This window comes from Leucopleurus acutus, assembly GCF_964270905.1.
Source record: "Leucopleurus acutus genome assembly, chromosome: 6".
Classification (NCBI taxonomy): Eukaryota; Metazoa; Chordata; class Mammalia; order Artiodactyla; family Delphinidae; genus Leucopleurus; species Leucopleurus acutus.
The window spans coordinates 114,397,197-114,519,092 of NC_139149.1; the positions used below are offsets into that span (position 1 = coordinate 114,397,197).

Consider the following 121,896-nt stretch of genomic DNA (forward strand, 5'->3'; position numbering starts at 1 on the left):
GGTGCCACCTGAACACATTCAGGCTCATTCCCCACATTTGCAAAGGAGCTGTCACTACTTCACTAGGGAACAATAGTCCATCAAGAAAGGCAGCCCTGGGGCCGAGCAGACCTGGGTTCACCTGGCCTTGCTGTCCCATCCAGCTGCCCAGGGTCCTTCCTCAGCTGGGAAACCCTGTGGCCTTGCAGGGTGTGGTGACGTTTGGACCAGTGTGGTAAATGCCGGCCCGATGCCCAGCCGGGGGCGGGAAGCTCGGGAGAGCAGAACGTGGATAGGACGGGGCCAAGAGCGCCAGCCAGGAAACTGGCCCCAGCCAGTGCCCTGGGGGGCGGGGGCGGCCAGGCCCTCCTCTGTCTCTGCTGAGCCCGCCGTCGCCGTTGTCGTCGTCGTCGTCCTCCTCGTCGTCGGTGGGAGCGAGGCTCTCCGAGGACCCCTGCTTCCGGGCAGCCCCTCCCCCAGGGGTGAGCCCGCACTGCCCCCTCCCCGTCACTCACCGCCATGCGCCCACCAGCCTGAGTCTGAGTTTGATTTTCTAGGGGACGGAAGGGTGAGTGTCCCCTTCAGGCCCTTCACCCCCGCTGCTTCTGGCCGAGACCACCCTTCTCTCTCCCGCACCCTCTGCTGTGTCGTCGATCCCAAGGCCTCTGTCCTTCAGACGCCTCCTCCGGCACTGAGAGGCCGCTGGGCACACTCGTGTTTGGGGCCCGTTCAGTGTCCTTATCCTGCTTCCGCTTTAAAACCAGAGCTTCTTGCAGGCACTCTGGGCTGGCAGGGTGTGGCCTGAGGCTCCAGGGCCGCCTTCTCTCTTCCTCTGTCCCTCATTGAGCTGCTGTGGCTGGTCAGTGACCTTGTCCTGGGCCTGCCCTTGGTGGTGCCATCCTCCCCCTTGGGAGTGGCCATTGGCTCCTGCCCAACCCCCAGCCTGAGCTGTGCTCACGGGTGACATGGGCCCTGGTGGCTCCAACCCCGCCAGTCCTTTCTCTTTGCATTTAGAATGTTCTGGAAGCGGGGTGGGGGGGGAGCTCAGAAGCCTTGCCACAATGTAGGTCCTCAGTGAGTAAAGTAGGGTCAGGTCTCAAGAACTGCTCAGAAGACACAGATGATTGGAAAGCAAATCCGTCACCTCTGGACGGGCTGCTTCCACTCGCTCACATCCTCTCTGTCAGGTGCCCCGCAAGGTCATCGCGACTTTTCTGCAGCTCACCTGGACCGTATTTATGTCCTTCAAGCAAACAAACTGAAGAGCCGTCAGGAAGGAACTCTGATAGAAACGTGCTGAAGATACACATCTTTCTTTCCCAGGAGATATAATTCATTTCTAACGGCCTCTTTACATGTGGGCTTCACATGCTGTGAAGTCGTGTCCTGGAGTGATTTTCACCCCCATCCTTCACCAAAAAGCTAAATAAGGGCCTTTGGCATCGAGACTTGCATCTTTCTCTTTTAGCCGTGGTTTAGACATGTTTCTTTTTGGATTCCCCAAGTGGCTGGGGCAGGGTCTGCTTCTGCCCTGCTCTGTGCCCTACGCTGACAGGTCCTTTTTCATTCAAGTTTCTAAATCAGCTTTGCCTTTCAGTCAAGACATCAGATTCCTTCCAGTTATGCAGACGGGAGAAGCCGGGTGGGCTAATCCCTTGGGGTAGATGAAACACTGCTCAGACTTTCAGTTCCATCACTGCCAGGAAGTAGTCACTGGAACCCAAGGTGCTGTGACATCTGAGAGAGAAATGTTGCCACACAGGGTCAGCACCTCCACGTTGGACGTTCAACCACCTAAGACGTGATCATCCCCAAACCACAGATTTTCTCCCCCTTAGAAAAGTAATGCTGTCCTAAAACAGATGTTTTTTAAAAAATATGAATAAATTCCCCGTCTCATTTTGGATGTCTGCTGCTTTTTAAACATAGATTGACACTTTTTTCCAGTTGGCTTTTTCAGTCTGGGTCTGAGTTGAAATTAGAGGACATTTCATCAGCAGGGGATTCTGTAAAACGAAAAAGTCTGTTTTTAATCTGTGATTTTTTTTTTTAAAGCCCAGATTTTAGAAGTATTTGTTTCACCAGTGTAGCAAGCACCCTCCGCAAAGCAAGGGTGCGGTGACCATGAACTTGAAAACCTCTCCTTAAGGCATTTCACTTATGAGGTGGTGTTTTTGTTGTCAGCCTTTGGGGGTTTGCGCCTTTTTGGTGAAAGTGTCCTTATCTGAGGCCCTCAAGCCATCCAGAAGGCGGCCTTCGGTGCCGGGGAGAGGGCAGGGTTGGGGCAGGCGTGCCCAGCAGAGACCCAAGGTGGCTCTAAAGGCTGCAGGTGTACGAGCATGAGCCTGCCCCATTAAAAGGACGGGATCGCGGGCTTCCAGCCACCGCGGGACACCCGGCTCCCAGCAGGCGCCGGCTGTGCGCAAGGAGAGGCAAGGTGGCTGCATGAGTGAGAGGTGGGCTTGAGGCTTGTCTTGTGTTGGGCCTGGCTGTGGCATCTGTAGAGAAGGACTCCCGAGGGTCGTGATCAAGGCGTGAGAGAGGTCCTCACCTGTCCGAGTGCAATTAGGACTCATCTAGATTTCAGTGTCGGTGGGCATTCCATGACCTTCAGCTTTTGAGATGCAGATGAAAGAAAGGAACCAAACAAGATGTGAGAGGGCTGGGGAGGCTTTGGAATGGAGCAAACCCCCGTAACACACCCGCGGTCGGGAACAGTCACCCCTCAATCAGATTATGCCCCTGTCTCCCTAGTGCCGGACGGCATCCACACCGGCCCGGAAGCTAATATCTGAGCTGGTTCAAATACTCTTGTCATAAGGAGACTCTGCCCATCCCCTAGAAGCTCATACTCAGAGCTGGCTCGTGGAAATTAAAGGTGTGTCAGGGGCTGGGTGAAGGACGTCCCGGGTCTCCCCACCCCTGTAACGACGCCTGTGTTAGAAACCCACAGTGCCTGGCTTCGTGCAAAGACCTTGGTGAGCAGCCCAGCTGGGGACACTGCACTCAGCTCTGCACCTGACTGAGCCGCCTGGGGAAAAGGTACATCCCGCTTGGGAGGACAGAGGCTGGACCCAGGGTGCCGTGAGCTGGGGACAAGCCAGGGAGTTAGTGCTTACTGCTCATGGGAGCCCAACACGCACCTCTCAGCCCCCTAGTCCCACCCACGGGGTCCCGGCAGTTTTCTCACCAGGACTATTACGAGTGCACTGGTGGGCTTGAGCGAGGGTCAGAGCTGTTCCGTGGTGGATAGGCGGGGGGTAGGTACCCTTACAAACTGCTCTGTGGCTGTTCACGCATCTTGGTCTTGGAAATAATGCCTTCTCCAAGCCTTCAAACGCAGCACGGTTTCTCTCCTCCGACTGAGTTTTTGTGTCTAAAATATATCAGATTCTTGGGGCTGCTGCCCCTGCCCTGGCTTGAGTGCCCTGTGCTGGGGATGCCGTGTGCACTTGACCAGAGGCCGAGCCCCGGAAGGACCGGGCTGGCAGCCCAGGGAAGGGCTGGAATTCGGCCGCACCAGCCACAGGCATCGCCACGTGGGTCCGAGGGTGTGGCTTCCTGCCCCAGACAAGCCCCGCTCTCCTGTCCCTGACTCGGAACTGGGTTCTCATCTTGCCACTGGATGTGTTTCTGAAAGGGAAGCCAGAGCAGGTCAAAGGCGATGACGGGGGCATTTCTAGGAGGGACGAGGGAAGGCCGCGCCTCGGCACACTTTAGCACATTTTCTCTGTTCTGTAAATAGCCATGTATAGAAGACGGAGGAGGGGCCTGGGGTTTATCCAGAGATGGGTTTTTTCCTTTCCTTTTTTTGGTTGTTTTTATATTACCTCATTCAGCAAGTTTGTTTCACAATGACTCAATGATGCTTTATTTATATTGTTTGTACTGTAATTAAAACCATTGACAGACATTTCACTTGGCTTGTTATTTCCTACGATCTTGTTTTGATTAAATATGCCAGTTTGTATTTTCCTGCCTTGGGATTTTTTTGTGTCAGCTGTACAGTATTCTAAGGGGACAAAAAAAAGAAAAAGAAAAATGTGTAAAGTAATGGAGAGAGGTGGCTATAGCGTAGAGGCCTCTTTCTAATAAAGAAATGGAAATACGTCTACGCCGCTTCCGTGGAGGTTTTTCTTGGGTTTTTTTTTTTTTTGGTGGGGAGGGGAGGGGAGGGCATTTTTTTGTCATGATTAATTGGGTTTCTATTCCCAGCTCAGTGCTTACGGAAGGGATTCTGCTACTAGGCCCGGGCAGCCCCATGCATGAGCACACTGGCCCAAGGTGCTACAGTCATGGCAAGAAGGAAAAAAACAAGGAGCAGCTCTTCTGACCTATTTACAAGAAATTCCAAGAGGCCCTGGTTCCTCCAGCCAGGGATCGCCTGGGCCCGGAAGTTCTGATACATCAGATGCTTCAGCTGTATCTTTGCACTGGACCCACAGTGCCCCAGATACGTGATAAGGACTCAGCGGTGGCTAGAAAATAAACCCATTCCAGGACGGTGTTATTACTAATATTAAAATGTTCTCATGCAAAATAACATTCTATCTTTATCCCCCAATTCAGAAAAGTATAAAGAAGGTAAGACTCACCCAAAATGCCACCACCCGGACGTCACCACAGTTAGTGATTGGAGCACCGTCCAGACTCTTCTCTCTACAGACAGACGGCCGGCTTTCCAACCCCCCAGGCTTCCATGTCAGTAAAGATAGAGCCGCGTGATCACAGGACAGGTAGTATTTAGTTTCTGCTGGGATTTCCCCGTGGCGTGGGGCGCCTACAGCGCCACAGAGTGTCTGGTGAATTGCGCAACACAGAAGGGAGCGAGCCACCCAGCCACGCAGTCACATGACCCCCAGCAGGCCAAATTCAAACCATGACAAAGGTGGCCTGTCTTCTAGTAAATAAGCCAAAAAAGGACCAAGAACATTGCTTTTTGGAGGAATCAGCTGCATTCACGTGCATATTGGTTATCTATTTGGTAAGAGATTTACAAAACAGTTCTTTTAAGTAAGGGATGACACCTAGAGGTAGGCAGGCCAGGGCTGCATGGACAGTTCCAGAAGGCCATCTGGGCCCAGCCTCCTCCCGGCCACCTGGTCAACCATCACCTCCTGGCCCCCACAGAGGGCTGTTCCACATCCAGCGTCTGCCTTCCAGGTGGGGAGAAGGGAAGGTGCAGCCGACACGGCCCTTTTATTTGGCGTCCTCAAAGCCCCGCTCGTGACCACTGCCACACAGCCGGCCAGACCAGGTGGCGTCATTCAGGGCTGCAAGGGGGGCTCAGTGGGGCGGGGTCTGGTGGCAAGGAAGAGCGGGGAGCAGGTGTTGAGTGGGCAGCCGTCGGTCTCTGCCCCTCCGCCCGTAAGTTTCCCCAACATCCAAACACACCCTTCTGTCAACACCCAGACTCCCCAGAGAGCTGCCCGGTAGGCGGGTTGGCCCGGCCTCACCGCTGCTCAGCGGCTCCTGGCCTGTCCTGGTCTCTACCCCGTCCTGACCGCTCCCACCTTCCCTCCAGTGCTCTTGAGTCAGCCTCGGAGCGTCCATCTCCCTCCTGGGAGATCACAGCTTCTCCGCCTCCGGGGTGGGGAACTGAATCACTCACCTTTCCAGGCCACGGAAAGTTCTGCGGCCTCAGTGAGGTAACTAAAGTGGGACTGAGTGCCGAGATTTTACAACCAAGATTTTTTAAGTGATCGTATGCAGTGCTGGCCAGGCTACAGTGGGACTGTCCCTAACACGCTGTTGGTGGAAACGAAGTCAAACAGCATTTCTGCACAGCGATACGGAATTGTGTGGAAAGACACTGAACATCTTCCCTCTGGCCCAGGAATCCAGGGCCTAGACGAGGCTTCATCACAGTGGGGGGCTCCATAAATGTGTTAATTACATGAATAAATTCAATGTCTAGGAATCTGGCCAAGGGGTAATGTGAGCACTTTGACATTTGTGTAAAAGATGTTCATGGCTGCAGTTTCTATAATAACAAAATACGGGGAACAAACACAAAGTCTAAGGGTTTTATTGAAGTATAGTTGATCTACGATATTGCGTTAGTTTTAGGTGTACAGCAAAGTATACATACATTCTTTCTGATAATTCTTCTCCATTATAGTTTATTACAAGATATTGAATACTGTTGCCATGCTGTACCATAGGACCGTGTTGATTATCTACTTTATATATGGTAGTGTGCGTTCTGTTAACCCCATACTCCCAGTTCATCCCTCTCCCCTGCACCATTTTCTTTGGGGGGTTCTGCTTTTCGGGAAACCAAGCCTGGTTGTCACTCCAAGCGGGCTGAAGGGGGAAGGGTCCAGAGGGAGGCCCGCAGCTGGGCGCTTAGCGCCTCGCCCCTTCCGCCAGGCAGTCGGGTCCCCCCAGAGGTCCCCAGGCACTTCGGTGGAGGCCCTGGGCCAGGGTCGGTCATTGATGTGCGGGGCTTTCTGGCCCCCCGCCCTGCGGGTCCCAGCGCGCTCGTGCAGGGACGACCAGAAGCCCGCGTGGAGCGCCACCGCCCCACCAGCCCTAGCACATTCCCGAAGCCGCTAAGCCACGATTTATCACCATCGAGTCCCGTAAGGAGCCTAACTGGCCCATAAACGCAGTCCGATAACCACACCTGACACCCAGAGACACTGCAGGCAATTAGCACTTATTTATTTGCATGTGGTATTGACCAAGCTCTGCTCCGGCCTCAAGGTCTGTCTGTGCTCCAAGCTGGAGAGAAAGAACCTGGTTTACTGCACTGTGGAGGGTACACGACCCACACATACACACGCCACACACATAGCATGACACACAACACACACAACACATACACATAACACACCACACACACCACACGTGCACACACCACACTATACACACCACACACATATGCATGACACACAACACACACAACACATATACATAACACACCACACACATACCACACGTGCACACACACCACACTACACACATATACCACACACATATGCATAACACACACAACACATACACATAACACCACACACACCACATGTGCACACACACCACACTACACACATGCACACACCACACACATAGCATGACACACAACACATACATAACACACCACACACATACCACACGTGCACACACACACTACACACACCACACCCATATGCATGACACAACACATATACATAACACCACACACACACCACACCCATATGCATGACACACAACACACACAACACATATACATAACACACCACACACACACCACACGTGCACACACACACTACACACATACACACACCACACACATATACATGACACAACACACACAACCCACACACAATACACGTACTACACATGCACCACATAGCACACGCACGTGCGTGCGCACACACACATGCACACCCACGCACACACGCACGCACACATGCACGCACGCACACGCACCACGTGCACGCACCACGTGCACACACACACACCACACGTGCACACACAGCACACGTGCACACACACACGCACACACACACACGCACACTACACACACCACACACATATACATGACACAACACACACAACCCACACACAATACACGTACTACACGTGCACCACACAGCACACGTACGTGCGCACGTGCGCGCGCGCACACACACACACACCACACGTGCACACACACACACGCACACTACACACATACACACACCACACAATATACATGACACAACACACACAACACACACACAATACACGTACTACACGTGCACCACACGCACGTGCGCGTGCACACACGCACGCGCACACACGCACGCACACACGCACACTACACACACACCACACACATATACATGACACAACACACACAACCCACACACAATACACGTACTACACGTGCACCACACAGCACACGTACGTGCGCACGTGCGCGCGCGCACACACACACACACACCACACGTGCACACACAGCACACGTGCACGCACACACACGCACACTACACACATACATGCACCACACACATATACATGACACAACACACACACAATACACGTACTACACATGCACCACACGCACGTGCGCGCGCACGCACACGCACACACACACGCACACTACACACACCACACGCACACACGCGCACACACGCACACACACGCACACACACACACACGCACGCACACACACGCCCCACGTGCACAGGAATGGCGAGGACTTCGGCATTGCGCTGCTCCTGGCAGGAGCCAGTGACCATTTGTGTGCAGGGTCCTCTCTTGCTAAACGCTCAACAGATCAGGCACCCCAGTGGCTGCCCACTCCTGTGCCATCTGTCCAGGTGACTCTGCACCAGGCAGGCTGGGGAGGGGCTGGGAGGACAGAGTAGCCCAGGCCCCGCGCCCTGGTTGTGTGGACTTGCGAAATGCACGGCAGTTTGGTCAGTGTGGCTCCATCGCATTCGTCTTGGCTTTGCCAAACCACACTCGGGGAAATGACTTCCTTGAACAGCAGGTGCTGGCCTGGATGCCGAGTTCCCAGAGAGCTTGGCTGCAGCTCCCAGTGCCTGAGCTGTTTGGTATGAAAATGAAATATTGCCTTTTAGCAACAAACTGTCATGCTCATTGCCAAAGCAGTGTATTGGATTAAGACGTGGGCTGAACACTCAGACAGCCTGGGCTCCCTAGATCCTCTTGTTACCAAGTCCAAGCTCGCCACACGACAGGCCAATAAATCGAGAGATGAGTTGCTGGGGCAAGGAACAGGGACTTTATTCGGAAAGCTGGCAGACCGAGAAGACGGTGGACTCGTGTCCCAAAGAACCGTCTTTCCTGAGTTAGAATTCAGGCTTCTTTTACACTAAAGGGGAGGGAGTAAAGTCAAACATCTCCTGGTTCCAGTCAGACTCTGGAGGGGTGTGTTCGTTTCCTCCTTCCTGCGGTCATTCACAGGTGGGCCTGGTCAGGATGTTTCCTGTGAGCTAAACAAAGGCATTTTAGCTTAATGCTCATCACCTGGGAGGCAGGGTTCCCAGAGATGGGCCATTATATATCATTCAAGCTTCTAGGCAACATCCCTGTAGTGATGAACTTGTAATAGAGGGAATTCCCTGGTGGTCCAGTGGTTAGGACTCAGCACTTTCACTGCTGGGGCCCAGGTTCGATCTCTGGTTGGGGAGCTAAGATCCCGCTAGCTGTGCGGCATGGCCGGAAAAAAAAAAAAAAAAAAAAACCTTGTAATAGAATACAAAAGTTCTTCCCTATGACAGTCTGAATGCTCATCTGTATAATGGGTGTAATGGTAATACTCACATTGGAGGGTTGTGAAGGCTAAAGTTAGTACATTTCTTAGAACAGTGTTTAGTGAGTGCACAGTAAGGATTAAAAATCATCACCATCATTAAGATTACAGAAAATTTGGAACATCAAATTAAGCAACACCGTACAAATATTAAAATCCCCCCTAATCCGTATACAAGCAGGAAACATTTTGCAGGAGATGAGAAGACGTTTATAACGCAGAGTGAGAGTTTGCAAAAAGCAAGTCATCAGTGTGTATACCGTGAGTTCTATTTTGGCTGGGAAAAAGTACATAGAATTACATATATGTATATATGTATAGAAACGCCCCAAAAGATGGTGCAGCGAACCTTAACAGGAGTTCTCCCTTAGATTATTCATGATTTTAACTTGTTCTCTGCTTATTTGAATTTTCTGATTCATCTGAACATTTATTACTACTATAACTGTTTTTAAACTAAGGAAAGAAAGTGAAATAAACAACTACCAACACCTCAGAGATGGGCACTCTTCGCATTTGAATGCGTGTCCTTTCAGCCTTCTAAAACATACAGATGTACTTTTCTTTTAAAAAATAAAATAACATTCTTCAAACCTTTGCAGCCGCTCATCCCTGCAGATGTTTGTTTAAAAATTTTTCAAGCCTACAGAAAAGTTGAGGAAATATTTCATTGAACATCAGAGATACCTCATTTGTATTCGCCAGTTGTTAACATTTTAACACATTGGTGATTTCTATAGAGATGATAGATAGATAATAGGTTAGATAGATAGATATAAGATAGATGATAGATATAGAGATTAGAAAGATGATAGATGATAGATGGTAGATAGATAGATGATAGATAAATAGACAGGTAATAGAAAGATGATAATGTACACACACACGATGCTGAACCACTTGAAAGTAAATTACCAACATCATGATTTTTCACCCTTAAATAAGCACAAGGACTTTCTCTGTCGTAACTACAAGGCCATTATCACTCCCAAGATAGTTACCATTGATACGATATAATACGCGGCCCACATTCAAATCTCCTCAATTGTCCCAATAATGTCTATAGCTGATTTTCCTCTCATCCAAGATCCAATCAATAATCACTCGGCGCCCTGAGAATGAACAGCTTTTCATGTCAAAAAAAAAAAAAAATAGCTCCTATGATTTAAACACTCACTCAGGAATGTGGCTGCCTGGTCCCCAGCACTTCACCGATATGGTGCTAACATTTTCTTTCCCATTGCGAAAGGCAAAAAAATAGGATGTCTTAGTCTATCTGCATTTTAACACTATTGGGGTGGAAATTTTTTGCTGAATAACAGTTTGTATTTTGTTGCCGTTACCCTTGCATATACTTTGCTCCCTTTTCTTTCTGAGCAGTTACATTTTTCTTAATGATGTGTAAACTTAGAGGATATTAACCCTTTATATAGCACATTTATAAAAATTTTTCTCATTGTTTCATTTACTTTCCAATTTTATGATTTTTTTAATGTACAGAATTTTAAGATTTATATCCTCAAATAGTCTTTACTTGTATGATTCTTGCCCGTCGTGTGACGCTTAGAAAGTCCTTCCTCACCCAAATTACACAAAACTCAATTTCTCTTCTAGTACACTTCTATTATTTTACGGTACTTTATTTAAACCTTTCATCCATCTTCCATTTGTGAAAATTTTATTTCTTCCAAATGGCTAGCTAATCGTACCAATTCCATGTATTAAACAATAGGATGGAAGTCCTTTTTAACATATGACGCATAAATTATGGAATATCCATATAATAGAATAATAGTAGCCATTAAAAAGAATAGAGTAGACCTGTATGTACTGATGGGAGAAGATGTCCATGATATACTGTTAACAGAAAGTCAAGTTGCAGATCAGTGCATAGACATGTAGCAAGTGACCCCCAAACCAAAGGTCCCATGTGTGTACGTGTTTGTATGTACACACATACACACACAGACACACACACACACACACACACACAGAGCATATTCTGTTGTCCCTCTTGGTCTCCTCTGCTGGCCGCTTCTCCTTTTTTGACTCCCAAATGCTAGATGTCCCAGGACTTAGTCTTTAGACTATTCTTTATCATGAGACCTTCCTAAATGATCTCATGGAGGCCCAGAGCTTTCAATATTTGCCCTTGAGTTCCAAATTTATATCTCTAGCCTTGTCTCTGCCCTGAGTTCTAGACTCCTATATCCACCACTAAGTAGGTATTTGGATGTTGTATAGTTACAAATTATTTTGGCTATAGATAATGGAGTACTCAAGTAACAGAGGCTTAAGCATTAAAGATGCTTAATTGTATCACATAACAAAATATTTAGAGGCAGACGGTCCAGGTCTGGTCCTGTGGCTCAGCAGTGTTAATTTTTGTAATTCAGGTTCTTTCATGCTTCTCCACTTCGTTAGCAAGCCACCTCACAGTCAAAAGATGGCTGCCGTAGCTCCAGACATTGCATTCATGTCCATGGGCTAAAGGGGTGGCACTGGCCACATCTATCTTTTTTATCAAGAAAGCAAAGGTATTCCAAGATTTTCCAGCAATTTTTCCCTTTGTGACTAACTCATTGGCCAGAACTTGGTCATATGAAGCAAGTATCTATCCTTTCCAGCCTCTGTCCTGTGGGTGGAAAAGAACAAAAGGAGGCTGGGAATAGGTGTTGGGGTAGCCAATCAATAGTTCCTCTGATATCTAATAGTCATCTCAAGCGCATCGTTTCCAAAACAGAAATTAATGTTTCCCTCCCAATACAACCCTCCCAAAGAAGCCCCGTCTTCGTAAATACCAGCTCGCCCTTGCCAGGTGCTTGCCCAGATGTGCAGGAGTCATCCAGGACTTCTCTCCCTTCCGATCACCCATCATCTCCAAAGATACCTCCCAGAGCTGACCACGTGTCACTCCCTGCAGCACAGCCACCCAGATCCAGGCGCCGGATGCCTCCAATACCAGGCTGTTTCCCTGCTTCTTCTGCTGCCCCATTTGTTTAACGTCCACCTGGAAGCCAGAGTGACCCTTTTAAAGTGTAAGTCAGCTCCTGAAACACCTGTGCTCTCCACACTGATGGCTTCCCAGCATCCCTAGAATAAATTCAAGATGCTTACCTTGTCTTGCAAAGGTCCCATGAGATCTTGCCCACCACCACCCTGACGGCTCCTCCACGAGCTCCCCGTCCCACAGGTACACTGGCCTTGCTCGTTCTTGAGCTTTGCCAATAGATCCATTCCCATGTTTGCACTTGCCGTTCCCTCACCCACTCTGTTCCTCATCCTGCCTTTCACGTGCCTCCTCTCTCCTTCCTTAGGTCTCTGCTCGGAGCTCAGGTCCACTGACCACCCCACCTGAAACAGCCCCACCACTCTCTCCCCACTTATCCTACTTTATTGGTTTTCATGGCACGTACCCCGATTGAAATTACACCACATCTTCATTGTTACCTGCTGAAGTGTGCACCGCCCACGGGAACACAAGTCCCCGGAGGGGCAGGCCCTATGCATGTCTCATCGACCACTTTTCCCAGCACCTAAAACAATGCCTCGCATACAGTAAGTGCTTATAAATGTATCGAATAAATGCATTTGACCTCTCCGCATTGCTCAGGGAGTTCATTAACTGTAACTAGTCTACCCCACCCAGCCTGGAGCTCACGACACTGAGTTGCCCGGATGAGCAGCTAGACAGGCCCCCAGTGCCTGACTTCAGCATGGCTGGGGGAGGGACAAATACACTCCATTTTCCTTTATTTATGTGGATCACTCGCTCCCACCTACAGCTCCCGCTGGATTCACTGGGAGCTTGTGAAGACTACAATGCTGACCTCATCTCCAAAGGTTCCAATTTCATGGTTGGCAGCGGGTCCCAGGCACCACCCACGGTTCACAGCTAATACGATGTGTCAGCGAGAGCCAGGTTGGGGTCCGGTAGCCCTCGTGGGCGTACCGTGTTGGGTAGATTTCAGACGGCGCCAGAAAGGGAAAACCACAAAATGGCAGTGGTGGTTCCAACAAGACAGAAGTTTAGACTCACGTTCTGTTATGGATCATATAAAATTTGGGAGTCCTGCCATGGAGGATCGAGTCTTTGGGGACCCACGTCCTCTGAGCCCAGCACTTGACCACCGCTAGGTGAGACCCTCCTTCGTGTGGTCCCAGGCGGCGTCTGCATGCAGACTGGAGAAGAGAGACAGAGGCAATAAAGGGCACTGGCCCGGAAGGTTTCCATTTCATTCTCCAGCCAGAAGCCCATCACGTGGCCACGTCCAACTGCAAGGGAGGCCGGGTGTGCAGTCTCACTCTGGATGGCGTTGTCCCAGCAGAACACATGTTCTTGAAGGGCAGACACCAAGTGGCAGTTCCAGTCTCCCTCACAGAGATGTCCTTCCCCCGGACTCAAGCAGCTTATCTGGTACCACCAGGCTCTGAGCGAGCCACATCCCAGAGCCCAGGTCCGGAGCAGAACACGGCCCATCTGTCCCTCATTCATTCAGTGAAACACAGAGGCGTCATGGCATGCCAAGAAGGAAAACCCTAGACCCTTCCTGGCTCCCACCTACCCCGACCCCATCACCCGTCCCCCCGACTTTCCTCCCCTGCATGACAGCTATGCATGCACGTGAAGTCCTCCTCATTGGACCCCAGCTCTGCTGAAGGCAGCCGCCGTGCCCTCCCCCTAATCTCCCGCTCTGCCCAGCAGCCCCGGGCATTGGTCCTTGGCATCCTAAGGGGGCGGGGGGGCGGGCTCCTTGACTTTCAGATCTATTCCCTGCTGAGCCCCATGGAGCTGGCTCCTGGCATGTGGCCTTGGCTGGCACCCTCAGAAGACCTGGGCCTGTCTAGCCCACATGTCTGCCCTGGGCTTCCAGAGTTGACAGGGACAGCCATGCAGGAGTGCAGATGTCAGGCCTGGGCCCCCTGGTGACAGAGGCATACTAGTTCAGCCCTGAGGCTGGGGCCTCTGCCCACCACTCCAGCCACCCTTTCAGCTCAGTCCAAACAAAAAGCACCGAGAGGCACTGTCTGCCCCTACAGAGGGGGCACTGGGGATGCCCGCCCTCCTGTGCCTGGTCTCCTGGTCAAAGGCCTCAGTAGAGGCCAGCCTGGAACAGGTTCTGATGGACTCATGAGTCCGGCAAACAGTCGTGCCGGCCACTCTGAGTCAGGACGGGCTGCTCCACCAAGGACGCGGAATCCAGAGACGGGGATGGATTCCACAACGCTGTTGGCAGCCCCTGAGATCCCTCCTGCTCCAAGATGCCGAGCATCCACGTCTTCCTCCATCTCAGTCGCACCAGGTGGTTGTCTTTGCTGAATGCGTTTGCAAGTCTGTAGCTCTGGGCAAGAGGGAAGGTACCCAGTGCTCAGGGAAGGAGCTGATTGGTTTATTATTAGGCATTAATACCAAAAGAGAGTTAGTTCTCAACCACTCAGCAGGTGTCTGCAATGGAAGAGCAGGCAGGGCAGGGCCAGGCTGCCCAAGGTCCTCTGAGGGCGGCTTAGGAAACGTGTGCTTGCAGAGAACAGCATTGTTCCAGGAGAGGCCTGCAAACGCCTGGAATGTCCAGCAGTGGGGAGCTGGTTAGAGAGACTGTGGAGCAGCTGACCACAAGATCCAGACCCTTCCATATGTTCTGATTATGGAAAACTGGCCACAATACATTAAGTGAAAAAATACAAGGTGCAGAACGATGTGATTCTGCATATGATTCCATCCTGTTTATCCATTTATATACACTGATGCACACATAAAAACAACTTCTGGAAGGGAACACGAAAAACTGGGACCCCTGTTGGGCATAGGGAAGTGCATCACCATTCCCCACCCTTAAGGATCAGAGAACCTGTTGGATTTCCTCTCCCTGAGCAGCTTTTCCTGAGCTGGAAGCAGCTTTTCCCAGCTCCGGAGAGCTGACTGTGAGCCTCCCTTCCCAGCTCCGTGCTCAGTGACATCCCATAGGTAGCTTGAAACTGGCCGTGGTTGGAGTGTTTACACCAAGGAAATTGGCAAACACTATACAGCAGAGGTTTTTTTCCCCCAACTGTTAAGCATTTACCGCATACCTGAAAGAAAGGGTCTGCTCTGTGCTCACATACGCATGAAAAATGCTGAATAAGGGACCCTGCACCGCTCTGGAGCCTAGGCCTCCCATGGGCAAAGTGAAGGCTTCCAGAAGAGGTTGAGTAAGGAGACTGAATTTAACAAATTAATTTTCATGTGATGCACCCTTCGTTACTGCTATTCTCAGGGACACACCAGGGGAAACATACCTTTTTGAGTTACCAACTTTAATGATATATTTAGTCACATTTTTTATCATGAACAATGATGGTGGATTCAGCTGCCAATGTGTTTGCCCAGGACACTTCTGAATCTGAGGGGTGAGAAAGAGGAGCTGGTTGTCAAGGAAAAGTGGAGCCAGAAAAGCCTGGCCTGTCTGACAGCATTGCAACCCGCATTATGATTATTTTTTGTAAATGTTCCTTTTCCAAGTAGGCCTCCCTCCACAGGGCACAAGGAGCTTCCTGCCCCTTCTAAGGCCATGATCTCAAGTGCAGTCCTTGCCCCAGGGGAGCACAGCCATGAAGGGGAGTGGGTGCCGGCATGGGATAAGCGTTCCCCTCACTGGGAGCTTTGTAATTGTCCTCCTAGAGAGAGGCATCAGTGTCTCCCTCTTACAGAAGAGCAGAATAGGTCCCAGAGAGGTTGGGAACCTGCCAGAGGCCATACAACTGTGTGAAAAGGCAAAGCTGGAGTTTGACCCAAGGCCTGAGCACCCTTGAAATGTGATCGACTACAGCCCAAAGTGAGTAATCTAAGCTCTGCTTTTGTGGGTGTGCACAGGCACACATGCTAAATTGGAACCTGACACAGAGATAGAGAAAAAAACAAAGGGAAGCATTTCCATTAAAATCAGGGAGAAATGGAATATGCGCATCATCACCACTACTATTCATTATTATATTGGAGTGGAGGCTGGAGCCAGTGCAATAAGACAAGAAAAAAAGGGTGTATAAGTATTGAAAAGGAGAGGCAAAACCCACATAAAAAGTCAATGGCATTCTAATACCATCACCATTAACAAACTAGCAATTTTTCATGTAAAAAGAAAAAGAGGTTCCCATTTATAATAGCAACTAATATTTTCAAATAGCTAGGAATAAACCTATATAAGGTATACATGAAGCCTATATGAAGAAAATTCTAAATCTTTACAAAAGGACAGCAGAGATCTGAATAACAAGAGAAGCAGGTCATGATCCTACATGATAAGACTCAATACTGTAAAGATCCTACCCCTTTATCCTATAAATTTAGTGCATTTGCCATCTAAATTCCAAATGAATTTTTCAAAATAACTTGGAGAGATGATTCTGAAATTCTTTTTGAAAAGAAAATGTGACACACTGGCTAAGAAAAAATTGAAAATGAAGCACAATGAGGAAGAACTTACCATAAAAGATATCAAAATAACTACAGAAATTAAAGTGATACAGTGTTGGAGCAGAAAGTAACAAATAGATCAGTGTTGTAGCTAAGTTCTAGAAAATGGATTATAGATATATGGGAATTTAGAATACGATAAAAGTAGCACTTCACATCAATGGAAAAAGTCTATTTAATAAACAGGGGAGACAACAGGCCATATATTTGGGGGCAAGTATACTTTGGCTCTTACCCCACCGTATGCAAAAATAAATTCCAAATAGATTAAAGCAAGATGTAGGGACTTCCCTGGTGGTCCAGTTGTAAAGAATCCACCTTCCAATGCAGGGGACATGGGTTCAATCCCTGGTTGGGGAACTAAGATCCCACATGCCGCAGGGCAACTAAGCCTCTGTGCCACAACTACTGAGCCCATGCGCCACAACGAGAGAGAGAAAAACCCGCATGCCACAACTAGAGAGAAACCCACATGCTGCCACAAGTAGAGAGAAGCCCGTGCTGCAACCAAGAGCCTGCATGCCGCAACTAAGACACAACACAGCCAAATAAAATTAAATTAAATTAAGCAAAATGTAAAAACAAAACTACTAGAAAAATATGGAATAGTTTTATAATCTTGGGCTAGAAAAAGGTTGCCTCATTAAGATAAAAAACCCGAAGTTTAAAAAAATGGACAGATTTGACTACATAAAAATGTGACACCATTATATAATAAAATGCACTGTTTTTCTTTTCTTAGAAGTACCCCCCAACCCCCAGCAGGTTAATCACCAAGAGGAATTAAGAGAATAGGAAAAAATACTCTGACAAAACTAGACAGGAGGACGGTCTATAAGAGTGTTCGCCTGAAGCCTTCAAAAAGTCAATGTCATAAAAAGAGAGTGAATTATTCTAGAATAAGAGAGACTAAAATTAATAATAATCAAATGCAATTTATGAATCTTGACTGGATGTTGGTCTTTTAAAAAGCTATCAAATATGAACAATTGAGGAAATCCAAATATGAACTGCATATTGGACGCTGTTTTCCATATGTTTGAAAATTTTCAAAATAAAAATGAAAATTTTTAATTGGTTAATTGGTTAAGATGTGACAGTAGAATGGCATATATGTAAGCTATAAAAGTGAATAATAAAGTAACTCACTATCCCATTTTAAGAACTAGAAAATCACCAATGACCCCTGGGTAATTCTGCCCCCTGGATGTTTCTACCCCCAGAGGTAACCATTATGTTGAATTGTGTGCCAATTTTTCCCTTGCTTTTCAAAAAATAGTTTAGTTACATACCACATTAGTTTTGTTTCTGAGCTTTATAAAACTGGAGATTTGTCTAGGTTGTATGTCACCAAAGTTTCTGCATTTGTACTGCTCCAGAATGTGAATAGACCACAATGCATTTATTCATTCTCCTCTTGATTTGAGTTTCCAGTTTTCACCATCACCAACCAGGCTACCAAGAATATTTTTGTACATTTTTCCAGCACATACGTTCAAGAGTTTCTCTGAACTTCCAACTTTCCCCTCATGCACTCTCTAACAGAATTTGAAAAACTGTGCGTCCTCTTGCACCTTTTAAAGTTGAAATCTCAATTTTTTATCATAAGTTTTTGAAAATGGTATAATTTGGGCACATTATAAATATTAACACTTAAAAATAAAGTATCTTTTGGGGCTTCCCTGGTGGCGCAGTGGTTGAGAGTCTGCCTGCCAATGCAGGGGACACGGGTTCGTGCCCCGGTCCGGGAAGATCCCACATGCTGTGGAGCGGCTGGGCCCGTGAGCCACAACTACTGAGCCTGCGCGTCTGGAGCTTGTGCTCCGCAACAAGAGAGGCCGCGGCAGTGAGAGGCCCGTGCACCGCGATGAAGAGTGGCCCCCGCTCGCCGCAACTAGAGAAAGCCCTCGCACAGAAAAGAAGACCCAGCACAGCCAAAAATAAATAAATAAATGAAATTTAAAAAAAAAATAAAAATAATCTTTTAATTTTTTGAGACAAAATTTTACTTCGTTGTATTCCAAATGCACTATACTTAACATCATTCCTGTTATATAAGAAACATGGAAAAAATAAAGAATTTTGTCAAAGATATAAAGCTGGAAGGAGCCTACTCTGACAGTTAACGGCCAATAAATAGATTACGATTTGTCTCACTTCACAGTTTGCTCTTATAGCTAGCTAGCTCTTATTGCTAGCTCTTCAGCACTCGTTTAAAAAATGTGTCCAGTGGAATCCAAGCACCATGGCAATTTATTATCCATCATCATCCTATTTAAAGCTACATGAACAAACTCTTCAACACTCAGAAATCTTACATTTTTCCTTTTTTTTCTTGAAATTGTGCTTTCATTCTTTTCCTTCCTGAAAACTTTATCCTGACTTGTATCCTTAAAGGTCATTTATTGATCACCCTGTTATACTTCTCTGCAATGCAAATATGTATATAACATGAATTTTAAAAATTTATTTTAACTTCCCGTGACCTTATTTCTTTAATTGTTAAACATAATTTTTAACGATGTACCAGCTGGTAACTGGATTGGTTTCTGTTCCATGTCATTGGAAACAATGAATTGGAAACTACCTGACTTGCAAAAGGTTTATTAGATGATCATTAGTCATTCACTTTTTCAATACCTAAAAGTAACATTGCCATGTGGCTATGCATGTGTTTGACTTCACAGTGTAACAGGCAAATTGTTTTCCAACATAGGTGTACAAATTTACATTCCCCCCAACAGTGTATGAGAGTTCTAGGTACTCTACAACTTTGCTACCACTTGGTATTGTCAGATTTTTAAGTTTTTGCCAATTTGATGGATGTAGAATAGTATTTCATTTAGGCCTTAATTAAATTTCTCTGATTACCAGTGAGACTGAGCATCTACTCCTAAATTTACTTGTTAATAATGTTGCTCGTCTAAAAAATGCCTGTTCATATTTTTTTCTATTATTATTATTTTTTTTAATTTTTATTTTTTTGCGGTATGCGGGCCTCTCACTGTTGTGGCCTCTCCCGTTGCGGAGCACAGGCTCCGGACGCGCAGGCTCAGCGGCCATGGCTCACGGGCCCAGCCACTCCGCGGCACGTGGGATCCTCCCGGACCGGGGCACGAACCCGCATCCCCTGCATCGGCAGGTGGACTCTCAACCACTGCGCCACCAGGGAAGCCCCTTTCCTATTATTCTTTTTTACTGATTAATCTGTTTCTTTTTTACTCATAACATTTTTTTTTATTGTTCTTTATACAAATTCCTTGCAAAGATTTTCTTCTAGTTTGTGACTTTTTAAAAATGCTCTCATTTGGGCTTCCCTGGTGGCGCAGTGGTTGAGAGTCCGCCTGCCGATGCAGGGGACGCGGGTTCGTGCCCCAGTCCGGGAAGATCCCACATGCCGCGGAGCGGCTGGGCCCGTGAGCCATGGCCGCTGAGCCTGCGCGTCTGGAGCCTGTGCTCCGCAGCGGGAGAGGCCATGACAGTGAGAGGCCCGCGTACCGCAAAAAAAAAAAAAAAAAAAAAAAAGCTCTCATTTGATGAACAGTGCATTTTGCAACTTGTTGAAGAAATCCTTTCCCTTAGAAAGAATACTTGAATATTTGCTTCTAAGAATTTAAAAATTTTGTCTTTTCCATCAACATCTTTAATCTATTTATAATTAACTTGTGTGTGTGTATGTGTAATGTGAGAGAAGCATCCAGTTTCTTTTTTTTCTGGAGATCATTAATTGCTTCAGCACTCTTTACTGAAAGCTCTGTGATATATATGCATGGGGTATATGTACTAGGTTTTCACTGTTCAATTTATCTATTCCCATGGCAACACTATACTTCCCTAATAACCAGAACCTTAAAAGGCTTGATATCTTGTAGGATATGTCCTCTCACCATATCGCCTTCTTCATGTATGTCATCATTATTCTTTTTTTTAATTTTTATTTATGTATTTATGGCTGTGTTGGGTCTTCGTTTCTGTGTGTGGACTTTCTCTAGTTGTGGCAAGCGGGGGCCACTCTTCATCGCAGTGTGCAGGGCTCTCACTATTGCGGCCTCTATGGTTGTGGAGCGCAGGCTCCAGACGTGCAGGCTCAGTAATTGTGGCTCACAGGCCCAGTTGCTCCGCAGCATGTGGGATCTTCCCAGACCGGGGCTCAAACCCGTGTCCCCTGCATTGGCAGGCAGATTCTCAACCACTGCACCACCAGGGAAGCCCCATCATTATTCTTAACTCAAGCTCTTCAAAAGCCCTCCTATTTTTTTATTAGAATCACATTGAAACTTCTTGTTTTTAAATTGAAGTACAGTTGATTTACAATGTTATGTTAGTTTATGGTTTACAGCAAAGTGATTCAAATATATATATATTCTTTATGTGTATATATTTTTCATATTCTTTTCCATTATGGTTTACAACAAGATATTGAATATAATTCCCTGTGCTATACTGTAGGACCTTGTCGGTTATCGACTTTATATATAGTAGTTTGTATCTGCTAATCCCAAACTCCTAATCTATCCCTCCCCCACCCCCTTTCCCCTTTGATAACCATAAGCTTGTTTTCTATATACACTGAATCTTCTAACCCAATTTGGGACTAACTGACATATTTATGACATTGAACCTTTTCATCCATAGCCGTGGTTTCTCTCTCTGTTTATTCTGATGTTCTTTAATGTCTCTCAAGAAAATGTTATAATGTTTCCTGAGTACCTTATATTTTGTTTTTTAAATGTGTCTCTCATAAATTTGAGTTTAGTTTCCCCCTCTCATCCTTATGGCTTTTATTTGTTTTTCTCCTTTCACTGCTTTGGTTAGGACCACTGCTTACAATGCTGAATAAAAGTAGTAATAATGGTTTTCCTATTTGTTTTTTATAATGAAGGTTATTGCTTATTGTTTAACAAGTTTAAAACAGGCTGAGAGAAAATTTTTACCCTACTTCCTGAGCATGGATCCCTTGTTTCTCTTGTTTGCTACCCCTCTGCAGCCCCTCAAAGACTATCTGGCTCGTGGTTTCCTTTTCTTTTGTTATTAATTGAAGTAGAGTTGATTTACAGTGTTGTATTCGTTTCAGGTGTACAGCCAAGTGATTCAGTTATACATATATATCTATTCTTTTCCCCACTCTTTTCCATTATAGGTTATTACAAAATATTGAGTATAGTTCCCTGTGCCATACAGTAGGTCCTTGATGTTTATCTATTTTATATATAGCAGTGTGTATCTGTTAATCCCAGCCTCCTAATTTATCCCTCCCCCTACTTTCCCCTTTGGTAACCATAAGTTTGTTTTCTATGTCTGTGGGTCTGTTTCTGATTCATAGATAAGTTCATTCGTATCATATTTTAGATTCCACATGTGATATCATATGATATTTGTCTTTGTCTGGCTTACTTCACTTAGTATGATAATCTCTAGGTCCATCCATGTTGCTGCAAATGGCATGATTTCATTCTTTTTAATGGCTGAGTAGTATTCCATATTGTGTGTGTGTGTGTATAGATAAAACATCTTCTTTACCATTCATCTGTTGATGGACATTTAGGTTGTTTCCACGTCTTGGCTATTGTAAATAGTGCCGCTATGAACACTGGGGTGCATGTATCTTTCTTTTAGTATTTATTTATTTATTATTTATTTATTTTGCCTGTGCCAGGTCTTAGTTGTGGCATTCAAACTCTTAATTGAGGCATGCATGTGGGATCTAGCTCCCCGATCAGGGCCCCTGCATTGGGAGCGCAGAGGCTTATGCACTGGACCACCAGGGAAGTCCCTGCGTGTTATCTTTTTGAATTAGTTTTCTCCACATATATGCCCAGGAGTGGGATGCCTGGATCATAGGGCAACTCTATTCCTAGTTTTTTAAGAAACTTCCATACGGTTTTCCATAGCGGCTCCACCAATTTACATTCCTACCAAAAGTGTAGGAGGGTCCCCTTTTCTCCACACCCTCTCTAGCATTTATTATTTGTAGACTTTTTGATGATGGCCATTCTGACCGGAGTGAGGTGATACCTCATTGTAGTTTTGATTTGCATTTCTCCGATAATTAGCGATGTTGAGCATTTTTTCATGTGCCTGTTGGCTGTCTGTATGTCTTCTTTGGAGACGTGTCTTTTTAGATCTTCTGCATTTTTTTTTGATTCAGTTGTTTGGGTTTTTTTTTTTTACATTCAGCTATATGAGCTGCTTTTGGAAATTAACCCCTTGTTGGTTACATTGCTTGCACATATTTTCTCCCATCCTGCAGGTTGTCTTTTCATTTTGGAATCATGGCGCCTTTTCAATCACTATTGATTGAACGGATACTCTTCCTCAAGCCATGGACGAGTGTCCACCTCCCTGAACCATATCACTGTCCGGTTTTACAAATTTTTTAATATTATAAATTCTTATATTACTTTTATATTATAAACTTTGCTAATTTGAAGAATTACCTTGGTACTTCATTTTGGTTTTAATTTGTATCTCTTTGAACAGTTTTATATGTTTATTAGCAATTAAAGAAAAATGTAGTAGCAGTTTTATATATTTATTAGTATTAGTAGTTTTATATATTTATTAGCAATTAAAGAAAAAAGTATGCACTCCTGTACTCTGACACCTTCAGTGGCTTCCTGTATCAGTTAAAATAAAATCCAAGTTCTTCCCAGAGCCTCCAAAGCTTTCCATGGTCAAGTGCCTGGCTGCCTCTGTGGCCCCATCATCCCATCACTCTCCCCCTTGCCAGTTTGCTCCAGTAACATTAGTCTCATTGCTGTCCCTCTGCCTGGGATGCTCTGCCCCCAGACCTGTGCATTTCTTGCCCCTTTACTTCTTTCGGGGAGCTACCCAGCTCTCACCTTAGCAGCAAGCTTGTCCCCAACCCTCCATCTAAAACAGCACCTCCCACTCCCCGTGTCCTTACTCTGCTTATTCTCCTTCCTATCACTTACCTGTCTTCATAACACCTGGCATTATTGGTTTGTTTCATGCCCGTCTCACCGCATAGAAGGCAAGCTCCTTCTCAAGCCCAGAACAGTGTCTGGCAAATAGTAAGTGCCCCATAAGTGTTTGTGGAATCAATGAGTTTGCTTTTCACTTTCCATGAATTGTCCATCTATGCGCTTTCTCAGTTTCCTTTCCCTTTTATTCTAGTTCTTTATATGGAAATGTATTAATCCATCTTGTCATGTTTCTGACAAGTGTTTTTCCCAGTTGTTCCTTGTATTTTTAATTGTTTTATGATCTTTTGAATGAACAAGAGCTCCAGTTTTTTTTATGTAGACAGCTTTGCTATTCTCTCCTTGTGTCCTCTCCACTCGGCAGATAATTATTCAGCTAATCCTCTTTTCTAGGTTTTAGAGGTTTCCTTTTATGCATTGAACTCCTTAATCCATCTGTAATTGATCTGCGGTAAAGGTGGCAGGTGAAGATCTGTTGTCTCTTCCCCTAATTAGCCAGTTTTTCCAAATACCATGTATGCAACTATTCTTCCTTTTCCACAAATTTGTGGAGCTTTCTTTATCATAGATTATCTTTTCATATATTCTAGAGTCTAATTCTGAGTAATCTGTCAGTCACATCATATCATTTTATGAGCACTACCCCTGCAGCCAGTCTGTCTGGGTATAAATCCTGGATCTACCAGTTGCTAGCTGTGTGACCTTGGGACAGTACTTAACCTCTCTGTGCCCTGGTTTTCTCATCTGCAAAATGTGGATGGCCATAATACAAAATTGCCACTTTGTAGGTAAAAAAATGCTAGCAAGTACCAACAGTTTCATATGGTAAAATGCAATACCTAGCTCTTAGGGCTGTTGTGAGGATTCAACTAATTAATGACCATAGGGCTCAGAACAGGGCCCGTCACCCACGGACATTAGATGTGCGTTCTTATCAAAGAAGTGCGCCTCATCATTACGCTTCTCTTTAATAGTTCCCCAGCTACAGAAGACCTAAACAGACATTTCTCCAAAGATGACACACGTGTGCCAAGAGGCACAGGAAAAGATGCTCAACATCGCTAATTATTAGAGAAATGCAAACCAAGTCTACAATGAGGGGATTTCCCTGGGGTGCAGTGGTTAAGAATACGCCTGCCAATGCAGGGGACGCAGGTTCGAGCCCTGGTCCGGGAAGATCCCACATGCCGCGGAGCAACTAAGCCCGTGCGCCACAACTACAGAGCCCGCGTGTCACAACTACTGAAGCCCGCACACCTAGAGCCTGTGCTCCACAGCAAGAGAAACCACCACAATGAGAAGCCCACGCAGAGCAACAAGAGTAGACCCCGCTCGCCGCAACTAGAGAAAGCCCACACACAGCAACAAAGACCCAGTGCAGCCGAAAATAAATAAAGTGGAAACTCTTTAAAAAAATATAAAATAAAGAAAAAAAAAAGGCTACAATGAGGTATCACCTCACTCCGGTCAGAATGGCTATCAGTATGGATGTTCCTTATAAAACTAAAAGTAGAGTTACCACGTGATCCAGCAATCCCACTCCTGGGCATACATCTGGAAAAGATGAAAACTCTAATTTGAAAAGATACATGTACCCCAGTGTTCAATTCAGCACTATTTACAATAGCCAAGACATGAAAGCAACCTAAATGTCCATTGACAGATAAATGGATAAAGATGATGTGGTGTGTGTGTGTGTGTGTGTGTCTGTAATGGAATATTACTCAGCCATAGAAAAGGAATGAAATAATGCCATTTGCAGTAACATGGATAGACCTAGAGACTATCATACTGAGTGAAGTAAGTCGGACAGAGAAAGACAAATATCATATGATATCATTTATATGTGGAACCTAAAAAAATAACACAAATGAATTTATTTACAAAACAGAAACAGACTCACAGACATAGAAAACAAACTTATGGTTACCAAAGAGGAAAGGGGGGGATAAATTAGGAGTATGGGATTAACAGATACACTTTCCTCTATATAAAAACAAATAAACAACAAGGACCTACCGTATAGGACAGGGAACCATATTCAATATCTGGTAATAACCTAGAAAGGAAAAGGATCTGAAAATATATATAAAACTAAATCACTTTGCTGTACATCTGAAACTAACACAATATTGTAAACCCATTATACTTCAATAAATAAATGAATAAAATTACAAAACAAAAATTCCCCAGTTACGTCCATCTGTTCCTCCATCTTCCAGATGTACTCTAGGATCGTTTGGTCAAATGTCAGACGATTCTTCTGGGATTCTGATTGAGATTACCTTGATGTTAGCAGTTAATTTGGGGAGCATGGACGTCCTTACTACCCTTGTCCTCTCCCCCTGCCGCACACTGGTCTCCCATGGACTCCAGTCCCCTCTGACATGTCTGAGCAGAGCTAAAGGGAGAAGAGGAGAGAAAGGGGGGAGCAGGAACTCTCTTAGTCTGGGCTGGAGGGACTGGAGGGGTTGGAGGGGCTGGAGGGGACATGACCTCATATTACTAAATCATTATTTCAAGACCAAGGTGGACTTGCCAAGAAGTAATGTCACTGAGAACATTTCCTGAAAGTATCATCGAATTCCTCCAGCTGAAGCGATGGAAGCTTTGGAATGTTGGCAGGCTATAGGCTTAATGGACTGAATTACTTGAAAATTGTGATCTCCGGTCTCATCAGGGACTTGGCTACATATCTCCAAATTCGTCTATAAACCCTTCGATTTCTTTGGCAGTCCAGTGGCTGGGGCTGGGTAGTAAGGGGGGGAAGAACTATTATTATTGTTCATTGTTATCATTCATTCATTTTGAGAAAGCATTCGAGAGGCCCAGGTGGAGAGTGAGGTCAGCAGAGCCCCCTCAGGAGCTCCAGGCTGCCAGTGCGGACCCCCGTGAAGGCCTTCGTGCCCCCTGAGACACACTGGAGACCACTTCGGTCCTGAGCCCAAGGGATGGGATGTTGAACCACGTAAGTGCTGGGCAATCTCTGCAGAAGGGAAGTGCCCTGGGAAGGGAGAACTCCCGCGGGGTGGACCTGCCCATGTTCATTGTCAGCTCTCAGCCAGGGTGCCCGGAGTGCTGAGATCCCATGCAGCTGCGCCAGCTGTGGTCGGCTGTGACTACTGAGCTCGAATGGGCAGGATCGCTCCCACAGCTTCAGAAGCAGGACGAGGCTTAGAGGGGAGCAGGAAGCCTAGAGCCCGGGGAGCGTCTGAACGGAGGAGCCAGGTGAGCCCTCCGGGCGCTGAGCTGTAGGCAGTTGATCATACAAACACTGCTGTGTTGACTGGTGGCCCTGGGTGCCCGGAGCAGCCCCACTGTGGTCACTGGGGTGCGGGGAGAGGCCCTGGTAAAGGCCTGTTCACCCATAGCCTCCCCGCAGGAGTCTCTGTCCTGTGCGCCTTTCTTGCCCAAACTGGCTGGGCACGAGGGTCTTGCCATGAGCTTCAGGGCACACCGGTCTCCCCACATTGGAACAAGCTGTCTTCCCCTTTGGCACCGAGTGCCCAAAGGTGTGCGTTGCACCCAGGTGCCCATCGGGTCCCCATGCCTAGCAGAAGTGCTCTCAGCTGGGGACAGCTGCATTCTCCTTGAGGGCACTGTTGGCTGTCATTTAACTGGGTCATATCTCTGACATTCATGGGACAGTCCCATACCAAAGAATTGTCCTGCCGGCGATGCCAAAAACACCAAGTAGAGATGCCCTGCCTATAGGTGGCGCTGTAAGGAGACGGCAGCCTCTAGAGATGAGGCAGGAAGACAAATTTGTCTTCACTTATTATTCATGAAGGAAAGTCCTTTGTAAATCCCAAATTAACAATTTCTCATTTAAAGATGGGCAATTATCATTCTTTTCTCGCAATTTATAGCTTTCAAAATCCTGAAATAGGAAAATTATTGTGGGCAAAAATTCCAGCCGTAGTCATGGAAAATGGAAATGCACTTCAAAACCATTGATAAAGGTTTTTCAATGATAATCACATACATGTATGTTAAATAATTGCTTTGGTAACACAAATATTCTGAATGATCGCATGAAGGTCTGTGGTCATTCTGCATGTGGGTGGCACCGTGCCCCCGTTACTGGAAAACCAAATGACGAGTCTGGCGAGATTTTGCCCAGCTCAGAGATTCTTTGCCTAAGCACAGCGACAACAATGCTTTTAAAATGCTTATCTTAGTTTTCACAGTGCTCGGGCTCTTGCCAGTTTTCTAAATAATCCCACCAGGCTCCTCTGGAGGGAGATGGGTGTCCGTACCAAGAAGGAACTGTGAGAATATGAGGAATGATTCAGGCCCTTCTGAAAAGAGACTTCACGTCGTTATCCGTAATTTACACCTTCACTGAGACCTCCTCTGTAGGGTTTTGTGCAGAAGAACAAGTTAGACCTGGAGTCCTGCCTCCACCCCAGGCCAGCCTTCGGGACCCCCGACTCCAGGGCTAAGATATCACAGCAGATCCGATCAGATAGCACATGAGGGTCACTGAAGTCATTTGGTGTCATGGAGAAGAATCGAGTTGCGATAGCCTTCATGGGTTGAAGAGTTGTCTCCTGCTGCAGTGGTCCCCAGCCCATTCAGCTGTCTCCTCCCCACAGACTCCGGGGCCCTCGAGGACAGAAGGTGCCGGTGCAGGACTTGAAGCCCGTTTACCAAGTGAGCGAAGAGGGTGCTGCGGACTCCAGGCCATCTCCACAAAGGACAGGGTTGAACGATGGCCTCAGCTGCGACAGGACAAACCTGGGTTGGGCCGGTGGAAGGGCTGTCACCGAGGAGCTTGAGGTCACACAGCAGACCCCAACGCAGAGGAGGAGCTGCAGAGGCAGAAGGGCAGCCCTTGGTTCCGTCCAGCCTTCAGCTGGGGAACCTGCCTCTGTCCGGATACAAATGGAAACAGTGGCTAATACTGGCTCCCTGTGTGCCCCAGCTCTGCCCAGTGCCCTTTGCCCACATCAGCTTTGGTTGGAGAGTTAAACCCCCAAGCGTGGGAACCCAGGTGGTCTGCATTCAAAGCTGTGCCCCGAGGCCCTAAATGGGCTGGTGCCGAGGCCCTGATGTTACGGTGCCCTTCATCCGTGTTTCATCATAAACCCCCCCAGAAACCAAGACGACCTGGAGTTTGGAACCTTGTCCCAGGCCATCACGTGAAGGAGCAACGGCTCAGATGGGGGCAGTGGCTTGGTCAAGGTTAGCGAAGCGGGGCTCCTATTAGGGTGCGACTTCCCTCCAGTGTTCTCTGCACTGCTCTGCGCCCCGTCTCTGGAAGATCTACCCAATTTCATCTAAAGATGACGGACTCTTTATTTGAAGAAAAAGGGAAACTTGAAACAGGGCCAGGCATCTCCAGCCCCATCCTACCATCCCATGTGCAGCAACAAGGGTGCTCGAAGCTCTGACTCACCAGCCCTTCCCCACCACCAGCCTTGCCCCAAAAGGCCAATACCTGAGCCCTGGCTCCCAACGCTGGGGGCTGCTGTGTGTGCCAATGGCCTTGGCCTCAGCACCCAAAGCTTTCGGATGGAGCGATCAGATTTTGGGGTGACCCAGGACCCACTGCAAGCGACACCCTGACTGGAGCCTCTTCCCTCAGTCTGGCTGCTACATCTGCAGATAGGGAGCCTCCCCCTGTGTTCCCAGGAACTGTGAGACGAGTGGGCAGGTAAAGCACTGGGTACGGGGTGGTGGCGTCTTTCCTGTTCCCACGTGCACCTTAGGCTCCAGCTACCTGCTGGCCCTATGGGCGAGGCGCCCCAGAAACTTCCATACAGAACAAGCTGGCCTGGGTTCTGACCGCCTGGGCTGCACCCCGCCTCTGCCTGCAGGGAGGCCCAGTCCAAGCTGGGCTGGGGGCAGCCCCTCTCGGTTTCCTTCTGCGCTGTGGCCGGGCTGGGCTTTTGTCATTCAGAGCCCGGGCCGCGCTCCCTCCCTGGGGTCAGGCGGCCACTTGCAAACCCCCAAGGCGCTCAGCTTGCTGCAGGGTCCCCGCCGCCGAGCCAGGTGCGTCTGCGGAAGTCGGGCTGGGGGCGCGGAGAGGGGGGACGGGTGGGCTGAGGGATCTGAGTCGGCCCGAGCGCGGGCCGGGGGGCCGACTTAATGGGATCTGGTCGGTGTAATCTCATTTCAGCTTTTGTCATTCGGGCGGCCGAGGAGCCCGAGCTGGGGGGCCGAGCCCTTTAAGAGGACGCGCGGCCACACCAGAGCGGGACAGGCATGACAAAGGCGCGGGATGCAGTGGCGGGAAATAAAGAGATGAGGCTGGGGGTGGAGCGCCCAGCGTGACGTCTGCCCCCCAGGCCGGGCTCTGCCCCCGGCTTCTTCCCGGGCCCTAGGCAGCTCTCCGGCTGCGGGCGCGCCTTTGAATGGGGCCCCAGCTTGGGACTCCGGGCCCGGGAGCCTGTCCCCGGCAAGGTCGCGCGGGGCCGGGAACCGCACGCGGGCCGACGGCCTCCCTGCCTCCTCGGAACCGCGGGGTCCGATCGCGACCTCCTTCCTCTCTCCCTCGAGGCCTAGGGGACGCTGATGGTTCGGGCAGAACTAGGGTCTCCCCGCGCTTTGGCCGGGGCTGCGCCGGCCTCATTTTCCTCTCCCTGGTCCGGTGTGTGGCCCGGCTCCGGGCCGGGTCTGCTCGGCAGGAGGCGGTAGATCCGGCCCCCCAGCTGTGTGTGTTGGGGGAGCTCCTAGAGGAGGAGGCGGGGTGGACTTCGGGGGCGGGTAGGGGCGCAGCCCAGAGTCCAGACCCGGGAGAGCTCCAAGGCCGGGGTGGGGTGGGGGGAGGACGTCATCCCAGAGATCAGAAAGGTTAGGGGTGTGTGCGGAGAGGTCAAAGGGGACGGAGTGCGCTAGAGGTTGGGAGGTGGAGGCCAGAGACCAGACCCGGGGGCCTCCACGCGGTGGGACAGGAGTGGAGGTAGAGCTCCGAGGCGCAGGCCCAGCTTCCCGCGGGGGAAGGTGCAGTGCGCGCCCCCGAACGGCTCCTCCAGCGGGGTCTCGGCTCCTCCAGCGGGGTCTCGGCTTCTCCAGCGGGGTCGGACTCTTGGCTCTCCGCGATCCAGGAATTCCGAGAAACTCGGCAAAGCGGGCTTAGACGTTGAGAGAGGAATCGCACAACTACACACATGCTAGCACTCTCCGCGCGCTCACACACCCGCCCACACTCACACCCTTGCCTATCACACAGCCGACTCCGCGCGGAGGGACACCCTCGCAGGGAACTTTGGCTCAGAGCTAGACATCTGAGCGCCGGCTGGAAGGGTTGGGGTCGAGGGGCGGCATTCCTTGGTCTGGTGGGGCGGTTTTTGGAATCCAGACCCGGCCTTGATGCGCAGCAGCCCCGGTGCCTGTGGCGCCTCTCGCCCCACCTGCACGGAACTTCGTAGGGCTTCCAGAGTTTCGGGCCTCTCCTCTCCTCTCCGGGAAGAGCCGGCGGTGCGCGCCCCACCTCCGATGCAAGCGGATCGGTCCAGAGTGCTGGCAGGAGACCCTGGGCCCAGTTACCCTGGTCCGATGCCCATCGAAGGGAATGTGCTCCCAGACCTTTCCCCAAAGCCAGGGAGTGTGGAAGTCAGCTTAGGTCTCTCACTTCTGAACTGTTCAAGTCGGCAATCAATTTTTATGATGTAATTTATAATTTATGCAGGTTGTCTTCATACATATGGTGTTGCTTTTGTGTGTCGGGGTTTCAGGTGCTTTATTACTCTGACAGTGTGATTTGCATTCATGTTCGGTTACCAAGATCGTATTTCTCCTGTTTACACCATAAGGGGCCGAAATGAAGATTAATGCCACCTCCCTTTGCCCAGCAACCCCTTCCCGGCAGACCCCAGACCTCGGGTCCCCTCTAGACCTCAGAGCCTGGCATCCAGCTTTGGCAGAAAGAGGCCCCGCTGTGCCCTGGCTGTGTGGGAAGCCCTGGCACATCAGAGGGTGCAAGCGGACCACCTGTTCCTGCTGTGCGTGCCTGGGCAGAGGCCTGGGGTCTCCTGGGACAGAAATAGGGGCACGTACACAAAAGTGTCCTCGCCAGGGAGGCTGAGCGCAGACACGCCACTAGGCCGTGTGGTCACCCAAGTCTCCTGCAGGTGACAAGAGAAGGCAACCGACTCTGTGGCCAAGGCCGCGGAATACGCGGCGCTCCAACCACTAGAGATCCCTACTCAGGACCGCCACAGGGAGCTGAGAAGGCCCCGAGGCGAGAATCAGGTGGTGGTCAGATCCTGAGGCCGCCAGAGTGTCCCTCCCAGCTTCCAGCACCCAGCAGAGCCCTCTGCCAGGGAGGACAGAGCGCCGCGCTGCTTGGGACAGGCCCGGGTCCGGAGGGAGCGGCCCGGAGGCCCTGTTCGAGGCTTGCCAGACACAGCTGAAATGATTAAGCCAATTAAGCTCGAACAAACAGACGCAAGACCGAGCGGGCACTGACCCTGAGAGAAAGGGTGGAATGCAGGTGCTCCGGCCAGCTACACGCCTCGTGCAGACTGGCCGGCGCGCAGACAGCCGTAGAATCGGGATGGTTCCGCCAGGCAAACCTGGTCTTGAGAGGCCTAGAAGGCCACCCCGCCTCCCCACCTCCCCCTCCCCCCACCCCCTTTAGCTGGAAAGTCCCTGCGAAATACCACCCTGGGGCTGAGGACTGGGTGGCAAAAACTGGGCACAGAAGCATGTGCTGAGTCTCAACAATTCCAGCACAGCGCTGGGGCGGGAACGTCCAAGCCCTGGTGCTCCGAGGGGTTCTCCCAGCCCCAGCGGGGAGCAGGGGCAGGAGGGTGTTTAAGGCCCAAGACCAATCGAAGAGGGCCCTGCCCCCAGAACGGGGAGACGTAGCTGCAGGTTTTCAAAGTACCCTCAGTTCTGCAAAGGCCAGGGGCACCCAGCTCCCCGAGGCTAGGGGTAGGGCTGGGGCTGGGTGACTACTCCTCCGCGCCCCCCCACCCCCGGCCCCCAGGATCCCTACCCTGGTTGGTGGATGCAGGGTGCAGACGGGCTCCAAGAGCCCTAGCGCAGGGAGGGGGGTGGGTGCAGGTCCGCAGCGCTCCCAAGCGTAATTATTTGATCTGCAGATGTAAGTGGGATTTATTGTAACAACAAATATAGTGATGTCAAAACCCAACCTTGGATTAAAGCCGGCAGCCAAAGGGGAAGTGTATTAATTTCCAACAGCATCTCAGGCCAGAGCCTATTAGAACAAGCTATTCTTCAGGCCCCCCCATCAGAATTAATCATCGGGAGTTAATTTGAAGCGCAGACAAGTTGCTGTTAATTTAGTGCAGAGAGGACGGGATGGAATAAAAAGCTGAGGTGCTGGCCGAGCCTCGTGGGTCTCATTAATCAGCCAGCTGAGACGGCCTGGCTTGATTACAATTTGCAAAAAAATTCATTAGGGCCCGGGCGATTGACAATTTTTCTCTCTGCCTGTGATGTGACTCATTAGGCAGCCAAATGAAAGCCATGATGACGGCCATGATGACAGCGGCCATCAAGCGCCGCTTGTTTATCTTCCTCCCCTCGGCCTGTCTCTCGGGCCTGGGCCTCCGCGCTGGGCTCTCAGGGCCGCCCGGCGTTCGGAGGTTGGGGAGGAGGGAGACGGAGCCCAGAGAGGGCAGGGGGGCCCAGCGGTGGCCGGTGCCGCGGTGTCCACCAGGCTAGGGTAGCCCCAGGCCCTCTACTCCTCCTGCTTCCAAAGGCCAAGGACCAGCGCAGCTGGGGTGGGCCTGGGAGCTTGAGCCCACCATGAGGTTCCCTGAAGGCACCCCCCTCCTTGCTAGGGAGCTTCACTTTCCCCCCAAGGTTTCTGAAGCCAAGGCTTTGCGCCCCTCCACTCTGTGCCTTCCATCCCTACCATGGGCTTTTGGAGAATGTGGGTAGGGGTTACACCTGTTATGGTGCAAGGGTACATGGGATGGGCGGGCACGCCAGCATCTGCGGGGAGTGCCCTGCTCTCAACACCCGGGGTTCCTTCCCCAGACCCGGAGCGCCAGGTGGGGGCGTCCCCGCCGCGGAGGCCGCAGCCCCCCCAGATCCTCAGGCCCGGACTCTGCGCCACCGGCCGCGGTTCTGCCAGGGGCACATATCCGGCCTGGGGATGGAGAGGCCCGGGTATGGGGGGCGGGGACGGCGTCTCCACGGGCCTCCATTGCTGCTGCTGCTGCTGCTGCGGCGGCGGCGGCCAGTGGCCAGTGCGGACCTGCCGCGAGCAGATGACGCCAACAGGCGACCCGGGCGCGATCACTGGCGGGCTACCGGCGGCATCGGCGGGAGCGGCTGGGCCTTGGGGACCGTGCGCCGGGCAGGGATCGGCCGGGGCGCACCTCCCACCTCAGGCCCCAGGGCGCTGGGTGGGGGGCAGCAAGGAGCCTCCACAGCTCTCCGCTCCCCGCAGAGCGGACTGAGGCCCTCGGAGGAACGGCCACTCAGTATCACTGTGTTCAAAAACCAAGCCCGGGCCATCTTCTGTCCCTGGAAATCTTGGGAACGCGGCGGAAATCGGTGTCTCGGTCGCGCCCGGCCCTCACTTTGCGCCTGAAGTTCGGGCTGAAACCTCGGTCCCCAATGCCCCTCCTCCGCGCAGAGGTGACGGGTCGTAAGCCGTATAAATTAAGTCAATATTAGTATTGACCCACGGCGACAGATTTCGCCTTCTTGGACCGAGAACCGCGGTGAGTGAGGCGCGCGGCTGCTTCGCAATCCGTTCCCCGGCCTCCATTCTGAAGGCTGAGGCTGGCGAAGCCGCCGGCTTCTCTTCGCTCTTCGGGCTGCTGGTTTGGTGGCCGCGAGGGCTCTGGCACCGCGCCCCTGGGTCACCCGCGGCCTGTCCGCGGCAATCTCCGGAAGGCCTGGCCGCTCGCGTCCGGCTGGGCGCTTCGGGTCGGGAAAGGAGCAGCGCGCGGAACTGGCCGGGCTCGGGGGGCGCGGTCTGCGGTGGTCGGGGAGCGGGATTGGGAATCCTGACACGCCCCTCCCGCGCCCTGCTGGCCGCGCCCCCCACCCCGAGGAGGGGGAGGTGCCCAGCTCTCACCCCCAGCCCCGCGGACCGGCCCCCCCAGCTGGCCGGCGTTTCTCGGGGTGGGGCGGTGGTCGGGTCCCGCCCCGCTCCGACCCCGCCCGGAGAGGGAGGTGCCCGGCCCGCGGGCGTTCACAGCCCGCCTCCGCCTCCGAGCTGAGCGCTGCCGGGAAGCCCAGTTCGGCTAGTTGGGTTTCTGCTCCCGTCGGAAGATCACGCCCGGAGGCTGATTTATGAGCGCTCGGCCCTGCCCCGCGAGCGAGCACCGCTTCTTTTCGGGTCCGGGATGTTTGTAAGGAAACGCATTCCCTCCCCGGCTGTCGTCGATTTAGAGAATCGGGAGTTTGTGCAAAGCCACCCATACCCGCATTCACTTTCCCTCCTCCGGCGCCCACCTCCTCTGGCCAAAGTTTGCCAGCCTCCTAGGTACTGGTTAGGCTGAGCAGAGGGGAAGATGTTAGATTTCTAAAGTGAAAATTAGCTTTGCTCAAATTGATAACCCAGTTGGAGCTCTTGCTGGCCTATTTCAAACCTGGTGAGGTGCTGTGCGGCTCATGTCCGGCCGGCTTGAGGAGGCCCTGGACACGGGGTGTTCATCCAGTACTGGTCTCAGACCAGCTGCCTGGCCGCACGCCGGCAGGCGGTTCCCTCTAAGCAGTCAAATCTGGACAAACTTATGAGGCCCAAGAATTGGTCTTTTCCCTCTCTCTCTCCTTTTTATTATTCACAAGACTGAGATTGTTTTAATGTCATAACTTATACGAAAATAAGCTACATTGAAATAAATTAAACACAACGGAGACGTGCTTCAGACATGGCTCATAGGATATGCAACCCCAGGAAAGAAAAAGCCAGGCAAAACCAAAGCAAAGCGAATTTCCAGGCTGCCCCCACGCCTGCTTTTCGGTCAACCAAAAACGCCAGAACAGAGACAAAAAGAAATGGAGACCCCAGTGTTCGTTCCTGCATGAGATGTTTACCTTTGGAAAAGTATGGAAAAGTGGCTGCTATGCGTGGCAGGTTACAGCAGAGGTTTTGTTCTCTTCTGGAATGTGGCTGGAGGACATTACTGGGTAGTTGGGTCCTATAACTTTCAAAATACAGCAGCTGAGATCCAGTCTATATAGACATCTAATGTACAAAGTAGGGTAGTATAATAAATATTTAGTGTGTCTTCAGGTGTAGCTGTGGCCCCTTCAAAAGCAGTCTTTCAAGCCTGTTTCATGAATATACTCTCAATTTGCTTGGGATGTCCAAAGTTGGGGGGTGACTTTGAGTTTTGCCTCAGACACGGTGGAGTCCACCATGGGTTCCCTCGGGCACTGTGGCTTCTCCACGGTGGTCCAGGCCCTAGCCCTCCCTGGGCCCTCAGGGGCGGGCCTGCTCCAGCTGCTGATGCTGACTTCTAATGGCGAACCTGCTGACGTGGACGGGGATGGGGACAACGATCTTGGGGTTCCTGGAGGGCTCCCCTGTCTTGGAATTGGCATTGCCAGCTTTCACCCGTTTCCACTTGGCCCGGCGGTTCTGGAACCAGATTTTCACCTGCACCTCGCTGAGTTTGAGGGCGTGAGCGATCTGTGAGCGCTCGGTCAGCGAGAGGTACTTTTTGCAGTGGAACTCCTTCTCTAGCTCGAGGAGCTGCTCGCTGGTGAAGGCAGTCCGCCGCCGCCGGTTCTTGCCCGTGGACGTGGTGCTGCCCGCGCCGCCGCCGCTCGGCGGGGTCTCCTCCAGCGCGTGGCCGGGGTCTTCCTCCTTGTGAGCCGCCTGGCCAGTCAGATTGTCATCCGAGCTGTAGTCCAGATCGCTCTCCAGCGAGAAACTCTCCTCCTTGCCCTTCGGGTCGTCTTCCACCTTTGACTCGTCTTTCCCTTGCCCTCTGACAGCCCCGACTGAAAGCAAAACCAAACGGCGTTTTATTACATTTCGCACACTGGCCTTCCTTTCCCTTTCCCACCGTCCCTCGGGCATTTTCCCCCCTTAGCGGATTGTCTTTCTGTGACATTAACACATTGTGACTTCCTGGCCTTTGAGGGGTAGAGAAGGGGGGGGCGTGAGAAAGCTCAAGGGAGAGGAGGAGACAGTACAGGCGACGGCCCTTTGCCCAGAACCATCACTCAAGGGGCCACCAGGCCTCCTCTGCACCCTCCCAGCCTCCCGCAGCTTAAGGCAGAAGTAACAGGAGGCGTGAGGCCCAAGAGAGCGTCCTCTTTGTCCCCGGGGCGGGGGCTGGGTGAGGACTGAGGGGGAGTTCACGATTCATCCTGCCCGCCCACCTCCCTCCCCGCCGCCGCCGCCGCCTCCGCCGCCAAAATTCTGTGAACTTCAATTTCATCACAGCCAGAGTGAGTGCCCAGGGAGGTGCAGATCCCAGACCATGTCGGGTTTTGAGACAGATGATGTTGGTCAAAGGGAAGTTTTGTAGCCTTAGAAGAAGTTCCCACCGGACACCCCAGCACACACATGCGGACGCACAGCCTCCTAGGAATCCGATTCTCCCAGGCAAGCAGCAAGCCTGGTAAAGGGGTTTAATAGGTCTGGACGCCCTTCGGCACCCTCCCTGCGAAGACGCGCAGCCCAACCCCCCTCCCCAAAGGCCGAAACCTACCCGGGATCCCAGGTCACAGCGCTGGAGATGGGGGAGTGCAAGACTCGGCCAAACTGGCCGGCAGATAAATTCGCCGCTCAGAGCAGCAGCTGGCCTGGGGCTCTGAATGCGCACTCCGCCCCCCCGCCCCCGCGCTTGTTGCGTGGCTCTAAATGCCCTCCGGAGGCCCCGCCGCGCAGCTCCGCTGCATCCTCCGGCTCCTCAGGCCGGTGGATCCGGGGCGAGGGGCGGGCGGGGGCTCGGCCTCATCCCCTCGGTCCCCGCGGGAACACGGAGCTGGCGCGCCCCCGCGCCCTCCCGCCCGGGTCGCGCGCGCCGCCGACTCACCGAGCGACGCCTGCACAGCCTCGGCCGCGGAGAAGGCGAGCAGCGAGCCCTCCTTGGCCAAGAAGCCTTTGCCATCCTCCGCGTCGGCTTGCAGCGCCTCCGCCTTGTCGAAGTTGCCACCGCCAGGCAGCGGCTGCGGCGCGAACTTCCGGGCAGCCGCCGCCTCCTGGTGCTGGGGAGACGCGGAGAAGCCGCCAGGCAGCGTGGCCATGAGCGTGGAGGTGAGCGCCATGCCCTGCGCCAAGCTGGAGCAGAAGCTGGTGGGCAGGCTGGGGATCTGGTGGTGAGGGTGCGCGGGCGGCAGCGCCGGTTGCAGCGCGGCCTGGGGCAGCGCGGGCGGTGGCGGCGGCGGCGGCGGCAGCACCACCGGCCGGTAGGGCATGAACATAGGGTAGCCAGTGTAGACGAAATGGCCGGGGCTGGGCTGCGGCGGGCTGCCGATCAGCGAGTCTATGCTGAAGGCGGTACTACTCCCCAGCGGGCGCTGCATCATCATCAGCGACGGCGGGAACGCTGCGCTCATAGACGCGCTCGGGAGAGGCCCGCGAGAGGCGAAAAGTCCCCGCGCCGCGCCGCCACCGGGAAGCCCGCCAGGCGCCGGGAGCACAACTTGGTGCACCGGGCAGGGGCCGAGCGGGACCCGGAGAGCAGATACCCCTCAGTCCTGGGCCCGCTGCATGCCTGGCGGGAGCTGGTGGGCGGGTGAGGCCGTGCGCCCCGGAGTGGAGCGGGCGCCCGGGCCCCGCGGGCTCTCTGGAGCTGCCGCCCGCCGTTTGCCCGTCGGAGCCCGCGCGCGTCGCTTCCGCGGCCCTCGGCCCGGGCTCGCAGCCGTCTGCGCGTCCGTCTGTCTGTCTGGCTGTCGGTCGCCTCCTGAGGGCCGCAGGGGAGCGCGCGAAGCTGGCGCACTTGTCTTCGGCGGGCGCCGCCAGCACCTTTAAATCGCGCTCCTCTTTCTCATTCACATTTTGCCTGCTGCCCGGCGGGGCTCCCCTCACGTGGGGCCGGGAGCCGCCGCCTATTGGCTGCGCCAGGAGTGGGCGGGGCGAAAGTGGGGGCTCCGCCCCTTCCACCAGGGCTGGCCGAGAGCAGGCTGTGGACGCCGCGAGCGCAGCGCGCGGCCCAGAGAGCCGGAGCTTGTGCGCCTGGCCCGCGCCGCGCAAACTTGAAAGGGGCCATTGGCACCTCCTAGGCTCGAAACTCGGGGCTCGGCAGCCTCAACGAGGCTGCCTCCAAGGGCGTCTTTCGGGTCTAGCGACGGCCGCGTCTAAACCGCGTGCGTTTTATTTCTTTGGTACATGCTTTGGAGCAAACCTGCTGCGTGCTGCTGCTGCTGCTCCCGGGGTCCGGGCGAGGTTCCCGGAGTTGGGGGCAAGGTCCTGCCCCTCCAGGTCCGCCCCTAGGGCGCCGGCCGGGAGCTAGCAGCCCCTGCCCGCCGCAGGGAACCCGCCGGGTTGCTCGAGGCGCCCCCGCGTTCCCGGCGCCGTGGGGAGGCTGCTGATGCCCCCATCCCGAGCTGGGCCCTCCAGTGAGCGATCCCTTCTCATTTTTCATGACATTCTTAATCATCGCACCTATTTACACACTTTGCCTGCGCACCAAAATAACAGCCACGATAATTATGATAATAAAGCGAGTCCTTTATCTGCTCCATCCTCGGGGAGGAAGGGGGGAGTTGCTGTGCTTCCAGTTTGTATAACGTGAGATTATCCTGATGAAAGCTTTATGATGTTTGCGCAAATAAATGCTGCGTTTTGTAAATAGGCGCTAATTAAGCACGTTGGGAACGGAGGGAGCGCTCACCCCGGCGCCGCCGCCAGGTTTCCAGCGCGAGGACTCGAGGGTGCGCGGTTCCCCTTTGCCTACTGCAGGATGGAGCCGATTCCCTCAAGATGTTTCCCCCGTCTCGACAGTGGTAAAAACCCAGAATTTGGGAGTAAGGGAATTGGCGGGGATGGGGTGAGTGTTAGGAATGTTCTTATCCCCTTCACCATGATAAAAACAAAACTTTCAGCTCTTGTATTCCCTTTTAAAATGGAATCCTTTCGTGGCAAGGGCAGACCGTGCAAAGCGCGCCAGCGCGCGCGGGGCTTCCACGCGCCTCCAGGGCCTCGGCTCCAACTTCCCGGGTCTAGACGTTCGCCCGGAACGGCCGACAAGCACCGGACTCGGGAGGAGAGGAGAGAAGAGCACTGTTACGCCGGTCATTAAAAATCAGCTCACGCCAAGGAGCTAGTGGTTGGGGAGTTGGCCCGTGTTGGACGTGTGCTGTGTATCACTTACAAGCACATTTAATTGGGAGATAAAGATAAATCGATCTTTATGAATTTATCGACCTGATTCTTTGAAGCTCTTCTTTCTCGCTCTTCTTCTTTCTCTGTCTTTAACCCGAAGGCCCCCTGGGGGACGTCTTAATCCTGGACCACCTCCTCAGCCGGGAGTCTGGCCGGGGACCCACTGCCCACCCAACGGGCCCTGGAGGAGCGAGGGGAGGGTGCATCCTCGGCGCCCCGGAGGGCTGAGAAAACTCGCTGTCCCTGCCGCCAGCCGCCCTCCCTCTCCTCGCCTCCTCCCCCAGCCCCCCCACCAGGACAAAGGCGTCTCCAGCGTTTTTCCCCACTCCAGGCCGCAGTAATAGATGGCTCCGGCCGCAGGCGGTTTGAAAGGAATTCATTAGGACGCTGCCTGTATTGCCTCCACTCCCTTCACGCCCAGACCCCGAGGTGGCTTAGGCGGCGTGAGGGGAAATGAATTCCCGTTGGGATCCATGGGGAAGGAGACGTCTGTGGGCTCTGTAAGCGCTATCCCTCTTACTCCTCTCCTGCAAAGGAAGCACAAGAAGAAAAGGAAAAGAAAAAAAAAAAAAAATCGAAGCCCAGGGCAAAAGTCTGGTTTCTTTATGAGCATAATAAATACTCCCTCTCATTATGAGATAGTTACAGTCACACGGTCTTGGGCAGGGTTACCTTGTTTTTTGAATACTAAAGAAAAAAAAAAACGCTCGACTGCTTGATTTACGTTGATACAGCCGGGTCCCTTCGCTGCTTGACACTGGCATGTCTGTGTAAGCTGTTACTCATTTTACCTAAGCAGATTTGCCATCCACTTTGCTATTTTGGCGTAAAAATGTTGTTCTAGGGACTTCCATCCCCTGATTACCCTCCAAGGGACAGAGGTTCCTTTGATTATTTCGGTGATAATTCCACATTTAAAGTTCAGCAAGGAGATTGAGGTCCACTGAATTATAGGTACACTTGAAATAATTTAATGGCATATTATTTGCACCCGTAAACTGCCGTGGAAAGTATTGACTACAGGGGTTATAGTCCTAATGTCCTTTATTAGTTAAGGAGTGAAGGGAATTCTCCTCAATATGAATTTTATTTACTAGTGTGCTTTTTCTCGAATGCAGTGCAGTCATATTTTCTCATCTAATGCTTAACTGCTTAGAAAACGACTGTTCGCGTCATAAAAGGATCCTTGTGTTTCGCCGTGGTTAACGAGATTCATTCGGGGCACCTGAGCTACCTACAAAGCGTTCAGAGCGAGGGGACAGTGGAGAATAAAAGCCTTTAGAGTTTTTCCACTGCTCCTCGGAGAGATTTCTGGGCAGCGAGAGACAGGTACATCGCTTATCCATCCTTCGGATTCCGACCTGCCTAGCTCGGAACTCCCTCCAACTGTAGAGCTCTCGGTGATTCAGCTCGGCCCCGGCTGCGCGGGAAAACCGGCCGGCACAGACCTTTGCAACTTTGCCTTAGGTGTCCCCTGTCCCCTCCCTCCGAGGAGGAAGAGCGAAGGATGCACCCGAAGGGAGATCTTGCGTCCTCCAATTCCAGTTAACTTCTGCGAACTTTTTTTTTCCCGGGGAAACTCCAGTCGGGATGAAGTTGGCCCAGCCCCTGGACACTTTCCTCGGCCGGTGCCAAGCTGGTGTCAAGACCGTATTAGGCCACTTAAAACATCAGACGTCAGTAAATGTGATGGTAATTAAGTTGTCGCCGCGCTTCGGGGCTGTCCCAGTCAGCTTTTGCACGCAGGTGTATGGAGGCTGAGTGTAAAATGCTCAATGCACAAGGAAATGAATATTCATGCAGCAAACTTGTGTTGGCCTGTGGAGTCCAGCCCGGAGAAGGAAGCACCGCGAACCTCGCGCTTCCACGATGCCGCCAGGGTCGAGGTCCCGGGTGGTCGTGGAGAGAAGGCAGCGTGGGAGCCCCAGGTCTCCGTGGGTGCGGAGAAGCCCGCGGGCTTAGCGGGCCGGCTGTTCCGGCCCGCCGCCCAGTCCCAGGCTACAGGCCGGTTTCTCGGGCAACCATGTTGTTTTTATTTATAGGGACTTTGAGTGGCCTGATCATTAGGTCATTGCCGCAGCTCTTGCTCCTGGCAATAGTTGGGAAATAGCTTGGGATGGGTTTTATTTATGGAAGGGCAATTGGGATTCACACCCAGCTAACCCAGAACAGTCCCTCCCAAGCCCAAGATGCACTTACAAAGGGGTGCTTGTGTAAAATTCCCCATCAGACACACCAATTTGCAAGTAGTAGAAAGCATTGAAGCCTCATCTTTTTTAACTATTTTATTCAGCCATTTTTTTTTTTTTAAATCTGAAAGCCCAAAATAGACTCCATGTGGTTCTAAGTGAAGGCAGCCCTTGGCTGGCTTTGAAATAGCTCCTGCAATTATGTAAAAGAGCCATTCACCAACAGAACGGAATTAAAAGGGATCTCGCCCGCTTCCCTTTCATTGCCAACCTCTCATGTTTGGCTTTTCAAAGCACTTCCAACACGATGTCTTTCTCCAAGACAAAAGGCAGAACAAAAAAAGTCCCCAAACTTGTAAATTGAACGTCAAGGGAACTTTAAACAATTTAAAGCCCATAAATAATGATAAAGGGGACTGGCAAAAAAGGCAAACCCATTCAATTAATAGAGTTTCCCAAGCAAAGATCAAGTGGTTTATAAAATAAAAGTCTTTGGTTTCATTATTCTGCTCCTTGGCCGTGCAGAAAGCAGGACCGGGGGGTTTTCTAAAGCGCCCTGAAGAAGAAACACTTTGCAGCACCGTGTGTGCTGCGACATTCTTCTGTAGAAAGTTTTGCTTTTTGTCCCCCACCCTCAAAATAGCAGAAACAAAACCGCAAACCAGAAACGTGAAGAGATTTTTTTTTTTTTTTTTTGCATTTCCTTGGAGGAGTTGGAAATTTTTCCCCGCAGGACTGCAGTCGGGGAAACGTGACCCTCACACCTGCGCTGCCCTCCCCACCCCAGCGCGGAGGAACGGGCGGAGCCACGGCCGCGTGGCCCGCGAGCCGAGCCCTGGTGGGATCTGGGGACCAGGGCGGGGAGGTCCTACACCTCCCGGGAGCCGCGAGACTGCGGGCGCGGACGCGCCGACGGCGCACCCAGACGCCAGCTGCGAGCGCGTGGAGCTCGAGGTTCCCCCGCACCCCACGCGGGCCTCGGCTCCAGAGCCGGGGTCCAGGCGTCCAAGGGCGCAGGCAGGGGTCCTAGTTCCTTTTCAGAATAGCCCCGGAGCTTGGAGTGGGGAGTTCGTGACCACTGGGGGTATTGGATCGCCTGACACCTTCGTCCTGGAAGCCCCGCGCCCGCGCTCACCACGCATCTCCCCGGGAGCACCCAGCCCCGGCAAAGCGGATTCTCAGCGGGGACTGAGCCCGTCCATCCCGGAGCTCCCAAGCTGGCAGGAAGAAGCATCGGGCGGAGGCCAGGCCGGGAGCCGGCCCGAGGGCTGTAGTTGCGGGGCCGAGGCCTCGGGCGAGGGCCTGGCTGCCGGGGGAGTAGCGCCCGCATCCTTCCCGCGGGCCTGGCTCGGGCCGCGCGTCTGGGAGGCCGCGCGAGTTCACTAACCCCAGGCCCGGGAGCGCCGGGGAGGGAGGCGCAGGCCGCGCGGCACTTCTCACCTGCCTTTATCTCTACGCATCTGCCCCCTCGGATTCCCGCGGCCCCACCTTTCGGGGACTTCAAACGCGCCCCGCTACCCGGCGCCCGACTTTCATCTCCCCGCACAGCGGGCATTGTTTGCGGGACTTCACAGAGATGCTAATCCCGGGGCCGCGTAAACGGCGGCCCGGGAGGCGGACAGAGGGCACCGAGGGGTGAGGGGGTGCGCCAGCCTGAGCCGGGGGGCCTTGGGAACCGCCGTACTGGCAACCCTCCTGGAACGCCCGGGTCAGCTACTGTCCCCCTCCCGTCCCAATCCGCCCGCCTTATCCGGAAGGCGCCGGACACACTGTGACGGTCCTGGGCCGGACACAGCCGGCGTCCAGGGGATGCGGAAGTAGGAAGCGACCGGTGGCCGGGGCTCAGCAGTGCGCCCTCCCAGCTTCCAGCTCTCGGGAGGAGACCGCGTGGCCCGGGAGAGCCCGCCAAGGGACTCCGACTGCAGCCTCTGGGGACTCCTGGGCCCTCGCAAACCACGGCCGAGCAGCCACCCCTCGATGGCCCCGACCCCCTGCAGGGGTGTTGTCTGTTAAAGAGGACGAGGTTTACCTAGAGTTCATCCATTTAACCCTTTGGAAACCACACTGGAGGGAGCAAGAGAGTGTTTGGATCAACTACCACCACGATCAAGGGCGCTGCTCCGACTTCAACTTCTACAGGGACCGAATAAAACGCAGATGCTCCCAGGCGGCACTGCGTTTCTCCTTTCTCCAGAGATGCCTGCGAAGCAGAGCCTGGATGTCCTCTGGTTCCTGCCCCTTCCGATTAAGAAACTGTGACCCAGAAAGGATGTCACCGGACGGGGCAGGGCACTGGGTGTAAACAGAGGGGAGAGATGTCGGCTAAATGTGGAGGGAGAATTGGGATGGCCTCTGTTCGTCCTAACGAATCCCTTCCGTGGATTTCTGGGGGAAAGGTCATTGTAAAAAGTTCGCTTATCAATAAGCTCATCTGGGAACCTCAAGGGTAGGTATGTCTGTAACTGACCAACCCAGCCCCACGAGGTTTTCCCAGAGGACAGATCTGACTCTCGGGGGAGGATTGACTTAAATGACATATGGTTCCCATGGGAGGACAGGAGCCGGTGTGGGCTGATGGAGGTGGGGAGAGAGCCGTTCTATTATAATCAACCATTAAATGGAACTAACTGTAGATGTGGAAGCCACTTGAAAAGGTAACCAGGAACACTTCACTTATAATAGGGCCCCCAACTTACAGAAGCATGGAAGAGAAGAGTGCTTACCCCCAAACCACTGGGGTGGACCCATTCCACATTGGAGGAAAATTCCAGTGTAGATCTTTGACCCTTGTTTGAGGGGCTTGAAAGCCACCAAGAACCAGAGCCCATGAAAAGGACAGTCAGTAGAGGCTGGCCACAGGACTCAACTCCCCCTTCCTCGACACTCAGACTCTTTGAGCCCTCACCTCCCCAGGCTCCTTTGCTCACTGACCTGAGGGTGGGTGTAAGTCATGGGTAAGTCATGGGCCGCAAGGGGGTGAGCCAGCTTTATGGGCATCTGTTTTTGCCAAGCTGGGACAATATACACTGTTCCCAGTTTCGATCGTACACACCCACTGTCCTCATTGCTCCTTGTCACTGCCTGAGAAGGTTGGAATCTACTAGGAGGAGGGAATCCTTGTTTTCAGGTCTCTAAACAAACCTCTAAAACCTTCCGCCTCATGTCCCCCAATATACAACCCCTCCTTGGTGGTGATTGCAGAAATAATTGGAAATGCTGATCTCCTAGGCCTCCGAAACAAAAGAATTTCTTTGAATTTCCTCCATTTATCATCTGAAAATATACAGAAGGCTCAATTTGCATAAGTTTGCTACCAACAATTGTATCTCCCTTGTGGGTGCAGCCTGAAGTCCCCAAACTTTAGAGAAAGAAGGAACCAAGAACCAGGATAGAGAGCAGACCTTAATACCGCCCCTCCCCAAGTGTTTTCATGTGGGGACCAACTTGCTTGAGCATACGCACCCAGACAGGAAAATGAGGGAATGAGGAGTGCAGTTCTTTGAGACACAGTGGGAAAAACCCAGAGAACTTTAGAATGCTGTCCCCACACCTCCCTAGGGGACATTTCTGGGTTTTGTAGGACATGAAAATATTTTGCACGGGCCATGTTGCCCCTTGTGTGTGTGGGTTTGTTGAAAGAGTGTTTTGTTTTGTTTCTGAACGATGAGCAGAGCATTAAAGAAAGGCTGCTCACATCTCGCTATGTAGTATTTATTCTGCATGATGACACCCCTGGGAGGGGAGGTTATTCTCGTAGCTCCTTCACACTCATGTACTGAGGTGAGCCGTACTGAGGTGGCTTCCGCCTGCAGGGGACATTGCCACTGACCCCAGCACAGGGGCTCCCAGGCTGCTTCTGAGGGCTCCCTTGGGTGTCCCTTGCCTGCTCTGACCAGGCCACAGCAGAGCAGCCCTTGGGGACAGTCACAGACCCCATAGCAGGGCAGAGGCGAAGGCGCGGTGAGTGGGCTCCTTCAGGCCGTCTGCCCCTCAGCTCTCCCCCTGAGCGTATGAGGCTACTTCATCTCTTGGTTGTTATAATTTTCCCTTTTCCTCAAGTTTCTCTCAGACCCACTTAAACTGCAAAGAAAACCCCAGAAGACTTAAGAGATGAGAGACTTCTTAAAGTTCAACTTCATTCTTACCCCAAAACCCTTAAAATTCAGTTCGTTCAGTATATTGTAAGTTATTTGGAAACTTATACTTTAAAATGTAAAGAAATGGATCATTTATTGTGGAAGCAAATTTCACATTGACATTTTAATTTTAATCATCTAACAAGGTTATTTAAAATCTGTAAACAGAAGTCAAAAAAGTGTTATATATTAATAAATTAATGAGAGAATGGCAGGAAACACTTTTATTTCAGACTTTGAAATTTCAAAAATATTAGCGTGGAAAGCACCTTGGGTGTGTGGAGCGCTCGGCGATCTAGAGTGCCGCCTATGTGTCATGTGGATAATGGCATCGGCTTTAGGGCCTCTTTCGACTCTGCGGTTCCAAGGGGACGGAAGCGGGCTCCCCTTCTGCGGAATTAGAAGGGCCGAGGAGCCTACCTTTTTCATGTCTACAACTGCACAAGAAAATGTCCCAATTTCTTTTCATTTTAAACGTCTAGGCTACAAGAGAAGGCTTTGTCACAAATGAGGGGGTAAAAATCAGACTTGCGTGATTGCGCAAGGCCTTAAGATATATGATCAGATTTTGGACGTGATCACAGAAAAACCACATTGTCTCTCTTTAAAAATCCATGTAAAGTTCTCCTAGTTCTTTGATTCCTCCTGAGCAGGGCCTAGAAGCGGAAAGGATAAGAAACCCTCTGACACCTGGGCCTGAGGGGCCTGGGTGCACCGCTGAGTTCACCCCGGCCTCAGTTTTTCCATCCGCGTAATGGGCGGGAATGCCGGCTCTGTCTCACCAGCGGCCTGACTGCTTCCCTAAAACGCAGATAATTAACAGATTGCTTATGTCACGGGTGGTCTGAACTAGATCGCGTAGCACTAGGTGGCAGGGCGCCTGGCCCGGAGCGAATGCTCGGGAGGGTCTCTAAATTGCAAGCAAGCCCGCCGCCCTGGAGCGCTGCAGGTGCTGGGTGGACGCGGGGCAGCCAGGGCGGCAAGCCTTTGCGCTCAGAGCGAGAGTATCAATTTGAGGCAACCTCTGATCTCAAGACTCTTTAGCACTGAAAACAAAGCACAGGCCACCAATGGATCAGGATGCGGTACAGTATTTAACGACACACGAGGCCTTCCCCGGGAGGAGACAGGTCCCGAAGCGCCACCCCTGCGTCGGCACAGCTCCATCCTCTTTGCACAAACGGAGGCCGAGGCGCCGACAGTCGCCGGCCCCGGAGCGTCCCTCTGCAGTCGGCCCTCATCACTAAGTTTAGCATTAGAAGGGCGCTAGGCACTGCCTGCCCAGGGAGATGACTTCTCTGTCATTTCAGATTATTTTACTTTAAATAAAATATCTGTAAACTGTGTTCATGTGCTAAACGAACAAAGCTCAAATACATTCCTCTTTGGGGAGGGGTGGGCAACCTGAACACTTTGGCGTCTTGCTTCCCCCCAAACTCCATCTCCCCAGGGCCCCCATCCCGATCCCACCGCTGGAGTTTCGAACCCCGTGGGGACGCTGCGGGCGGACGAAGCTGGGAGGTGGGACGCGAGCTGCCAGCCAGGGACCAAGGGCTGACCCGCCCTTTCCGCTCGGCAGCACTCCGCTCTCGCTGCAGGACCCTGGCTCGACGGCGCCCCCTGCGGGCCTCTGTAGGGATCGGCCCCTTGGAGCCGGGGAGCCGGGCTGGAGGGTCGCCGCGTCAAGGTCCCCGCCGGGACTATTCCCTCGCACTCCCAGACTTCCGTTCTCTGAGCAGCCGGGCCTGATCTCGTTTCGGGTGTGGGGGGCGATTTTTACCGCACCCCCGGCTTGCTTTTTTTATGGACAGGGGCAAAATCTCCAGTTTTAAGGTGGCCCAATTATCTCGTTGGCACGACTTAAAATGTCTCTCTTTAATTCATTTCAGTGTAGTAAATATGCTTCGGCAAGTAGCTAATTTCTTAGGGATGTCTTCGCCTCGTCGTTTGCGTATGAAGCGCGTCGGAAGTCGGCCCCATCTTCCCGTGCACGGGTCGCAGGCAGCTGGGCCGCCTCCTGGGGGGCGGGGATGCCTGAGTTTGGCCCGGGAAGTCGCAGGCAGTGGTCAGCAATAGGGCCTGGAGCCGGCGGGGCGGGGGCGGGGGCGGGGCACCGGGGCGGGGAAGGGGACAGGCCCCCTCCCCTGGATCGTCACTGCACCGCCCCGAGCCCCCTGCACTCTTATCTCCGGGAGGGGGCGCCCCTTGGTTGCCACGTGGGCGCGAGGGTCGGGGGCGCATTTATCCCCAAGTGCGTTTATTAAATCGCGTCTGGAGATAGATGAACGTGGATACAGGGGCGGATATCGCAGCGCTCAGTCGAGCAATCTTCTGGCTTTAAATTCCGAGTGAAAGTCTCAAATATTCCCGGGTCAGGGGGGCACTGTCTCATTAAAACCACTCTCGTCCTGAAACTGCAATGCAGACATTAAAGTGCAGTATTTTTCAATTAGAGCTGACGAATTCAATCAAAATTCCATAGATTAGGATGAAATGAGGCATGGGTCATTTACAGGGGAATTTAATTGCCGAGCCATTAGACAACTAGTATATTTGCCATTCCCGCGTTATCCATCATTTTCGACATCAATACCGGGGCCGCATCACCCCGTCCCGCAGCCGCCCGGCGTCGGCTGTAAACACTCCCTTCCCTGTATCTTCTGATTATATCTGATTTCATTTAGGGCCATGGGGGATTATAAATGTTCACGCAATCAAGTTCATTAGGACTTCAAATCGCATTTCTGATTGGGATCGCTCTGCCGCTGTCCTCGGTGCGCCTTTCAAACCCCAGGACGAGGCTTTCAAAAACATCTTTTAGAATTTAAAGCTTCACATCCTTTTGTCTTCCGACGCCCCCTCCCGCCTCTCCCCGGGCGGTCTTGCGCTCCTCTGGCCTCCTTTGCGGGGGAGCAGCCCTGAGCCCAGTCGTCTTGGGAGCGGGGCTGGACACTCACGCCCCCAGGCTCGCCCGGAGGGGGGGCACGGCGGGCTGGCCTAGCAGGTCTTCCCCCCCATTAGATCCCCCTCCCGGCCCACCCGGAGAACCTCCCCCGCGCGGCCGCGGGGCACTCAGGATCCGGAGACCTGGGCCGGGCGCTGGAGGACCCGCCCCGCGTGTTAGCGGATCGCGGGTGGGTGCGGACCCCCAATCCCTTACCCCAGGCCCCGCGCCGCAGTTTGTAAGTGGAGCTCCGGGCGTATTTGAGTCACGCGGCCGTAGGCCTGTGGGCAGCTACTGGGCCCGACCCTGGGACCCTGAGGACTGACACCCGGAACCCCTTTCAGGCTAGGCTCTTTCACTCCAGAGACCCGGGTTGGGGCTGTAGCCTGTGGAGCAATTCTCCCTTATTAGTAAACGCAGGAAACAAAGGAGCAGACTCTTCCGGGGAGAGCTCTCGACAAGAAAGGCTCAAGATACCCCTTCCAGCGCAGTTGAAAAATAATAGCGTAATATTAACTGCTTCTCATAAAAATATACTTTCACAGAGATACAGTTACAAGAAGAAAACCCTCATTTTACCCCCGTACTTTGTGCTCCTCGCTGTTAGCTGCCTCAGTAATTTAATTGGAATGAAACGCGAGAAATGTGTCATTTTTGAAGAATTTATGCATCACTTCCTAGAAATCTCATTGTTAGCTAGGAGCCCACTGCGTTGTGTTTAGAACCCATAATCACATTTTTATGTGTCTGTACTGGGAGTTAATATGACCTCCTGTTTTTAGCAGATAAAAAAAAGGTTCTTTTTCCATAACATCTGCATCAAACTCCGGCTTGCACAAAGTACTAGAAAATCCTGTTTCCCCAATGTTTTCCCAACTTACCAACTTTTTTCAGAGCAGGGAAAAGATAGGTGAATGGGAAAAGTGCCTACCAAATGAATAATTACACACCGAATTAAAACCCTGCATTAAACATAGTCGACAGCAAACACTGCATTCTCAATCATGTTTATTGCTTACAAATTGCATTACAAAGAAATCTACTCTTTTTAGTGGAGTGATTAAGCAGAGTGTTAGGACTGCAGAAATACCATTCCGGAAGATTAGATGAAGGCTGAAAACCCAGCTAGTTACATTGCAATGGTGAATGTATAATTTTGTTAAAGAACACGCTGAACACATAAATGAGGATTGGGCTGTCATTATGGCATCGTAAAAGAGTCAACTTAAAATTATATTTATTTAGAAACACATTGCCTGTAAAACGTGCATACTTAATACAAAGGAAGTAGGCAAACCCATAATCAGTATTTTAATTACGGATTTTTAAAATTATAGCAACATAATTCTATATGATATGTCACGATTCTATAGTTTTCCTATACTCTCCGCCCCTTTAGCATGTGAGCTAAAATCTTGTCTTCTGATGCCGGGGAGAGCCGGTTGGTGGGCCGGTTAAGACCGTTTGCTTATGGCGCCACCTGCAGGACTCCATGAAAATAAGTTTCAACGCTGGAATCCTCCCGCTGGGCTGTAGGAATTGACCTCACTCAGGCTTATTTTTTAGCAATTTAACGAGATTAATTTTTGTTTTAAATCAGAACGATACTGACAATTTCAAGACAAACCCTAGAGTTTGAAAAGCCGACTGAAAGCCAAAAATAAGACACGACCTTGATCCTAGTTGAAACTTTGGGACTCCTGAATATCCCAAGTGCACGTAGAAAATTTGACTAAGGAATAATGTATTCTTGAAATAATGGAATAAAAGATGCAATATTCCTGGTTTATCACTTGGTCCTTGGGCAGCCCTTAAAAGATGAAAAGCACTTGGCAAGCTAATAACGTCCGCAATTGCAGTGATTAAGCTCTCTCTCAGATGTCCGTGTCAGGACCCGTCACTGGAGCAGACCCACTCATTCTCCAAGCCTGTATTTTATACCGTTTTTGTAGAGGGTTAAGTGTTCTTTGCAAAAGTTCAACAGCCTGCCCCATCAACATGAAAACGTAAGGGTTATTTCGGAGACTGAAACTGTGGTGATTATATACAGTTACTGGGATTAGCAAACGCTTCCTAAAGAGTCAGTGGTTTTGATTTTCTTCAAAACATGCAGAATGGTTGATCGTCATGGAACTTAAACTTAAATGGATTTTAAGTTCACTAATAAGAGAAGCCCAATGCCTCCTTCAGAATTTTAAACATGACACATCACACCGTGCCATGTCCGTGCCCTGCCTGCCTGTGGGCTGTGGGTTGTGTCTGGCCATCTAGCTGTGCTGTGGACATCTCATCCTGTCCAGGGTATGGTCGGGATGGAAAGGGGTGAAACTTCTCAGGACCATTGTAGGCAGAGAACCTCATGTGTGTATTTTTGAATTCTCTGCGGTCAGATGACAGTTGTATAGTCAAAGATACTCAAAGTTTGAGGGAAAATATTCCTCTGCTATCTTTTTCCTTTTTAGTAGAAACATCATCTACTCTTTTATTACCTTCTGACTTTTGAACCATGTGAATGCATCATTAAACACTAAATTTAAAATTTAAAAAGTTTAGGTCTTATGGAATTGAGTTTATGTAATATACTCAGAGAGAAAAATAATGATGTTTAATATGAACTGTTTAAGAATGGAAAACACTTTTACCCTTTAATAAAAGAAATACCAGGGGGCGTCCCTGGTGGCGCAGTGGTTGAGAGTCCGCCTGCCGATGCAGGGGACGCGGGTTCGTGCCCCGGTCCGGGAAGATCCCACATGCCGCGGAGCGGCTGGGCCCGTGAGCCATGGCCGCTGAGCCTGCGCGTCCGGAGCCTGTGCTCCGCAACGGGAGAGGGTACAGCAGTGAGAGGCCCGCGTACCGCAGAAAAAAAAGAAAAAAGAAAAAAAAAGAAATACCAGGGTATGTTTTGTTCACTGGAAAAGAAGACAGACAAGATAACTCTAGCTGCAAAGCATAATGTGGTTTCGAATGTTTTACTCAGCTAAGTTACTTCGCTCCCTCCTTCCCACCTTTTCTCCCTCCCTCCTTCTCTTAGTCTCGTCCTTCCCCTCCCCCCCATCTGTGTGGAATTATGTAAGTCTCCTTCATTTTAGAACCTCCTGCCACATGACCCATAGGGCAAAGCTAGACAGTCATCAATACTACAAATTTTTTCAGTTATTTTATTTTTTGCTTAACAAAGCAAGTTGCTAGCAGTAATAAAATTCTGAAAAACTAGGAATGAATTCCACCCCATTTGATGGTTAAGATAACCCCCAAACCACCACACTTGCCATTTTTGTCCCATGCACTCATGACCATATGTCAGGAATCGTTTTCAGCACATCTGGAGCCACTAGAACGCGGCTGATTCAGAGCTAATTTCTAGCGCCGGTTTATTTCCTATTTTTCTGTGCAGCAGTCACGTACCTGAGTTGGGGGCAGGGTAAAGGACTTCCTGACATCTTTCATTGCTCTGTTTCTGTTGCACATGGGTCCATGTTGACCAAGAGCGCTGCTACACTGGAGGTACTGGACCCACCGCATATGGTACTGGCTGGTGGGGGAGGGCGGAGTCGGTGCTCATCGGGGATGTCACGTGACTGCCTGATGAGTGTGTAGGTGAGGGAAGCTGCAAAGCACCTGCACTGCCACCTGCCTTGGGAACAGGGGCCCTCATTCGATGCAGAGGTGAAGCCAGAGAGAAAGTGGAGAAAGTGGCCCTTTCTCTCCACACCTCCCCCGATGTGCCCAGGTCTCTCCAACAGCCTTGCTGACAAGTTGGCCTTCCTGGCTTGGCTGTGAGCTCCACTGGGAGCCTGTCTTGTGGGTGGTGGGTCCTGAGCCCTAAGCCCTGGGCTCCACCCCCAGCAGGCTCAGACAGGGTTGGTTAAAGGAATGAACAAATGACTGAATGGAAGAGTGAATGGTTTATCCCCAAGGAACTTCATGGATTAGCTCTACCTGGGAGCATCTGATTTTTAAAAGAAAATTCTTGGGGGGTGGGGGTGAAATAATGAATAAGAATTCCACAGTGGTGGAATTTTGGCATCTACGGGGAGATGTCTGGGGCTCACTCTGAGAATCATGTTGTTGTTTTTAAGCTGTAATTTGGGGAAAAACATGTTTTTGAAAATGTAATAATTGGTCATTATTCATCAGATTTTTAGAAATTTAAAGTCAATGTGTTTTAAAAGAGTTCTACTTTGTTCCGGGACTCCAAAACATATTTAAAATTTAGTGCATTCAGAAATACCACCTGTTTTCTAAGGAGGAGGGGAGTGGAGAGGGCAGGCTGAAGAACAGGCTGTGTCAGGCAGCAGAGGCTCACTCAGATTCTCATTTGCAAAATCCCGCGAGGACAGGGCTCCTTAGTAGCTGCTGGGGCTGTATTTCTTACTGTTTCCGCCTTTCTCATTTTTCTCATAAATAACGTTGCTTTGCTTTTCCATTTTTGCAGTCTTTATCCCAATATTAGGCTATTTTCTTCTCCTAATAATCAAACAATCATAATAAGAGAAGGAACCATTTATTGCTTTCCTTCTCTGGGCCGCCTCTGGGCCTGGGGCTTTGCACTCTGCTCTCAGTAGGACCAACCAGGGGCAGGGGCGTCACCCAAGCTCATCAGCAACGTTAAAGTTGGCCGACCCACAGAATCTGGGGCCCCGCCCCAGACGCCAGTGTCAGAATCTGCATTTCAACAAGATCCCTTCAGATTGGAGAAGCCTGCTGCCCTCACGAATTATCTCACCGAGCCCCAGCCCGGTGAGAGAGGTACCCACGCTTTCACTTCCCAGCTGAGCAAACTGCAGCCGGTCGTTAGGTACCTGTAACTCTTCTCCTTGCTCAGTGCAGCAGCCTGGATCTGAAGCCCCACCTCTGGGGTGTCACCATGGGTTCCTACCCGCCCTCTGGTGTGCTGCATCCCTTTCCAGGACGCAGGAACTTCCTAGAGTCTCACTGGGGTCACACCTGCTCACCTGCTCTGTGGCTCCCCATGGCCTGTGCAATGAAGTTCAGAATCCTTGATCCGGAAGCCAAGACCCTCCCGACTGGCCTCCTTCCAGTGGCCGCAGCATAGGGACCCTCCCCTCCAGGTGGACGAATCACTGTTCCTCCATGGTGTGTGCACTTTCCTGCCCCCCTGCCTTTGTTCAAGTTTTCCTTTTGATCCAGGGGCAGCTCCAGAATGTCTGTGTGGGAGGGGCTCGGGGAGAGCCATCTGCCTGGGGTGAGGGTGTGTGGGATCTTGAACCGTGTTTACATAGTCGTTTGGGTGAGATGTCGGTCTCAAAGGGCAGGATGTGGGTAGGTCAGCTGAAGGGGGATGCTGTCCTATCCCTCCCTTGGCCTGACCCGCTGTGTTGAAATCTGGCCATCCACCAAGGCTCAGCCGGTCTACTCCTTTTGTGACGCCCACCCGCATTCTTTTCACCTCCACAGTGGGCTTCACTCACAGACAGAGCATCCCACCTTAGACCGCAGTTATCTACTGGGGTGCAAACAGTGGGATGGCAGGCCCGCCCTCCTGAGGTTCGTCCCAGCCGCACCTTGCACGGGCTCAAACTGGAAAATGTGCAGCCACTGCTTATCCTCAGAGGATGAAAACAAAGAGTCCTTGTTTTAAGAGATGGTTTTTAATAGAAAATGTGAGGTCTAATAGGGCCAACAGATTGGGAGACAGTTATCAATGAAGAGATAGTTTATTAGTCACCATTCCCAAGAGAAGGGTCACACCACACGGGGAAGCACCAGGGTTGATCAGGAAGTGGGGGGAGGGGACATGGGCAAGAGACTTTATTGTGGTTTCCATGGAAAGGACAGGCGAGGCAGGACACACAGGCGTAGGACTGGCTAGTCTGAATGACTGCAGTGGGCTCCAGGGCAGAGGGGCTGGCTTTGGTTGTCGGGACTGGCTCTGGAGGGGCAGTGGCTGGAGCTCCAGGGAGGTGGTAGGTAGTGAACTTTGGGTTGGTCGAGTTGTATTTGAAAAGGATGCCTGGGGGCATGTTGTTTACAATCTCTAGGAGTTGGCTAACCCTGGGAGGAGCAGTCCCTCCAGGGTCCGAAAGGCCCCAGATGTCGAAGCACCAGAATGCAGAAAATAGAAGACACGGTTAACACAGCCCTCGACCTTTAAGGATGCTCTCCGATCCCGGACGCTCGGGCTGAGCTGACGGCAACCTCCAGGAACCCGTGTCTGTCCCTGGCATCTGGCTTCCTGGACTGTTCCCCACAGCTGGATCCGCTGGCGTTTGGTAAGGCTGTTGCACAGAAGACCCACATCGGATCAGAACGTCTGGCTCACCACCCCTCTGACGTCTTTCTAGGGACTCTGGACTGTGATACGCTGGGAAGCACCAGTGGGCTCCCGGGCAGGGGCTCTCGATACAGAAGTGTCCTCTCTCAGTGTGTACGTCTGTCATGTTTGGGGGACAGAGTCTTTCCAAGGGTCTGAGCACTAGGAAGGGTGGGGTGTTCCCCTTGAGGCAGAGGGTCTGAAGGCTGGGGGGGGCGGGGTGCAGCTCGAATGCTGCCAACGCATTGTGGGCAGGAGACAGACCTTGGAAAAATATGTATACCTTTTAGTTCAACCTCCGTTGAAAGGTACTTTCTGATACAAGTACTACGCTATTCACAGTTCCAGTCCTTACAAGCAACCCTGAGAGGCAGAAAGGGCCTTTATTGCCAATGCCACGCCCAGGTGGACCTGAAGCTGGGTGAGGTCCGTGCACAGGGTGGGTGCCAAGTCCCATCCAGGGCCCCTTGTAACCCTGGAGCCTCCACAGAAGAGCACAAGTGTCTTGGTCCAAATCTCTGGGTTTCAGTGCAAAACCCCCTCTGGCTCCAGAAGAAGGTAATTTTGCAGGGACTTCGGCAAGGGCAACTGGGGCACGAGGAAAAAGCACTTTCTGCTAAACAGCTTCCGAATGGCACAGCGGCAGAGATGCTGCAGACAGCGCGGGCTGTGGGCCAAGGCAAAGAGGGACTGGTAGAAAGGCTGGTGCATCTGAAAGGAAGGCGGGGGGACGTCAGTCTGGGCACACGGAACCGACACACGTCTCTCTCCCAGACAGAAGAGCCCTGGCGGCACAGGTGATCCTTTCCCGGCTACTGATGCGGGACAACCCTCCCCGAGAGGGTCCGGATACTTTTCTCAAGTGCAGCTCCTGCCCAGTCAGACGGAAGCCTGCTTTGGGTGATTTCAGATACTATGGGTAGAACCTCCTAGAATTCTCCTCTGCCCACCCACTTTGGAGAGCACACTTTGTTGTTCAGGAATCTGAACAGGACTCAAGTCAGTGAAACACGAGGGGACATTTTCTAGAGGCTTCTAGAAACAAAAAATTCTCTCTTTCTTAATTGACAGTCACCTGTGGACTTTGTTGTGTGTGGACGCAGTGCCAGCAGCTGCCTCGGTCATATCTTAAGCTGAGAAAGAAACTGACACCCAGGAGCCAGGACCTCCACGGCCCACCCTCCTCTGGACAGTGGTTACTGCAGCCCTGAGCTTCTTAAGCCTGTGTGGGTCGGTTTTCTGTTCCTTGCAGCCCACAGGACCCCAATCAGAACCACAGGCTGTGTGATTACTGGGCCTCCAGAAGAAAAACAGACACATCAGATATGCCCCCAATTTGCCTTTCTCTTCTCTTCTCCAGGTGTTTTCTACTTACCTGAGTATTAGTGCAAAACACCGTGGGTGAACAGAAACAGACGACAGTCTTGTACTAACGGGGGAAGAAGGGGCAGCTTCCTCACCTGAAACACTTCTTCAGGGATCACCTCCTTCCAGGACTCTGACACACGGAGCTGAGGGTAGGAGTTGAAAAGAACCTCGAGGACAGCGGGGGCTGGCGCGCAGGTCTTCAGCACCTGGTTGGAAATGGTGGGAGGCACAGTTTGGGTGGGCTGGGTTTTGGGTCCAGGTGGGAAAGGGTGGGGAGACAGGAAGGTGTGCTTGGGTCCCACTGCTGCCACTTCCTGGCTGTGCGACGTCACTGTCCTCCCAGGGAACAGTAGCAATCCCAGTAACAGTACAATAGGGCCGTTGTAGGGCCCCAGGAGCTAGTGCACAGGTAAGCACAGGGCAGAGCTCTGTAAGGGGCTGTCTTATCAACACGAAACGTCTGGGCCAAGCGGTAGGCATTCAAGTTCCCAGGAGGAATATACTGATGGCCGGGCAGGCTCCTTTGGCTCCGGGGAGCTGCTCAGAGAAAAGGAAATATGCTCTGCTGGGAGGGAATCTGGCCCAAGGATGGTGTTCCCAGTTTCTTACTTCGATTTTCTAATGTGTTGGGAAACTGGGGGAGAAGAATTGCTTCGCTGTTGCATTTCTTCTCCACTTGGCCTTTCCGTTTTATTTTCAGAGTCCCCACTGGCAAAGAATGTTTATTTTCTAATTTGCAAAGTCTACAGTTCAGGTCCATCAGCTTCATCATAGAGATGGAAACAGTACTTGCTTTTTAAAAAATAAACTGCTTTTTGGTGTTGTTGTTATGAAGAAGTTCGAAAGTACACAAAGTAGACTGAATAGTAGGGGAAACCCTCACGTACCCACATCAGTTCATGGCCAATCCTCCCCTATCCATACCTCCAGATCCCCTCCCTAATGTTATTTTAAAGCAAATTCAGTGTATCATCATTTCATCCATAAATATTTGTGTGTCTCTTAAAGGAAGTTTAGAAGAAATGCAAACACAGTGTCACTGTAACAGCTGAGAAATTAACAATAGTTTCTTAGTATCACCTAATATATAGTCAGTGGTTAAATTCACAAATTTCTCTTAAATGCCATTATATCAAAAACAGTCATTTGTTTGTTTGAATAAGAATGCAGATAAGACCAACACCTTTACATTGGTTGATATGATATGTTTTCAGGTCTTTCTTTTCTGTCTCATGTTGACATATTTGTGGAAGAAACTAGGTTATTTGTCCTGTAGAGTTTCTCACTGCTGGGAGTTTGCTGCTTGTATCCCTGGGGCATGCCGCTCTTTCTCGGCTTTCTGTAAATTAGCAGTTGGGTTCAGAAGCTTGACCAAATTCAGATTTGACTTTGGGGAGGGGCAGGGCAACTTCATTATTCTCTGTTTGTGAGGTTTAGGACTTACCAAGTGTTGCAGAATTGTTCTTTTTATTTCCTGGTTGAGAAAACTGAGGTGAAGCAATTTTTCTAAGGTCAGGCACCAAATACCTACAGTAGACAACAGCCAGAGCCAATGGCAAGCCTGGCCTGCAGCACGCTCACTGGTGCTCCTTGAACACAGCCAATACGGTTGCTCCCTTTACAGCGTACCTAGCTTCTTTCAGATCTAACATTCCTTTAAGACCCGGGAAAGCAAAATTTTTAAATTTCACATTTCTTTGTTCAGAGATAACCACTGTCAACATTTTGTATATACTAAGGTTATAGGCATTTAGACAAGGAATTAATATATATACCAAAATGAGCTAGTGCTTTGTACATCATTTTGAAAATTTATTTTTTATCAAAATAGATTGTGAACAATTCAAAAATTATAAATGAGCATTTAAACATCATTTTTAGTGGCCATAAAATATTGTATGAACATATCATAATGAATTCAATGAATGAACTACTATAAGTTGCCTCAGTATTTTTTGATATTATAAACAGTGAACATCTGTGAACACAATTCTCTCTCTGCCCCCAGCTGTAGTTATTTAGATTGCTTATACTGCATTGCTGGAAGTAGAACTGCAGGGTCGAAGGCTGTGTATGTTTTAAGGCTTTTAAAACATACTGTCAAATTATAAGTAAGTTATTACACTTTTTAAAGAGCTGAGTATGAGAGTGCCTCTTTCTTCCTACCCAGACCATCTCATTAATTATTTAAATCTGATAGGTACAATATGGCATGTTTACTTTTGGCTGACCATTTGCCTTTCTTCTTTTGTGAATTGCTAAATTATGTCTTTTGTTCATTTTTTCTACAGTGTATTCATTTTTTTCTATTGATTTATAAGTACACTTTATTTATTAAGGTTATTTTTCAGGTAGGGAATCATTTTCACAAATAATGGTATTTTCTCCTCCTCAGTATTAATATTTCTTATTTTTATTGTCCTATTACATTGGCTAGAGCGTTAAAATTCAATGTTAAATAGCAACATTGATAGCAGGCATCAGCATCTTAGTCCTAATTTTAATAGGACTGTCTCTAACATTTCACCACAATCTTGGGTATTAGTTTGACATAAATACTCTAAGTTAAGGAAATAACTTTGTATTCCTAGGTTACTACAAATTTTAGGATTTATTTTTTTTTGCCTTTTTCTAACCAAGTTGATACCAAAAGGCTTTCCAATATTAACCCATTTTTACCTTCACAAAACAGACTCTGGCTATTCTTCTAAATAGTTGAATAGATTCAACTTGCTAAGATTTTTGCAGCTCTCTTGATGACTAAATTTGGTTTACAGTTTCAGCTCTTTGAGCTATTATTGTCAGGTTTTAATATCACTTTATGTTAACTTAGTAAAACCATCTGAGAAAACTATCTTTTTAATACTCTGGTAGATTTTGAAAAGTAGATAATTATTGGAAATAAGAAAGCATGACGGACCTTTCATTTGAAGCTTTTAAGCCTAGCCTTTTGTTGTAGGTGATAATTTAATATTTTCAATTTCTTTCATGGTTACTGGCATATTTTGTTTTGATTTCTTCTTGGCTCAATTTTGTTCACCTATATTTTCCTGGAAAAAGAAAAGAAATTTAGCATTTCATACGTATCAGTCAGGGTCCTAACAGGAAATAGATGGCGTACTCGATACAGGATCATTCCAGGAGGGTTTATTGATACGGGGCTTATTTATAGCCAGGGGAACCACAGGGAACAGTGCATTGATATAGAGCCGGCAGCAGAGCTACTTCCACTCCTGGGTCTGCAGGGTGAGAGCATGGGGTGGGTGATCCTTGGCTGGGGACACACAACCAGCCTGAAGCTGAGAGGGCGCCAAGTGGCTACATCCTCTGACCTCGCTCTCCTTCCTCCCCTACTGCTTGGACACTGCACTGGTGAAACCCAGGAAGCAAGGGCCAGGAGCCTTGCAGCCGTGTCCACGCAGGTGGAGAACAAATCTGGACGGGGGCGTATCTCCACTGTATATAGGAATAAGCACCCTGTCTCATTTGAGATTCACTATGATTGTATTTGCAATTTTTGTTCATGTTTAGTCTTGCTGGAATTTTGTCTATTTTAATTTTTTCCTCAGGAAACCAGCTATTGGATTACATTGATCAGTTCTCTTTAAAAATATTCCAATCTATTACTTTTTGCCTTTATCGTTATTAATCCCTTTCTCCATTTCTCTTTCCAGCTCCCTGGACTGACTGCTCAGTTAACTTGACAATATGTTTTCCCTTGTGTCACAATAAAGCAATTTTTCAAGCGCTCTGGATCTTCCTTTGAACAGAGGTGTGGTCCGAGCCATAAGTTTTGACGCACAATGTTGTCACTGTCTTTCTTTCTTAAACAGTCTGCAATTAAATAACTACTGACGCAGTATCCATTTGGGAGCGTGTGATGAAACTTTCAAAAAGTTAATTTTTAAAAATTTTTGGCCACACTGTGCCTTGCGGCTTGCGGGATCTCAGTTTCCCAACCAAGGATTGAACTCGGGTCACGGCAGTGAAAGCCGAGAATCCTAACCACTAGGCCACCAAGGAACTCCATAAATTATTTTTAAAAATTAACTTTTGCTATTAATTTTCTGGAGTATTGTATTCCGGCTTTAAATAATGTCTGATTTTGAAGTACTAGAAGTTGTATTCTGTTTGACGGTTCAAAGTTCAACATGTATATGTCACATTTATGATTGGAAGCTTCTATATTTTTTTCCCCTACTTTATCTATGGGAAAGACTGAGATATGAATTAAAAATCATCTAGAATTATTATTTTTCAGTTACTTTCTCCATTGTAACATAATCTCTTTTTGGCATGTAAGGTTCTTAATGGTTATCTCTTCACTGTGGACTGTATCCTTTATCAGTGTCGAGCGAATCTTTTCTTCTCATTTTGTGTATTTCCCTGGGACTCTTCTACATTGCATATTGATATCAGTACCTCATTTTATTTTCAGTTTGTTTTTGCTAGAATTACCTCTGCCCACTCTTTAATTCTAACCTTTTGTTTCACGTTGTTTTAAAGTGTTTGAGAGTCTCTACTGGTAATAGGGTAACTTAAGAAATTTGTATTTATTGTTATAGATAATCTGTCTGGTTTTACTTCTATCGTTTTATTCCTTACGATTTTTTATGCTTCTTGTTTCCTTTGTTGTCTGATTTCTGTTACACAGGTTTGTATTTTCTTTGTATTTATCGTTTATATATTTAAAAAAGTTTTTTTTTTGGCTGCATTGGGTCTTTGTTGCCTTGTGTGGGCTTCACATTGCGGTGGCTTCTCTTGTTGCAGAGCACAGGCTCTAGGCGCTCGGGCTTCAGTAGTTGTGGCTCGTGGGCTCTAGAGTGCAGGCTCAGTAGTTGTGGTGCACGGGCTTAGCTGTTCCGCAGCATGTGGGATCTTCCCAGACCAGGGATCGAACCCATGTCCCCTGCACTGGCAGGTGGATTCTTAACCACTGTGCCACCAGGGAAGTCCCTATCTTTTATATTTTGGAAGTCTATATCTTATTTAAAATTGTACCAGTGGCTACCTTCAGAATAAAAAAATATTAACCTCTATTTCTCTAAACATCAAAATAGTATCTTTTGCGCTCTAGATGTACCATTATCCCTTCTCTCACCTCTCTTAACCAATTCTTCTCCCTCCTTAGTAACATCTGAAGTTTGTGTTCCGGATTATAATTAGTACAAGATCTTATTTTATGCTATATATCTCCTTGGGAAATAACTTTTGGTAGTTGCATTTAGTTTCACCACCTGCCTGACAATTATTTAAGTTGTCTCTATTTTAACTGGATTGTTTAAGCCATTCATTCCACAGATATTTAATCAATTTCCTACTAGAAGTTAAAGATTGTGTTATGTTTGTGTGATAACAAAGGCAAGCCTTGGCTTCACAGAATTTTACGGTCCCAAATGATACAGTCTCAAATAATAGTAGTAGTAGTAGTAGTAATAAAAATAAATGTATAGGTGCCGCAGTACTATGGTGAGAGAATCACCAGGTGCTAGAAATGACACCTAACTCAGACCTAGATTTGCAATGGGGTGGTGAGTTGATCAAGGAAAGATTTCTGGAGGAAGTGACATTCAAGCTAAGACATGGAGTAGGAGTTACGAAAGGTGTGGAGAGTTCTGAGGACCAAAATGTTCTAGGTGGAGAAAACATTTACCAAACTTGGGAGGTGAAAAGGAACAAAAAATATTGGCTGTGGCATGGAGCTGGACACGGGGAGTAGTGAAAACTGGGACTGGAGAGGAAAGCAGGGTCAGATCTAGAAGACCACTGTCTGCCATGACAGGGAGGCTAGACTTATCCTGAGGGCACCCAAGAGGCCTTGAAGGATGATGAGTGGAGGAGTGACAGGGTCAGGTTTTAATTTTAGAAATGTCACCATGGCTACAGTGTCGAGAAGAGTTTCATGGGGCCATATTGGAGGCAGACAGCCCAGTTACGAGGGTATTTTTGCAATCTAGAGGAGAGATGGTGGTGGCCTAACCTCAGCTGGTGGCAGCCGGGATGGAAAGAGAAGAAAGATTTTGAGAGATATTTAGGAGGTCGACCTGAGACAATCTGCAGATTGAGTTTCCCATTCCTGAGACAGTCTTTCCCATCACCTCTTGGTCAGCTGGGTACTCCCATCCCATCTGGCCTTTTGTCTCCACTAATCCACCCAACCCGCCCGTGCCAAGAGCGCCCGTGAGCAGGCCGCATCTGGTGGTCACGGCTCTGCCTCGCCTCGTGCTGTGTATCAGCACTTCTGACACAGTTGATCACGTCCTCCACTTGATGTGTTCTTCTCTTGGCTTCCAGGAAGCCACACTTCTACTCCTTCACCTCCCTCACTGCTGCTCCTTCTGTTTCCTCTGCTACTCTCTCATCTCTGCATCTTCTCCCTGCTGGAATGGCCTTGGATTTAGTCCTCCTTCCTCTTCTCTATTTACTCTCCCTTCCTGGTGATCTCATTCAGCTTCCTGGCTTTAAATACCATCCATATGCCACCGGCCCTCAAAAGCGTATCTCCAGGTCAGTCAAACCTCCCTCCCAAGCTCCAGGCTTGAATAGCCAACTGCTTACTTGATATCTCCTTGTGGCTGGCTCTATCTCACACTTAATGTATCGGAAACATAAATCCCAAGTCTCTCCCTCAGCCCCGGACTTACTTTCCCTATAAGCTTCCCCATATCAGTTGATGACGCATCTCACCTTTCAGTCTCTCAGGCTAAAAGTCTTGGAGTCATCTTTGACTCCTCTTCTCTCATGTCTCACAGCCAATCTGTCAAGAAATCCTGTTGGCTCCACCTTCAAAATACATCCAGAATCAGACCACCTCCCTCGTCCATGCCACCGTTATCCCTCAGGTGGATCACGGTCACAACCTCCTAAGTCATCTCCCCACTTCCCTTCTGTTCCTCCTAAAGTATGTTCTCAACATGGAGACCACAAGAAGCCTCATAGATGTTAGTCGGGCCATACCCCTCCTCTGCTCAAACCACTCCAATGGCCAAAGTCATTGCAATGTCCTACGAGACCCCACACGGTCTGTGCCCCTCCCCCACCTCTCCCATCTTATCTCCTGCTACCGTCCCACTGGTTCTCTCCACCTTCAGCCACACTGCTTCCTCTGTTGTTCCCCACGTGGATCAGGCTCACTCCAGCCTTGGGGCCACAGACTCTTGGCCTGTCTGCTGGGCTGCTCTTTGCCTAGACATCTGCTTAGCTGATTCCCTCACCTCTCTCAAGTCTACTCAGAAACCACCCATCCTAACTACCCTCTTTAAAACGCACTGTCTCCCGTCTTGCTTCTTCTCCCCTAGCCCTTATCATTTTATTGGCCCATTTATTATGCTTGTTGTTTACTGTCTGTCTTCCCCATTAGCATGTAAGCTCCATGAGGGAAGCGATACTTTTTTCCCCTGATTTATTCACTCATTAGGTCTCCTAAGCGTCTAGTATGTTGTTGGCAAATGGCCGGTGCTCAATAAATATTTGTTGAATAAATAATGCAGTAAACAGAAATACTTTTTCTTTTAAAAAGATGCACTAGGGAGGCATGTCTTATGAGCCCTTGATATCTAGAAGTGTCTTTCTTTTGCCTCAAAATGAAAGCTATCTTGGCTGAAACTAGAATTCTAGCATCCGAGCCTTTTCTTTAAAAGTCTGTAGATGATATTTCATTGTCTTACAATAACACTGCAGCAGAGAAATCTGAGTCCAGCCTGATTTTTATTCCCTTATGAATAACCTGTTTGCTGCTTGGATACTCTGCAAGCCTTTTTAGAACATTTTTTTTAGAATGTATATAGGTATGTGTCTCCCATCACTGATTCGCAGAGAACGTCCATTCAACTTCTCTATGTTAAGATATTTTAGTGCAGCTAAGTCTTCTTCTATTATGTCTTTGATTATTGTTTCTGATCCATTGTTGTATGTTCTTCAATAATATCACTTACCTGTGAATTGGCTCTCTGCTCTTTGTCCTTTACGACCATCACTTTGTTTTTTAGTTTCTTGGCTTTGTTTTTTCTTTTGCACTTAAGAAGTTCTTTTTTTTTTTTTTTCTTTTTTGTGGTACGCGGGCCTCTCACTGCTGCGGTCTCTCCCGTCGCGGAGCACAGGCTCTGGACGCGCAGGCCCAGTGGCCATGGCTCATGGGCCCAGCTGCTCCGCAGCACGCGGGATCTTCCTGGACCTGGGCACGAACCCGTGTCCCCTGCATCGGCAGGTGGACTCTCCACCACTGCGCCACCAGGGAAGCCCTCTTTTTTTTTTTTAAATAAATTTATTTTATTTATTTTTATTTTTGGCTGCGTTGGGTCTTCGTTGCTGCACGTGGGCTTTCTCTAGTTGCCGCAAGTGGGGGCTACTCTTCGTTGTAGTGTGCAGGCTTCTCATTGTGGTGGCTTCTCTTGTTGGGAGCACGGGCTCTAGGCACTCAGGCTTCAGTCGCTGTGGCACACAGGCTCAGTAGTTGTGGCTTGGGGCTCTAGAGCGCAGGCTCAGTAGTTGTGGCGCATGGGCTTAGTTGCTCTGTGGCATGTGGGATCTTCCTGGACCAGGGCTTGAACCCGTGTCTCCTGCACTGGCAGGCGTATTCTTAACCACTCTGCCACCAGGGAAGCCCCAGAAGATCTTTTAATATTAGTCCTTTGTAGTGAACATTGTGGTTGACTTCCCAACACTCCAAATGCTTAGATTAATTCAATCATGATAATTCTATTCCACTCATCATTTAATGGTTTGGGGAAGGGCAGGTTTAAGCTAACTGAGGCCAGTAAGACACAAAGAAAGACTTCCTCAGGGTTTCTAGAGAAAACAGCTGGATCTGAACAGGAGGCTGGTTGGCCCAGTTGCTGGAAGCCATTTAGGGACCAAGAGAAGGACCATTTTGAGCGCAAGGCTGACTTACTGAGCTTGAAAGGCATCTGGTTCTTTGATGATGTCACTGAGACTCAGAAACCACCAATCCTGAAGCCTGTGCTTCTTGTTAGGAGAGATACAAGGGAGGCTGGAACCAAGGGGCTGCCTGGTGGGGCTGTGGCTATGAGAAGGAGCCGCCTGGGGGTACTGGAGCCATGGAGATGCACGTGCTGCAGTAGAAGCTACCTGAGGTGGAGGAAGAGGGTGAGAAATACCTTGGCTTTTCCCCCTCCCCCTCCAGTTCCCATGGTGTCTCCGTTGGCTGAACCCAGTCAGAAGCCAGCTGATATGGGGCTCCGTGTTAGCTTGAAGGGGCCCTGTACCCTATCAGGAGGCAGAGCAGAACAGAGGCAGCAGGGACTGGATCTGGGGGCACACATGCAAACAGCGCAGCGCCCTCACTTACATCATTGATTTGATGTTTTTAATGAATCAGTTCTGCCTTCTACTTCCTTTAATGTGTAATCTGACCTACCACCGTGCTCTTGCTTTCTTGGTATAAATTTATCTCCATCTTCCTTTTCATGCCATTCTATTGACTCCTCAGCTTAACCTGTCTGGTTTTATGGATTTAAAGACGAGATCTTCTTGCATTCCATAAAGGATGGCACACAGGGCACACAATTTTTCAGATCTTCTTCTGGATCTTTTGATGAGAGGTACAGATTTCGTCTCTACTCTCAGGATGCTATCTCATTTTTCTTCTTCTGCCCTTCCCCACAATGAATCCATTAATTTTTTTCTGTATTCATCTCTGATTAAGGTGAGATCCAGACACGAGGTCTGTCAACATGCAGGGGAAGTCCATGGTCCCGTTCTCTGTTCACCTGTGAGATGGTGGAGGGGCCAAGTGGAGGAAGGCTGGAGAGGGCGATGCCCAGCCTGGTGACCTGTGCTCCACCAGGAGGCCTCTTCCTCCCACCCTCCCCCCAGCAAAGTAGCAGGTTGCCATGGAACTCAGGTTCCTCAGTTTCCACCTCTGCACTTTACTGCATCTCCCATGATGCACTGCACCTCCACAAGCATCCCCTACTGCCTGGTGGACTTAAACTATTTGTCTGTGATGTCTGCCTGATTGCCTGAAAACTCAGGGCCGTGGAGCAGAGCCGCGTCAGCCCTTCCTGACTCAGACGTGAGATCTTCCTGTTGGTGCCGAGGATTTGCTTTCTCCCCTCCCCCTCTTCCTTCCATCCTTCCTTCCTCCTGTCTACGTCTTCACAGATATTTTAACATGAAGACAGGAGCAGCTGCCCATTTAAATTGGTGATCCTATTACTATTATCATCTCTGGTCCCCTCCCTACCCCAATTTTGTTTTTTCCCTAATCCATTACTGTCACAAGCTCCGGCTTAAGTGGGCTTTAGAGAAGGAGAGAATGAACACGGTGGGCTGAGCTGCAGAGGGAGAGCCAGGCAGGCGTGCATCTTCCCAGCCCAGCCTCGCACCCCACCGTGTGCTCTTGACAGGCTGGTACTTCTGGCTTACACGAGCCACCACTAACATGCCATTTCCGGGAGCACAGTGAATTCCATCGGCCCCTTTTCTGTGTTGGGAGGAAACCATGCCATTGAAAAGAGTAGTTCACACTGGATCCCTCCAGATCTAGTCTGTCTGTCTTTACATGGTATCCTAGGCAATTCCTGCATCTTCAGACTTTCCTCAGGCCAATCTGCACCCTCCAGCTACCCTCCCATTGGCCCTCTCACTTCTCTGCAAAATATTCAATGGTTCCCAGTGACTGCATGCTACCTGGACATCCCCATCCCTCCCCTCAAGCCCCAGCCCCCAGGAACAGCTGCCCTCCCTCAGTAAGAGCTCCCCTCCTCCAGGCCCCTCCTCCCTGGGTCACGGACTGTGACAAAGTCTTATTGCCTGTCTCTGGGAATTCATTTCCTGTCTCTCCTCTGTTCCACCTCTCTGGGGCTCCCGGGCCCTTCCCAACCCCTCCGTGCTGTGCCCCCCTCACGTTTGCCAGGCAGCTGGCTGCCTTCATTATTTTTATGCCAACACAGTTTAAAAATCTCCGCTGCCTCCTTGCTGTCTGTGGAGAAGCGGCTGCCACGTTCCTCTGACACGCTGATGGCATTAGGGTCCGCGCACACTCTCTTCAGCTAATGAGGCGGCAGAAAGAAAATTAAGGGGAAAAATCACACGGGCACACTGCTTTCTATGTAGATGGAGAAATGAAACAAAAGCAAGGGAAACAGGCGCGCTGCTGCTGATGGCTCCGCTCCCCGCTCCCACGGGGGCAGCGTGCAGGCACTGCTGTGTAAAGGCAGGGGAGGGAGCCCTGGGTTTTGACTACTGCGACCCCAGGCTCCCCCCACGGAAAACTCTAGGAAACTGGAGTGTGAAGTCACGTTACCTAATTCCGTAATTCGGTAAAAAGAAAACAAAAACTTCAGGTCCATATGTCCAGCGTGGTCAATGCCCAGAAGGAGAGGCAAGACCAGAGGTTTGCAGATACTTCTAGAATCTGTCATTCTCGCCCTCCACCTCCCATTTCCCCTTGCTCCAGCTACCTGCATCCCTCACCTGGACCGCACGGCAGCCAGGGGTTTCCCAGCAGCCCCCAAGAGAGCATGTTCTCTACCCCTGAGCAGAGAAATCACCCTCCAATTCTCACTGGATTATGTCACCTGTCCTGCTTAAGATGACGTAATAGTTTCCTATTTTTCTTAAGACAAAGGCGCAAACCCTTAACGGGGGCCCTGCCTAGGGTCCCGGCTCTTGCTGTTTCCCCTCCACCCCCGACCCCTGCACATATTGCAGAGTTCCTTCTGCCCCAAGACCTTTGCACCTGCTGTTTCTTCTGCCTGGAATGATTTCCCCTCCCCTCTTCACACAGCTAAGGCTCCAGTCTTCAGATCCAGAATCACTCTATAAGCCCTCGAGGGGGCCTCGGACTCGCTGCTCAGCCAGGTCTGGCCCCTCGTTTGGTACCTTCGAGGTCTGGAGGGCCTTGGCCTTGCAGCTTTTCACGTCACAGCAATTTCCCAGTGGTGTGTGTGGTTGTCTGAGTCAAGGCCATCTCACCCACCTGACTGGCGCTCCATGAGGGCAGGAAATACCCATGCTCCGGTTCAACACTGTACCACCAGCACGGGAGCACAGCCGCTCCCTAGAAATGTTTGTTGAATGAATAAGTGTTTAAGGGACGCCTGTGGGGGAGAGCTTTCATCACCGGTGTTGGCCTGGCACTTCCCCAGCTCCTGGGCAAATCTAAGTGTGAGTTAGTTACGACTGCCCAGGTGAGGGGCAGGAGGAGAGAGGCACGTGAGCAAAGGCCTTTATCCCAGACCAAGCATCGAACCCACAAAGTCAACTAGCGGCAGCTAGTCTGGATCCACCCTCGTGGGCGTTTCTCTGCCCTCCTGCCCGCTCTCCTCCAGGCCGGGCCCCCTGCGTCCCGGCAACTTCCAGAATTCAAACCTGGCCGCATCCTGACATCGCACCTGCACCTGCCCTCGCGTCCCCACCTGACTCTGGTGTTAAGTAGCGGTCAGCCGGGCAGAAAGGCCTGGCATTGTCCACATGCTTTGCTTTTCCAGCCGTGACACCGCTTTGATGTTTGCGGCAGCGCAGTGCGCGCGGCTCCGACGGATGCTTCGAGTCCGCCTGCTGCGGCGCTGGTGCCTTTGTCTGGGCACCGGGGAACTGTGATTTATGTCATAAGCTCGCTGTGAAACCTTTTGCCTCAGTAATTCTGAGCTCCGTGGGTGTCTCTTTACATCTATTTAAAGCGCGGCTGCTGCCCACGGCCGGCGTGCTCTGTGACATTCCCCGGTGCCTCTGTGTACGCCTCGCCATGGCGCTGAGTCCTGCCTGCAGAGCATCTTTGTGGCTCGTTTCAGCGTGTTTGCTGCGCGCTCCACGGGGCTGCTGAGCGAGTCGGGTCTGCGCTTTGATGTCCCGCGTGCTGATTAGACCCCTTTCCCGGTGGAGCACATGCAGGGGGTCTGGATGCTGATGCCACATTTCCAGAGCGTTCGCCCTGGTTGTCCTGGGGCGAGGCCAGAGCCTCACAGGCACTTGTACGTTGGCTTGGAGGATGTCCAGGTTGGTAGTAAACGCGCTCTTGCCTGCAACCTGCTCCTAGCCGGGGGCGCCAGGGGTGCGGTGCTGGGGGCAGGGGGCTGCGGACCTCCTCCGCACCGCCCCCTGCCCCCCCCCCCCACCCCGAGGTGTGGGCGGGTCTCAGCGCAAAGACAGCGGAGGCCCGTTTCCAAAGATTTTAACTGCAGCGCCGGGCCCCGGAGTTGCTGGAATCCCCTTCTCTCATTCAACAAACTGACTGAAGGTTCCCTACACTGTGCTCTGTGAAAGCCTCGAAGTATTAAGATTTCTCAAAGAAACTCCGGTTCTTTCTGCAGTGGTGTGGAACTGCTGGGAGATTCATCATCATCTCCAGAAGCCAAGCACCTCTCGTGGCCTCCGGGTCCCCGTCGTAACTAACCGTCCCCAGACCCAAACCCACAGCCACCCCGCACCCCACCCACTGACCTGCTCCATTCCTGTGGCCGACAAAGGATGTCATGAGGAGATCCCAGGACAGGGCCCCTGGAGGCCCAAAGGGGAGGCACTGGGCTTTGCTCTGCATCTCTAGGTCAGGGTGGGGTGATTCCCACAGCCTTGGAGACAGAGTTCAGGTGCTAGAAGTCCTGCCCCCCGGGATGATGCCTGTGGGGCTGCACCTCGGACATTGAAACCTGGACAGCGGTCTCTAAAAATCGAATGCCTTCGAGGCTAACAAAAGATTATTACTGGTCACCACTGAAATATACTGATTTTCTTTTTTCTTTAAAAGAATTTGTCCCAGGTGTTTTTCACTGTTGGGCATCATGTAAAGTCCTGTTTCTTTCTTTGTGTTTCGTTGTTTCTTGTTCATTCTTTATGTAGTTTCACACCATAAGGGCTGAAGGGTGCATCTTGGTTTAAGGCACACACGGTGTGAACTGGAGGGGTGGTAGGTTTCCATTTTATCGGTAGATGAACTAAGCCTGCTAATATTGGGAAACGTCTAAATGTAAATCATGAATATAAAAGGGAAGTGTTACAGAATACAAAAAGGCTGGCGTTTCTTCCCTTTCAAGAGTCCATGCACGGCATGGGAATCACTGCATTAGTAGAATGCCTCAAGAGGACAACTCGAAGACGGTGCAAGACTCGGCGTAAGAAACTTGTCATCAAGTTTGTCAAGTAAGGAAACACCCAGGGAATTGTCTGGGTGGATTTTCCATTTCTCACCTGTGTTTTGAGAGACAAGAGTTTTACTCTGTATGCATCTGGGATGCAAAGTTAGCATTTGAAAGAAATGTGTGAATCTCACTATTTCAGACCATCTAGACCATCTCTAGCTGTTGTCCTTTTAGGATAAGAGCTTTTAGGCTATTTGTGTAAAGCTTATCAGGCCAGACAGTCTCTGGCATATGACCGGTGAGTCTGGGGTAATTTTTAAATTTAGCACAGCCAATTTTACATCGAATGGAATGACCTCCCTTCAATGAAGTCTTTCGGGGGAGGACAATCGCTTATTTTAACTAGTATCTTGGGAACTTTCCTTTTGGAAACATTTTGTCTTTATTTTCTCTGATAAGAAATGTTTATTCTTCATCTTTATCATTTCAGTGCAGATCTGACACGTGGAAAGGCGACAGGCGGCTCAGAGCCAAGTCTGCAAAGTGGGGTTGAGGTCCCAACACAACCTTGACCCTGAACAGGGCATTTCACCTGATTGAAATCCAGGTAAGGGAATGTCAGGAACCTGGTGTATTTCACAGGCGTGTGGTGAGGACTGAATGCGAGAAATCTGTGAAGTGCTATCATTAATCCTATTAATAAGGTGGATGGTCACACTGCGTATTTCATTTCAAGCCAAATACCAGATGCGACAAGAGACTGATTTCACTGTTCATCAGTTACACCAAAAATAATCTGCCAAAATATTCTGAGCCATGACGGCATCATAGAAACAAGGGCCTGGCGTCCCCAGGTGACAACTCTGCAAGGTCTCACTCGAGTATGCTTGTTGACCCCCCAACCTCTTCATTTTCTAGTGACTCTAGAAAGGGTTGCCCAGCCCTGGCTCCTCAAAGTGTGGTTCCAAGATCTCACTCTCATCTCTAGTCTTGCTAGAAATGCAGACTCTGCCATCCCCTCCTGCAGGATCAGAATCTGCATCTGGACCAGTCTCCAGGGGGGTTCCGGGCCCCTGAAAGCCTGAGAAGCGCTGAACGCCCCCCGGCGGCAGGCCGGGTCCCTGCGCTGCCAAGTCCTCGTGGCCTGTCCCCGACCCCTTCTTACCTTGGGGAAGGCGTCGGGCCACACAGTGGGGGAGCCGTGGTTGAGCAGCTCCTGCAGCGTGCGCTGCGGCGCGGCCTCGGGGGCGCAGGCGGCCGTGTGCAGCACTCGGGCCAGCGGCGACGCACCCCCGTAGTCGAGCGCGCCCGCGTCGGCGCCGTGCCGCAGCAGGAGGCGCGCCAGGCCGTGGCGCGCGTGGCCGCAGGCCTTGTGCAGCGGGCTGCGCTCGTCCTCGTCGCGCGCGTCCGCCGCCGCGCCGCACCGCAGCAGCAGCGCGCACAGGCGCAGGCAGCGCGCGTGCTCGTCGGGCCGCCGCGCCGTGCCGCACGCCGCGCTCAGGGCCGTCTCGCCGCGGGCGTTCCTCGCGTCCACGAGCGCCCCGCGGCCCAGGTAGAGGCGCGCGTGCTCGTCCAGGCCGTGCAGAGCCGCCACGTGCAGGGGCGTGTCCAGGCCCGCGCCGCCCACGCGCTGCACCGAGGCACCGTGCTCCAGCAGCGCTTGCGCGCACCTGCGGGGAGGCCAAGGTCAGTCACCCGGGCTGGGCCCGGCGGACGCCCCGACACCGGCGCCCTGTCTCCCCCAGCCCGGCACGCGCTGCCTGTGGGTTCCGGCGCTTCGGACCCCCTCCCTCCCCACAGGGGGGTGTTGGCTCCTAAAACAACCAGGACAGGAATCCAGGTCTCCCGTGCCCAGGCTATAGGAGTTCAAACTGAGCTGGAAAAAAAAAAAAAAAAAAAAGATTAAGGCAAACCTGGGGGTACAGGTTACCAAATGGTGGCAACAGCTAGGAACTTTTCCTAAGAACCCACGCGCCGCGTTAATATTTACCTTGTAATTTGTAACTACTTGGTGCTACCCTGGAAGGTAATGTGGTTCAGGTGACGGTGCTGGAAACACGAATTACCCGGACTCTTTGTCACAGGTGGCACTTGAAGGGTCTGGGAGTCAGGGTTCTAAGGAGGGCCCCTTAGGCCGTTGGGCTCTTTATCAGCCGGCAGGTACCTGCGCTTTGGCAACGGTGTGAGGCAAGGCTTGCCTTACTCCCTGGGAGGGAATCTAGCCATCCCTCAAGACACGGACACAGAATGGCACTGGGGTGTCCTCAGACAGCACTGGATGCATGGGCGAAACCCGCAACCATGCCCAACTGTGGGACTATCTTGGTTTCAACCAAGCTCTCCTTGAACAGACTGGATTTTGGCTGTTGCTAAATCCCACGATGGTGTCCCGGGGTTTGTAGGCTCCCATGGGACACTGTGGTCTCCCCCAGAGGTGGGTGTCTCCTGCTGCTTCCAGGTCCATCAGGTGGATCCCAAGACTGTCCTCTCCCAGGAGAGCAGCTTCCACCTGGGAGAACTCCAAGCCCAGGTGGCATTTGCTGACGGGCAGGCCCATGTTGGACGTGGGGCCTCAGACACTGGTGGGGAACTCAGCCTGGACCAGCCTGAAAGTAGGACAGTCTCAGAGACCCTCCCACCACCCTCCTCCATCTGCTGGCCCTTGTCCTTCACGGGCACTGCCAGAACACCAGCCCCACTTCAGTCCCCCACTCCCGGGTCACCTCCTGGACGTTGCCATCAGTGTGTTTACTCCACTTCTGGCGTCTGACGCGCCAGCACGCTGACTTCACGGCGTAAGGCTCTGGTCCGTCTCGCTAGCCCTCCTGTTGGTACTCTACTCATCTCTGCTCTGTTGAGACTTGGGTCATCGGCCCCTGGCTTTCTCGGCCCTTCCTGGCTTCACTTCCTTCCCTGGGCAGCCCTCCACTCTCTCTTCTCGGCATCCTCAGGTCCCTTGAGTTGAGGGCACGTGGCCGTCCCCTGCGTCAGTTGGCCACATTTTCAGCTGGGAACCCAATCATCACCCACCCGCTCTTCCCCGCCTTGGCGGCAGGGTGCTGCTGGAGGGAACACCATCCGTGGAGATCGGCCTCTGGGCTCAGCTGGTCCTCAGGGCCCTTTGGTTCTACTTCCCAGGACTGAGCACCAGCTTCTCCTTCCTTGCCCTTTACTGGCTGTTCCAGATGTTGACCGCTGTCCCCAGGAGGTCCTATTTCTACTCTCCTCCTTCTCAGCAATCTACCCCTGCTTCACTCAGAGTGCACGTTCTCCCAGGAACTGCCGTCCTTCCCTCCTTGTGCCGTCTAGTCGGCCCCCATACCTGTTAGCGTCTGTGTCTACACGATTGCCCTCTCCTACTTCCATAGGTCTGAGGAAGGGGCTCCCTCCGGATCCTCTTGCCCCAGGTGTAGTCCTCTTCTGCTTCCTTGGGGGTCTCGCTCTGGGCAGTACTTGCTCTTCGCTTTCCCCCTGTCCCCCACCCCCTCTTCAGTGGGCCACTCAGCCCCGTCGATTCCATCTCTTGAATAATCACCTGAACTGCTTCCTCCCTCCATCCCCGTTGTCACCATCCTTTGTTGAGGCCCCCAGTCATTTTTTGCCTGAAGCTAATGACAGTCTCTTAATTTGTTCCCTGCGCCAGTCTAACAAGCTCCGTACTACCCAGAAAGAGCCTTTCCAGTGTGAATCGTAAGACCTGTGCCCGCTGAAAACCCAGAGGCTCCTCCCGGTGGCTGAAGAAAGCCCAGGCTCCTTTCCGCGGGACACAGGACACTGCGTGCTCCAGCTTCTGTGGGCCTCACCAGTTTCATTTCCTGATGCTCCATCCCGTGTTTCGACCCTACCTGACCAGGTGTGGTTCTTAGGACACGTCCTGTCTTTCCTTCCTCTTCCTCTGGGTCACACGTCTGTGTTGTCGTGTTCCTCGTGCCTAAGTGTCTGGGCGCAGCCTTTGTCACACTGTGTTTCAAATGTTCGCCGGCACGTTTGATTCCTCTCTTAGACGGTTGGCTCCTTGGGTGTGGAAATGGGGGGTTATTTATCTCTGCTTCTCCGCGCCGAGGGCAGGGCTAGCCCACTGTTGGTGTTCCCTGAGGGCACGTTGCACACACGCATTTCGTTAATGAACTTCCTCCGGTTTTCCTTCGTGTGGTGGCTGTCTGTCCTGTTCTTTACCTGACTGGGGCTCTGAACGGGATCTTCTGGGGGTTTCCAGGCCGGAAGCTGCTGCCCTTAAATCTGTTTACATTTCTACCCAGCGACTCTCAATGTTTTAAATCCTCTCTCTGTATTTCTCTAGCCTCCATATCAGCAGTGTCTTGGGAAGTGGTCTGTCTTGGGTGGAAGATCTTTACAGACAAGTACAATTTGATGTGAAATGTCCTTTGGGACGATAACCAGCTAAGAGAAGATGCAAATTTGACAATCAGAGTGCTTCAGATCTGCTTCCTCCTTGCCTCTCTGGGAGGAATTTTGAACAGTGCAGCAGGAGGTTAGAAATCAAGGGTTCCGTCTCATTTTGCCACTGAGCCTGTGTGCACTCACAAACAATTACAAAACATTTTCTTCTGCTCTTTTTTTTTTTTTAAAAGCAGCCCAACCTCTCTGAAGAAGCCCACCGGGGAATATAAGTGGGTCTCTTTTCCACGTCCACAGCCTAACAGGCTGACGGCCAGGTTGCTCTTTGCAACAAAGATACCTTTCAGAAGAATGAGGACGCTGGCCCACCCTCTGGAGGGCTGCAGATGCCCTTTTCATTTTTAATGGAGAGCTTCTAATTGGCTAAACCTTGGTACTTCCTTAGAGCAGATAATGATGTAAGTTGCAGACCACAGGCAGGAGAAAAAAACAACACAACAAATTGACTGGGGCACATAGCTGCTGGCACACACTGGGCAGTCATTAAAAATGAAGTTGTGGGAACCTGTTTAATGACATGGAAAACTATTTGCAGTGGTCATGTGAAAAGATCGGGTTACAAAACCGCATGGAGCACTCGCATTTAAAAAAAAAGAGCAGGTGTGTATGTGCATATGAAGAAAGCCTAGAAATACACAAGCCAGCGAGTTTACCTCTGGATAATGGGGTGATGGTGCTTTTGTTTCCTTTCTGCCTGCCTGTATTTTCAAATTCATTTTCCAAAATGAATCAGAGTTGCAATTTGACAGAGGGACAAAAACAGAGGTTACTTACTAATAACAAAACCATCCCCCACTGCCACAGCAGCATCTCTTGGATTCTAAGAATGTCCGCTCAGCTTTCCAGGTTTCCAGAATGCTCTCACATTTTCCATTGATCTGTCCAGGCGTAAGCAACGATCTGGGAAAGCACGTATGGCAGCGCCTCCGAGAAGGTGAGTCGAGAGGAGCGGGTGGGGGTGGGTGGAAGGTCCTCAGGGCTAAGCAGAGCAGTGGTAACAGTCTTGGGGACCTGCAAGACCTGACCTTGTATGGGTCCGTGTCTCCAGTCAAGGAACAGGTGGTCCAGCAGGGAAAGTACCACCCAAGGCTTTGCAGGACTGTGTGGGAAACCCAGCTTTGGCCAAGCGCTTTCCTCCCAGGGGAGATTTTGTGAGCAGGTTTCCTGCTATCCTGATAGACACAAGAAGGAGGGCCTGGAGCCAGTGTAGGACAGTCGCTGTCGGGAACCAAGGGTAAGTTCCCATCTGCCGATGTCAGAATGACTTGTCTCTGTCTTACGAGATTAAGGAGATGCTGTGTTGTCTGAACAACCTCAGATATGAAGCAACTTGGGCAAACACTCCCCACCCCACCACCATCCCTCATCCCCAGCTTTGATAATGATCGAGGTGACAAGCTGTTATGGGGCCCAAGGTTGACAGCACACAGAAAAAGTGGCTTGAGCCAAAAGGCAGGAGTTAATAGAGATGAACCCATCAAGGGCTGTTGAATGAATGTCATTTTAACTTATTTCTAAAGAGGGAAGTGGGACTCTGAGCCTACATCCCACACACCGCTCCCAGCCACCTCCAGCATCTTCCCGAAGCGCTGGCTTTCCCACTGGCCTCGCAGGTGCAGAAAGGTGCCGAGTGCCTCAGCCCGGGCTTCCTTACTGCTCACCTCTTCCTTACCCTTTCACACCACCTGCCAAGCCGCCCTGCGCCCCATGAGACAGAGCCAGCTCCAGGCTTTCGTTCTCCCGCGTTCCTCCTCACCATCCGTCTAGTTGCACAAAGCCCTCAAAAGTGGTATCTCACAGCCTCTGGTTCTGAGCTGGGCGGTCAGTGCATTCCCCAGCACATGGTCTTTTTATTAATTTTAGAAGAATGTTATCTTTAGTCCTTGCAACAAATCTGTGTTGTAGGTGGAGTTTGCAGCGGGGAGGGGGGGGGGAATTGAGGCTTAGAAGAAGACCAGTGATTTGTATAGGGCCATCCAGCCCAGAGGTGGCAGAGCAGAGACCCTGGCTGCTGTGTCTGGCTTACTTCTCAGTCACCCTACCCGCCCGGCTGCTCTTCCCGTTGGTACTATTTGCTAAGCACCTTTTATGAGCCGGGCATGGTCCTAGGCATTTCCCGTAAGTTCTCTCTAAACTTCTCATTCATTGGCTCATTCAATAAGTAGAGAATTTCCCCCATGCTCTGTATGCCAAGGCGAGGGGGAGCGTCTCTTCTCTGAGCACTCCACGGGATTCCTGGACAGACTCACTGACAGAACACTGAAGGCAGCAGAAGGCCAAGGAGGTCTCCTGGCGCGTGGACCTCGGGCTCTACGACAACACACAACAGGAACCTGCTGCTCGTCCAGTCCTGTGGGCACCTCTGCGCCATAGATTTCATTCTCCCTGGTTTTCAGTGAAGACGTGTTTGAGGGGTCAGCAGCGATCTCAAGGGCGGGGACCTGGGATGTGATGGTGACGCCACAGAACATGCTGCTTGAGATGTGAACCGCAGCTACTGCTGGCTAAGAGAGTGAGTCAACGACCTAACGATGGTACTGAAAGACAACAGTGACGAAGAACTATTAAACGTAAGGCGAAATGCACAAAGATCGCTTAAAGTTTTTTGAGGGGAAACAGGCATTGCTTCTAAGCCCTTTGCCAGGTGTGTTCAGCTTCTGTCTCCTGAGCAACGATTTCAGTGGCTGGGCGCCACCAGAGTCCTTGGGCATCCTTCGCTGTCCTCCTCCCGTGGTTGCCGCCCGCATCCCTTCTGACAGACGGGAGGGGCTTCGCGCCAGGCAGTGTGCCCAGCGAGAGTCATGGGTGTCATGAACCAGTCTTGTTGAATCATCATTATGCTGCTTTTCCTATCGGAGTTGACGCAGAGGCAGATGGGCTGGAGACGTGTCCCTGGGGCAGGGTGGCTGGAGCCCGAAGCCTGGGTCCGCTGGTGGGGGCAGGCAGATCGGCTGGATGCTGGGCAAGGCAGGAATGCGGGGAGGCAGGGGACAGAGGGGAGAGACCTGGGAGGAAAACACAGCCGTGCGCTCCATTGAAAGGAGGCTCCCTCTGCGGATCGACTCCCCAGCTGGCTCCAAACGAGGGGTGGGGAAGCCGCTGCCCTGACTTTGATGGAGGAGCGGCTCCACTTGGTTTCTCAGGACCTTCTGCTGAGCCTCTCCTTGGGGGACCTGCCACCCGCCCCTTTCTGCTCTGTATTTTCTTCTCCCTCCCTTAGCATCTCCCGGGATGCTAAGCTGTGAGACGATCAAGCATAAAGGTTTACAATTGAAAGGGCTGATGTGAACGGACAAATGCTTAAGGGTAGCGGGGAGATGGAGAGGGAACCTGCCGGCCATTTCCATCCTTGCGTTTTCCCCTGGAACAACAGCTGCCGTTTAATTTGCTTCGGAAGTGTTGGATGGTTGTGGCCGCAGCGGGTATTTTTGGCAAATTCTCCCTGGACAGCGAGTGAAATTCTGCCTTTTGGGGGACTGAGGACTGATTTAGGGAGCAAACTTAGAGAAGTTATAGCTCCACTGTTTGCTTCACTTGCCCTTGAAGGAGTATCTGACTTTCTGGAAGCTTCACCAGTGTCCCCTCCTCAACAAGAAATGGGCAGCCTTTCTCTCCTCCCCTGGCCCCAGCACGCTGGATGAAGAGGGAGACCCAGAGGCATCAGAGTGAGGTGAAGAGAAGGAGGAAAAGTGAAATAAAGACTCTACTCTCTTTTTAGGCAGGGATGAGGGTGAGGTGGGGGGGAGCTGGGACTTGTATGAGCGAACAGTTTTATATGCATATATTTTTTAAGTCAGGTAAATTTGCATACAGAGAAACGCACAGGTGCAGAAATCGGCAAAGGAATACAAGTTTGTAACCAACATCCCAGTCAAGACGTAGCATATTTTCATCTCTCCAAGAATTTCCTTTGTGTTTGCTACCAGCCAGTCATCACCCCCACAGGCAACCATGGTTCTGAGTTCTCTCACCATGTTTTGCCTTTTCTAGAATTTTCTACCTTTTTGTGTCTGGCTTCTTTAGCTCCACAGAATGTCTTTGACGCTCATCCACATTGTTGCATGCGTGAGTAACTCATTCTGGTTTATTTCTGAGTCATATTTAATTGTATGGACTCACCATAATGAAAAAATTCATTCTCCTTTTGATTCTGATGGGCATTTGGGTATTTCCGTTTTTTGGCTATTATGAATAAAGCTGCTATGAACATTTTAATGTAAGTCTTCTTGTGGACATACGTTCTCATTTCTTTTGGATAAATAGCTAGAAGTGGAATTGCTGGTAGGTGTATATTCAACTTTAAAAGAAACTGCTGAACAGTTTTCCAAGGTGATTACATCATTATACACTCCTAACGGCAGTGTGTGACGTTTCCGTTGCTCCACATTCCTGCCAGTGTTTGGTGTTGTCTGTCTTTTTGACTTTAGCCACCCTCACGGGTGTAACGTAAAGCATATTTCCTCATGGTTTTAATTTGCATTTCCCTGATGACGAGTGATGTTGAGCACCTTTCCGTTTGCTTATTGGCCATTTGTATATCTTTCCTGAGGTGTCTGATCAAGGATTTTGCCCAGAGGGTGAAGGTTTGATTTGGCCTGGATTACCTCTTTTAATTCCTGACAGCGAGTTGTCTGTATTCAAATAGAACTTGGCAAGTGACCAGAAAACTGAGGAATCTGCCTGAGATGCCAGAAGTGGCAAGGAAGGAGGCTAAACCTACGATAGAACATGTTCGAAAGGTCGTGATTAGAGATGAGCAGAGCTACTTTCTGACTATCGGCAGTTTTTGAAAAAATTAGGTTAACGAGGGAGAAGCTACCTCTCAACATCCGTCTCCCTTACGGCGCTTGGCTTTCAAACCTGGCTCTGACGGTTTACACTGTGCCACTTAACGGCAAAACATGGGCTGTTGGTGAGCCTCAGGTTTCTAACCTGTAAACTGGGGATAACCATGCCTTGCAGGCCTGTGGGGAGGATCATAGCATGTAAGACACTTGCAAGTGCTCAGAATGTGAAGTTCTGGACTTCCCTGGTGGTCCAGTGGTTAAGACTCCGTGCTTCCACTGCAGGGACGCGAGTTCGATCCCTGGTCAGGGAACTAAGATCCCACGTGCCGCATGGCAGAAAAGGAAAAAAGAAAAAGTGAAGTTCTTCTACAAATATCAAATCATCCAGTGGGAGTAGCCCCTAACTGACACCTTGTTCTTTAATATTCCTTGAGATGCCTCAAAGTCCTGTTGAAGCAGACCATGTTTTCTCCCCTCCACTTGAACAACGATCCGTCACTCATCTGGGATGTGGAGAGTGGACCGTTTAGTGGAATGTACATCGATGCTCATGAGCTGGAACCTCATGCAAGCAAACCTCCTGTTATTAGGCAAAGGCTTTTGGGGTTGGGGCGAGGACTCAGAATAGTTGTCCCTGTTCAAATCCTGACCAGAGAGTGCCTTTCTTTCCTCAGGAAGAGTCATCCTTCCTTTCTCTCTGCCCAGATTTCAACCTGCCAGGTCTGAGTTAGAAAAGAATTGTCCAATGATTTTCTTCAACAATTTTTTCCTCCCAAGATAATTAGCTGCTTCCACAAGTCCAATTCTGGCTTACGAATGAATTTTTATTTAGTTGAATTGACACAACTGGGACCAAGAAGTAAACTTGCATGCTTTTTAACTAATACGTTTGTGAAGGAAGCAAACCCTCCTCACTTTTGTTTAAATCAAGACAGCTTTAGATGAGAAAAAGAATCAGGACTCTGTTCATTCTTTTCTCGTTTTAATTATCTCAGAATTTTAAAAAGGTCAAGGAGAGGAGTCTGATGATAAATAGGGCGAGGCTGGCATGCAGGCTACTAACGTGAAGAGAGTAACTTTACTGGAACTTTTCTTTTTGGGAAAATCTCTTCAAAAGGCTCCTAGATTAAAGCTCCGATATCCCTTTTTGTGTGTTGAATTCTGAATTCTGAAGCTTGCTGGTTGGAAGGAAGCACAGATAATTTTTTTTTAAATCCCAGGAACTCAGAGACTCAAAGGTTTTAAAGTCCTGCACCCATGGAGAATTGCTGACTAAAAGGGGAGGCAGCAGAACTGGGTCCCTAGGTGTGGAGACCATTGTCATCAAGAGTAAGAAAATGAAGTGGCTCTGTATGTAGGTCAACGACCCCCTCTCTACTGTAAGGCAAAAAAATTAAGGATGACCTAAAATCGACTATGTATAAAAAGGTTCTGGAGAAGGCAGCTCTTTCCTGTCAAAGTGATAATGTTTATACTACTGGAAGCCAGACCTCCTCGGAGTCTAACTTTAGGGGGACTCTTCAGAGCTGAAAAGCCGTAGTCTAAACCTCAGGCCCTCTCTGACATCTGTTAACTTTTATCCTTCAAGGTAGTTGGCTATGTTATTGTAGAGGTGTTCAAGGGGACCCGCCAGCATCTTCCATCAAATCATTGATATTCTAAGTCAGCTGTTGCATAGTTCTGCCTGAACTTCTGGTGTGTTCGTCGCATATCTTAAACTTTCCCCCAATAGCGTGGATTGAACGAAGTCAAGACTGTCAAATGAAGTCACCGGGGAGAAAGAGTCATGTAGAGAGACGTAAGGAGACAGAAGAGGAATGAGAAGAAAAGGAACAAAGAGGAAGAGAAAGACAAAAGAAGAGATTTTAAAAGCCCCATGTTAATATAAAGACATTTTAAAAGTCTTTCTTTATTAAACAATGGGCTAGATCTGAATGATTTCTGAAAAACCAGCTGAAGCCAGGAAATGAGTTTCTATCACACAGTGTATAAGCGGAGTAGCTTGAACGGTCTGCACGTGCCTCAGCTCCAAATGTAAGCTTGTTGGTTTGTCTTAAGGGCTGTTGTCAGGATTCACAATATTTTGTGTTCTGAGTAGGTGATACATCCTCATTTCTTAGTAAAGAGCAGTATTTTTCTAATACTGTAAGGTGGAAGTTTGGAGCCCAAGGTATGAAGAAAACTTGGTTTTTAAAACTCCTTCTATTTTAAAATTATTTTAGATTTACAGAAGAGTTGCAAAGATAGTGCAGAGTTCCCAAATGCTCTTCATCCAGCTCCCTCTGAAGTTCACATCTTATATTATTATGGTACCTTTGCCCACATTAAGAAATTAACATCAGTCCAAAACTATTAACTGACTTTGTTTGACTTTCACCACTTTTCCCACTAATGTTCACGTTCTGTTCCAGGATCCAATCCAGGATACCATGCTGCATTTAGAGAAGTTAATTTTGAACAACAGAAAAGTAAATACAGACATGTATTCTTGGGGGGGTGGGAAGCATGGTGTGTTCCTAGACATGCAATATCATCAAATGGGTTATATTTTCCATAGGAATATGTTATAATTGGGAGTATGTTCTTGACTAGAGATATTACTGGGAATAAATGATAGATGACCAACAAATATGGAGATAAAAGAAACCACAAACCCCATATTAATTAAAAACAGTGAAATGGTTTTTCAATTCTTGTAAGATAGACACAAGGATTATACAAGAGGCCTCAGGAACTGCAGTCAGCACCTACGTAATTCTTAACTATATGCAAGGTGCTCTTCTAAACATTTTTCCTACATTAGCTAATTTAATTCTCATAATAACCACCCTACATAGTAGGCTCAAATATTACAGTGAGACACAGAAAAATGAAATAACTTACCCAAGCTTGCACAGCTAGTAAGTGTTGGAATTGAGATTCAACCCAGACCTCAGATGTAGCAAACTATGTACTTGTAACATATAAAATTGTAGGGTATAAAAATATGATGAAAACTGAGTGCAATCAATGTAAAACTGCCTAATAATTTTGCCTGTTTTCTTAGTATATAGAAAGACATTTGCTTTGATTTGATTGGCTTATGTCCTTGAATAGAGCTGGTGCCTCTTTCTCTCCTAGAAAATTTCCAGTAGAGATTTACCAGCCCACACTCTCAACTTCCGTGCACATAGTGGATTCTACATATGCTTGGCTCAGTGTCTAGCACCTGCTGTAAATTACCTTCCTTTCCTTTGAAACCAAAAGCATCTTGCGGGAATAGACTGTGTATAACACAGCGCAGCCCCAGCACCTTGTAGAGTTCAACAACTTGCGATTGAATGCTTGTAGGGAAGGAATCATTACTGGATGAACTTAGAGCTGTGCTTTTCAAAAATAGATGGGGTTTCTATAATTTTGTCACCAGATGGCAACTTTGTACACCAGCAAATCATCTACCAAATGACTCAAGGATAGAAATTGTAAGTTAAAATGAGGTAGAAGTTAATCTTTATTTAGTATCCATGCAGAATAGTTATCTACTTAGAGCTTTAAAAAAATCATTGAGAAATATATTCATAAGCATTTCTACTTTGAATCTTATATCTACGTATCTTATCTCTCACAACTATGCCTTATGTGAATCTGAAATTTACAAAATGAACAAAGTTAAAATAAAGAAAATGTTATTCATACCCAGATGATAGAATTGATAGACAGAAACATTAAAATAGTTATTAGAACTGTATTCCATATATCTGAGAAGCTAGAGGAAAGATTGAACATGTTAAGTAAAGACATGAAAGATATTTTAAAAGACCTAAGATTGGGCTTCTAAAGTTGAAAATTGTAATGTCTGAGATGAAAAATACACTGGATGGGATTAACGGCAGATCAGGGATTTCAGAACAAAAGGTAAATCAATTACACAAGAAAAAAATGCAAAAAAAATATAACAGAGCATTAGTGAACTGTGGAACAACTTCAAGTGGTGTAACATATATGTAGTTGGAGTCCCTGAAGCAGAGGAGGGGATCATATAGAAAATATGTGAAGGGATAATTGCCAACAATTTTTCAAATTTGACGAAAAGTATAAACCCACAGGTCCAAGAAATCAGTAAATCTCAAGGACAGGAAACATGAAGAAAACTACATCAAAGCATATCATGATCAAATTGCTTAAAACCAGTGAAACGGAGAAGATATTAAAGCCAGAAAAAAAGGACACTATATACAAAAGAACAAAGATCAGATAGATAGAAGATTTAAAGATTAAAATTTCAAGTTAGGGCTTCCCTGGTGGCGCAGTGCTTAAGAATCTGCCTGCCAATGCAGGGGACATGGGTTCGAGCCCTGGTCTGGGAAGGTCCCACATGCCACGGAGCAACTAAGTCCGTGAGCCACAACTACTGAGCCTGCACGTCTGGAGCCTGTGCTCCGCAACGGGAGAGGCCATGACAGTGAGAGGCCCGCGCACCGCGATGAAGAGTGGCCCCCGCTTGCCGCAACTGGAGAAAGCCCTCGCACAGAAACGAAGACCCAACACAGCCAAAAATAAAAATAAATAAATTTATAAAAAAAAGAAATAAATAAAAATTCAAGTTAGATGACAGTGGAGCCATGAGTGTAAAACACTGAAAGAAAAAAAGAACCTGTCAACCTAGAATTCTCTACCCAACAAAAGTACCTTTCAAACACTCAGATGAAATAAAGACTTTTTCAAACATACAAACTCCAAAAGGACTCATCCCCAGCAGACCTTCACTATAAGAAATATTAAAGAAAGTCCTCCAAGCAGAAGGAAGATGATCCCAGATGGAATCTTCAGTCTATACAAAGGAATGAAGGGAACTGGAAATAGGAACTACATGGGTAAACATAAAAACTTTTTTTCTTATTATTTCAATATATTTAAAAGATAATTGACTTTGAACAAAAATAATAACAATGCATTGTGGGACTTATATACAGAAGTAAAATCTATGATACCAATAGTGCAAAGGTCAGGAGGAGAGAAATGGAAGTATAGTGTCATATGGGTGGTTTTTTTTTGTTTTTTTGTTTTTGTGGCCTCTCACTGTTGTGTCCTCTCCCATTGCAGAGCACAGGCTCTGGAGGCACAGGCTCCGGACGTGCAGGCTCAGCAGCCATGGCTCATGGGCTTAGCCGTTCTGCGGCATGTGGGATCTTCCCAGACTGGGGCACGAATCTGTGTCCCCTGCATCGGCAGGCGGATTCTCAACCACTGCACCACCAGGGAAGCCCTGGTTTTTATATTATACATGAAGTAGTGTAATACAACTTGAGGGCAGACTGTGGTAAAGATGTATACTATAAACCCTAAAGCAACTACTAAAATAACAGAGCCAAAAGTTATATATAATAAGTCAAAAAGGAAGATAAGTGGAATCATGAAAAATACTCAGTATAGAAGAAAGTAGAAAAAGAAGAAAAGGGAACAAAGAATGGATGAGATGAATAGAAAGAAATAACAGGATTTGAACATAATCATATCAAAATCCCATTAAATGTAAATGATCTAAACACCCAACTAAAAGGCAAATACTACCAGATTGGATTAAAAAAGACTCAATTATAACCTGCCTACAAGAAATCCACTTTAAAAATAAAGACACAAACTGAGCATGGCCTTCAATCAATAGTCAGCAAGGAACTGAGACCTTCAGTCCAACAGTCCCAAAGAACTGAATTCTGCCTATAACTATATGAATTTTATAGCAGATTCTTCCCCAGTTGACCCTTCAGGTGAGACCCTAGCCCTTGTTGACACCTTGATGGCAGTCATATGAGAGACTCTGCAGTAGAGGACCCAGTGAAGCCACACCCAAACTCTACCCACAGAAACCATGAGACAATAAATGGGTGTTGTAGTAAGTCTCTAAGTTTGTGGTAATTTGTTACACAGCCACAGATAACTAATGCAGATGGAAAAGGGTATACTATGCTAACACTAATCAAAGGAAATCTATATTAATGTCAGACTGGATATTTTAATATCAGACAAAGGAGACTTTAGAGCAAAGAATATTACCAGAGATAAAGAATATCTTTTAATAATGATGTCAGTTCTTCAAGAGGCAATAACAATGCTAAACATCTATGTAACTAATAATAGAGCTTCAAAATATTTGAAACAAAACTGATAGAACTGCAAAGAGAAATAGACAAATCCATGATTATAGTTAAGGATTTCAACACTCCTCTTTCAATAACCTGTAAAACAAGTAGGCAGAAAATCAGTAAGGATATAGGAGTTTTACACAACGTTATTAAGCAACTTGACTTAATTGACATTTATACAACACACCACCCAACAACTGCAGAATATGTATTCTTTTCTGGTGCACATGGAAATTTTACCAAGATAGAATATATTTTGGATCATAAAACTAGACTCAATAAATTTCAAAGGAGTAAAGTGATACAAAGTAAGTTCTCTCACTATAATGGAATTAAATTAGAAATAAATAATAGAAAGATATCTGGAAAATACCCAAATATTTGGAAACTAAATAACACGTTTTTATACAACCAATGTTTCAAAGAAAAAAAAAATCAAAAGGAAAAAATTTAAAGGGAAATTAGAAAATATTTAAAACTGATTGAAAGTGAAATTTTAACATATTAAAACTTGTGGGATTCAGCTAAAGTAGTACATAGAGGGTACATGTATAACACTGAAAGCCTATATTAGAAAATAAAAATCATCAAAGACATCAGCTTCCATCTTAAGAAATAGAAGAACAAGAACAAATAAAACTCAATGTAAGTAAAGAAAGGAGGACAATAAAGATCCTATCAAGAATCAATGAAAAATAAAACAGTAAAACAAGAAAGAAAATCAGTAAAACCCAAAACAAGACTGAACAGGGAAAAAAGAATAAAAGTCACAAATTCCAGTATCATGAATGAGAGTGATGATTCTACAGATTCTGCAGCTATTAAATGGATAATAGGGAACAACTTTATGACAATAAATTTAACAATTGAAAGAGATAAATGTCTTGAAAGATATAAGCTATCAAAGCTCACTCAAAAAGAGAGAAATATCCTGAATAGCACTATAGCCATTAAAGAAATTGAATTCATAGCCAAAAACCTTCTCATAAAGAAAACTTCAGGCCAAGATAGCTTCACGGATGAATTCTACCAAACATTTAAGGAAGAAATAATAACAATTTTACACAAGCTCTTCCAGAAAATAGACAAGAAGGGGACACTTCTCAACTCATTTTTGAGGCCAGCATTACTCAGATATCAAAACCAGACAAAAACATTACAAGAAAAAACTACAGATCAATACCTTTCATGAATATAGATGCAGATTGAAAAAACTTCAGCAAATCAAACCTAGCAATTTATAAACTGTGGTCTGAAGAATGCAAGTTTGGTTTAACATTTGAAAATCAATCAGTGTAAATAATTATATTAACAGACTAAAAAATACACCATATGATCAACTCAATATATGCAGAAAAAGCATTTAGAAAATTCAATATCCATTCATAGTAGAAACTCTCAGCAGAGTAGGGATAGAAAGGCACTCTTTCAATCCGAAAAATGTCATCTACATCTAATATCATACTTAATGGTGAAAGATTTAATTCCTCTAAGATTACAAATAAGGAAAGTTGTCTGCTCTCGTTACTTCTATTCAACGTTGCACTGGGGGTTTTATCTAGTGCAATAAAGCAAGAAAAAGTACTACAAGGCATCCAGATTGGAAAAGAAGTAAAACTCTTTTTATTTGCAGATGACATGATTGTCTACATAGAAATCTTATGGAATCTATGATAGGCTACTAGAACAGTTAGTAAGCTTAGCAAGGTTGCAGGTTTCAAATTAACATACAAAAATAACTTCTTATCAATTTATGTAGTAGCTATCACAACAGAGATTTGAATAAAAATATCACTTTCAGGGCTTCCCTGGTGGCGCAGTGGTTGAGAGTCTGCCTGCCGATGCAGGGGACGCGAGTTCGTGCCCCTGTCCGGGAAGATCCCACATGCCGCGGAGCGGCTGGGCCTGTGAGCCATGGCCGCTGGGCCTGCGCGTCCGGAGCCTGTGCTCCGCAACGGGAGAGGCCACAACAGTGAGAGGCCCGTGTACCGCAAAAAAAAAAAAAAAATGTTAAAAGAAAAATCACTTTCAAAAGCATCAAAAATATGAAATACTTAGGGATATATCTGACAAAATATGTTTAAGCCCTGCACACTAAAAACTATAAAACAAAGCTGAAAGAAAGATTTACCAGGTTCATGGGTTGAAAGATTCAATATTTTTAAGTCAAGTCTCCCCAAACTGATCTATAGATTCACATTAACCTCAGTCAAAACCCAGCAGTTTTTTTTGTAGAAATTGACAAACTGATTTTAAAATTTATGTGGAAATGCGAAGAGGCTAGAACAGCCAAATCAACTTCGAAAATGAAGAATGATGCTGGAGAACTTATACTACCTGACTTGAAGATTTCTTACAGAGTTACAATATTCAATACAATGGGGTACTGGTGTCAAGAAGGACCAATAGAGCAATGTAATGGAGTAGAGACACAGAACCACAGCTCTGCCATGGAGCCCCAGCGACTTGCATGTATCCACACAGGCCATGCAAACAAAAGTTTGAACCACTGCTGACCTAAGTCGTGGCAGAGCGCCTTGTGATCCTCCAGAATGAAAGTCTTGTAAGGAGTTGCTACAAGACCATCGTCCACTCACCTCCCTATGGCCCCTGGGAGGCCGTCCTGAGACGTTTCTCATCACGTCCTGGGTTCTGATGAGGTTTGGGACTTCCTGCCTTGCCCCCCTCAGAGTAGAGCTGCAGACTGTAGAACCGTTCACCTGAGGTCTAGATTCGGGTGTTCTGTATCGGGGTCTCCTGCAACTCACATTGCCATTGTCTGGCCCCTTTCGTTTGGGTGTTGTCCTTTGTGGTGTGTGGGACAAGGACCGTGCAGAATTGGTACTTCTGGCTATTACTCTTTTCACTGTTTATGTAAGCGTCAAAAGTCCGAATCTACGAGTGGCTCTGTGGATCTTTACCATTGAATCGGTCAGGCCTTGCCCTGTGTGTGTACTTGACAAGAGAGCCAGAAATAAACCCAGACATATGTAGTCAGTTGATTTTCAACAGAAGTGCAAAGGCAAATCCATGGAGAAAGGAAAGGCTTTTTGACAGATGGATATCCACATGCAGAGAAAAAAAAGCTTCAATCCATACCTCACACCATATTCAGATATTAACTCAAAATGGGCCACAGACTTAAATGTAACATATAAAATTATTTTAAAAATTTTAGAGGAAAACATAGGAGGAAATGTTTGTGGCCATGGTTGGGCAAAGATTTTTTTTTTTTTAAAGATAAAATAACCCAACACAATCCCTAAAAGAAAAAAAATGATCAGCTGGATGCCACCAAAAGCAAGAACTTCTGTTCTCCAAAAGACACTTTTAAGGAAAGAAAATATAACCCAGAAACTGGGAGATAATATTTATAAATCGCATGCCTGACAAGGGACTTGTATCCAGAATATATAAAGAAACCTCAAAATTTAAGAAGAAAACAAACAACCCAATATTTTCAAAGGGCACAAGATTTGAACAGGCACTTCACCAAAGAAGATAAATGGATGGCAAATAAGTACATGAGAAGATGCCCAACATCACTTGTCATCAGGGGGATGCAAATCAAAACTACAATGGAATATTCCTAAGTACCTAAAGAATGTCTACAGCTAAAGAGTGACCATACCAAGTATTGGAGAGGATGGGAAGCATCTAGAACATTCATATATTGCTGGTGGGAATGTAAAATGGTAGATCCAATTTGGAAGGTCATTTCCTAAAAGATTATCTTTTAGTCATATCATGTGACACAGCTCTGCCTAGGTATTTATCCAGGAGAAACGAAAGCATATACCCAGAAAAAGGCTGGTACACAAATGTTCATAGCGACTTTATTTGTAACAGCCCCAAGCCTGAAACAGTCAAGTGTCTTTCAACATATGAGTGGATAGATACATTGTGTTATCCTCTACCCTGGAATATCACTCAGCAATGAAGAGGAGTGAATTACGGATACACACAACAGTATGACATCTCTCAAAGTATTGGGATTGACATGTACACACTGTTCTATTTAAAATAGATAAACAACAAGGACCTACTGCATAGCACAGGGAACTCTGCTCAATATTCTGTAATAACCTAAATGGGAAAAGAATTTGAAGAAAGAATAGATACATGTATATGTTGAACTGAATCACTTTGCTGTACCCCTGAAAGTAACACAACACAGTTAATCGACTACGCTCCAATATAAAATGAAAATAAAAAATATAATATATGCTTCAAAGCAAATCTTAAAGTAATATTGCTGCATGAAAGAAGCCAGACAAAAGAGACTACATTCCATTCACATAAAATTCTAGTAAATTCAGACTAAACTATAGTGACCAAAAGCAGATCAGTGGGAAATTGGAGGAGCAGGAGGGAGAGATTACAATGGGACAAGGGAACCTTTTGCTGGTGATGGCTGGGTTCACTATCTTAATTATAGGGATGGTTTCATGAGTGCATGCCTGTGTCCAAATTTATCAGATTGTATACTTTAAGCATGCGCAGTTTACTAGATGCAATTACAACGCAGTAAAGCTGCTTTTGAAAAATATATTGTTTTCAGTCACTTTCCTTCAAGACTCCTGGTCGTCCACGTGCCTTTCTGAGTCCCTGCTCCACGTGACATTGGTAGGGGTGCCCCTCCGCCTTGGTCCCTGAGAGCCCAGTAGTCCTGCCTGCCTGCGCTTGACATGGTGATTTTATTTAATCGTCATCACAGAGACAGAGGTCAAGAAATTTTAATCCCAAGAACAGGGACTAAAAGAAATGTCAAGATGACACAACGCAAGCTGGGCCCCCGGAACAGAAATCCTATGCAATGACGCGGTGGGCCCCCGCCGTCTCTCCCAGGACCTACTGGACCCCGAGGGGACAGACCCTCCGCAAGGACAGCCGCGAGGCTGGACCCGGCACCATCAGAACTTCCAGAACCCCGGCACCTGGGAGGGGGTGGGCCCCGAAAATGCGGGCGCAGCTCGGCTGGCTTGTGGGACGCCGAAGCCCCGCCTGAGGAGCTAACCATTTATGTCACACTGTGACAATTATTCTGCATAAAATTATCATTAAAAACCCTAATTTTTCAGCCTCCAACCCCGCCAGTGGCCTTTTAGCATTCTCCAGCGCCGGCGTCTGCGGGCCGGTGATCACCGGCTCATTACCTCCGTGTGGCGCCTGCCCCCCCCGCGCTCGCAATCAAGCGCTAATTAAGCCGGCGCGGGGCCCGGGCTGGGGCCGAGGCCCGGGCGGGGGGCCCGGTGGCCTCCAAGGGGCTCTGACGGACGTGGCCGAGAGCTCCCGGGTCTGGGTCCCGGTCCGGGCGGGGTCAGGCGGCGGGCGGGGCCGAGGCCGAGGGTCTGGGGGCGGGGCCTGCGGGGGTGGACTTGGGGGCGGGGCCTGGAGCGGTGACGCAGGCCTGGTCCGGGGTCTGAGTGGGGTCGGGGCGCTGAGGGCGTCCGGGGCGGGGTCAGGGGTCGGGGGTCGAGGGTCGGGTGGGTGGCCCGGGCCACCCGGCTCCTTACCCCAGCGAGGCGGCCGTGCGGCAGAGGTGCAGGGGCGCCAGGCCGTCGGCGCTGAGCAGGTCGGGGTCGGCGCGATGCTGCAGCAGCAGCTGGGCGCAGGCCGTGTGGCCTCCCAGGCAGGCCTCGTGCAGGGCGCCGCGGCCGCCGGGGCTGGCGTCGGGGTCCGCGCCGCGGCTGAGCAGGTGGCGCACGCAGGCCGTGTGGCCCCGGGCCGCGGCGATGCACAGGGGCGTGGTGAGCTCGCGCTTGTACTCCAGGGTCCAGAGGCCTGGGGGTGGAGGGGAGGTGGGGAGAGGTCAGGTGAGTCGGGGGACGCTGGTGGGGAGCGGTGTCCATTAAGACTGAAATAGGGTGAAACCATCTCTTAGAAGTAGGTACCAGGTGGGCACGTAGGGAGATACACAGAGATGCTCAGGGTTCGGGATAGAGAGACCCAGTGAGGTGCAACTGGATCAGGGATGAGGGATGGAGGGAGACCTGGGGGTAGAGGTGAAAGGGCCCTGACAGAGAGGGGCAGAGAGGTAGTAAGGGAAAGAAGTGTAGGAAGAGGGGAGAAAGAGAGTAACAGCACACAGGGCAGAGACACACTGGAAAGACAGAGACGGAGAAGCAGGGAGAGAAGAAATACAAAGGAGAGATTGGGGTGGGCGGTTATTGAGAAGCACGAGGGTTTTGCGAAATATGAGGGTAACTTGGGTAAGATTTGAGGAGTTTAAAGCTGAACAAGCAGGGTGGACAGTGGGAGAATTTACGTGAGGAACTCACATTTTCCAGACTCTGAATTAGGGGCAGCTTGAGGGAGGAAAGTGAGCTGTGGATTTTTCTGGAATCCAAGCCCTCTCTTTTCGAGCCCCAAATATACCCCTTTATCATTAAGAGGAGAAGACAACAGACAAAACAAACTGACCCCCATCACCAAGGTTGCTCGAGAAAAGGACTCGGAAAGTTTAGTTGTCTTGGAAGTGGCCGGGTTTCAGAAGCACCCTTTGATGTGGTGGTCTGCATTGAGCACAATTCTGGTTTGTTCCTTTGCGCTCTTTAGGGTTTTGTGTGTGTGTGTGTGTGTGTGTGTGTGTGTGTGTGTGTGTGTGTGTGTGTAGGGTTGCTCTTTCTTGAGGGATGAATGGAGCAGGAACTATACATTTCACTTCTCTGAAAACTTTGGGCTTTCAAAAGGCCTGTGGAAGGTTGTTAGCAGCTATGGGCACTCCTGGAAATGGGGGAGAGCTGTCCCTGGTGAATACACTTCAAGGGACAGGATTTCACATGGCAGGGATGCCTTCTGATAATGATGGAAGAATCGATACTGTGGCTGTAATGAGCTGTGGAGGAGACCCTTTTCACAGGCCACCTCCTTCCCGGGACCCATGCTGAGCAGTTTGAAAGACCACTCGTAATTACGTACCTCCATGCAGCGCATGGTTCCAGCCCGCCCCGCGTCCCCAAGGCCCAGCCTGGAGGTTGTGCACGCTTGGTGGGGGAAGAGGGGGCCTGTCGTCCTGGTGGTGGGTGATGGTGGCTGGAGGCCCTGCGGACGTGGGCCTGCATGGGTTTGAGCTGCCCTGCCCAGTGAAGACTGGGTCTGATTTGAGGGGCATGAAGGATATGACCGTAACAGTGACCTACATTCTTGTAGGAGCAGCTCCTGGTTGTTGATTCCACTCATTTTCCTGAGATAGGAAGTTTACTTACTGCGGGTCAAGGAAGGGGGTACTCCATTTTCCAGGGCATGCTAAATTCCCACCATCAGCAGCTCTGTTCACCCACCCAAGGTTCCCAAGTCTTCCCCTGGACTGATGGGAAGGGGCCTTGGCTGGGCATTTAGTGCAGCCATAGCTTAGGGCCAGCCCCCTTCTCCAGGTCCCTGGAGATGGTGATGAGCTTCTATCAGGCCTTCCAGAGAGTCCCGTTCAAAGGCAGCGCTCTCATTCAGTAAACCTGAATCATCGATCAGCTTCCTGTAAATCGCACCCTTGGTCCAGGTTCTGCCACCAGGAAGAGCACAGGAGCAGGCTTCTCCCCATGTGATACCTCCCTCTGAACATCCCCTCCTCCATGCTAATGCTTTCCTGGCACCGCGAGCTTGACGGGGCCAGCATTCCATCGTGGGTGTGGTACCCAGGAGCCAGCCACTATGAACCTGTGTGTCCCCTTCCCCATGCCTCCCTTCAGGAGGAGCTGAATTGGCCTCCAGGAAGTCCTCGTATGAGCGAGGGCAGTGTCGGGGCCACTGTTCTCAGCCTGGGTTTGGTCATTTCTGCTACTGGACCAGCTGGGAGAATTCAGGTGGCTGAGCTGAAAGAGCACAGAGTCCAGAAGTGTCCATCCTCTCTTCCCAGCCTGCACTGAGGCCTCAGGCCAGCACTAACTCCCAGGGCTGCCCTTTTGCTCGGTAATATCTCAGGTCCCCTCACTGCCACAATGCTCTAATCTCCTGTCGTACAGCTGTGCCATAGAAAAACAGCAAACTTAGGGGTGGAAAGATTGAGGGGGAGAACAGGAAGGAGGCTTTGGTTCAGACCGTGAACTGACAGTAATATCTATCAATGCAACATCTGAGTGTGTGTGTGTCCAGGGCTGCGAGGCATGTGATAAAAAAAACATGAATCGAACATTCAAGCAGTTGGCGTTCTTGGTTGAATGGTCACACAGCCCTCTGGAGGAAGATGTGGGCCCCATCTGGGACAGGTGAGGGAGAGGAGACCCAAAAGGGCTCCGGGATGCCTTTGGCAGGGGGGGGTTTGGCCCAGACTAGACCTGTGCGTGCCTTCCCCGCAGCTCTGCCGCCTCGCTGGTGGCTCTGAGCTGCTTAGCCCTTTGGCAGGGTTTGGGTTTATTGCCTTCTCCCTGTGTGAGGTGTACACAGACGGGATCAGTGCTCTGGCAACCGCCCTTCCTCATTCTTGGCCTGCCAGAGATCACGAGTCAGGGCCACGGGGCACTGGCCATTGGCCCACTGACCACAGAGTCTGAAATCCTCACAGGTTCCAACACATGAACCCTTTCGGTAAACATGTGGCATCGGGATGCCCGGGAGGAAGGGTGCCCGAGGCAGAGTGCCAGCCAAGGGGGTCACACTGCAGCCTGATGGCCAGAAGGTCTGTTCATCCCAGATGGGGTGAGGGGACTTCTCTCTACCTGGGGGTATGTTTGCCTGCCCGGCACATAGCGACAGTGTCCAGGCGACAAGAATGCAGACATATACAACTTAAGGACCTCTGGTTTCTCCCCCTCCTTCCCCTTCCCAGGCTCCCCTGGGTTCCAGGAGGAGCGTCTCCCGAGAACTGTTCCTCCACGACGCTGGCTGTGTCCCAGCTTCCCCGCTGGAGCCGTGGTGCTCACGGATTCACAGAGGAAACTAGCCCATGGCTGCTCGCCAGGGGCCCGCTCCGGGCGCACTCAAAGGAGAGGCTGTACTTTATCTCTGCCTCCCTGGCTGCTGGATCCAGGCTCTGGCAGATCAGCATTCAAACCAAAGCTCTTTTTAAAGACAAGAGGCACCTCCGGCGTGGAAAGGGCCCTTCTCACCAACAGCTTGGCCTTTCCAGTTTCATCTCTCTCATCTCTCACCTAAAAGCTACATCTTAGGGCTTCCCTGGTGGCGCAGTGGTTGAGAGTCCACCTGCCGATGCAGGGGACGCGGGTTCGTGCCCCGGTCCGGGAAGATCCCACATGCCGCGGAGCGGCTGGGCCCGTGAGCCACGGCTGCTGAGCCTGAGCGTCTGGAGCCTGTGCTCCGCAACGGGAGAGGCCACAGCAGTGAGAGGCCCGCGTATTGCAAAAAACAAAACAAAACAAAAACTACTTCTTAAAAATCATGCACGCAAAGTTTGGCTTCTAGATGTCTTTTGCTCGAGTATGTTAAATGCAGCACCCGTGTGAGCAGTCTACACACAGAGGTGTGTTAGTAGCTCCTTAAAAAAATAAATAACCGGGCTTTAAAGGAGGAAAGGTACCTGACGGGCCAAACGTGGCCGGGGATTTCACCTGCCACTCCATCTCATCCTTCTTGATCTCAATCACCACGTTGGCGTCCTGGAAGAACTGGTCCATGAGGAGCTTAAGACGGTCCAGGTCTCCCGTGACCAAGGCAGCATGGTACTCGAGCACCGGCCACCCAGCTCTTGCCTGAGGCTCTTTTCCCATCTTCTGAAAGATCTGAAGTTTCCCTGTAACTGGCTCTGGCTGTCTCTTCATTGCAATGCCGATGATCTCAGAAAAGTTCTCCAGGAAGGGGAAAGATGGTCTTATGGAGTGTGAGCTATTTCTATTGTTATTACTCAATTGTCATCCAGTTGGGGCTCGGGTGGTGGTGTATTTTTAACTCCTGTGGGCTCTGATGTGATAATGGTTACTTGATATGGCCAGCATCACGTGACCACTAATATGCCAAAGAGCTCAGCCACCCCCTTGTGATTGTATAGATGTAAACTCTAGAGACAGGCACATCTGTATATCTTCCAAACAACTCTCCGCACGACAAGGGCAGACACAGCCTGAAATAGGCAGGGCTTCTCTTTCCTGCTCTGTAGTGTGTCTTCTTGCTTTCATCCCGTCCACTTCCTTAGTTGCTGTGGCCAGTGGTGAATGGATGTGTATTCTGAGGGCTGTGTCAGTCCCGAGGCTGTGTGAGGGAGGCCCAGCTGGACACTGCAAATGACCGGGCTGTGCACAAGTGTCCCCGGGTGGGAGGCTCCATAGTAGGACACACCAGTGATTTCCAAAGGCATCATCTGGGGCCCCAGGTGGCCTGTGAGTTTCTTCCAGTTGTTGAGAACTGATCCCAAAATGCGCATCCCTTGCTGAAGATGAGAGATGCCACAATTTTTTTTTTAATGGATGGTAACAGTTCTTTATTAGTAACTTACTAGCTACTTGCTACACTGTAGTTCAGGGCTTTATTTTATTGTCTAAAAATTAATAAAGCCTAAAAATAGAGTTACCATATGATCCAGCAATCCCACTCCTGGGCATATATCCAGAAAAGATGAAAACTCTAATTCGAAAAGATACATGCACCCCTATGTTCATAGCAACACTATTTACAATAGCCAAGACATGGAAACAACCTAAACGTCCATCGACAGATGAATGGATAAAGAAGATGTGATCTATCTATCATCTATCTATCTGTCTATCTATCTATCTGCCTATTTATCTATCTATCTATCTATCATGGAATATCACTCAGCCATAAAAAAGAAGGAAATAATGCCATTTGCAGCAACATAGATGGATCTAGAGATTACCATACTAAGTGAAGTAAGTCAGACAGAGAAAGACAAATATGATATCACTTATATGTAGAATCTAAAAAAATGATAAAGATGAACTTATTTACAAAACAGAAATAGACTCACACACATAGAAAATAAACTTATGGTTACCAAAAGGGAAAGCGGGGGAGGGAGGGATAAATTGCGAATTTGGGATTAATAGATACACACTACTATATATAAAATAGATAAACAACAAGGACCTACTATAGTATAGGGAACTATGTTCAATATCTTGTAATAACCTATAATGGAAAAGAATCTGAAAAATAATATATATATATAAAACGGAGTCAATTTGCTGTACACCTGAATCATTGTAAATCAACTATACTTCAATGGAAAGTTTTTAAAAAAATTAATAAGGTCACTGTTTTCTTATAACATAGATAAAACACAATTCTCATATATTTTTTCCAATTCTTGTTTTTCCCCTGCTAGGAAGCTGGGATGGGCCAGTGCAGTTGGCTGACAGGATCCTGTGCCACGTCTATGTGACTTACAATAAAAAATGTGACCAGAGGCTAGAGGGAGGACGGAGAGTCGGGAGGGCGCTGCCTGGACCAGCAAAGCGGGCGGAGCAAGTGCCCAGGAGAGTTAGGCACAGAGGCTCCGGGGGAGGGGGGTGTGCGCATCAGTAGCCACCATCCTCTCAGTGCCAGCGGTAGCCCAGGGATCGTGGGATCCATTGCTATGTGGTGTTGCAGTCAAACAGCATAGAGACGGCAGGAGAAAAGACCTGATGTCAAGGATTAGGGCTCACGAGGCAGCACCTCTTTAGTCAGAGCTGGACTTCGTAAGCACCCTCTTTTCCCATGTCCCTCTCTCTCACTCTCATTCACTCCCCAAAGCTGCCCCCTGACCACCCCCTGCCTCTCTCTAAGTCCCTCTAAAGCCTGAGCAGGATCTCTCAGAGTAATCTGGCCCCTGGGGTGCCCCTTTCATTGAGATTTCCACAAAGGGGGGGACCCAGCAGAATACCCTTGACCTTTCTTAGCAAGGCTTGCAGTAAAGAGTAGAGGGGAGATTGGATGCCCTTATAATTTAATAAAGATGTTTTCCTCTCATCATAGACCTGATTTGCAGGCATAACTGTATTACACGGGCTGACCCAAGGCCTGGAGCTTCCCCCAAATGGTAAAGCCCACATCTTCTCTACAGAAGGGGGTTGCAGGGTGCTGGGATGGGAGAGGTGTAGCCTCTGCTCCTCTGTGATGCTTTGTGCAGGTGGATAAGTGGTGTTGACAGTGCCTCAAAGGCTGAAGGGCTCACGTTGGTGAAGATAGTGTAGGGGCTGGGGGTGTCCCAGAGCACTGCTGAGGAGTGCTATGGAAAATGCAGTGGTAAAGATTATGCAGACCATGTTTGCAAGGAGCATGCAGCCTTTATCAGACGCAAGCGACAAGAGCTTACGGAGAATGACAAACAGCAACACTACGGAGACCGTTTCCTTTCTGGAACGTCCACTAGAATAAAGTCATCTACTCTTCCTTCTTCATTTCCATGTTATATCATTGCTCTATTCATTTCAGTAGCAATATTAATTCTTTAGGTATTTCGTTTCTTTAAACATAGCCTTTCTGCCCTGTTCTTTTCTCAGACTGATAGCTTGTAATTAGATACATTTCTGAAAGACTTTTCATATGCAACTATAATCCAGGATCCAACTGGAGCCTGTACTTTAAACTGGAGCATTCTTTTGTACCTGATACATGTTGTCATGGGCTATTTTTAAAAGGGGTGGGACCCTGGAGGTGAGTCCAGGGATAAGAGCCATTCCACCCTGTGTTCTATGCTAAATTTAGCTTTCCAAGTGTTATATTTGTCAACAGCACCCTAAATACTCAAGCTTGATTTCAGTGGATATGGGGTAGTAGTCCAGAAACAGACTTGGTTCTTTGTGAGAGCTTTAAAAATAGCTTACGGTAGACAGAACTGGTTTCACGAGTAGGACATGGAGATTAGTTCTACACGGCAGCATGGCAGAGTTGTTGTTTTAAAGAACAAGAAGACCTGTATGTGTGACTCTTACATTAAATAAAAGCCAAGTAAAATAAAAACAAAACCAAGAAAACCCCCACAAATGGCTGAAAATCAACCCATTCACTCACCTATTTATTCAATAATCATTTGTGTAATATTATGTTGTAGGGTGTGCTATTAGGTTTGGGGAATTCAGAGACAAAAAATATACACATTTACTCTCAGGGAACACATAGAGTCCTGGCCGCAGCAATTAGTCAAGAAAAAGAAATAAAAGGCATTCAGATTGGAAAGGAAGAAGTAAAACTGTCACTATTTGCAAATGACATGATACTATATACAGGAAAGCCCAAAGACTTCCAAAAATTGCTAGAACTAATAAAAGAATTCACTAAAGTTGCAGGATACAAAATTAATATATAGAAACCTGTTGCATCTCTATTCACTAATAATGAGCTATCAGAAAGAGAAATGAAGAAAACAATCCCATTTACATTTGCATCAGAAAGAATAAACTTACCTCAGGAGGTAAAAGACCTGTACTCAGAAAACTGTAAGGCATTGAGGAAAGAAATTGAAGGTTACACAAACAAATGGAGAGACATTTGGTGCTCATGGATTAGAAGAATCAATATCATTGAAATGTTCTACTACCCAAAGCAATCTATAGATTCAATGCAAACCACATGAAAATACCAATGGCATTTTCCACAGAACTAGAAAAAATAATCTTAAAATTTGTATGGAACCACAAAAGACCTCAAACAGCCAAAGCAATCTTGAGGAAGAAGAACAAAGCTGGAGATATCACACTCTCAGACTTGAAGGTATACTACAAAACTATAGTAATTAAAACAGTATGGTACTGTCACAAAAATAGACACATAGATCAGTGGAACAGAATAGAGACCCCAGAAATAAACACATATGGTCAATGAATCTACAACAAGGGACGCAAGAATATATGATGGAGAAACGTCTCTTCAATAAATGATGTTGGGAAAACTGGACAGCTACATGGAGAAGAATGAAACTGGACCACTCTCTTACACCATACACAAAAATAAACTCAAAATTGATTAAAGACTTAAATATGACTTGAAGCCATAAAACTTCTAAAAGAAAACATAGGCAGTAACCTCTTTGACATCAGTCTTAGCAATATGTTTTTTGGATATGTCTCCTAAGGCAAGGGTAACAAAAGCAAAAACAAACAAATGGGACCAATTCAAACTACAAAACTTGCACAGTGAAGAAAACCATCAACAAAACAAAAAGGCAACCTACTAAATGGAAGAAGATATAATGATATGTCTGGCAAGAAGTTAACATCCAAAATATATTAAAAATGCATACAACTCAATATCAAGAAAACAATCCAATTAAAATATGGGCAGGGGACCTGAACAGGCATTTTTCCAAAGAAGACATACTGATGGCCAACAGACACATGAAAAGATGCTCAACATCATTAATCATCAGGGAAATTCAAATCAAAACCACCATGAGATACCACCTCACACTTGTCAGAATGGCTATCACCAAAAAAGATCACAAATAACAAATGTTAATGAGTACACGGAGAAAAGGGAACCTTTGTGCACTGTTGGTAGGAACGTAAACTGGTGCAGCCACTATGGAAAACTGTATGGAGCTAAAAATAGAACTACCATATGATCCAGCAATTCCACTTCTAGGTATTTATCTGAAGGAAAAAAAACCACATTAATTAGAAAAGATGTATGTACCTCTATGTTCGTTGCTGCACTATTTGCAACAGTCAAGATATGGAAGGAACTTAAGTGTTCATCCAGAGATGAATGGATAAAGAAGATGTGGTATGTGTATACAATGGAATATTAGTCAGCCGTAAAAAGAATGAAATCTTGCTCTTTGTGGCAACTTGGATGGCCTGGAGGCTATTATGCTAAGTGAGATAAGTTAGACAGAGAAAGACACATATTGTAATATCTCACTTACATGTAGAATCCAAAAACAAAACAAAACAAAACAGAAACAGACTCGTAGATATAGAGAATAAGCTGGTGGTTGCCAAAGGGGAGAGGGGTGGAGGGGACAGGTAATATAGCTAAGGGAGACTAAGAGGTACAAACTTCCAGCTATAAGATAAATAAGTCAAGGGAATGTAATAATACAACAGGGAATATAGTCAATAATATTGTAACAACTTTTTATAGTGACACATGGTAACTGGTCTTATTGTGGTGAACATTTCATAATGTATAAAGATACCGAATCACTATGTTATACACCTGAAACTAATGTAATATTGTGTGTTAATCATAACTCAATAAAAAAGATCACATGGAAAAAAGCAGTGACCATCGGACCCAAACACACAGGAGTTCTTTATCTTCCTTCCCACCAGCTGAACGATGTCCTTTAGTTATGTGAGTAACACTGTTTCCTCACCCAGCTCTCTTGGTTGGGCTCCTCCTTTCCTGCTGCACACCAATTCTGCCCATCAAAACCTTGCTTGGATCAAGCCATTCGTATCTCATTTTTATCATCCTCATCCTTCTCAGCTTGTTTAAAAGGCACTGCATAGCCTTCAAGATGTAACTCAAGTCTTATCTTCTCTGCCTACTTCAGTCCATATGAAAACTCAGTTTCTTCCAAGGGTGAATTTGTGTACGAAGTTTCTCCGCAATTGTCAAAATCTTTGAGAAACTGAGATAAAACAGAAGAAGGACCAGAAGACTAGAGTTTTCGTTTTCAAATAAGAAAAGAACTTGATTCTTCAAGTCTGAATTGACGTCAGTTCTGGGCAAGATCCCTAAATGGATCATGAAAAGGATTGGTTGGGAGTATTTAGAAAAGGAAGTGGGGGTACCTGGAGCTCTGTGGGTCACTAGGAAGAAGTGAGGGTGGACTCAAAGAATTTTCTTTTGTGTCATGGTTATCTCATTAATATGCAAGGAGATGTAGGCATAGGTATGAATATTTCAACCTGTAATCGAAGGTTGAAAACCTTTTAGAGAAGATGGAAAAATATGGGTCTTTGTTTAGGAAAATATTGCTAAAAAACTTGAACTGGAGAAATAATAGACATGGTGCCTAAAAAGCAGCAGCTGTAGAGTGGAATCACTGAAGAGCTTTAAAAACATTGATGCCTGGATCCCAGCCTGAGAGATTCTGATGTAATGGGCTGGAGCGGGCAACGTGGGCATCAGGAGGGTTAGAAGCTTTCCAGGTGCTTCTAACATACAGCCAAGGTTGAGAAACATTGCTCACAAGGGAAGACCAGAATCTGTTTCCAGCCTGATGCTGTATAATTTGCTTACTGATGATTTGAGTGAACACGTGGACGAGTGGGTATCAAATTGGTGGGTGAAACCAACATCCCAGGTCCATAGGATCCTGTTGTCCTCGTGAATCACTTGGTTGAAATTGCCACTCACTGCCGGGGGTCCCCTCGTTTCTGGCACTAGAGGTTTCTCTTTCTTTTTTAAAAATTTTATTTATTTATTTATCTATTTATTTAGTTATGGCAGCGCTGGGTCTTTGTTGCTGCGTGCGGGCCTTTCTCTAGTTGCGGCAAGAGGGGTCTACTATTCGTTGTGGTGCACAGGCTTCTCATTGTGGTGGCTTCTCTTGTTGCGGAGCACGGGCTCTAGGCGCGTGGGCTCAGTAGTTGTGGCTCGAGAGCTCTAGAGCGCAGGCTCAGTAGTTGTGGTGCACGGGCTTCGTTGCTCTGAGGCACGTGGGATCTTCCCGGACCAGGGATCGAACCTGTGTCCCCTGCATTGACAGGCGGACTCCCAACCACTGCGCCACCAGGAAAGCCCCGAGTTTTCTCTTTCTTGTTTTTAAGCTCAGAGGTAGCCGTGCTATGGATGTGGTGATGTTGATACCTAACTTTAGGTGGCCTAAGTGCAGCAAATTATTTGACTTTATTTTAAAACCCTCAAAGCATGCCTGTATAGAGTAACTTGTGTCAGTTTGAGTTCCCTTACTCACTGGGACCCTTGGTTTTGTGCAACCCAGAGTCCTCCCTAGAACCCTGAACACCCCTGTGCTTTGCCTCCTCGTGTTTCCCCACTTCTGTGTCTGCTCGAATGTGTGTGCTCTGTCCTGCCTGTGGCACAAAGTTAGCTCACTGAATTTTTTTTCTGGTTGGTTTGTTTGCTTTCAAGTTAGCCAACAAACAATATTACTTAGCGAGTTGGGTAACTATACTGAGGATGTGAAGGGGTCTATCACAGTTTGTACAGGCTTGTCCCACGAGTCTCCTCCATCTCCGCTTCCCTGCTCTCTGGCACAAACACTGCAATCTTCCTCCCTGATCTCCCTTTCAGTGTGGTTCCACACATTCTCAGGCCTTGCTAGTTTCAGCTTCACAGAGCTGGTCAAGAACAAATACAGTGCCCTTCGTGAAAGAGAGGGGCTCTGATGAATACAATTTTCTCCACATCAATATGTTTAATACTTTTAGTGTTTCAGATGAAGTTTCTGATGGTACCTATTCGATGGAGGAAACCCATTTGTAAAGAAATTTAATTGCTAAGGCCTTTTATTGCAGAGTGTGGAGTGAACTTAGGAGAAGACAAAAATGCAAGCAGAAGAGGATATCCAAATTTTATCTGGATGATTCAATGAACAGACTAAATCTCTCTACCTAGCTTGCCAGGTAGTCCACTGGATGTGAATATACTTTTTTTTTTTTAACGTCTTTATTGGAGTATAATTTCTTTACAATGGTGTGTTAGTCGCTGCTGTATAACAAAGTGAATCAGCTATACATATACATATATCCCCATATCCCCTCCCTCTTGCGTCTCCCTCCCACCCTCCCTATCCCACTCCTCTAGGCGGTCACAAAGCACTGAGCTGATCTCCCTGTGCTATGCGGCTGCTTCCCACTAGCTATCTATTTTACGTTTGGTAGTGTCTATATGCCCATGCCACTCTCTCACTTCGTCTCAGCTTACCCTTCCCCCTTCCTGTGTCCTCAAGTCCTGAATATACTTTTGTAAACAATATTTTGGGGACTTATAAGCATAATGTTTTGCCCATGGGAGACACAAAAACTGGTTCTCCATACCAAGTCTCGTAGCGTTGGTAGCTAACAAGGGGGAATTTTGGCTTCTCCATCAAATGAGACAAAAAAAAAAATCCACCTTAAAATGATAATGAGATAAAAATGGTAGCGTTCAAATGGTAATTATTATTTTCACGCGATATCAGGATCTTTGCATCTTGCCACTGAATTGATGAATGATTTCCTTTTCCTCAGAAGCATCTGAGGATGAGCTCTGGTGATGTTCTGTGGAACAACCCAGCAGAGCCTGAAATGTGGGGCTGGTGTGTTTGTTACAGGGTCAGGCTGGTTATCCAGGGCCGTGACTGCCCATGTGTTTGGGCCACGAGGTAGAGTTTCCTTGTGCTCTTGGGAAAAGGCAACTGTGTGGAATCTTTCCTAGGCCATTGGGCAAATATCTAGCTTCCTTCTGGGGTCAAGCGTCCAAGTAAATGGGAACACTAGGCCAGGAAGTCATTCCCTTTGGGGACATAATGAGATTCTGATTACTTTCTCAAACAAACGAATGCATCCTGTTATCCTGATCAATATTCTGCTTCCTACCCGAATTGTTTCTGTAAATGGCCATGGACTAAATCCGACAGACTAAATTCAATGTTCCCACCGCCTGGCACTGGCCCCAGGTCTTACCGTGGATTTACTTTCACACCTTTTTTGACCCTCACTCTCCTTATTTAATTTCTAAAGCCCACTCCTCCTTCATCCCTACTCCCTTAGCTTTTTAAAATTACAACATTTTTTCAAACTTACGGTTACCAAAGGGGAAAGGTGGGGTGAGGGCTAAATGAGGGATTTAACCTTAACATATACACACTACTATATATAAAATTGATAAACAATAAGGACCTACTGTATAGCACAGGGAACTATGTATACTCAGTATTTTGTAATAACCTATATGGGAAAAGAATCTGAAAAAGAATATATATATACATGTATAACTGAATCACTGTGCTGTACACCTGAAACTAACACAACATTGTAAATCAACTATACTTCAATAAAAAAAAGAAAATACTACGTAAGTGAAAGAAGCAATTCACCCAAAAATATTAAAACATTTTTTAAAAATAATAAGCTGAGCCGGCATGTGAGGCTCTACTTTTAAGAGCCCAGGACACACCCACCCACCCATTCACCAGTTAGTCACACAGACATTAACATCCAAAAATAGGAACGTATCCTAACCTTCTCTCCAAATAACAATGTTAGCACAGCACACCTCATTTAACAAAACATTAAAACATTTTACTTCCTCAGATCAAGTGTATCTATTAATAATGAATTAAGTTGTCTGTACTCATTTCACATTATTGAGAAATCTCATTCCCGTCATGTGGAAGAGTACAATACCGGGGGACGACACCTCGCTAACTTATTTTCCCGACAGCGCTACCCAGCCTGGTGCAGCTCCTGCAAAGCAGTGTGGTCACTTCTCATCACGAATGCCATCTCATCCAAAGGTCAAGTGCTGCTTTCAGCAGGGCCCAGGAGGGCTCTTCCGGGAGCTCAGAAGCAAAGGTGCCCTTGAGCACTGCCCACCTCTGTGGCTGAGCGGGAGGTGGGCAGCCCGGACCTCGGCAGGCACAGCCACGAGTAAACAGCCCTGGAAGGACACTTATGGACTCTGGTGATGGAGCTGGAAAGCATCTCATTGAAGTTCTCCCTGAGAAAGGTGACGAAGTTTCTTTACAACTGTCATGGGGATTTAATTACATGATAAAATTGCAGCTCCTGCCTCTTGAGACAAATTGCTTGTTCAGACTGATTGTTTTTTATGAATCTCACACGGGGAGCAAAATACTTCTCTCCTGAAGTTGGTTCGGTCCGATGGTTATGCCCTATCATCCTTTACTTCCCTTCGAGAAATGAGAAGTTTACTGGTCCTGTAGTTGAGGAGGGGGGTTGCTTCTGGTGGAGTCCTTTGGTTACTTTGCAAGTGTGCACAGACCAAAGCGAGCCCAGTGGTGTCTGATGCACTTAAAGTTCATTGTCCTTACGTTTCGGTTTGCAAAGAATGCGAGTTTTGAATTTCCAACAGAAAAATAGGAAAAGGGCATGATAAGAAATAGAAATGACCACTAAACATATATACAATGTCCATTTTTACTAATTAGAAACACAAGTTAAAAGAAGACATCTTTTTTGCCTATCCAGTTGTGAAAGGTTTTTAAAAAATCAAGTTTTGGAAGTGTTTAGTGAAACTGGTATTTTCAGAGTTTGCAGGTGGAAGGGTACATTTCTATACCATTTGGAATTATTCTGTATTGAGTGTACACATAAGGGGCATTTTTCAGGTACTAGAGGCCTATGGAGGTTCAGAGTAGAAATCCTGGCCTTTAAGGAGGGTTACACTTTGTGGGAGAGACAGACAAGGCGGCGGTTAGCTGACAAGTGGAGTGAGATCACTGATAGATAGGGGTACAGGTGTGAAGATGAGAACGCATCAGGTAAGGTATCAGAGTGACAGGAAGTAGGGGTAGGACAGGCTTTCTCCGAAGGTGGCATCTGAGCTAAGCACAGAGGGAACTGAAGGAAAAGATGGCTCATGGCCCCTGAGGGTGTCTGTCTCCTCCTCTTGGCCTGTGGTGGGGGATGAGTGTCCCTTTATTCTGGGCTGAGCAAGAGGCAGACAGGTGTCCCTGGCCTCAGGGCTGTGTTGGTGGGGCCCAGGGTGCAGTCTGGAAGGTGGGCGCTCGGGAGAGCAGAGCGGGGATCTGGGGAAGATGCAAGCCGCAGAGAGTAGGTCTGAGGAATCAGAGCCAAGGTGCACGGCAGGGCCAAGACCTTTGGTGGACACAGAGGTGCGCTGCCCAGACCCCACTGTTAGGGAGGACTTGTTGCCCCGGCTGTGTGCTCCTTCTGGGTAGAGGCGTCTCACCCCAGAATACGCTTCTCGACGTGGCAGATCCAGTGACTGGTGGGTACCGGCAGACAGGTCCTGCCACTGTGACCCCATGTGGGAAAACCGTGATACGTGGATCAGCTCCAAAGCTCCCCTTGGGGCTGGCCGAGGCATGGCAGGGCCTGGGTCACCGGCCAATCCCTCTTTCTCCCCTCCCCCTCGAAGGTGTGGATCCCCAGCAAATACCCTGCAAGGCAAACGGCACCCAACTGTGAACCCCTGGGCCACCTGGAAGGACGGGTGGGCATGTTGTCAGAGCACGTGAAGACAGGAGATCAGAGATGGCCTTCCCCAAGGCCAAGAGGGGAGAGAGGGCCTGGGGGTGTCACTGAGGCCTGGTTCGGACCAGGGTTTCTCAACCACATCAGGTGAAGGACCAAGGATGTTTTTTTTTTTTTTGGTCCCAGTTTGTCACAGAGTGATTCTCTTTCAAAATACAATTAAAATTAATTACAAGAAAGAATAAAATGGAAAAAGGGCGTAATTACAAGTCCAGTAATCACACACGTGGGTGTTATATTAATTGTCAAATTGCTGTCAACGTTTCTAAATGTTCACTGTCAATTTTCATGGCAAACACTTTGCAGAGCAACCCCTACTCCCCACTGAGCTATGAGTAGTGTCTTTATTGATCAGAGTCCCAGGAGTACAGGGTGGGTGAAGGATGTGGGAGAGATGGTGGGGTGGGTTAGTTCACAGCACATCTTTTGGACTCTTGGACGCCTGCTATAAAATTGCAACTGTACATTGTTGGACAGGGGTTGCCAAGCCTTTTTGTAAAGTGTCAGATAGATATTTTAGGTTTTGTACGTTATACGGTCTTTGTGGCAAGTACTCAGCTCTGCCATTGTAGTATGACAGCAGCTATGGACACTGTGTAAATGAATGAGCAGGGCCGTGTTCCAGTAAAACTTTATTTATAAAAACAGGTAGACAGCCCTAGGGTCATAGTTTGCCGACCTTTGCTGTAGGCAGTAGGGAACGACTGCAGGCTTGTGAAAAGGAGAGTTACATGCACCCCCAAATAAGAAGCTATTATTGCGTCTTTTTCTCTGCATACCTTTTTCCCTCCCTTCACTGCAATGAAATGTGCTCTTTATTTTCAAGGCAAGTTTGACTGAACAGCAGCCAACAGAGCATCCAGATACCAGGCACGCATTTGTCTCCTGTGATGCCTATCCTGCTTTGGGTTTGCTAAACTTCTTGAATCTGTAAGTTTATATCTTTCATCCACTTTGGGAAATGTTTGGTAATTATTTCTTTAAATATTTTTTTCTGCTCCATCCTCTTTCTTGGACTTTGGTTGAATGTGTCAGACCTTCTATATTGTCCCACAGTCCCTGTTCATTTTATTTTCAATCGTTTTACTTTCTGTTCTTCAGACTGGATACTCTCTATTGATCTGTTTTCAAATTCACTGACTCTTTCTCCCGTCATCTTTGATCTGCTGTTCAGTCCATTATTGACTTGAACAAGGCCAGCCCTGGCTTCAGGGGAGGTGGGGAAATGTTGTTTTTTCTCCACCTTATGACAGCACATGGTGTTGTCATAGGGACTTTATTGGTAAAGGAGGAGGGGGAGTGGGTGTGTGCAGCTAGCCATGACTCCCGGCACCAGTCTCTCCACCTCTATCCTTCCTACATATGTAGGAGTTTTTCACTTTTTTCCAAATTAGATGATCTCATTCCATTGCTGAGTGGCTTCTCACTGCCTTTGCATTTAAGTGTAAATGCCTATGTCTAGGATTTGTGGCCTCACACAATACAATGCAGTCTCAAAGTGCTTGCCCAGATATTCCTCCCTCTCCCCTGACTAACACACCCTATTTCCAGCCAGCTCCTACTTCCCTGAGTGCAGACTGTGTGCTCCACATCTGCTCCCTTTGCTCCCTCAGTTTGGAATAACTTCCTTTCCATCCCAGCCTGTCAAGAACACGTTCATCTTTCCAGGGCCAACCCAGGAGATTTTGTGTCCTCCATATGTTTTTTGGTCTGTTAATATTTGTTACACACCTACTATGTGCCAGGATGTGGTGATTAGGACAAGCCCAGACCCTGTTCAATATCCAGCTGTTGAATTTGGTATTTGGTACCAGGCTATAGGTAGTGCATTTGCCATTTCCAATTCATTTCTTTGGAATGTTTATCCTCAGCAGAGTGCACCATTGCAGGAACCACCATCATCCTGGAAAAAGGTAGAGAAGCCTCTTCTCTCTTATCCTCATTTCTTTTTGTTCTTTCGAAACTCTCCAGTGTGCTGGGGAGTGATGCTAATAGAAGTATGTCATCAGCATACATTATGTCTTTATTAGCCTTTTTCTCAATTTTGATTCTGAAAATATCCTGATTTAGCCTAATTGCAATTTCACTGTGTTCCACAGGCAGTGACGGTTCATACTGGGGGGAGCTGAGACTTGACCCTGTCGGATATTTCTTCCTGCCTATATGCTTTGAAGCTGGACCATTAGCTCAAAGGCATATATCTCATCTCACCACAGCAATTCAACCTGCTCCTGGGAAAATAGAGCCTAGGGTGTGTGTCTGGCAGAAAGCAAAGGAGTATCTTCATTCAAGGTGGTGGGAGATATTTTTTCTGAAGCTAAAACAAGGGATGCTGCTGGAGCCATTTTATTCGTAAATAATTTAACTATATTCAAAGATAATCTGATGTTATTGTAGGAAAGTGTATTTCTAATAAACTCCACTTGATCTGGGTGAATCAATTCAGGCAGCGCATAATTGAGTCTGTTAGCAAGGACTTTAGCAAGAATTTTGCAATCAGTGTTAATTAAGAAGATGGGACAATAATTTGTGCATAATTCCGGATCTTTTCCTGGCTTGTGAATCAAAGTAATAAGAGCAATGCTCCGGCTGGTGGTGGGATGGTGTCATTAGGTGCTGATTTATAAGTACTTAGAAAGGTTTAATTTCATTTTGCTTCGAGCAGGGTCTCCCTGCCCCCACACGCTCTGATCAGGGCTGCAGCCGAGACGGCAGAGCTCTTGCCTCTCCATCCTTCCCTGTCATCACTGACCTCCTGCTTCCCATTTTTGTTTTTATTCTGCAGCCGAGCGCCCCGTTCATTCATCCATGTTTTTTCTTAATACTCTTATTTGAATGATTTGAAGCGATGGACTCCATGCTATTGATGTTGTGTGCATGTGTGTGTGTGTGTGTGTGTGTCTGACGTAAAGTCGAACGGTTGTCACAGCCTCAGTGGGGACGTTTTTCATGGATCTTCCTGCCACACGTCTCTGGGTGGGTATGTGTCAAGAACCCTTGACTACAACTCAGAAAACATACCCGGTTTGTGTGCTGTTCCTACCTGGCTGTTGCCCAGTAAGGGAACACATGTGAGCCTTGGTGTCCCCATCTGTATAATGCAGCCATAGGACAATTACAGGCATTAAGGAGTGCCAGGAAGAGCTCTGGATTTCCACCTCCTCCGGCTGTGGCATCTGAGGTGTGGAACTCACCCTCTCTGAGCCTCATTTTTCTCAGCCGGGAAAGTGGGAAAGGTAATAGTCCTTGGGAAACGCATACCTAAGAGAAGTGCTCACTGCATGTGATTCCTCCATCTTTGCCCCCACTTGCGGTTGGCTCCAGTGCTAACAAGCTCTGGTCTGCGGACTTAGTCTCCTAACAACAAGAACAAGACTGGCCCTGTGCAAGGCTGCTGGTCTTCGGTGATTCGAGCTCGTAAACCAGCCTCCCACCAGGCGATACCTTCCCTGCCCATCTGGCCTGGAGCCAGCCGTTCCTTTGAAGTTGGGGCCCAGTCTACACAGGCCTCTGCCAGGGTGCACGACACCTGAAGGTGTTGTGAAGGCAGCGGGGTTTTGTTAATCTCCATAAACACAAGTCGTTGTTCTTAGAACCCTAGTTCGTGCCTTTTGGAAACACCCTGAGAGATGACCCCACTGATCCCATATTTTTAAATGAGGAAATTAGGGTTTAGAGAGATGGACTGACCACACAGGTTCAAGGTTCAAGACCACTCAGTCCGTGGGAGAGCCAGGGTCACCTCACCATTAATCTCTTGCTGTATCCATGACACCAGCAACGTACACACACTTGTCATTGGTTCAAATGTGAGTCCTCCAAGGCAGGGTTGTGCTTACTTAGCTGACGTTCAGCTGTTGGGTTTTCTGTGGGCGATGCTCCCCTCCGCACACAGGGACAAAGGGAGTAGATGTACCTCGGGTGGTACAGCGCGCTCAGCGTCAAGCTGGTTGAATGAACAGTTAAATCCTGCCAACGGACCCACTGGGTCTATGTCCATCCCACGTTCACCCACACTCGTTCCCCACCTATACTTGCTGCTGGGTGAGATCTCTTAATAAAAACCCAATTAGTATTTCTTTAACTTGCCTCCAGATGCTTAAATACCATTACCCCAAACACACCATAATGCCTCTAGTTTTCTATTTCAATCAAGAATTCAAGTAGCATCTTGACTTGTACATAAGATATCAGCAGCAAAATCATGGAATGCTGACATCCTTAATAATAGCAATTAGTAATCAGTTGTTTCTTAAGTAGTTTGATTACGCCAGTTACCAAATTGTACAGTTGATGCATTCGGGGGGCAAGCGGGGTCTCGCCACCCCTCCCCCGCCACCCTTTCTCCCTTGCTGTGTGCTCGCTGGTTAGTGAGCTGATAGGCACTGCAAAGGGGCTAGGATGAGTAATGCCGTTGTTGCTACTATTCAACAGTAGAGCCTTGCCTTTAGCAGAAAGTAGAATCGAATCTTTCTTTGCAGAAAGACTCATCCCAGTCATGTCTGTGGAAACGCAGTCTGTGTCCACCCGGGTGAATGTTAGCAAAATAGCTTGGCCAACCCATGCAGCCAGGGCACCCAGAGTTTGAACACTTAGCAGGGCGAAGACCCTGAGACAGGCTCCGGATACCAGGCAAGGGTCTTGACCTCGACGAGGCCATATTTGAGAATGAAATATTCAGTGGGTATAAAAATTAACCCAGTGAGGGGGCTTCCCTGGTGGCGCAGTGGTTGGGAGTCCGCCTGCCGATGCAGGGGACACGGGTTCGTGCCCCGGTCCGGGAAGATCCCACATGCCACGGAGCGGCTAGGCCCGTGAGCCATGGCCGCTGAGCCTGCGCGTCCGGAGCCTGTGCTCCGCAACGGGAGAGGCCACAACAGTGAGAGGCCCGCGTACCGCAAAAAAAAAATATAAATAAAAAAAATTAGCCCGGCGAGGTTGCGTGTTTCGGAAACTGATGGAGACCGAGGGCTTTGTGCTCTTGTGGAGGGAAGTGGTGGGTCTGTGGGTCGGGTGTGCAGGGGGGCCCTCGTGTGTGGGGTCTGGAAGGAGGGCATGGCCTAGGTGAACCGAGGAGGCAGGGGAGGTACTGACAAGCCCTGGGATTTGGGTGTCATCCTGGCAGGAAGGTTCTTGTTGGGAGGGGGTAGGTGGGAAAGATGGGGGAGCAGATTGTGGATGAGCTGGGGCCTCAGCTCTGTTCCTCTCATTACACACACACACACACACACACACACACACACACACACACACACACACACACACACACACACGGAGAGGATGAGAGAGATTGCTGTGCCCCAGTCCCAGGCCTCCTTCCCGGGTCCCTCACAGCGGGCCAGTCTCAGTCTGACTAGCAGGGAGAGGGCTGATCATCTGTTAGAGACCTCCATGCCCTTCCCAGCACCCCACAGGGCATCCGAAGTACATCTTTGCAGGAGAGCAGGTGGCTTCACAAGGGCACAGGTGAGTTGCGTCTTTAGGGGAATCCTGATTGAGGAACACTCTTCTGCCTCGTGGCCAGGCAGGGAGGGTACATTCCGTACTTTGACCCACTACCTGCTGGGGCTGAATTTTTAAGTTCCTTTGCCCTCTGCCCTCCTTAAGGGGACCCATGTATACCTGAGGGGTTCTCCAGAATAAGTCGTTCCTGCCATTTTTTTGGCTGGTACCTCTTTTCTCTGTTTTTATTGTGATGTGACATGGCTGCAGATAAATAAATAATAATTATTTTTTCTGCTGTATTTGGTGGAAGTAATAAGCTCACACACAAGCATGGAGATCTCACTGAGAGAAGCAAGGTCCTTGTGTATTTATGTTGACAAGCAGAAAGAATTGTTACTTCTTTTTTTTTTTGCAGTGCGCGGGCCTCTCACTGCTGTGGCCTCTCCCGTCGCGGAGCACAGGCTCCGGACGCGCAGGCTCAGCGGCCATGGCTCACGGGCCCAGCCGCTCCGCGGCATGTGGGATCCTCCCGGGCCGGGGCACGAACCCGCGTCCCCTGCAGCGGCAGGCGGACTCTCAACCACTGCGCCACCAGGGAAGCCCACTTTTCTTCTTCTTATTTTTGCAAATTGTCATCTTGTGACCAATACTCAGAGTTCTTTGAACAAGCGTTATCCTTGGGATGGACAACTCTTCCTCCCCTTTCCCCGAAAAGCCTTTTCAGCCTGACCTTCGGCCCTGCCTTCTCCTGGCCGGGGTGGGCACCTGTAGCCCCTGCCCCTCGCCGGGCCCGGCCCTGTCTTCTTGGTTATCATCATCCTTTCATCTTCACCTTCCTCCTCAGGAGGACTGAAATTCCAGTATCCATTCCTAATGTGGGCTGCCCTTCAAGGTGCTGCTACAGGTTCTGACCCCTCTTCACACATTCTAAAGACCCCACGTGTATGTCTGAATGCAAACAGCTCTTGCTTCTCTCAGGGCTGTTCCCCCGTGACTCACAATTACCCCCCAAGAACGAGCCATTCACTCGCATACTCAGGAAAAAGGAGGCCTCGCTCCATTTTAGGCTGAGACAGGGAGACTTTGGGATCACGGCCTCAGAGAAGCCTGGAGATGGAAGGGGCCTCAACAGTGATCTGAGCCAGCGTTGCCCAAGGCGAATCTGCAAACCACCCGTCCCCCTGGGTGGTGAAGCCACAGCCAGCCTTTAACCTGCCCTTGCGTATTCTCTGACAGCGTGGTTCTCCAGGGACCTCCCCCGTGGAGCTTTGCTCAGGGATCTCTGCTTGGGAATCACTAATGGAATCTCATGAACTAGTTAATAAGTAAAGGCACTGGCTCAGAGAGGGAAAGTGACTTCCCTGAGGTCACACAGCTCGTTGGTAGCAGAGCCCAAGCTTCCCTCTGGAGCGTCTCACTCCAAGGCTATTTGAGGCACCTGATAGCCTACCTGTGATGACACAGGCTGGATTCTGAACTCCTGGGAGGCGGTCCTGTGTGTTATTCCTGTTTCTATCCTCCCCTCGTTACTGCCAGGCTCACAGCAAAGGCTCAAACTTTGTCACAGTCACAGAGCCCCCTGATTTCTGTCTGGATCGGTGGCACTATCCTCTACTCACCCCCAACCCCTTCCCATCATTTCTCAGCTTTGTCATTTCTCGCCTTTATCTCTGTGTGTACCCCACTCTCTTGGTTTAGACCCTGTCATCTCACCTGGGTGACTGCCTTCAGTCACCTCCTAACTAGATCTTGTTTCCTAACCTTTCTTGTTTCCTTCAAATCCTACTCTCACATGTTAGCCAGAGAGGCGGCCCCCCAGTGCAGGTGTGAGCGTGCTGCATCTCTACCCTGGTTTCAAGCCCAGCCTGCTTCCCCCGCAATAAAATCATTGGCAACAGTATGTGTCCTGAGGTCACAGGCTTAATCATTCAGTTACCATCATCCTGAAACAAAAACAACCCAGAACAAGCCCAAGTCCTGGCAAGATGTCAGCAGCATCGACCTGTTCTCATCCTTCTGAATTGGGCCGTTTGGCAGGGAGAAGTAGACACGATATGATTTAGAACATACAGGTTCTTTGTGGGAGGGAACGGGACACTCTTAACACAGATTTCATTGGTTTCAAGTGTTTAGTAAAGTGGTGGGGACAGTAAAGACGGTGCAGGGCAATTAGTAATGTGAAAAGAAATGATATTTTATTTTAGTTTTTGTTGGAAAGACTAGATTTTTATCTTGGATTAATAAAAAATATGTTATTAATACTGAAAGAAAAATATTATCACATCATTAGCTTTTCACGTAGTTCATTTAAAATAGTAAGATGTTACCTGTAATTTATATTAATGTGTAGCACTGATGACGTGTCCTTCTGTGAAAACACTTATGCTATTTTTTTTTTTTTTTTTTTGTGATACGCGGGCCTCTCACCGTTGTGGCTTCTCCTGTTGTGGAGCACAGGCTCCGGACGCGCAGGCTCAGCGGCCATGGCTCACGGGCCCAGCCGCTCCGCGGCATGTGGGATCTTCCCGGACCGGGGCACGAACCCATGTCCCCTGCATCGGCAAGCGGACTCTCAACCACCGCGCCACCAGGGAAGCCCCACTTATGCTATTTAATAAATGAATCTAAAGAACAGATTAAGGCTGTTGTTAAAGGACAAGAAATGCTATTTGAACTCAGGGGCTCCAAATACACAAATCCCCAGCCTGCTGGGATGGGCTTGTAAAAGGGGCTGTGATGAGCGGGCACTTGCTCCAGTCAGAATCCCAGCAGAAGCAGACGGCGCAACTCCAGGCCGTGGCAAAGGCGGGCAGGGCCAGGGAAGCCAGCTGGGGTCCCCAGGGCCACCGTGGGAGCCCCCCTCCCTGTGTCTGAAGGGGCAAGGAGCGAGGTAGGAGGTGCCACGCAGGAGCTGAGCCTTCAGCCCAATGGTGAAGCCAAATCGCAGCGATGATCTGGCAGGGAGGGGTTCCCAGAGCAAACACCCTCCCCTCCCCGCTCCTCGCAGCACCTTGCGTTAGCTACACCCAATGGGGGTCAGGATGATGTGACTCATAAGAGCACCTCATGGGCAGGCACTGGGCAGGGGGCAGGGTGGGTCTGGAGTGCACATGCAAAATGTAGAGCTCAACACTCCTGGCCAAAGCGCAGTTTAGGATTTCAAAGTCCCCTCCGCACCCCAGGGCAGGCTCCTGGATTGCTGCGTGTACCAGGTGCTGTCTCGGTGAGGACCCCTGCCCATCCAGGCAGAGCTAAGGTCTGAAGAGAGGTGTGGTGCTCTCTGAGCTCATGCCTCCTGGGGCCTCACCCTGATCGACGCCCCAGATATTAGGAAAACCAAGGAAAAGAAGAAGCAGGAGCCGGTTTCTCCCTAAAGCCTCTGCAGCTTGTTTGCACCACCAGTGAGAGACAGCACCGGGGGTGCACCCGCATCACAGGGGAATAGAGGGATGGTCACCCCCTTAGAAGTTCCAGGCTCTGATCTGTCCCTTCCTCACATTAAAGCTCCACTCGCCAGCACCAACGTCCCAGGCACGTTCCCTTTTGGTGTCCTTCCTGGGTGTGTGAGCATGTGTTTGTGCACGTGTGTGTTTGTGCCTTGTGTGTGCAGTGGTACGCGTGTGTGCATGCACTCACATGTGTTGGGAAGGAGTTTGTCTAGTGGGGGGAGGGGAGCCCTGAACATTCCTTAGGAGTCAAGACTAACGTTGTGGAGGGCACATCTGACAAGCTAGAATTAGCACGATGCAGTGAACAGTTAAGCTGTGGTCAGGGATATCATTTTCAGCAAATATGACAACGGGATTATACACATGTTATGTGAAGGAGACCTACAAAATGACCAAAACGATATAAAGAAATGAGGAGATATTGCCCAAGGACCTGACTAGACAAGGGCCCACATGTAAAAAGGTCTACAAAGAAAACCCAAACCCTACAGATAAGACTTGGTTCTGAGCAGTAAAGAAAGGTTGGGGGGAAGGGGAAGCTGGGACAAAGTGAGAGAGTGGCATGGACATATATACACTACCAAATGTAAAATGGATGGCTAGTGGGAAGCAGCCGCATAGCACAGGGAGGTCAGCTCGGTGCTTTGTGACCACCTAGAGGGGTAGGATAGGGAGGGTGGGAAGGAGGGAGATGCAAGAGGGAAGGAATAGGGGGATATGTGTATACGTATAGCTGATTCACCTTGTTATACAGCAGAAACTAACACAACATTGTAAAGCAATTATATTCCAATAAAGATGTTAAAAAACAAACATAAAAGGATGGACGAGCAGGCAGTGGAGAATGACCAGGCAGCACTTACTAAATTGGAGATTTAACTATGAATATTAACCGCCCATAATGTTCAGGGTGTGATGTGACACACACTCGCTATCAGGAGGAATAGAAATCATTTCAGAAAACAATTTGGAAAATTTGTTATGCTTGTCCCAGTAATACAGCTCCTAAGAATTTATCCTAAGGACAGAACCCTGAATAAGAAAAAAGCATATGAATGCTAATATAGACACTAATTATAGCATTACTGATAGTAGTAAAGATGTAAACACACAGCCCCCTCTTGTAGGCATTTGGTTTAAGTATTTTGTCATTAATCACCTCAATAGGTGATTGAAATTAAGAAGACATGTAGCAATATGGAAAGTACTTTAGGTGTATTAACTCAACAGAACAGAACACAAACTTATTATCTACCACACGGTTATAAGGAGAGGAAATTTACACATGCAAATAGACTAGCTTGGAGAAAAGTGGAGAAATGAAAAGAGGTGCTGGGTCGGGGTGGCGGTGCCACGGTTTAATTTTTCTCTTTTTAAATTTTTTGTATTGCACTCTAATTGTTGCCTATGTAACATACTGTGTGTATATCTATGTGTGTGTATGTGTATATATATAGACACATAGTGTATATCATAGTATAGATCTATATATCATAGTACATATATACATATTTACTGTGTATATATTTACATAGTATATATATATTTACTATGTACTGTATAGTAAATACAGTAAATATGTGTATATTATGATATATATATATATACTATGACATATACTATGTATATATATACAGACATATACTAGGTACATGTATATTTACAGTATACATATATACACACAGTGCGTATGTATATAAATAAGAATCATACAGCTGGGCACGTATCATTCGTCTTTTTCAACCATTTGCCCTTCCACCCCCGAATGTTCCCCACCCCAACCCTGTGCACACGATGGGGAAGCAGCGGATTCATCGCAGTTACCTAGGAGGACCCCGGGGGGCAGCTGGGCCGAGGGGTCCTTCATCCAGTCGTCGTTGGCCAGTTCTATCACGGCGTCCACGTGCCGAACTTCAGTACAGATCAAATCCCTCACTGTCGCCTCATCCCTGGCTTCCAGGGCTGACTTCAATCTATTTACGAAATCCGACTTGACCGGGTAATCGGGAAGGCAATCAGAGATGGACATTGTGATGTCGTTTGTGTGTTGACCAAACTGCTCTGCTTCCCAACTGAGTCCAAAGTCAGCAGCTGGGCGGAGAGGGCTGCGGGCATGTCTATAAATAGAAGAAACGTGGCTCCGGTTACAGCCCTGGGAACGGCCACCCGCCAGCAGTCCTCCCCACCCCGTTCCTCAGAGGGAGATGGGAATTAATCTCCCCAAGGCCTCACTTAAGGATCATTCTAGACAGGGGGGCAGTAGACCTGTCTGTGAGTGGGAGAAGCCGAGGGGACAGCGTTTTTTAAAAAAAATCTCTTGTCGGTACTGCCGATCAACATCTTCTTTTATCAAAGTGAGACTCTGTCCTGAAACCTTAAAATCCTTTTCCCGAGCCTGGGCTTGCAACCTTTTTTCTGTTGAAAGGAACATACTGTAACGTTCTACACCACGTATTCCTTCACTTCATCTAAAAAGAGAGTCTGGTTGACTATAAATTGGACATGCCTTGAAATTGAGAATGCAGGGAAATCTTTGGTTTCCAAATTCAGGATGGACTGGCTCGTCTCGAGAAGACAAAAACATCACATAAGTGAACCCAGAAAGTAACCGAAGTATCAGCAGCAGCCTCTGTACTTCTTAAGGCTGCTAACTTTGGCTTAAAGCACCCAATTCCGTGCCCCGTGGAAGTGCAAAGCACTCATGTTGGTTTCTATGCATTCCTGCGGGGTAGTGGACTTTTTTCCCATAACCTCTGTCTCTAGTGGTCCTGTATCTCCCCACCTGAACCTGGGCACAAAACACAGCTGCTCCAGCAGCGCCTGTATGCTGTAATGACCTGAGGGGCCCAGGCTATGCCATTTAGCTTAAAAATTAATTTTTGGGTATATTAAAATGGAAATACATTGAACATATAACATATACATGTAAGTTTGAGGTGTACGTCATGTTGATTTGATGCATTTATATATTGTAACATGATTGCCATTGTTAGCTAACACCTCTATCATGTTGCAGAATTATGACTTCTTTTTTTGTGGTGGGGATAATTAAGTTTTCTTCATGTCTTAGAAAGTTTGATGTTCATAATACAATATTGTTGCCTATAGACACTAGACTGTGCATTAGATCTCCAGGACTTATTTACCTGCTGGTTGCAAGTTTGTGCCCTTCAATGACATCTCTCCTCTTTCCTCACATAGATTTATTTTTTTAAAGTTTAAAATTTGAAAAATTAAAAATAAGTTTTGAATTGAAGTATAGTTGATTTATAGTGTTGTGTTATATTCTGGTGTACAGCAAAGTGATTCAGTTATACATATATATGTATATATATCACATAGCTTTTATAGAACCCTCTTCACCTTGTGTCCCAGTCTTGATACCTCTTCCCTTTCTTACTTTGTCTTGTCTCCCTGTGTGATGGTTAATTTTATGTGTGAATCTGGCTGGGCCACACTGCCCGGATACCTGGTCAAACATATACTGGATGCTCCTGTGAAGTTCTTTTTTTTTTTTTTTTTTTTTAATGAGATGATGATGTTTAATTTGGTGGACTTTGAGGAAAGGCGATGACCCTCCATAATGTGGGTGGGCCTCATCCAATCAGTTGACGGCCTTCATAGAACAAAGACTGATGTCCCCCAAGCAAGATGGAATACTGCCAGCAGATGGCCTTTGAATTAGAACTGCAATTCTTCCTGGGTCTTCAGCCTGCTGGCCTACATGCAGGTTTTGGACTTGCTGGTTGTGACAATTGCGTGAGTTGATTTCTTAAAATAAATCATATATACCTTTATTTTAAGAATATATATATATATGCACACACATCCTCTTGGTTCTGTTTCTCTGGAGAACCCTGAATAATACACCCCTCTCCTCTCAGCTCCTCTGCATGATTTTGCAGCTTCTGTTCCATACACTGATGCTTCTCCCGACATGTCTGCATCTGCATTTGAGGAGCCAGCCCTGAAGTTACTACTTAATATTTGTTCTCCTTCCTCCTACCTAAGAGACCCTGGGTTTTCTTTGTTGTGACCGTGTGCCTGGTCCCTGGTGATGAATCATGTTTCTCTAAGTCAGTAACTTCCGCCCTAGTCTCCTTGTTAGCTACTCTAGAATTAGCCTCCCTTACAACCCCGTTCTGGCCAGTGAGGGCAGGCATGGTCTGCTCTGGTGCATCTGGGAAGTTCTTTGCTCTCCTGATTGAAAGGGGAAGTAGCGGTTGGCACTTTTTTCCTTTCCCTTTCTTCTTTCCTTGAACATGGACATAATGTGTGGAGCTGTGGCAGCCAACTTACAGCCATGAGGTGATGGACATGAAATGAAGGCTCGACATACTCAGGTGAGTGGGACAGAAAGAGGGGACGAGACGGATGGTTCCTTGATGACATTTCTGAACCTTTGCCCCAGCTCCAGGCCGCCAACTGCCAGACTTCTTGTCTTTATTCCTTAAGTACTATTCATGTGTTTTCTGTGACTTGCAGCTAAAAGTATTCCTGGTTGATGCAGGTGTGTTCACTCTGCCTTTAAAACCATGGACACGTTCTGGTTTCAGTCTAAAGAGATGCAGCAGACACAGCTCTGCCTGTGAAAAGAATGTGAGTCAGCCCCCAAGCCTTCTGTTCTTCGGTAGTTGAACTCGTGTCTTCCATGACAAAATATCACTGTGTGTTGCAAGGGCAGCAGCTGACCCCAGACTCCCGGAATACGGAGCAGTGGCATCACGGGCTAGGGTCATCAGTGAGCGAGCAGCCAGGGCCACTTGAGGGGCTGCCGTTGGACCCTGGTGGACACATTCTTGGAATTGCTGGCAATGGGGCTCTGCCTAGAAAGGAGGTATGAGCTCTATAGATCTGTATTCAGACGTTTGACTAACTTGCAGAGCGTGTGGTTGGCCTCTGGTTCTTTCTTTCAGCCAAAGAATGATGGGTTTTGAAAGAGATTTTGAACCTGAATTTCCAAGCACAAATGCCTTGTAGCATCAGATGCCTTTACGTTTAGAAGGAAATCTGACACCGGCACGTTTGTGTCAATACAAAGAGAGGGAGGGTAGTGACCGCAGGAAAATGATCGGAATTTGGGTAAGGTAATTTAAAGAAATAAACTGAGAATTATTAGAGATTGCTATCAAACTTCAAATCAGAAGGGAGCTAAAGAGGAAGCACTTGTTAGGCAGATAATAAGATGACAAAGCCTCAAAATATGGCACTCGCTGATCCTAATTACCAAGCTATCTGCTGGGTGTTTAATCAGTGGCACATATACGATGCTAATTATTCTGGCTAATTTTGTTATAATGTAATTCTTTATCAACCCCGCTATGTATAAATTAGGAATTGAAATGTAACTAACACCAATTATATTTAAGGCAACACGAGTTTCTTTATTTCAATGTGAAATCTTCTGATCTCTATTTCTTTGTCTTTCCTTTTTTGATTAGTTCATGGGACCCCGTACTGCCCACCCTGCCTCAGTCCCCCACTGGCTGAACCATCATTTGAGGGGGGAGGGACGCAGTATCAATATTTCCCCCTTAACTTCTTGGAAGCCTTGTATTTGACTTTCTCCTTCGCTGACTGTCCTTGAAGGGGCAGAATATATTTGAGCAAATCAATAGCAGAGGGATCCTGGCTTTCTCTGAATCAGATAAAGGTCGCTTCACTGTTCTACTTGGAGGTTTAAATGCTCATCAGAGGGTACCACAATTCACAGATTTTCAGTGATATATTGTATGTGATTTACATCAAGTTATGTCTACAGATGTGTTTAGATGAGGACTCTGGTCACAGATCCTCACAGAGAAGCGTAAACATTAGCTAGAATTCTGTTGCGCCATGTAG

The 121,896-nt window shown here is 48.6% G+C and overlaps 2 protein-coding genes across 3 annotated transcripts; both read right to left on the reverse strand.

Moving 5' to 3' along the window:
- Positions 1-36,002: 36,002 nt before the first annotated feature.
- GBX2 (gastrulation brain homeobox 2) lies at positions 36,003-38,092 on the reverse strand (the record flags this gene model as incomplete). Of its 2 annotated transcripts, none has more annotated exons than XM_082841156.1 (2): positions 36,003-36,526; positions 37,570-38,092. In XM_082841156.1, 2 exons carry the CDS (start codon positions 38,090-38,092, stop codon positions 36,003-36,005), a joined length of 1,047 nt encoding a protein of 348 aa, XP_082697282.1. The 2 variants fall into 2 exon arrangements, with proteins under 2 accessions (XP_082697282.1, XP_082697283.1); XM_082841157.1 differs by having other exon boundaries at positions 36,418-36,526; positions 37,515-38,092.
- A 17,836-nt stretch (positions 38,093-55,928) lies between these two features.
- Positions 55,929-118,084, reverse strand: ASB18 (ankyrin repeat and SOCS box containing 18; the record flags this gene model as incomplete). Its single annotated transcript, XM_082841401.1, has 6 exons — positions 55,929-56,114; positions 56,864-56,977; positions 71,976-72,480; positions 91,655-91,922; positions 95,611-95,730; positions 117,880-118,084. 6 exons carry the CDS (start codon positions 118,082-118,084, stop codon positions 55,929-55,931), a joined length of 1,398 nt encoding a protein of 465 aa, XP_082697527.1.
- Between the last annotated feature and the right edge of the window lie 3,812 nt (positions 118,085-121,896).